General features: G+C 44.1%; 1 protein-coding gene and 1 non-coding gene across 6 annotated transcripts; one reads left to right on the forward strand and one right to left on the reverse strand.

Annotated features, from left to right (window-relative positions):
* Nucleotides 1-1,864: 1,864 nt before the first annotated feature.
* On the reverse strand, nt 1,865-109,447 carry UIMC1 (ubiquitin interaction motif containing 1). 5 transcript variants are annotated; one of them, XM_051844464.2, is made up of 15 exons: nt 109,308-109,447; nt 98,244-98,394; nt 82,632-82,716; nt 68,137-68,261; nt 67,322-67,421; nt 66,280-67,016; nt 57,496-57,560; nt 54,780-54,856; nt 48,354-48,457; nt 41,498-41,651; nt 8,289-8,367; nt 6,069-6,240; nt 4,243-4,306; nt 3,151-3,193; nt 1,865-2,314 (listed from the first exon to the last, which is right to left on the reverse strand). In XM_051844464.2, the coding sequence occupies exons 2-15, from the start codon at nt 98,388-98,390 to the stop codon at nt 2,104-2,106; spliced, it is 2,163 nt and encodes a 720-aa protein (XP_051700424.2). In that variant the 5' UTR covers nt 98,391-98,394; nt 109,308-109,447; the 3' UTR covers nt 1,865-2,103. The 5 variants fall into 5 exon arrangements, with proteins under 5 accessions (XP_051700424.2, XP_069932536.1, XP_051700423.2 ...); XM_070076435.1 differs by having other exon boundaries at nt 66,280-67,010; nt 67,316-67,421; XM_051844463.2 differs by having other exon boundaries at nt 109,159-109,417.
* A 20,985-nt stretch (nt 109,448-130,432) lies between these two features.
* Nucleotides 130,433-130,576, forward strand: LOC127490858 (small nucleolar RNA SNORA67). The gene has a single exon (XR_007919249.1). It is a non-coding gene; the product is annotated as a small nucleolar RNA SNORA67 (small nucleolar RNA).
* The last annotated feature ends 13,603 nt before the right edge of the window (nt 130,577-144,179 follow it).

The raw sequence follows: 144,179 nt of genomic DNA on the forward strand, positions 1-144,179 counted from the left end.
ACTGCTTTCCCAGGCCATAGCAGAGAGCTGGATTGGAAGTGGAGCAGCCAGGACTTGAACTGGCGCCCATATGGGATGCCAGCACTGTAGGCCAGGGCATTAACCTGCTGCGCCACAGTGCCTGCCCCAGAGCTTTACTTCTAATACTGACATTTAATGAGAGAAGACAAGGAAGAGTTAAGCTGATAGGACATAACTGATAAATTCGTCATTAGAAGGAGAACAGGAAAACGAAATACTACTGTCAAAATACAGCACTTTCTCTAGGACTGAAGGGTAGGAGCACTGCTCTCCCACTGACATGAAAAATCAGCGTCTTTGTTACGCTGAGCCTTTGTCTCTTCATCTGGAAGTGAGAGGTAATACTTACCTTATGAGGTTGCTATAAGGATTACAATAAGGCATACACACAGGGCCTGGACCACAGTATTTGCTCACAAAGAATAGCTATTACTTACGTGGGTCATAATGTTAGTACCATGCAATAGCAAGACATTAGCTGTTTTTTAAAAAAAGATTTATTTATTTAGTTAGTTTAAAGCCAGAATTACAGAGAGGGAGAAGATGGAGAGGGAGAGAGGAAGGGGAAGAGGGACAGGGGAGGAGAAGAGAGATCTTCCATCTGCTGGTTCACTCCCCAAATGGCTGCAACAGCCAAGGGCTGGGCCAGGCTGAAGCTTGGAGCTTCTTCCAGGTCTCCCATGTAGGTGCAGGGACTCTAGGACTTGGGCCATCTTCTACTGCTTTCCCTGGCACATTAGCAGGGAGCAGGATTGGAAGAAGAACAACCGGGACCAATCGGCACCACATGGGATGCTGGCATCGCAGGCAGTGACTTTACCCGCTGCACCACAACACTGGCTCCAAGACATTACCTACTGAAGGAATAGACAGCAAGCCTGCTATCTTGCCTTCTTTTAACTCAGAGAGCTTGTGTGCAAAGGGTACACAATACTTCATGTACCGTGTCTTACATCCTAGCTCTCTATGAACTCTCCCATCACATGCCTCATTTTTGTTTCAAAATGAAGGAAAATGTCACATTGGACATAATGTATCAGTTAGGAGAGTCTGAGTGGTGAGCTCACTTGACCTGACCCAAACTCCTTTCTTGGTCAACAGTCACCTCCTACCATCTCTCAATATATCTTCAAATCAGTGTGAGCCACAGTTTTCTTAATATCCTTGTTGGATCTTCTCCCTCGGGTAGTTGTTTCTGCCATTTAATATCCTCTCACCTCTCAAGTATGTCTATGCACTGAAACAGAGCACAGCTCAGCTCTGCACCGAAGCTCCCAGGCAGTGTGGTGAGGAACATGTATTATTCTAGTAATGTTACTGAAATAGAACCTATTTCTTGTTACTGCTTATGACCTCTGCAACAAAACTATCAATCTTGGTTTGAACAGATGAATATTCCTGGAATCCCCATTGGCTAATCTATTTAGGAAAAATAATTGCACAGGAAATAATAACAGTATTCACTTACAAATTCCTGAGAATAGTAGGACCTCAAAAGGTCTATGTTCTGGCTTGGATCCTTAATTGGATGAGGACAGCAAAATAAAGTAAAAGGTCAAAGAGTAGGGATAGAGTAAGTAGCAGGATCCAGTGCCCCTGGCAACTTTCAGAATGATGTCAGAAACAGTCAAGGGAGTATCCCTGCGATATTCAGAATTGTGCACTACACATTAACTGAATATAGGTGGTATGTAAAAAAATCAGTAATGGAATTCATTCAGAACAGGTAATTCATGAGTCTGAGAACTACTCCTACAATTAAAATATCTGTACCCCAAAACTGCAATAAGGCGGAAAAAGGAAAATCTCCATCTATAGAAATAAGATTTCATACAAACATAAATATATTTAAATTTTCTTTTAACTGTAGATAAATTCAAAAGATTGTTATAAAACAGAACACTACACACAGTTGTCTGTATAGATCATAGAAAACATAAAAACCAGGATGCTGAGTAGGTGCTGGTGATGAAAACTGCAGGGCTGAAACTTGGTCAACAATAAACTGGAGGCCACAATGGCTTCATGAACATGGCCCACCCCTATTGCTAATGGTTTCGTCAACCTTGGAACTCTAGAAATTCAGGATTTTCTCTTTCTTCCTCTGCCTGCTTTGGTCCTTGTCCGGCTACCTGAGCGGACAGAAAGTTGCTTTTTAAAGTCCACTAAGCAATCCGTGGCTTCTGAAATGGAAACAAAAGACTTGATGGGAGATTCATTTAAGTCAAAATTGGTGAGGGAACTCTGCATTGCTCTGCTGCAGCCTGCCTCTTCCACCTCTGGAGAGGGCACCCTGTAGAGAAGGGAAAGTTCAGATTCAATATATGCCTAATATACACCAAGGGTATGCTACCCACTCTGCCAGAGCTTTTTATACATATTATTAGTACACTTAGTACACATAATCTTTTTTTTTTTTAATTTGACAGATAGAGTTAGACAGTGAGAGAGAGAGACAGAAAGAAAGGTCTTCCTTCCGTTGGTTCACCCCCCAAATGGCTGCTACAGCCAGAGCTATGCTGATCCGAAGCCAGGAGTCAGGTGCTTCCTCCTGGTCTCCCACGCGGATGCAAGCACCTGGGCCATCATCCACTGCCCTCCCGGGCCACAGCAGAGAGCTGGACTGGAAGAGGAGCACCCGGGACAGAATCCGGCGTCCATATGGGATGCTGGTGTCGCAGGCAGAGGATTAGCCAAGTGAGCCACGGCGCCGGCCCCAGTACACATGATCTTTGTAATAATCCAACCAGATAAGTACTTCATTTCACTTTCATAGATAAGGACATTTGTAAATTATATACCTAAAACTACACAGTTAGGTATTCAGAGAATGAGGATTCAGACCCCAATCCTAAGCCAACTAAAATCTAGGTCAGAGGACTAGATTGGCTAAAAATAAAGAGGTACGGAGTAAGACATGGCATTCGCTCTGCTGTTTTAACACCATAAGTCCACTGAGCTGGCCATTTAATATATAGCCCAGGTATGTGGGGGACCCGAGAGTTACACAGAGAAGGAGAGGTCACAATAGTTCTACAGTGTGAATATCGCACTCCACACAGAACACAGGACAGGGCTGTGCTTTTTAGAACTGCTGACAGCTACACTTCAGAGTATATCCCAATTCACCTGAAGGCTCCTGTTTTTGAAGACTCGGTCTTTATCTCTGCATCTGTAATAGAGAGAGAAAGTCACAATGCTGGCTAAGTGCTGTAGTCACACCACCTGTCACCACTCTAGTGCTTCCTGTGTTCTAGGTACTTCTTTCAACAGCCCATTGCCAATGGAATGTGAGCATTAGCACCCAACAGGCTAACTAACAGAGGTATGACCACTTTGAAATGAAAAACCTCTGAATAAATCTACTTCAAATCTGGACCTGAGGAGCAAGACGCTGCCAGATCTGCCACCTGCAGAGATTTACAACCTATTGATCTACAGGCAGCAGGATACAAGGTTTGGAGAGTTTGCTTTTTTTTTTTTTTTTTTTTTTTAGTCATCAGAAGGCACCACAGATTTAGATTGCTTGGTAGGAATGAACTGTTAGAACTAGATAATCAAATCTCACTAGGCTTGAGCAAGAGCTCCTCTTCTCTCTGCATCTAGTGAATTTTAACAAAAGTAATTAATAATAACAATAATAATAGCAGCTATTATCTAGAACTTACTTATGCCACAGAATACACATGGAGCTTTACTAGGTCTAATTCTTACAGACTATAAAATTGGTGTTCCCATGTAGGCAATGCTCTTGATCAATACTCTCTACTGCTGCCCCATAACTACTGCGCACAAAGAAATGTAGTTATTTCCTACAATCCCTCAGGAACATAGGCTGGGATACTAAGCTGAAAGTAATATATGAAAGACACAAAACATCAGGAGCAGTCTGTAATGCCTACACGCCTGGTTTTTCATGCTTGATCCTTCAAAAGATATACTTAGAGGGTCTCTGTCATTCCCATGGGATTTGGGAATGTTTTTTTCCCAGTTCAACAGGTAGTCTCACCCCAGGCTTTATAAAGCCTGAAATGAAACACACAACAAGTACAAAAGGGTATCTTCCTTAAGGAGAGATCATCTAGGTTGAATCTCAAAAGCTGGAAGACTGAGTCAAATGGGCACTCACATAACCCAACAAATAGTCAAAGTGTTGGCAGTGGCTATTTCTACTGGAAGACCTTACGCAGAAGCCCAAAAACCTGGTCCTGGAGTCCTCACCTGCAGTCTTATGCTCTGACTGTTCCAAGAGACTGAGGAGTCGGCCCTCACTGTGGCCTTTTTCCTGTGACAGAGAAATCAGTGAAAGAATTACTTTTTTGGTAGGGAGTCCACAATACAACAGACCATACCTGGTTCCATAGGATGTGGGAGCATAGCTCTAGGAAAGTCTTGTTTTCTAATAAATGAGGGTATACAAATGAAAAACCAAACTGCAATGAAGAAATCATATGTCTATGACAAGAATATTATTCAACAATAGGTAACAGAATCAAGCCAAAACCGTCCACCAATCACACTATAGAATAGCAGTCTCTGACCAATGAGAGATTTATAATAGCAACAAGTTTCAAGATAGCTTCTTTAGGCAACAATACCAGAAGCACAAACTGGCTCTACAGCATTGGTCACACTTAAAAACCCCAATTCCAAATCACCAGCTCAGAGTTCCCCCCACTCCTAAGGACAGTCCTGTTCTCTGGCATGACAATGGCTTCTCATCTTCGTGTGTAAAGTGACGGACTGCTATGTTAGAACCCTAGAGAAAATGGAGCTGCTGCTTTATCTTTGATCTCTAAGCCAAGACTTGCTCTTCCTTATCTCTAATCATAAGGCCTACTAGGGCCTAGGTTTTGTATTGTCCCAGGCTATGCTTACAAGGAGTTCAACAGAGCCGATTTCATGTTATGTTTCCAGCAGAGTGAAAAGTAATTTGGCAGAATGTTTCAAGAAACTTTATAGATTCCACTTTAAGAGATCTAAGGATATAATCAATGTTACAAAGACTGATTAATGTCTTTTTTTTTTTTTTTTAATTTTTGACAGGCAGAGTGGACAGTGAGAGAGAGAGACAGAGAGAAAAAGGTCTTCCTTTGCCGTTGGTTCACCCTCCAATGGCCGCCGCGGCCGGCGCGCTGTGGCCGGCGCACCGCGCTGATCCGATGGCAGGAGCCAGGAGCCAGGTGCTTTTCCTGGTCTCCCATGGGGTGCAGGGCCCAAGCACCTGGGCCATCCTCCACTGCACTCCCTGGCCATAGCAGAGAGCTGGCCTGGAAGAGGGGCAACCGGGACAGAATCCGGCGCCCCAACCGGGACTAGAACCCGGTGTGCCGGCGCCGCAAGGTGGAGGATTAGCCTATTGAGCCACGGCGCCGGCTTGATTAATGTCTTAAACATAGTCTTACAATACTGAAGAAATGTAAAGAATCTAAATGTCCAATAAAGTGAGAATGGTTTAAGCAATCATCTATGTGATAAAAACTCAACAATAATTTTAAAAATAAACTCAGAAAGATATTTATGCTATACCTTCAGTTTTTATAAATCCAAGATAGAAACTATAAACACACAGAGAAACTATATATAACAAAGCTATACATAGCGTGTGTGTATATACACATACACACACATGTATATATTTATATACACAACTATACAAATATTTATGTATTTATAGTACATACTGTATATACATGGAGAGAAGGTGAGAAAAAGAGGAAATGAGAACAGTGTCAATTATATTAAAAGTGCACAAAGATTATTAAAAAAAAGGGCCAAGATATTAAAAGCTGCTATTGCTGAGTAGCTAAATTGAGGGTGATAATTTCTCTTTATTCTTTATATTTTTTAACTTTGTGTATTTATTTTCTACAATGAACATGTACTACTTTTGGAATTAAAAGAAAAAAATCTTTAAAAGGCATAAATTTTGCTTCAAAATAAACAGAAGGTAGATGAGGAGGGAAAGAGGGGAAAAAGCCCACAGCAGAACTGTGGTCTCTTAAAAACTGAGAATCAAGAAGATTAGGTAATTTTTCCACACATACCTTTGGGTTCCTCAGCCGCTGCTGCCGCTTCCCCTCCACAGGGGAATACAGTCTACCACTCCCTTCAGGCCCATCTCCTTGGTCTCCCTTTGCAAGCTGGAGACAGGAGTCCACGTGGCACTGATACTCTCTGAATGGGACCAGGGATTTACAGAGGTAACACTTCTCATTTCTAGCAAATCAGAAAGAGAGGGAGAAAAAGCAGCTTTAAGATTTGCTTTTGCCTCTTGGCTCCTGGATATGTCTCAATTTGTGTTTCCATGTCTCAAAGTTATTCTGCAACAAGACATGTCAACCAATGTAGATTTGCTCAGCAGGACCACCAATAAAACTAACCTGATGCCAATCAAAAGGACTGAGTGATTAGCAGTTTTCTGGCTGTATCTCTGTACCCTGCTGTTGGAGCAGTGGGATGGTAATGAAATAGCTCTTCTAACTATCTCGAACAATGCTGATTGCTCTTCAGACATAAAATATTCTGTCAAACTCTTATGAAATTAAGTGTAACAGTTTTTTCAAGAAGAAGTTAAAATTTCATCAGAAAAAGGAGTACCAAGAGCATTAAATCAAGATGACATTTTTACCAGGCTGGATGAACTTGTCTGATTAGTAAATCAAGTCTGTCTATATGCTGACTTCCTTAATTCTACAACCTGCAACATCAACTAGGAAGTTACTAAAACATGTGGTTCTGCCAGAGGCTTTTGCTTAATTTCACACACAGATATTTTTTTATCTTTTTATAACAGCAGAGTTTGGAGAAAGAGAGGAATGTGTGACTTTGAAATAAGGATTGCTGAGTATTAGTGAAAATGAAACTACTAGGGGAAAAGAAAGGAAATGAACTTGTATTAAGTATTTTCTCTGTGGTGAGACTCTCTGGTAGGCCCTTAAACACAATTTCTCAATTAACTCTAATAAGCTCTATTAGGAAGGAACTTTTCTCCCCAAAATCCTATAGCTAGTTAAGTGTCAGAACCCAAATCTGCCTGACTCTTAACAGCATCTTATTTTTAAGAAGCTAAAGAAAACTTTCTAATGCATGCTTCTTAGACTTCTCTTTCCAGCCATTACTGTTCAGTAACTACAGCAAGAGAGACTTGGATTAGCTCTAAGTAAAAATTTTTCTGGAGGTCTTTAAAATAGGCAAAATACATGTCTCCCAAGGACTTAATTATATGGAAGAATGCAAGCAAAACTCTTGCCTTATGAGAAAACCCAGACCAGTATACCTTCCAATGTTCGTCAATACAGAAAATATTTATTAATTCTGTACTGCATAAGAGACAGCACTGCAACAGGAGCAGGAATTTTAGAGTCAAATAGATACTGTTTCTACTGGACATCTGGCCTTAACCAGTCGTCACCTATAATTTTTCTACAGTTTATTTTTAAAAGAAAGAAATAATAATCAATTTACCCACTAATGTGAGAGTCATAAGGTAAATAACACACGGCATAATGACTGGCACGTAGTATTAAGAAACAAACAGCTACTATTGTTACTGCTGTCTCAGATGCATTTTATTAGATGCTAGAGATAAAAACATGAATGACAGGAAGTATCTGCCTTCAAATAACTCACAGTCTAGCCAGGGACATAGAAATGCTTAAAAAAAATTACTGCACTATAACATGAGGAATACAACCTTAAAGGAATGTCTACATTGCAGGAGGAGGAGTAGGGAAGGCAGCCCTGAAATTTAGGATTGAGAATACAAGTTTCAAAGATAGAAGTTTCTGCCTAGCAACCAACTGTTCTAACTTACTGTTGATCATGGCTCTAGTCTCAGGAGGCAGTACCTACACCTGACCCCTGCCTCTGAAATGAGGCTTTTTGGGTTCCGCCTGCAGCCCACAGCAAATGGAAGTCTTCGATAAAAGTACTGTCCAACCTTTCACAACTCAATTTCTCTATGATTACACAGCAAAACGCTCACTGCTTCCCCAAAGCACCAAATACCAATATGTAAATTTAAAGAAAACAGAAACCTAATGTGGAAGTGGAAGTGAATGGGTGACAGAATTAGTTATAAGAGACACAGAGCACCAACACTGAACATAAAATGGGAATAAGAAAAATAAAAAGAAATTTGACTATCCAAGCAATAAAGTGATTGTCAAAGCCAAAGAAACAGAGCATAAGATAGGAACTTATGTCTTTATTTGGTCCAAGCAATGGTATATTAAACAAGAGCTCCGTGAACACACCACACTTACTTGTCAACGCCTAGGGAAGTCTGAGTAGTTGTCCCACTGTCAGTTTTGCTCTTGGCCTCTTTTTGTCTCCGAGTCAACACTTCCAATTAGGGGAAGGAAGGGGAGGGGAGGGAAGAGAAGGGGATGGGAAAGGAGGGAAGGGGAAGAAAAAAATGTGTATTGTTAGCTGGGGTAGATTCTGAACACAAAAGACAAAATGTACAGGAAGAAACAAAGTTTAAACCCCTACTCCATTGGGAGAAGTGCACTCAGAAGCCTCAACTTAAGACTAACGCCTATAGGCTGGCGCTGCAGCTCACTGGGCTAATCCTCCGCCTGCGCGCCGGATTCTGTCCCGGTTGCTCCTCTTCCAGTCCAGCTCTCTGCTGTGGCCCGGAGGGCAGTGGAGGATGGCCCAAGTCCTTGGGCCCTGCACCCACACGGGAGACCAAGAGGAAGCACCTGGCTCCTGGCTTTGGATCGGCACAGCACGCCAGCTGTAGCGGCCATTTGGTGGGTGAACCAACTGAAGGAAGACCTTTCTTTCTCTAACTGTATCAAAAAAAAAAAAAAAAAAAAAAGACTAATGCCTATAATATATGTACCAAAACTGCCTGCCTCAAGGTATTTCCCTAATTGGTAAGCCATGAGATCTAAAGATCTAGTTCACAACCAAGAAAGGCTTTTTTTTGGTACTACCAACTTGCAGCACTCAAGGGAGGGATTTATACTTTCCTAGTCAAAATTCTATCATCTGGGGGCCAGCGCCATGGTTCACTTGGCTAATCCTCTGCCTGCGACGCTGGCATCCCATATGGGCACCGGGTTCTAGTCCTGGCTACTCCTCTTCCAGTTCAGCGCTCTGCTTTGGGCCGGGAAGGCAGTGAAGGATGGCCCAGGTGCTTGGGCACCTGCACCCGCATGGGATACCAGGAGGAAGCACCTGGCTCCTGATCAGCATAGTTCTGGCCGAAGTGGCCATTTTGGGGGTGAATCAACAGAAGGAAGACCTTTCTCTTTGTGTCTCTATCTGTAACTCTACCTCTCAAATAAATAAATAAAATCTTTAAAAAAAATTCTATCATCTGGTATGACACACATTCCAAAGAAGAACTCTACAAAATATAGTAATGATAGCTACATCTGAATATCTACATAAGCTCCAATCTATGAAAGGCTGAAAAGCATTGAGGGGCCGGTGTTGTAGCACAGCAGTCTAAGCAGCCACCTGCCTACCGGCATTCCATATGGATGGCAGTTCAAGTCCCAGCTGCTGCACTTCCAATCCAGTTCCTTGCAAATGCACCTGAGAAGCCAAAGATGGCCAAAGTGCTTGGGCCTCTGCCACCCTGTGGGAGACCCAGAGTTCAGGCTCCAGGCTGAAGCCTGGCTCAGCCCTGGTCTTGGGACATTTGGGGAGTGAACCTGTAGATGGAAGATTTCTCTGTCTCTCCAACTCTGCCTTTCAAATAAACAAATCGTTAAAAAAATAAAAAGGAAAGTATTCCAGTTACAAGTGAACAGTTATAACAGTTCAGAATAGTTAACACAAGCAGTCTTCTCCACTACACTATGACCACCTCCCAATTCTAGGGGGTAGAGATGGCTTTAGCCCAGAGGATAAACAAAACACATCATCTCATATCGAAACGTGTCTGTTAAATGTTATAAAATCATAGTCTCTTAAGGGATTTTGGAAGTTATTAATCAAGTGTTTTTCAGTCTTCATTTCTTATAACTGCAAAACAAACAAAAAACCTGAAAGTATGACCATTTCACATCAAACCCTTGTAGCCTTCTCCTCGAAACCCCTACAACAGAGAGCGTAGAAATGTTACCAGTTCATGAAATAGGCTGTCGAGCATCCATCTTGTTCAGGGGTACGCAAACCATATAGTTTGCTGGTATTTTGGGCTCAGTAGACTACATGGTCTATCATAATTATTCAACTCTGTATTGTAATAGGAAAGCAGCTATAGGCTATATGTAAACAAATGGGTGTGGCTGTGTGCCAGCAAAACTAAAAACAGGTATCTGGTAGGATTTGGTCCACAGCTGGCCCTAGGTTTGCCTAGCCTGGCTCAACCTGCATGTACTGGAGGTCTTATGAATGTATTTACCACCCTTTCCATAAGTTAGCTCTTAGATATTTAACAAGCTACATTATAATCCTGGATTTACTCAGTTATCTGCCCCACTAAAATGTAACCCCCTTCAAAGGACAGTCCATAACTATTCATTAAGCCCATCTATATAAACACTTGGATTGCAGAGCCTTTTGAAGACTTTGATTAGCTCCAATCTTTATGATCATCCTTCCACTTGGTATTATTACTTTCCCCTCTTTTAAATGTATGGGAATAAAATGCACGAGATTGATTTCATTAGGCACAACTGGTAAGTAGTAAAGTCAGGACATATAATCTTTGTCATCAATGTTTTACCTTCCTTGTTAACCTCTTCTAAGCATATTCTAGTCTGTCAGTTTTTCTTTACATATGTGGCACCCCAAACTGAACCCAATATTTAACAAGCAGTCTGACCAGTAAAGAGAATAGAAGAATCATGAACTATTCCATTTGGAATCACATTCCACTAATTCAGTCAAGGCTGTATTTAATTTATTAATAATCAGGGCATACTGTTGCTTAGACTGAGCTTAAAAACAATTAAGCTCCACCCCTTACTCTCCCAAATCATCTTCAAATTAAATGTTATCAAGACAAGTCTCTCAATTCTATACACTGGTGAACAGATTGCTGGGTATTTTTCTTCCTCAAAACACTGGACTTTATACTCGGTCCTGTTCTTTTCAACTGAACATTCCAGTCTGGTTGAGATTATCTACAGTCTTGACTGTTAGCTGATGTTATAGGTTCTCTTTTCCAACTCTGTGCTATCTTCATATATGATAAGAAAATGTTTTCTATATCTTCATCCAAGTCACTGGTGAAAAATGATTGTAAAGGATGCAGCCAAGGACAGAAAACTGTGACTTGTTACTACAGAAGCTTATCTTCTCCTGGTCCATCTTTTCCTTAAATAACTGATTTAGCAAATATTTATTGAGAATTTTCAATGTGCAAATAATCTGGAGAAGAGGCAGGGTTCTTGCTCTTAAGGAAGTTACAGTTTCCTAAGGCAGACATAATACCCACTCAAATAACTATAGCACAGGGACCAGTGCAGTGGCGTAATGGGTGAGGCCGCCGCCTGTGGTGCTGGCATCCCATATGGGCACCAGTTCGAGTCCCAGCTGCTCTACCTCTGACCCAGCTCTCTGCTGTGGCCTGGGAAATCAGTAGAAGATGGCTCAAGTCCTTGGGCCCCTGTAACTGCATGGGAGACCTGGAAGAAGTTCATGGCTCCTGCATTCAGATCAGCACAGTTCCAGCTGTCACAGCCAATTGGGAAGTGAACCAGCAGATGGAAGACTTCTCTCTTTCTCACTCTCTGCCTCTCCTTCTCTCCCTGTGTAACTCTTTCAAATAAATAAATACATCTTTAAAAAATAATTATAGTATAAAGTGTACTGAGATGTGCACTGAAAAACAAGCTCCTGGGCACAAGCAACTAATGACTGTGTTTGCCTCTGGGGAAGATGACAAGGATGTGTGTCCCTTTCCAGGGACTGGAAGAGGAGAGAGACATATTTTTCACTGTATACTGTTTGGTACTGTTGAATTAAAAATTAAAAGGTGGGGATGTAGTGGAGGGCAGATTATAGGTACTCATTTTTTTTTAAAGATTTATTTATTTATTTGAAGGGCAATTATAGAGGCAGAGGGAGAGCCAGAGATCTTCCCTTCTCTGGTTCATTCTCCAAATGGCTGCAATGGCTGGGGCCTGGCTAGGCTGAAGTCAGGAATCTAGAGCTTCATCTGGGTCTCCCACATGGGTGGCAAGGCCCAAGTACTCAGACCATGTTCTACTGCTATCTCAAGTGCATTAGAGGGCACTGGATTGAAAGTGGAGCAGCTGGGACTCAGACTGGCACCCATAAAGGATGCTGATATGCAGGTAGCAGCTTAATCCATTGTTCTACAATGCCAGGAGAAAAACATTCAGAACACAGTTGTAGAATCAGCTTTAAATCGATCTCTTATTCTATCAGCCAGCCTACACTTCTCCAATTTATGTACAAGGACTTCAAGAGAGATTTTATCAAGTACCTTGCTGAAATCAATCTTAAAAGACTGGTACCTTAAAGATCACTTTAAGTTTTTTTTCCCTTCCTTTATCTTTGGCCCCCATCTTAGCTACCAAGTATTTTTTCAAAGAAAATATTTAGGAATCACTCCGCAGACAGGACTACAAAAAATTAATTGCTTCTAGCACTTTATATTTATCTCTACTGTCCTGAGCATTGGTTATGATTCATTTATATGTCAAGACTGCCTTCTATAACATTCAACTTCCTGAATTGAGAGATTCTGGGTTTTGTTTTGTCGATCCCTTCAGCATCCACAGTAATGTAGCACAGATTAGATGCTAATAAGTATTTGCCAAATTAAATATATCAATGGATTCTGGGAGAAAAAGATCTTTTATGGGGACTTACTCTGTGTTAGAAGTTTTATAAACATAATCTCTCTAATCTTTACAATAATCCTGCAAGCACATACCAGTATCTCTATATTTTATGAATGATAAAATATTAAATAGCCTGATCAAGGTCATAAAGCTGAAAAAAAAAAAAGCACAAGGAATGCAATACAAATCTGCTTTTAGAAAAGCATAGGGCCGGCGCCGCGGCTCAATAGGCTAATCCTCCACCTATGGCGCTGGCACAGCGGGTTCTAGTCCCGGTCGGGGCACTGGATTCTGTCCCGGTTGCCCCTCTTCCAGTCCAGCTCTCTGCTGTGGTCCGGGAGTGCAGTGGAGGATGGCCCAAATCCTTGGGCCCTGCACCCGCATGGGAGACCAGGAGAAGCACCTGGCTTCTGGCTTCGGATCAGCATGGTGCGCCGGCTGCAGCATGCCAGTCACAGCAGCCATTGGAGGGTGAACCAACGGTAAAGGAAGACCTTTCTCTCTGTCTCTCTCTCTCTCTCTCTCTCTCACTGTCCACTCTGCCTGTCAAAAAATAAATAAATAAAGGTGCTTCTCCTGGTCTCCCATGCGGGTGCAGGGCCCAAGGACTTGGGCCATCTTCCACTGCACTCCCAGACCACAGCATAGAGCTGGGCTGGAAGAGGAGCAACTGGGACAGATTCCGGCCCCCCAATCCGGACTAGAACCGGGAGTATCGGCGCCGCAGGCGGAGGATTAGCCAAGTGAGCCGTGGCGCAGGCCAAAAGTAAGATCTTTCATCTGCTGGTTCAGTCCCCTAATGCTCACAATGGGCAGCTCTGGGCCAGGCCAAAGCCAGAAGCCAGGAATTCTATTCCATCCTGGCCTCCCACAAGGGTTGTAGGGGCCCCAGAACTTGAGCCATCATCCACTGCTTTTTCAGGTGGAGCTGGATCAGAAGTGAAACAGCCAGGACTTGAACCAGCACTTCAATATGGGATGTTAGCATCAGAAGTGGTGGTTTAACTCATTGTGCCACAATGCCCACCCGCTTATTGGACATCTGAACATCTTCTTTGGAGAAAAATCTACTCAAGTTCACTTCCCATTTTTCTATAGGGCTGTTTTGCTTTTTTACTGTTGAGTAGTAAGAGTTCTTTATATATCTAGGTACCAAATTCTTATCAATATATGATTTGCAAATATTTCTTCCCATTCTGTAAGTTGTCTTCATTTCCTTGATAACACCCTTCAACAAACAAGCTTTAAATTTTGATGAAGTACAATTTACCTGTTTTTCCCCCCCCTTTGGTTGCTTTTGCTTTTGGTGTTAGATAAGAATCCATTGCCATATATAAGGTCCTTGTATTATATGCCTTTTAGAAGTTTATAAAACTTTAAGAACTTATACTGAGGACTTTGATCCATTTTTTTGTATACAGTGAATGGTAGATTTGGATCTTCAGTTATCATGACGCTATTTATTGAAAAAGACTATTTCCCCCATTAATGGTCATGAGATCCTTGTCAAAAATCAATGGTTAACAAGCATATTTCTAGGTCCTCAATTGTGTTTGATCTATGTATCTGTAGTTATGCCAACACTTCACTGTCTTGATTTAGTAAGTCATAACATTTCAAAGTATGAACTCTGAACTTTATTCTTTTTCAAGACTATTCTATCATGGTTCCCTTGTATGTGCAGTCTTAAAAAAGTTCATAGAAAATGTATGTTGAAAAAAAAATCATAGGGCTGGCACTGTGACGCAGCGGATTAAAGCCCTGGCCTGAAGAGCCGGCATCCCATATGCACACCAGTTCTAGTCCTGGCTACTCTTCCAATCCAGCTCTCTTATAGCCTGGGAAAGCAGCAGAAGATGGCCCAAGTCCTGGGACCCCCGCACCCACATAGAAGACCTGGAAGAAGCTCCTGGCTTCAGATTGGCGCAGCTCTGGCCATTGCAGCTATCTGGGGAGTGAACCAGCAGATGGAAGATCACTCTCTCTGTCTCTACCTCTCTCTCTAACTCTTTCAAATAAATAAAATAAATCTTAAAAACAAAAAAATCATGGTCGAAAAATTTTCTGAACCAAAATAATCTAATCTTTATAATCCCACTTTTCATAGACTTTTTGAAATCCTCAAATAGTTCAATTTGAATTTTAAGATCAATTTAACAGTTTCTGCAAAGAAGTTGGTTGGGACTTTGACAGCAAATTTGAATCTGTGAATTAATTTGGTGAATACTATAAAATATTCTAAACCTTGAACATGATGAGATATCTATTTGTAATGGACCATTTTTTTTTTTGTTAGTATAATGAAATACTTGAGGCAGGCTACTTCATTAAAAAAAGAGGTTTATTTCAAATCTCTACAAATTCAAAGCAAACTTCTTTGTATAAACTGATAAGATGATCCCAAAACTCATATTCCAACAAGACAATTCTGGAGATGCAAGGGACCTCATCAGGTAATGGTCTTCTTGCTGCCAGAGTCCTAGAGGTCATAGGGCATCAGATAACACGAGAGACAAGTAACATGCATGTGTGTGTTGCCTATCTCATCTTTCTCCTACTTGTTATAAAGTCATCAGGATTCAGTCCATAGGGCTCCACTCTAATGATTTATTCAATTCTATGGTCTCTCAAAGGCTCCTCCTCTAAATAACATAGCTGGATTAAATTTTTTCCCTTTAACTACCAACCTCAAAATGGAGATTAAATTTCCACATTAAGGGAACAAACAGAATTTAAATCATAGCATCATTTATTTAGGCTTTTTAATTTTTTTTCAACAATGCTTTGTAGTTTCAGAGTATAAGTTTTACATTTCTTTTCTCAAATATGCATTTTATTCCTTCTGATACTATTTAAATGGGAACTGTTAAATTCATTTGCAGATTGCTCATTGCTAGTGCATAAAATATAGTTAATTTTGTATAATGACTTTGTACCCCACAAACTTGCTCAACTCATGTTATTAGTTCTCTGGATTCTCTAGAATTTTCGATTTATAAAATGTCATCTGTTGGAGTATTTTACTTATTCCTTTACAATATGGATACTTTTTATTTCTTTCCTAATTGTCTTGGCTAGAACCTTCAGTACCATTTTGAACAGAAGTGGCAAGAGTGGACACTCGTCTCTTGATTCTGACCTTAGGGAAAGCTTTTGGTCTTCCATCACTAAGTACAATGTTAGTTGTGGGTTTTTTATAGAAGATCTCTATCAAATTTAGGAAGTTCCTATCTACTAGTTTGTCAGTATTTTATCATTAAGCTGTGCTGCTCTGACATCACGATCAGCCCTTAAGGCTTTCTGGTCTGGATGAAAAGCCCATGAGAGCATTTCAGGCATGGAAAGCCAAGATACCATGGCAAAAAAAAAAAAAAATCCTACATGAAGGATCTCTGTGAGAACCCAGTGGAAAGAAGGGGCCATCAAAGAAGGATGTACTTTTCTCAGAAGGGAAGAAAGAACTTCCACTTTGCTTATGGCCTTGTCTAAATAATGACGAATACTATGGACTCAAAAGGCTTCCATAACCTTGGCAGCTCATGCAAGAGTCTCAGGTGATCACCGATGTCATACATAAGAGTGTTAATTGTTAAATTAACAAGAGAGAGTCACCATGCACTTACTCCCCATGTAGGATCTCTGTCCTCAATGAGTTGTACTATGAGAACTGACTGTAAAACTTGTTCTCAAACAGGTTTTTATATTTTTTTGTGTGTGTACAAATTGTTGAAATCTTTACTAGTATAAAGTTGGTCTTCTGTGTATAAAGTTAATTAAAAATGTATCTTAATGCAGAATGAGACTGGGAATGGTAGAGGGAAAAGGAGGTGGGGTGGGAGTGGGGGTGGGAAGGCGGGTATGGTGGGCAAAATCACTATATTCCTAAAGTTGTACTTATGAAATTTGTACTCATTAAATAAAAGGTTTCTTGGGGGGAGTGGGGGGAGATGTGCTGGGGCCGGCGCTGCGGCATAACAGGTGAATGTGCGGTGCCGGCATCCCATATGGGTTCAAGTCCTGGCTGCTCCACTTTCGAACTGGCTCTCTGCTATGGCCTGGGAAAGCAGTAGTAGATGGCCCAAGTCCTTGGGCCCCTGTACCCACATGGGGGGCCAGGAGGACGCTCCTGACTCCTGGCTCCGTATTGGCTGCTGGTTGGGGAGTGAACCAGCGGATGGAAGACCTCTCTCTCTCTCTCTCTGCCTCTCCTTCTCTCTGTGTGTAACTCTGACTTTCAAATAAATAAATACATCTTTTTAAAAAAGAAGAAAAAAAAAAGATGTGCTGAATTTTGTCAAATGTTTTTTCTGTGTCCTTTTAGATTATGTGGGCTTTGTCCTTTATTCTGTGGTGTACTCTATTATTTTAATTTTCCAGTGTTAAACCACCAAGCTTTCAAACTTATTTTCTGATGAGAAAAGGAGTACTTGGGGAAATTTCCATGTTGTTTGACCACCAAAACTACTAATCTACCTGCATCTGCACCCACCTTCCCTCACAAGATGAACTGCCCACAGAGCTATCTAAGGCTAATTTTTCCATTTGATCCTTAATACGAATGTCTCATGCCTATTTAAGTATTCCCTTCCTGCTATCATCTCTCCTGAATCATCAATTTCCCTTGTTTTTAGATCACTGTCAGCAGCATACAAATACGCTGGAATATTTCTCGGTTACTTCTAGACTTGTATGTACTACTCTATTCAACATATTTCTATTTGGTTACTCACTAAGCATCCTAAAATTACAAGCACAATCATATTCATAATTTCGTTCTGCAAAACTGCTCCTGACCCAGTGTTCCCACTCTCAAAAAACGAAGTCCTCATTAACCCAACTGTTTGGGGTAATATTTGGTATCTCCTGAGTCGTCTCTATCTTGCATTCCAACAAATTCTTTAGGTTCCACTTTCAAAATGTTCCCAAATCTAACAACTTCTTCACCTCATGCTACCACCACAATCCACACACACACCAGATCTTGCCTGGAATAATACAAACAGCCCCCTGCTCAGACTCCTTGATTCTATTTTTGCTCCTGTCCCTACACAGGCCATTTTCCACATAGTAACCACAATTAGATTACATCATCCACCCTTATTCTCAATCTCTCTAAGGCTTTTCATTACATTTAGAATAAAGTACAAAAAGCCTGGGTCACTTCCCCTTTTTCCGCTGTTGCTCATTCTCTTCCATCACTGTGGCAGCAATCAGAAACACCCCTAACACACTCTGGCTTTAGGTTCTTTATTCCCTTTACATGGAAATACTCCATTCAAATACCACCTCAAGAAGTATTCTTGGATCTTTCAATTAAAAAGACCTCCCACCTTTTCTCTGCTCCAACCATTATCCATACTCTCTTTTTGCCTTATTTTTCTTAAATTTTATCTATTTTCCTCACAGATAAAATAAGTTTCAAGAGCTGTAAGCTTCATGAGAGCACAAGACTTCTCTTTTGGTCAGTACTGTATCCTTAGCCAGTACCATAGTATCTGGGTTATGGTGGGGTTAAATAAATATCAATTAGATTGGGGCCAGTGCTGCGGCACAGTGGGTTAACACCCTGGCCTGAAACGCTGGCATCCCAAATGGGCGCCGGTTCTAGTCCCGGCTGCTCCTCTTCCAATCCAGCTCTCTGCTATGGCCTGGGATGTGGGATAGCAGTAGAAGATGGCCCCAAGTCCTTGGGCCCCCGCACCCACGTGGGAGACCCGGAAGAAGCTCCTGGCTCCAGATTGGCACAGCTCCAGCCATTGCAGTTATCTGGGGAGTGAACTAGCGGATGGAAGACCTCTCTCTCTGTAACTCTAACTTTCAAATAAATAAATAAATAAATCTTTTAAAAAAAAGTATCAATTGGACTGTCAGTAAAGAAGCACAAATTATACAGTAAAATCAATACAGCTGAATTACTCAGATATTGTCTAAACTGAGTATTCTGCAATAAGCACAGCCAGAAACCCAAGTACAAGTTGCCTTCTCTCATCCTGACCTTCCTCAGTCATGAAGTTTTATCCCATATGGGATGTCGGCACTGTGGGCAGCGGCTTTACTTGCCAAGCCAAAGCGCCGGACCCTGATTGATCTTAAAATCACAGACAGGGGCTGGCACTATGGTGTAGCGGGTAAAGCAGCTGTCCACAGTGCCAACATCCCATATGGGTGCCGGTTCGAGTCCCGGCTGCTCCACTTGCGATCCAGCTCTCTACTGTGGCCTGGGAAAGCAATAGAAGATGGCCCAAGTCCTTGGGTCCCTGCACCCACATTGGAGATCTGGAAGAAACTCCTGGCTCCTGGCTTTGAATCAGTGCGGCTCTGGCCATTGCAGCCCTGTGGGGAGTGAACCAGAGAATGGAAGATCTCTTTCTTTCTGCCTCTCTGTAACTCTGCCTTTAAAGTAAATAAATACATCTTTAAAAAAAAAAATCACAAATGATAACCAGATAATATGTGCCTTCCAACCTGATACAATATGAAAGACAATACTACTTGTATAGACTCTAGGAAAAATTAAAAACCCTATGTATACTATAATCTGTATTTCAATGTTTATCCCACCCCCCCCCCATAAACATCACTGCCTAATTAGTATTCAGTTCTCAATAAAAATGCCCTTCACAAATGAAGGTGAGACAAATGTTTTCAAACAAAGAAATCTCTGTTAAGTAATTCATCTGTGGTTGGCCTGAATTTGGAAATAAAATATACTAAAATGAGCTCCTCAGACTAAAGAAAAATGATCCCAAATAGATGGAATTGGGTTATAAGAAGAATGGAAACTGTAAATTAGTGCAGCCACTTTGGAAAACAGTATGATTTCTTTAAAAACTAGAAATAGACTTGCATATGATCCAAAGATTCCATTATATATAACCACTTACCCAAAGGACATGAACACATTGTATCAGAGATAGCTGGTCAGCCACGTTTATAGCAGCTTTGTTCACAACAGCCAAAACGTGGAATCAACCAAGATATCCATCATCAGATGAATGGATGTGCGCGTGCACACACACACACGACACACATGCAGGAATACTATTCAGCTACAAAAAAACTGAAATCCTATCATTTGAATCAAAGTGGCTGCAACTGGGGGACGTCATGTGAAGAGAATAAGCTGGAAAAGGCAAGACAAATACTGCATGTACTCTCTTATCTGTGGGAGCTAAAATTAAAAAAAAAACAGTAAAAGAAATGTGTATCATGATTTAAACACATTTTAAAGGTTTATTTTATTTGGATGGCAGATTTATAGAGAGAAAGAGGGATAGACAGAGACAGAGACAGAGACAGACAGAGAGAGAGAGATCTTTCATCCACTGGTTCACTCCCCAGATGGCCACAATGGTCAGGGTAGGACCAAGATGAAGTCAAGAGCTAAGAGCCCCATCTGAGTCTCCCACATGGGTGCAGGGGCCCAAGCACTTGGGTCATTCTCTGCTGCTTTTCCAGGCACATTAGCAGAGAGCTGGATCAGAAGTGGATTAATAGGGACACAAACCAGCACCCATATGGGAGGTAGTATCACAGGCAGCACCTTTAACCACTATGTCACGATACCAGCCTCAACAAATCATTTTTTACAATTATGAGTTGATTAGTGAAAGGGGCATGCTGATAGGCATTATAATGGTACTGGTATTATAATGGTAAAATATAACTGTAGGTGTACATAAAACAATAGGCCTTATCTTTCAAAGATACATATTGAAATATTTTTAGATGAAATGATATAATGAAAATTATATCAAAATAATTTATTGGGGGTGGTTAGAGTAAGGGGTAGGATGGCATACACAGAAAAGGTGGGTCATATGTTCATAATTGTTGAAGCTGGATGACAAGCTCACAGGGATTCTCTAAACTATTAAAAAGACAAGACAAAAAGTGGTTTAAAATAAAACCTACTGGGGCCAGTGCTGTAGCATAGTGGGTTAAGATGCTGTGTGCAGCATCTGCATCCCACACAGGTTCCAGTTTGAGTCTGGGCTGCTTCACTTTTGATCCAGCTCCCTGCTAATGTGCCTGGGAAAGCAGCAGGGGATGGACCAAAGTGCTTGGGCCTCAGCACCTACATGTGAGACCCCAAAAAAGCTCCTGGCTCATGGTTTTGGCCTGGCCCAGCCTCAGCTGTTGCAGCTATTTGGGGATTGAATCAGCAGACAGAAATTTCTTTCTTTCTTTTTTTTTTTTTTTAGTTTTTGACAGGCAGAGTGGACAGTGAGAGAGAGAGACAGAAAGAAAGGTCTTCCTTTTGCCATTGGTTCACCCTCCAATGGCCGCCGCGGCTGGTGCACCGTGCCGATCCGATGGCAGGAGCCAGGTGCTTCTCCTGGTCTCCCATGGGGTGCAGGGCCCAAGCACTTGGGCCATCCTCCACTGCACTCCCTGGCCACAGCAGAGAGCTGGCCTGGAAGAGGGGCAACCGGGACAGAATCTGGCGCCCCGACTGGGACTAGAACCCGGTGTGCTGGCGCCGCAAGGCAGAGGATTAGCCTAATGAGCCACGGCGCCAGCCAAAATTTCTGTCTTCTTGCTCATTTGAACGTCAGAATTACAGAGAAAGAGGGAGAGAATTTCTCTGTCTTCTCTTTAAAAAAAATAAGTAAAACCTACTGTTAAAAGCTAATACCAAAAAAGGAAAGTTACATATATATATTATAATATATATAACTATATATAGTATATATATGTATGCTATATTTATATATAACTGTTAACAGTAGCTTGAGCTGGGCTAGATCATGGCTGTACTTTTTCCTCAGTAGATTTCTTTTTTAAACATTTTATTTATTTATTTAAGATGTAGAGTTAAAGACAGTGAGACGGAGAGACAGAGAGGTCTTCCATCTGCTGGTTCACTCCCCAAATAGCCACAAAAGCCTTAGCTGTGCCAATCCAAAGCCAGGAGCCAGGAGATTCTTGTGGGCCTCCCATGCGGTTGCTGAGGCCCAAGCACTTTGGGGCCAAGCGCCTGGGCCATCTTCTACTGCTTTTACAGGTCATAGCAGAGAGCTGGAAGAGGAGCAGTCGACTACAACTGGCGCCCATGTGGGATGCTGGCACCACAGGCAGAGGATTAACCTACTGCATCACAGCACTGGCCTCCCTCAGTAAATTTTACCTAACTACGTCTATAATAGAAGCAGCTGTTTGTTCTAGTAGTTAAGACAGGTTAGGATGCCTGCATCCCATCTTGTTGTGCCTGGGTTCAATACCCAAATCTAGTTCCTGACTCCAGCTCCCTGCCAATGCAGACCCTGAGAGATTAGTGATGGCTTGAGTAACTGAATTTCTGCCGCTCATGTGGGAGGCCTAGATTGAGTTTCCAGTTCCTATCTTCAGCCCTGCCCAGTACTGGCCATCTGAGTACTCAACCAGTGCTTGAGAGCTCTCTCCCTCTATCTCTTTCCGTCTCTCAAATAGATTAATTTTTCTACAATAGGCCAGCACTCTGGTATAGCACTGCTTGCAATGCTGGCATTCTACTTTAGAGTGCCATTTTGAGTCTCAGCTGCTCTGCTTCTGATCCAGCTCCCAGCCAATGTGTCTAGGAGAGTAGTGGAAGATGGCCCAAATGCTTATGTCCCCACCACCCATGTAAGGTGATCCAGATAAACTTCCAGATTTCCAGCTTCAGCGGCCCAGTTCCAGTCATTGTGACCATTTAGGGAATGAACCAGTAGATGGAAGATTTCTCGGACTCTCCTCTCTCACTCTGCCTTTCTAACAAATAAATAAAATCTTTTTACAAAATGAATTCATAAGTCCACAATGTACTGAAAAGAAACATTACAGGGAAGAAGTTCCTCTTTACAAAACAATGGCGGCTAACCAATGCAGAAGAAATTATGGGATTATGAAAATCACCATTAACTACCATAGTAGTAATTTAAGCAAGAGTCACCAATGGCTACGAAATGCAGGTGTATGCCTGTTTGGGAATAGGATACCATGCATCCTCAAAGCAGAAGCCCAAAGACAACACACTGATCACACACACACACACACACACACACAGCCTTCACAGAAGGAAACCTAGTAGACACCATCTTAATAAGAGAAATCAAATTTAATAACCTCAATAAAAAAGCTATTATCTGATCCCTCATACATTTACAAGCACAATACTTGGGTCTGGCATTGTGGTGTAGTGGGTTAAGCCACTGCCTGCAATGCCAGCATTCCACATGGGTGCCTGCTGAGTCCCAGCTGCTCCACAATACAGCTCCCTGCTAATGTGCCTGGGAACGCAGCAGATGGCGACACAAGTCCTTGGGTCCCTGCACCAATGTGGAAGACCTGGAGGAAGTTCCTGGTTCTTGGCTTCGGCCTGGCCCTGTCCTGCTGTTTTGGCCATTTGGGGAGTGAACCAGTGAATGAAAGACCTCTCTGCCTTTCAAATAAGTAAATTGTAAAAAAAGACAACACGTTTTTTGCTATAATATGCCAAAAATGTTTAACTTGAACCTAATCATAAAAAACAGAGGGCTGGCAGTGTGGTATTGTTATTGTTACTATAAAGACCAGGAGTATATCATAAACTCCTATTTTTTTAAATATGAAAATTCTCTGCAAATAAATCTTATATGAAACCCAATACATAAAATGCACAGGGTAGAGCTCCAGATGAGGTGGGGTAGTAAAGGTTAAGTGTTACCAATACTCATGCTGTTGGCCCTGAGCTTCTGACACCCTCACAAAAACCTAGCAATGCACAGAACACATTCTGAAAAAAACAAATATAGTAGAACAGAGACGGGCAAACTAGAGCTAGCCACCTGTTTTTAATATACAGTCACCTTGGAGGCTGGCACCATGGTGTAGTAGGTTAATCCTCCACCTGTGGCGCCAGCATCCTATGTTGGCAATGGTTCTAGTCCTGGCTGCCCCCTGGCTGCTGATAGCTCTCTGCTATGGCCTGGGAAAGCAGTAGAAGATGGCCCAAGTCCTTGGGCCTCTGCACCCATGTGGGAGACCAGGAAAAACTCCTGGCTCCTGGCTCTGGATTGGCACAGCTCCGACTGTTGTGGCCATCTGGGGAGTGAACCAGTGGAGGGAGGACCTTTCTGTCTCTCTGTCTCACTGTCTCACTGTCTGTAACTCTACCTCTCAAATAAATAAATAAATAAAATCTTAAAAATATATATTACAATCATCTTATTCATTTACAAATTGCCTATATCTGCTTATGTGCTATAACGGCAAAGCTGAGCATCTGTAACAGGCCTGAAAAATTGTACCAGAGACCATATACTCTGCAAAGCCTAAAATATTTACTATCTGTCCTTTTAAGAAAAAGTTGGTGGGGTGGGCATTGTGGTGCAGCAGGTTAAAAAGCTGCTTGGTTGGGGCTGGCGATGTGGCAAAGTGGGTTAACGCCCTGGCCTGAAGTGCCAGCATCCCATATGGGCGCCAGTTCGAGACCCGGCTGCTCCACTTCCGATCCAGTTCTCTGCTATGGCCTGGGAAAGCAGTAGAAGATGGCTCAAGTGCTTGAGCCCCTGCACCTGTTTGGGAGACCCAGAAGAAGCTCCTGGCTCCTGGCTTCGGCATAGCTCTGGCCATTGCGGCCAACTGGGGAGTGAACCATCAGATGGAAGACCTCTCTCTCTCTCTCGGTGTACTCTTTCAAATAAATAAATAAATCTTAAAAAAAAAAAAAAAAAAAGAGGCAGTGTGGCTTTGAGTGGATTCTGAAAGCCAGTGGCAACTGTCTTTATTAAAAAAAAAAAAAAAGCAGCAGCAGCTGCTTGGGACACCTGCCCCATGTTGGGACCTGGGTTTGAGTACAACCTCCATTTCCAATCCAGCTTCCTAATGTGCACTCTTGAAGGCAGAAGATGGCTCAAGTACTCAAGTCCCTGCCACCCATGTAGGAGGTCAGGTAGAATTCCTGGCTACTGGTTTTGGCTTGGCCTGGCTCTGTTTGCACACATTTGAGGAATGAACCAGGGTATGGAAGAGTTCTGTCTTAAAATACACACATACATTTAAAAAAAAAAGTTTGATCGGGCCAGCATTGTGATGTTAGCAGGTAAGGCCATCCACCTGCAATACCAGCATACAATATGGATGCTGGTTTATGTCCCGGCTGCTCTACTTCTGATCCAGTTCCCTGCTGATAGCTTGGGAAAAAAAGCAGAAGACGGCCCAAATACCTGGGTCCCTACCATTGAGATCCAGATAAGCTCCTGGCTCTGGCCTGGCCCAGAGTGAACCAGTGGATGGAAGATTTCTTTCTCTTTGCCTCCCTCTCTCTTTGTAACCCTGCCTTTAAAGTAAATAAATGAACCTTAAAAGAAAAAGTTTCCTAAGTAACCTTTGCTTTTAAGAGTATATTTTCTTGGCCAGCGCCGCGGCTCAATGGGCTAATCCTCCCCCTGCAGCGCCAGCACACCGGGTTCTAGTCCCAGTCGGGGCGCCGGATTCTGTCCCGGTTGCCCCTCTTCCAGGCCAGCTCTCTGCTATAGCCCGGGAGTGCAGTGGAGGATGGCCCAAGTGCTTGGGCCCTGCACCCCATGGGAGACCAGGAAAAGCACCTGGTTCCTGCCTTCGGATCAGTGCGGTGCGCTGGCCGCGGCAGCCAACATTGGAGGGTGAACCAACGGCAAAGGAAGACCTTTCTCTGTCTCTCTCTCTCACTGTCCACTCTGCCTGTCAAAAAAAAAAATAAGAGTATATATCCTTAGGGCCAACCTCCATACTACTGTGTTAGATGATATGGAAGGAATAAAAATGACTATGACACAGTTACTATTAATAACATTATTAAGTTTATATATAAAAATCATGAATAATAACTTTTTGCAGTATGACTCTTCTGTAAATTAAAAGAGACTGAGATATTAGCATCAAAAAATTTTTGCAGTGAATCTTGTATGGATCCCGATTTCAACAAACCTTACTTGTAAAAAATAATTATGATACTGAGATTGAACAGACCAGATATTTGATGTTAAGGAATTGTTATTTTTTTATAGGTGGTAGAACATTATGATTAGGTGTTTTCTAAAATATTTTATCTCTTAGGGATACATAGTAACATAATAAAACTATATCTGGGATGTGATCTGAAATAATCTGGGGAAGGAGGTTTATGGATGGAATATACTGTAGATCAAAAACAATGGCCATAAATTGATGTGTGTAAAACACACAGCTTCAAGGTTCTACTATTCTCTCAATTTCTATGTTTGAAATTTTCTGTAAGTAAAACACACACACAAAGTCTTTTTGCAGAATAATAATTAAACTGACCACTGTCTTTTGTGAAAACTAGTACGAAAGTTAGGTGGCAAAGATAAGACCCAGAAAAAAAAAAAACACTAAGAGTTCTGTTTCTAAAGAATCATTAATGGCAATCAAAGTCAAGTATATGTATATTGTCATCAGAGTCTAAATTAATACTAGATAGTTCCATATGGAGAAAAGACTGAAACTCTCTGCACCTTACTAGTAAATGCTTTACCAAGATTCCTCTGAAAATGTAATAGATGACAGCAGTCCATAATAGAAACATACCAGCTCTTCAAAATGTTTTGTAATGTGATATGTACACAACAATCTATGTGAACTCATCACTTAACAACTAGAATATTAACAAAACGTATTAGCTAACAGAGTGCATGTTCCTTAGTCCATCCTTCTACCTTGATCCCCAATCAAGAGGGTAGCATTTATTCTCACAATTATCCTTACCTTGTCCTTCTACACACACAGTTTTACTCTAAATTCTTTTTTTTTAAAGATGTATTTATTTACTTGAAAGTCAGAGTTACACAGAGAGAGTAGGAGAGGCAGAGAGAGAGAGAGAGAGAGAGAGGTCTTCAATCCGCGGGTTCACTCCCCAGTTGGCCACAGGGCTGGAGCTGTGTCAATCCAAAGCCAGGAGCCTCCTCTGGGTCTCCCATGTGGATGCAGGGGCCGTCTTCCACTACTTTCCCAGACCATAGAGAGATGGATTGGAAGTGGAGCAGCTGGGACTCGAACCAGTGCCCATATAGGATGCAGGAAGCAGCGTTACTTGCTATGCCACAGTGTTGGCCCCTACTCTAAATTCTTAAACAATATGTTGGATGAAGTATTTTGAACCTTGCTGTTTCTTTTTTAGTCTGAATATTTATGAGTAATTACTTAGAGTACAGAGCACTAGCTTTTGAGTTAAACCTAGCTGAGTATCTTGGCTCTTGCAACTTTCTAGGGATGTGATTTGGGAAAGTAATTTCTTTAAGGCTGCAGTTTCTTCTATATAAGTGGAGTATCTGCTTCAACAGATTTAAACAGAATACACATATACAAAAAGTGCTCCTATGTGGTAGCTCTATTGGTTAATGTTAGGTATGGTTTAGAAAGACTTGGCAAATCAAATACTTTTACTTAATGGAAAAACAGTTATCTTATTCTCAAGCTTTCCTCCACATCAGATCTTTAGAAAATTCCTTAGTAACAAACTCAAGGCTGTGCACGGTCACACCAAAAATAAGTGTTTACCTATTTATCTTTTAACTTTGCACTCAAGCTTTTACAGAGGTCTAAGTCACTGGGACTCTGTTCATGAGGGAAGAGCCTGAATCTAACCGTTTCTCTCAGGTAACTGAAAAGCTGACAAGGTCAATTCTGGCGAGATTAGACTTCATGTTTATTCCCAGAGGTGAAAAATTGTAGTATTTGGAAACTGAGGGGGTTTCCTATGGTACCCTCACACTTTCTCTCCTATTGTTTCCCTTTTCTACACACAAAAAGCAGAGAACATAGTAACCAAGAATACTAGCTCAAGAGTCAGGCAGATCAGGGCTTGGGACCTGATTCTGCCTCTTATTGTCTTATGCTGGATAAGTAGGTAAACCATTCTGATAGCAGTTTCATGATCCATAAAAGGGAGATAACAATACTTACCACCTTAGGTAATAGTTCTGACTGTGGCTTTAAGGTAGTTCTAATGGTGATCACCAATCTAATATTAATTAATTCCTTAAACTTTTCTCTTTCTTAAAATGTTCTAGATGCCTGAATTAAGAAGTGTGACTAGATCATGAAGTGAGAGAACTTCTCTAAAATGGTATTTAACTGTTAATATTCCTTCAACACATAATGCTCTTGGTTTTAACTCAGGTATTAAAAACAGCTATTTTATTTTTCAAGGAAGGAATAAGCACATCTGGCAGAACTAAAAGAAATCCTGAGGCCTGGCTCTTTAGTATCAAGGCACAAGAAGTACAGTAACTGAGCAAAGTCAATGTAAAGAGGAACAAGATGTTGAGTTCCCAGTTTCTGGCTTTGGCATGGAATAGTCTCCACTGTTGCAGGTATTGAAGAAGGGAACCATTGGATGGGAGATATGGCTACCTGTCTTTCAAGTAAGGTAATAAATATTCAAAAAAAAAAATCTCCAAAAGAAATATGTTGGGCAGGGGCCGGCTCTGTGGTGCCACGGGTTAATGCCCTGGCCTGAAGCGCCGGCATCCCATATGGGTGCCGGTTCTAGTCCTGGCTGCTCCTCTTCCAGTACAGCTCTCTGCTATGGCCTGGGAAAGCGGTAGAAGATGGCCCAAGTCCTTGGGCCCTTGCACGCACGTGGGAGACCCGGAAGAAGCTCCTGGCTCCTGGCTTTGGATCGGCACAGCTCTGGCCGTTGCAGCCATCTGGGGAGTGAACCAGCAGATGGAAGACCTCTCTCTCTGTTTCTACCTCTGTAACTCTGTCTTTCAAATAAATAAACCTAAAAAAAAAAAAAAAAAAAAAAAAAAGGATGGGCAGAACAAAGGCACCAAGAGCTCAAGCAAACATGGAGTTGTAGTCAGACTGCCATTTCACATGTCACATCATACAGTAACTTTATTAATGCATCATGGGGTGGCTGACATGAGATGTCCAACAGACAGGCTGATTAGAAGTTGTCAAAAGACAAATGAGATGAGGTGGTGCATGGGGGTGGTGGTGGAAGTAACTGGAGCAAAGTACTCACTGTGATGCAGTAGGTTAATAACATCACTGCCTATATATGGTGCCAGCTCAAGTCCTGGCTAGTCCACTTCTGATGCAGCTCCCTGCTCCTGAGAAACAGCCCAAGAATAAATAAGTGCTTGGGTGCCTGCCACCCACATGAGAGCCCCAGATGGAGTTCCAGGCTCCTTGTCTCGGCCTGCCTAACTCTGGCCATTGCAGCCATTTTTGGAGTGAACCAGCAGATGGAAGATCTCTGTCTCTTCCCTTCTCTAACTGTTTCAAATAACTAAACAACTAAACAAATAAATACATCTTCAAAAAAAATTCTAGAAGAGTTACACACAGTGTAACATAAGTCTGGGGTAGAGGTACTAACCTGAGTTCATCCAGCAGCTAAGTATTATGAAATATTTCTATATCAGTAATACTGGCATTCGAATAAGATAATGGCCTTCCCAAAAAACACCAAACAATTCTGGGTAAGTTCTTCTAAAGAGGAATCTACTTTGTAACTCACAGACCCAGTGCTCAGGTTTTGTTTTTTTTGTTTGTTTGTTTTTTGTTTTTTTGATAGGCAGAGTTAGACAGTGAGAGAGACAGAGAGAAAGGTCTTCCTTCCGTTGGTTCACTCCCCTTAAGGCCACTACAGCGGCACTGCACCAATCAGAAATCTGGAGCCGGGTACCTCCTCCCGGTCTCCCATGGGGGTGCAGGCCCAAGCACTTGGGCCATCCTCCACTGCACTTCCGGGGCCACAGCAGAGAGCTGGAGTGGAAGAGGAACAACCGGGACTAGTACCCGGCGCCCCAACCGGGACTAGAACCCGGGGTGCCAGCACCACAGGCGGAGGATTACCCAAGTAAGCCACAGCGCCGGCCACTCAGGTTCTTTTTAAAAACATCCTTTTCTTAAATGCCTGTGCATTTCATTTTATAAGCTGCCCTTGTCACTTTGGTTTCCTCTTTCAAAATATATTTACCCAACTTTGTATAATTGTTAAAATAAAAAATTATAAACAGGCTCATAAATATAATTAACTTCTAATAGCATAAGATATTAGGTAAATGCTTATGGTACAGTATAAAAGAAGATAAGCCAAATATAAAAACAGGATGGAGATATAATGAGGGTATATCCAGAAGTTCATGGGAAAATGGAATTGAGAGATAAGTTTAGGGGGTAAACATTTAGCCTAAGAGTTAAGACTCCAGTGTGTATGTCCCATATTGGAGCACCTGGGGCTTGATTCTCATCTCTGGTTCCTGACTCCAGCTTCCTGCTAATATATATATATATAGATTCTAGGAAGCAGGGATGATGGCTCAAGTAATGGAATAATAAACATTTTAAAAATGTTTATTTTGATATGAAGTTTTTGAAGTCCATGCATAGCTTTTCCATTTCTATAAATTTTGTGATGACTTCTAGTATGTATGTATGTATGCACTAGAATCCCAATATGAGTCAATGGGAGGAGGGGAAGTACTTGTTCCCTCAACCTCCAGAAAACAACAAAGACACATACCAAATATATATGGTGGTTTCATTAGCTGATTTTTATTTCTATTACTTTATTATATTCAGGGAGAAAAGAGTATGTTTTTAAGTTCCTAGGTACTCTGGAGTTATGTCTCAATTTCTTTAAATGTACCACATTAGGCAGTTCCTGCTGACTGCTGAACCAGTTTGCATCTTCCTCCTGAAATCAATGGCAATGCATTCTTTATTCCACTTGCTATCCATCTTTCCCTACAGCCTTAATCTTGCATGGATTCTCATACTCTTTTCCCTGTATCAGTGCCACTTCTGTTCACAAGGATTAGATCCTTCTGCAAGATTAACATTTCTCCTGTTTCAAGAAATGAAAGCTCTGACAGTGTGCTGCTGTCCTAGACTACATAATCTGGAAACTTTGTGAGAACTGACAGGTGAGTAGAAAAAATCTGGAAAGTACCTTTGAAGCAAAAAGGAAATCACTTGTATTTTATAAGTAAAAATCTTATATAAACTGATAGGGGCTGGCATTGTGGTATAGCAGGTATGCTATATATGGGCACTAGTTTGTGTCCCGGCTGCTCCACTTCCGATCCAGCTCCCTGGTAATGTGCCTGGGGAAGCAGTAGAAGACGGCCAAACTGAGACTGGGATCCACATGGGAGACCCGGATGAAGCTCCTGCCTTTGGCCTGGCCCATCCCTGGCCACTGTAGCCATTTCAGAAATGAAATCAGTGGATGGAAGATCTCTCTCTCTCTCCTCCTAATTCTGACTTTAAAATAAATAAATCAAATAAATCTTTAAAAAAACCAAACTGATAAAAAGAGTACTAAGATCCCAACAGATGTTAGGGCAAACTTCAGAGAACAAATACCTCAAAGAAGAAATACAAACTAGCTTTTTAAAAAAGAAAAAAATTTCAACTTTATGAATCAAAGAAATACAAAGTATAATAAAATGTCATTGGCCGGTGCCGTGGCTCACTTGGGTAATCCTCTGCCTGCAGCGCTGGCACCCTGGGTTCTAGTCCTGGTTGGGGCACCAGATTCTGTCCTGGTTGCTCCTCTTCCAGTACAGCTCTCTGCTGTGGCCCCGGAAGTGCAGTGGAGGATGGCCCAAGTGCTTGGGCCCTGCACCCGCATGGGAGACCAGGAGGAAGCACCTGGCTCCTGATTTCAGATCGGGGGTGAACCAATGGAAAAGGAAGACCTTACTCCTTTCTGTCTCTCTCTAACTATGCCTGTCCAAAAAAAAAAAAAAAAAAATTTAATAAATGACTTTAGCGATACTATAACTTTCTACACAAAAAAACATATAATATGGGGGCTGGCACTGTGGCGCAGCAAGTTAACGCCCTGGCCTGAGGCGCCAGCATCCCATATGAGCACCGGTTGGAGACCCGGCTGCTCCACTTCAGATCCAGCTCTCTGCTATGGCCTGGGAAAGCAGTGGAAGATGGCTCAGGTCCTTGGGCCCCTGCACCTGTGTGGGAGACCCGGAAGAGGCTCCTGGCTCCTGGCTTTGGATCAGCGCAGCTCTGGCCATTGAGGCCATTTGGGGAATGAACCAGCGGATGGAAGACCTCTCTCTGTGTCTCGACCTCTCTCTGTAACTCTTTCAAATAAATAAAATAAATCTTTAAAAAAAACATATAATATGTAAAACTACTGTCAATAAACATGTTTTAATAAAATTAAGGAAGCAAGAAAGACAAATCAACACACAAAAGATACAAACTAACACTTATTTAGAACTGACTTACTTCAACCATAATTTAGAATAAGCTTAATTCCAAGAGATTGCAGAAATGAGTATTAAAGTTCAAAATCACTCCCCTTCACTCCTGTCTGCAGCACAGTTGCAACTGCCAAGTCAAAACCATGAATCAAGAAAACACAAGCTAACAATTATGGAGCTGAATGGCAAAAGCCTAAATTCTTTTTTAAATTTTTTTAAAGATTTATTTATTTACTTGAAAGGCAGAGTTAAGAGTTAGAGAGACAGAGGCGGGGGCGGGGGCGGGAGCGGGAGCGGGGGCAGAGAGAGAGAGAGAGAGGGAGAGAGAGAGAGAATCTTCCATCCTCTGGTTCACTCGCCATAAAAGATAGGCCGAAGCCAGGAGTCAGGAGCTTCTTCTGGATCTCCCATATGGGTGCAGAGGCCCACATACTTGGGCCATTTTCTGTTGCTTTCTTAGGCACATTAGCAGGGAGTTGGATCGGAAGTGGGGCAGCTGGGACCTGAACTAGTGCTCATACAGGATGTAGTGCTGGCTTTACCCTTTACCTGCTATACCACAGCGCTGGCCCCATATTTTTGTTTTTGTTTTTCTTTTAAGATTTATTTATTTATTTGAAAGGTGGCGGGGGGACAGAGGCAGAGACAGAGACGGAGATAGATATTCCACCTGCTAGTTCATTTCCCAAATGGCCACACTGGTCAGGACTGGGCCAGGCCAAAACCAGGAGTTTCATCTGGGACCCAACAACTTGCCCATCTTCTGTGCTCTCTCAGGCACATTAGCAGGGAGCCAGATGGGAAGAGGAGCAACTAGAACTCAAACTGGCACCCATATGGGATGCCAGCATTACAGGCAGCAGTTTAACCCACTGTACCAAGTACCAGCCTAAGCCTATATTCTTGATTATATATGAAGTATTTCAAAAAGTTCATAAAAAAAAAAAACAAAAACAGAATTAAAGATTAGCTTGGGAACAAGCATTTAGTCAGGCAGTCAGGATGCCCATCTCCCACATAGGAGTGCCTGGGTTCAACTCTTAGCTCTGGCTCCAGCATCCAACACAAACCCTGGGAGGCAGTAATGATGGCTCAAGTGATTTCAGTTTCTGCCACTCACATGGGAGTCTTGAATTGTATTACTAGCTCCCATCTTCAAACCCGGCACAGCCTCAGCTGTTGTGGGTATCTTTGAAGCAGACCAGCACACAGGAACTTGCTTTATATCTCTGTGTCTCAAATAAATTAATTTTTTTAAAAAAGAGATGCTTATTTTGGTGCGAAAAATTTTGAAAATCCATTAATATGCATCTTCCATGAATTTTTTGAGGACCCCTCTGTTATTGTGACTGATAAAATTTTCTAACAGATACTAATAGAATTTTTTTTTTTTTTTTTTGACAGGCAGAGTTAGACAGTAAGAGAGAGAGAGACAGAGAGAAAGGTCTTCCTTTTTCCTTGGTTCACCCCCCAAATGGCTGCTATGGCCGGCACACTATGCCGATCCGAAGCCAGGAGACAGGTGCTTCCTCCTGGTCTCCTATGCCGATGCAGGGCCCAAGTACCTGGGCCATCCTCCACTGCACTCCCGGGCCACAGCAGAGAGCTGGACTGGAAGAGGAGCAACCGGGACAGAATCCGGCGCCCCAACCGGGACTAGAACCCGGGGTGCCGGAGCCACAGATGGAGGATTAGCCTAGTGAGCCACAGCACCGGCCACTAATAGAATTTTTAAAAAAGATTTATTATATTTATTTGAAAGATGAGAGAGAGAGAGAGAGAGAGTGTGTGTGTGTGTCTGTCTGTCTGTCTGTCTTCCATCCACTGGTTCACTCCCCAAATGGCTGGAGCTGAGCCAATCTGAAGCCAGGAGCCAGGAGCTCCTTTCGGGTCTCCCATATGGGTGCAGGGGCCCAAGGTCTTGGACCCGGCCTCCACTGCTTTCCCGGATGCATTAGCAGGGAGCTGGATCAGAAGTGGAGCAGCCAGGACTCAAACTGGTGCCCATACGGGATGCTGGTACTGCAGGCTGGGACTTTAACCCCTGTGCCACAGCGCTGACCCCCAAGAATTCTCAATAATACTAAAGAGACAAAGCAGAGTTACAGTTGGAAAGGGATATCATCTGAGCTCTACCTTAACCCCAGACTTCCAAATAATATATTTCTAACATCTGTATCCAAAAAAATCTCTATATAATATGGTAAACACACAAATCATTCTTACAGAAGTTAAGAAAAAACTTGTCCCCATATTAACCCATAAAACTCAAGTAACATTTGTCATTTTCCAAGGGCCCACTATTTTCCTGCATAATACCTACACCACAACCACAATGAATTTCTTGCTCTATCCTGTATAGCCTTTACATCCTCCCACTTATACGTTTTCTGCCTACTGTTCTCTTACATTAATACCCTCCTCTCTGATTCTGATCACATTTCCTCTGAAACACCACAAGGTGTTTTTGTTTTTGTATATCCCTTAGTAGTTCTGACCTTTTATTAGTTATTCATGTACATATTTTATCTATCCAACTGAACTATAATCTCAGTGAGATCAAGGTCCGTGTTTGATTTGTATCACCCTACAGCTCAGTCTGCCTCCAAAATCCATGTTATTTCTATTAAACCCATGCTATTTCACTATTGTTAACACCTCAGTAGTTGGGTGCCAATAGCAAGACACTAATTCTAATCATCCTGGTAACACAAAAACCACATTAATGCAAATGAGAAGATAGAATGGGGTACAAATTACATTCAAGTAGGCAACTGCAAGTATATAAAAAACAAACAATTTTGTCTAATTTAAGAATAAGTCTTACTTACAGATGTTCAAATCTTACCTATTATAGGTCTCATCTTTGTCTGTTAGCTCTCAGGCAGTATCTACAAGAAGGATCCCTACTTCTCCCAACTTGCCCACTCATACACCATTATTTTTCTAGGATATAACCCCTGAAGAGAAAATCCACCCTAATTCTAAGCCATAACCCTCTATTCTAGGTCCAAAGTGTATACAATTAAGGCCTTTATCTTCCCTAATTCTCCTATGATCTATTTCTCAATAACTTATTCTTACCATTTGCCTATTATCTGTTGACTTTTATCTTCCCCTTAGTTCTAGCAGCTGATGGCTTATACTTTACATGTTAGTACACAGAAACAGACTCAGAAAGACTATATAGATAATGGGGCTGGTGTTATAGTGCAATACTGGCATCCTATATCCTATATTGTCTCCACTGCTCTGCTTCCAACCCAGCTCCCTGTTAATGCACTTGGGAAAGCATCAGAAGATGGCCCAAATAGCTGGGTTCCTGTCACCCATGTGGGAGACCTGGATGGAGTTCCTGGCTCCTGGCTTCTGCCCATACCTAGCCAGTATGCCCATCTAGGGAATGAATGGAAGATATCTCTCTCTGTCACTCTTTCAAATAAATAAAATATTTTAAACAAAGAAACTAAAAAAATTAGCCAAGAATAACATGAGTATGCCAGGCACAGTGCTAGGTAGTTTATAAAGTATCTCTGACACTCATGACAATCCTGATGCTGTCAATTTAATTTTGTAAATAAAAAACCTGATCCTGAAAAACTTGTCAAATATTACCAAACTGGCAAATACCACACCCTAAATTTAAGTGCAGATCTGCCTAGTTAAAAAGCTCATGTTTCTGCCACCCTTTCATACTGCCTCTCCACCCCCAAATTCACCTTCTACCCTTGTCCCCTACTCCAATAATCTAGCATCCACACAGCTACCAGCATGATCCTTTGCTTAAATATTAATTCTTCACTCAAATCCTCCCATGGTTCCTCCTTTGCTCAAGGAAAAGCCTAACAGCCCTGTGATTTGTCCACCTATCCCCTCTGCAATTATCTCTATGGTCTCTCTCCCTTACTTTCTTACTACAGCCACATTCAAGCCTATTCATATCCTAGAGTCTTTAAATGAACTGTTTCCTGTCTGTAACACATTTTTCTTCTCACTTCAAAATCCTCTTACTTTATTTGATACCTGCTCAAATATAACCTTCTCAATGAAACTTTCTCTGACCACCTATTCTAAATTGCTACTGCCTAACCTAAGTACTTACTATCCCCTCTTTTTCTGCTTTACTTTTTCTCCAAAATATTTATCATCACTTGACATACTGTATGTATATTTTTTTATTGTGTGCTTCCCACTACTAGGATATAAGCTCCATGATATCAGGGCTTTTGTTCATTATATCTGGTATACAGTAGGTATTTAATAAATACATACTGCATTGGGAGCTTTATTTTCATAGATGGATAAAACAAGTGAATTAACTAAAAGTTGTCTCAAATACTTTTTCTAGAAAACAAATGCCAAGGGAACCTACATTGTTCTAGTTTAGATGAATTTAACGAATCTTATCCTCTCAAACAATACCTTTAAGAACAATCCCCCCTTCAATTTTTTCAGTTCTGAACAGATAGCCATGTCAGTAAGCAACAAACTGAGCAGACTGAGACAACTTAACCAGAGTGTAGTATTATAATCAAATAAAACTTACAGCAAAGTTAATCAGACATGTATTTAATGATATGCATAATTGTTATTGTACTGCACGGTAACTAGGCATAAATGGTAGACACTTCATGTAAATGACTCTAATTACTATTTCTTTTATACAGCCAAACCAAGCATGTCTGGGATGAGCTTCAGGGGAAAACAGGAAGGAGGAGAAAGCTGCATACCTAATTCTGGGAGGCATTCCTCCCCTGTTCCACTCTACCCCCCCACCCCCAACAAGGCATTAGGCTAATAGTTTCCCAGCCTGGGTTATGTATCTTCTAGCAGAGTAACTCTTTCCCTTCCACAGTAGGGGAGGCTTCTTTTTACCAAAGATTAAAACATTAGGCTGGGGTCTCAACCAGTCACAAAGCTGCATAACACAACAATGACTACCTTCTGTCTCTAGCAAGGACAGAAGCAGGCAAGCTGGTGGGGAAACAAAGTTAACAGACCAAGCTTACTAAAGGTCCATTATATTCCAGGTACACTAGTAAATGGTTTGCATAATTCCTCTAACTACTTCCCCAACCTATTCACACTTCAGTTTTGTTCCCAGGAAAGTAAAGGCATAAGTGAAGAGTGGGAAAACTCCAAAGAGAACTAGAAATCCCTGCTCCAAACACTCACAGGGCCTGAAATGTTATCAGACAGGATGATTTAGACTAGCAAGCTAACACTACTAGGAAAATTAATAGGAAGCTATTCTTTAGTTGCCCTTTCCTTTGTTTTCTATCTTATTTATTATCTTTCAATAGGTTTATCCAAACCTATCCAGCCTTCACAGCCCAGGCTAAGCCTTTGCTCTCTGGAACATCATCCCTATTCACTGCAGTTCTCTCTCCCATTGTACTCACTGTCAGAACATTCACTTGGGTATACCATCATTCATTTTGTGTCCTCTTGTAACTAATTTCTTAAGTAAATATTAATTTCTCCCAATAAAAATATAAGTTCCTTGATGGCAGAAATCTTGTTTTAAACTTCTTTAGTAATCCACATAAAGTCTAGCATCACCCACATAACAAAAAGTGGGCCGGCGCTGCGGCTCACTAGGCTAATCCTCCGCATTGCCGCGCCGGCACACCGGGTTCTAGTCCCGGTTGGGGCGCCGGATTCTGTCCCGGTTGCCCCTCTTCCAGGCCAGCTCTCTGCTGTGGCCTGGGAGTGCAGTGGAGGATGGCCCAAGTACATGGGAGACCAGGAGAAGCACCTGGCTCCTGCCATCAGATCAGCGCAGTGTGCCGGCCACAGCGCACTGGCCACGGCGGCCATTGGAAGATGAACCAATGGCAAAAGGAAGACCTTTCTCTCTGTCTCTCTCTCTCACTGTCCACTCTGCCTGTCAAAAAACAAAAATTAAAAAAAAAAAGTGTTCAATAAATATTTGGATGAATTACAGGTAAATAGGCAGTAGAAAGGAATCAAATTTCTGGTTCTTGGTAGACAAGCTGGTAAGCTGGCACTGAAGAAGAATGCAATACTTTGCATTTGTCTTTATCATACTTCAGAATATTTTTATAATAAATAACCCTATGAAAAAGAAAATGTAACCATCATTCATAACACAGCAGACATCCTCAGTTGGAGGTTTGAGGCATTTGGATTAGAGCCACAGACAAATGGTGCCAAGAATATAAGGACTAGATCCTATTATATCAGAAAACACATTTATATCCATATAATGTCTGAAAGCTACAAGACCGAAGTGTATACCTAACTGAGTAGCATCAGGCAGAGTCACCGACCCTAGATCCAGCAGAATAAAGATAATCTGAAAGGTGATGATGGATAAGTCTCAGTCTACTTTGCCACCTGATGGTGTCAGCTTCTCAACAAGTTCGATGAGTAAAACACAACAATGTGTTAAAGAGTCACTTGAGCTGCTCATATCCCATATTAGACTGCCAGTTTCAGTCCTGGAACCTCTGCTTCCAATCCAGCTTCTTGCTAGCACGCCTACAAGGTAGCTGAGGATGGTTCAAGTACTTGGGTTCTTGTTACCCACATGGGAGACCTGGATGGTGTTCATTGCTCCTGGCTTCAGTCTGGTCCAATTTCAGCTTTTTCAGGCATTTGGGGAGCAAACCAGCAAATGGAAGATACCCTCTACCTAATCCCCATAATTTGGTATTTGAAAGGCAGGGTGACAGAGACAGAGATCTTCCACCTGCTGATTTACTCCCCAGATGGCTACAATGGCCGGGGCTGGGTCAGGCAGAAGCCAGGAGCCTGAAACACCATCCAGGTCTCCCACGTGAGTGGCAGGGACCCAAGCAGCTGGGCCATCTTCTACTGCCTTCCCAAGAGCATTAACAGAGAGCTGTGTCACAAGCAGAGCAGTCAGAACTCGAACTGGCAACCACATGAGATGCCAGAGTTGAAAGTGTAGGTTTAACTCACTGCATCACAACACCAGCCACCCCCCCACCTCAATTTTTTTTTAAGGAATAAATTGTGGATTTAGTAGTACAAATTTGCATTTGGCTTGAGAAAATTCAGAAACAAGTCTGAATCAATTTCAACAGAAAGGACTTGGGGTGGTGGGCTCCCTTACCACACTCTAGTACAGAAGAACACACTTAACAGCAATTATCATGCAGCTGAAAGGTACACAGTGAATGCTAAAGCTTCCTGTCTGAGCATAAACTAGCAGAGTTTAGTATGAGACCTAAGTGGGAACTACCTTGTACTACTTCTTCACTAATAATTCTGACCTGAAATCATCTATTTCTAGAGTTCAAATGGACATTCAGCTTACTCTCAAGCTCATTTAACTCTGGACCTCAATGTTGAGTTAATTCACTGACTCAGATGACTTATACCAGCTGTGTAAGTCTGCTTGGTGAGATAGATAAGAAGCCTCTTCTCTCTCTGTTCACCAAATGTTTAGTCCCAGAATTTTTCCAGTCACTAGAACTCTCAGCTATAAAATCAGACTAAAAAGCTATGTCAAATTAAAACTGCCTCTAAATTTCAGTTCTTCAGTGCTACTCAACATCCCACACTAGAGTATTTAGGTTCAATTCCTGGCTCCAGCTCTGATTCCAGGTTCCTGCAAATGCAGACCCTGGGGAGCAGCAGTGGTGTTCTCAACTGATTGGGCTCCTGCCACCTATATGAGAGACCTGGAATGGGATTCAATATACCAGATTCAGCCAAGACCCAGTCCTGGCTGTTGCAGGCATTTGGAGAATCAATCAGAAGACAACAGACCATGCCCTCCCATTTTCCCCACCTCCTTCCCAAATAAATACATAAACACTTTGTCTTTTTTTTTTTTAATTTTTTTTAAATTTTTTGACAGGCAGAGTGGACAGTGAGAGAGAGAGAGACAGAGAGAAAGGTCTTCCTTTGCCGTTGGTTCACCCTCCAATGGCCGCCGCGGCTGGCGCGCTGCGGCCGGCGCACCGCGCTGATCCGGTGGCAGGAGCCAGGAGCCAGGTGCTTTTCCTGGTCTCCCATGGGGTGCAGGGCCCAAGCACCTGGGCCATCCTCCACTGCACTCCCTGGCCACAGCAGAGAGCTGGCCTGGAAGAGGGGCAACCGGGACAGAATCCGGCGCCCCAACCGGGACTAGAACCCGGTGTGCCGGCGCTGCTAGGTGGAGGATTAGCCTAGTGAGCCACGGCGCCGGCCTCTTTTTTTTTTTTTAAGATTTATTTATTTATTTGAAAGTCAGAGTTACACAGAGAGGTAGAGAGAAAGAGAGAGAGGTCTTCCATCCAATGATGGTTCACTCCTCAATTGGCTACAACGGCCAGAGCTGTGCCAATCCGAAGCCAGGAGCTCCTTCTGGGTCTCCCACATGGGTACAGGGGTCCAAGGACTTGGGCCATCCTCCACTGCTTTCCCAGGCCATAGCAGAGAGCTGGATCTGAAGTGGCACAGCCGGGTCTCGAACCGGCATCCATATGAGATGCCGATGCTTCAGGCCAGGGCGTTAACCTGCTGTGCCACAGCGCCAGCCCCCATAAACAAATTTTTTTAAAAGGAGCTGATGACCAAATTCAGATCCTCAACTTCTGCTGTATATAGAAGAGTACAATGGGGGCTGGTGCCATGGCTCACTTGGTTAATCCTCCGCCTGCGGCGCTGGCATCCCATGTGGGCACCGGGTTCTGGTCCCGGCTGTTCCTCTTCCAGCCCAGCTCTCTGCTGTGGCCCGGGAGGGCAGAGGAGGATGGCTCAGGTGCTTGGGCCCCTGCACCCGCATCAAACATCGGGGGGGGGGGGGGGCCCTGGCTCCTTGTTTCGGGTTGGCGCAGTGTGCCGGCCTTAGCGGCCATTTGGGGAGTGAACCGAGGGAAGGAGGACCTTTCTCTCTGTCTCTCTCTCTCTCTCACTGTCTAACTGCCTGTCAAAAAAATAAAATAAAATAAAAAAAGAAAAGAAATAAATTAAAAAAATTAAAAGATTAGATTTTTCCCTTCCTCTTCTACTGAAATATGTGTAATAAGACAGTGTATCTTGGCCGGCGCCGTGGCTCACTAGGCTAATTCTCCGCTTGCAGTGCTGGCACTCCAGGTTCTAGTCCTGGTTGGGGCACCGGATTCTGTCCCGGCTGCTGCTCTTCCAGTCCAGCTTTCTGCTGTGGTCCAGGAAGGCAGTGGAGGATGGCCCAGGTCCTTGGGCCCTGCACCCGCGTGGGAGACCAGGAGGAAGCACCTGGCTCCTGGCTTCGGATCGGCGCAATGCGCCAGCCATGGCAGCCATTTGGGGGGTGAACCAATGGAAAAAGGAAGACTTTTCTCTCTGTCTCTCTCTGTCTAACTTTGCCTGTCAAAAAAAAAAAAAAAAAAAAAAAAAGACAGTGTATCTGCCAAAAGCTATAATGAACATGAAATACTAGAAAATTAACTAGAGAGTAACAATTTTAAAGAAGAGCTGTATGTTTCCCCTGCATAATATTGTACAAAACCACCACACAAATGAAAGAGTTTGGCTGTTCTGATGAGTCTTTACCTGTATCTTGCCTCACCAGACCATTGCAGTACATGGCATGGAGCTCAATCTTTGTTGGTGGGAAGCCTTGGTCACACAGTGGACATAATACCTGGCTACTGGATGAGGTGGTAGAAGCAGGTATTTCCTTCTCAGTATCTTCCCTGTTACCAACCTAAAGAACAGGACAGATGGCTATTTAACAGTCTTAATTTGTAAAATATATTTCCTCCTAAAGAACTGCAAGAGATTCCACCCTATACTTCATTTAAGTTGCCTCTCAGTACTTGAAGGTTATTAGTTCCAGGACCCCCTATGACAGATAACAACATCTATAAATGGTCAAGTCTCTTGCATAAAACAGAGTCATATTTGCATATAACCTAGATACATCCTCTTAAATACTCTTAAATCATCTCTAGATTACTTATTACACCTACTATTATATATACATTATATAAATAGTAATTGTATTGTTCAGAGAATAGCAAGAAAAATGGTCTGTACATGTTTAGTACAAATACAACCACAGGCCTAACCCTTTCCTCAATCCATAGTTAGTCAAATTCACAGATGAAGATCTGTGCCCTTTTTACATATAAGTGTTACCAAACAGTAAAGTAACATGCACAAATCAGAACAAATAAGTGACAGAGCTAAAATTCAAACTCAGGACTACTTGGAAACTTGAGGGCACTGATCTCTACACTACAAGGCACAGTCCTCACTGCATCATTGTCTGTTGTGTTTCATATTTTGATTTTAAAGATAGTTTTTTAATCTCACAAAAGAACTGTGATCATTGCAACTTTAAGACAAAGGAAGTTAAAAGCCAAAACAGCTCTAAGCCAAAAGCAGCACAAAAGGATTTAAGAACACGAGTCTAGGAACCGGTGCTGTGGATAGCAGGTAAAGCCACCACCCGCAGCACCGGCATCCCATATGGGTGCCAGTTCGAGTCCTGGCTGCTCCACTTCTAATCCAGCTCTCTGCTATGGCCTGGGAAAGCAGTAGAAGATGGCCCAAGTCCTTGGGCCCCTGCACCCACATGGGAGACCCAGAAGAAGCTCCTGAATCCTGGCTTCGGATCAGCGCAGCTCCGGCCATTGCGGCCAATTGGGGAGTGAACCAGCAGATGGAAGACCTCTCTCCCTCTCTCTCTCTCTGCCTCTCTGTAACTCTTTCAAATAAATAAATAAATCTTAAAAAAAAAAAAAAAATAGGTCTGGAGTAGGCACTGGGCAAAATGGTCAAGCCACCACTTGAGATGCCAGAATCCCTTTTCAGAATTTCTGGGTTCAAGTCCTGGCTCTGCTGCCAATTCCAGCTTCTTGTTAATGCATTCCCTGGAAGACAGCAGATGATGGCCCAAGTAGTTGGGTCCCTGCCACCCCCACAGAAACTGGGACTGAATTCCCAGCTCCCAGCTTTGCCTTGGACCAGTCCCAGTTGTTGCATGCACCAGCGAGTGAACCAGACACACCAGTGGAGATCCCTCTCCCTCTCTGTGCCTTTCAAAATCTAATCTTTAAAAACATAAAAAAGAGCTGAAAAACTAACTGAAACTTAGTAAGTCTGTACTTAGATTAGCAACATATAACACCTCCTATATTTTGTGATTTTTTTTTTTGATTGAAGGAGGAAAATAAAACCTAAACACTGGAGAAGTCATTAGTTAAGATAATGAATTCTGCTGAAACCACTCTCAAAACTCTCTTACTCCTCTCAGTGCTTTATAGTCACCATTTCTCCTGTAGTTACCAGTCTCTCAGAGGCAGTTTATTTTATCTGCACAGGTTAGTCAGAGCCAAGAACTCTGCAGTGATTAATTCAACAGTACGTGTGAGCACTGCAGCACTACCACCTAACACGTGCTTTAAAGGACAGCATGTCCTGCACAGCTAGAGCTTCCATTTAAGAGCAAAGAGCATCCGAGGTTGTCACTACATCTTACTACTAGGGGGAAAAAATAAACCCTCTTCTGGGTCAAGAATTAAACAGGACCAAAACTGCAATAAATAAAAATAATTTTGTTTCTGATCCACTGGCATTTTTTGTTTTGTCGTAACTTGATCTCTAAGTTTAAGCCATTCCTAACATCTACTGCTCAAGTATGACCTAGAAGAATTGGAAAACAGGCCATCTAAACATCCAGTGAAATAATTTCTATACCTGCCAAAAATGTCCTGTTTTTGCAACACATCTATCTGCCTTTTACTAAAAAGACATATTCTAAAAGGGAAAAATAGAAAGAGGAGAAAAGAACTAATAGTGGTTGAGTTCTCATACTATGCTAGGCTGTGGCAAGCATTTCCATATGCATCTCTCAAAACACCCTGACTGGATAGCTGCATAACTCACTCCAGCATTACAGAAGGGGAAATTGAGGCCTGGAAAGGCAAAGTACCCTGCTGATTGCAAAGTTGGTAAGTGGATAACGCAGACCTGTCTGGCATCAAAACCTTCAGTAATTCTACCCTACTGTGTTGTGGCTAAAGCAAGAATCTTCCCTTCTACTTTATTTCTAGAAGCTGATGGTGCCATACATCAGGAGATTATCTGGTTCTATCATTCTGCTCTAGGAGGTAAGGACAGTTAAATGGGCCTGGAAATTCTAGGTGCTCGTTATTCCAAACTTAGCCACTGAGCTTCTTACAAAGGATTCTATGTTCAAAATCTTAAGCATTTTTGAGACAAAGCTATTTGAGTGCGGTGGGGGACATATGGCAGAATGGAGGGCACACCGTAAAATTTGCAAGGAACCTTGAATTACTGAAAGTTAGTGGTGACTGAGTAGTTATTTAGCATTCTTTTTTTTTTTTTTTTTTTTTTTTTTTTGACAGGCGGAGTGGACAGTGAGAGAGAGAGAGAGAGACAGAAAGCAAGGTCTTCCTTTGCCGTTGATTCACCCTCCAATGGCCGCCAAGGCTGCCTCGCCGCGGCCGGCGCACTGCGCTGATCTGAAGGCAGGAGCCAGGTGCTTCTCCTGGTTTCCCATGGGGTGCAGAGCCCAAGCACTTGGGCCATCCTCCACTGCATTCCCGGGTCATAGCAGAGAGCTGACCTGGAAGAGGGGCAACAAGGGACAGAATCCGGTGCCTGGACCAGACCGGGACTAGAGCCCGGTGTGCTGGCGCCCCGCAAGGCGGAGGATTAGCCTATTGAGCTGAGGTGTCCGCCTATTTAGCATTCTAAAACTCACTCAGCACTGGGTGTTCACACCCAGCACTATACTATTCCTTTGTATTCATCACAGGCTCTAAGAAATGCAAAGAATGTACCTTCAACTATTAGCCTTCAACCATTAAAGGGAGTAGTCTCTTACTGTCTTAGTTTGGATATGAGACCATTTCCAACCATATTTTGAGGTAACTCAGGTTTCACAACATTTTTGTATTAAAATATTTTTCTTAGCACCATTTAAAAGGTCTCTTTAAGATTAACTACCTATGGAGAAACCTCAAGAGTGAAAAATATAAGTGAGACAGCACTCGGGACTTTGGTCTTTGCAGAGTTGCTTCTACTTCTTTTAAAATGTTACACAGCTATTTCGCAAAAGAGATACTTGGACACGGAATCTTGGTCTCTTTAGATATTTTCTCCTTTACTATAGAATATTTTTTTTTAAACAATATTTATTTATTGATTTGAAAGGTGAAGTTCCAGAGAGAGAGGCAGAACAAGAGAGAGAAATCTTCTGTCTGCTAGTTCACTCCCCAAATTGCCACAATGGCCATGGCTGGGCCAGGCTGAAGCCAGGAGCCAAGAACGTCATCTGGGTCTCCAACATAGGGCTCCAAGTGCTTGTGCCACCTTCTATGCATTCCAAGGCATATTAGCAGGGAGCTGGATCAAAAGTGGAGCAGCCAGGACTCAAACCGACACCCATATGGCATCTGGCGCTGCAGTCTTTTTTTTTTTTTTTTACTGGCAGAGTGGACAGTGAGAGAGAGAGAGAGAGAGAGCAAGGTCTTCCTTTGCCGTTGGTTCACCCTCCAATGGCCACCGCGGCCAGCGCGCTGCAGCCGGTGCACCGCGCTAATCCGAAGCAAGGAGCCAGGTGCTTATCCTGGTCTCCCATGGAGAGACCAAGCATTTTGGCCATCCTCCACTGCACACCCGGGCCACAGCAGAGAGCTGGCCTGGAAGAGGGGCAACCGGGACAGAATCCGGTGCCCGGACTGGGACTAGAACCCGGTGTGCCAGCGCCGCAAGGCGGAGGATTAGCCTATTGAGCCGCAGCGCCGGCCTGGTGCTGCAATCTTAACCAGCCATGCCATAGCACTGGCCCACCACAGAATCATAATAAGACAGCTGACTTAAAAACTTACTAATTAGAGGTCAGTGTTGTAGCACAGCAAATTAAGCTGCTGCCTGGGATACTGGCATCGCATACTGAAGTGCTGGTTCAAGTTGTGGCTGCTCTACTTCTGATTCAGCACCCTGTTAATGTGCCTGGAAAAGCCGCAGAAGATGGCCCAAGTATTTGAGGGGCCCTGTACCTACATGGGAGACTCAAATAGAGTTGTTACAGGCTCCGCCTTGGCCCAGTCCTAGCAGTTATGGTCACTTGAGGAGTAAGCCAACAGATTGAAGATCTCTATCACTTTGCCTTTCAAATAAATCATTTTTTAAAATGCTCTAATTGGCTACTCCACTTTCGATCCAGTTCTCTGTTAAGGCCTGGGAAAACAGTAGAAGATGGCCCAAGTATTTGTGGGGCCCTGCATCCATGTGGGAGACCTGGAGGAAGCTCCAGGCTCCAGGCTTCAGATTGGCCCATGTCTGGTTCTAGCAGCCATTTGGGGTTTAAACTAATGAATAGAATCTCTCTCTCTCTCTCTCTCCCTCTTTCTCTCTCTCCCTCCCTCCCTCCCTCTGCCTCTCTGTAACTCTGTCTTTCAAATAAATTAAAAAAAAGTTTCTAAACATGCACTAATTGAACTAGTATTTCACTCTGAATACCTTTAGTAAACTCCTCTGAAAGCTGAATATTTGAGACTCCAACCATGGGTAATTCTCAAGCAAGATATTCAGAAAACATTATTTCCAAGGAAACCTCACTGCTGAGGGAAATCAGATCAAGAGAAACTACAGGAGATGGCACTGTGGCATTTGAACCGGCCATATGGGTGCCTGTTTGAGTCCCGACTGCTCCACTTCCTATCCAGCTCTCTGCTATGGTCTGAGAAAGCAGTAGAAGATGGCCCAAGTCCTGGGGCTCCTGCACCCAAGTGGGAGACCCAGAAGAAGCTCCTGGCTCCTGGCTTCAGCTCAGCTCAGCTCAGCTCAGGCCATTGCAGTCATTTGGAGAGTAAACCAGCAGATGGAAGACCTCTGTCTCTCTCTGGCTCTACCTCTCTCTGCAACTCCGTCTTTCAAATAAATAAAACAAATCTTAAAAAAAAAAAAAAAAAAAAAAAACAAACAGAGAGAGAGAGACTACAGTTCTGCAGTTCTGACTTGGGTATTCTAAATATCTCAATACTGTCAAGTAATTCTGTTATTAGCAAGCTGTAATGTAACAGTAATATCATTTAACAGCCACAATACATCACAAAGCAGTAAAACAATAACTTGTTTCCACACACACACACTACTACTACTTTCTCTGCTACATGTTCAATTAATTCAATCTTAATAACAACAATTATTTCTATCTCTATTTTACATATGAAGAACTGAAATTCAGAAAAGCATTTCTCTTCTGTGTTCCCCTAAATATTAGGGCTAAAACTTATGTTTCTGTCATGATATAAAATATTTTTCCCCTAAGATTGCTCATCTATTACATATCATTACAAAATGAAAGATGCCCTAGAACTTCGGAAACAAATCTGTGTTCAAATTCTAGTTCTACCATTACTAACAAATAGAGCAAATTTAAATATCTGGTGACCAGTATTGTGGTGCAGTGGGTTAAGGTGCTACCTACAATGCCAGCATTTTATATCAGAGTACCAGTTCAAGTCCCAGATGCTCTACTTCCAATCTAGCTTCCTACTAATGTGCCTGGGAAGACATCTGAGGAGGGTTCAAGTACTTGGGCTTAAGTACTTGCCACCTATGTGGGAGATTAGAATGAAGTTCCTGGGCCGGCGCCGCGGCTCACTAGGCTAATCCTCCGCCTAGCGGCGCCGGCACACCGGGTTCTAGTCCCGGTCGGGGTGCCGGATTCTGTCCCGGTTGCCCCTCTTCCAGGCCAGCCCTCTGCTGTGGCCAGGGAGTGCAGTGGAGGATGGCCCAGGTGCTTGGGCCCTGCACCCCATGGGAGACCAGGAAAAGCACCTGGCTCCTGGCTCCTGCCATCGGATCAGCGCGGTGCGCCGGCCACAGCACGCCGGCCGCGGCGGCCATTGGAGGGTGAACCAACGGCAAAGGAAGACCTTTCTCTCTGTCTCTCTCTCTCACTGTCCACTCTGCCTGTCAAAAAAATAAAAAAAATAAAAATAAAAAAAAAAAAAAAAAAAAAGAATGAAGTTCCTGGTTCCTGGCTTCAGCCTGGCCCAGACCTGGCTGTTGTGGTCATTTGGGGAGGGAACCAGTAGATGGAAGGTCTCCCTCTCTTTCTCTTTCTCTCTGTCATCCTACCTTTCAAAAATATAAATCTTTTAAAAAATTATTCAAATATCCTAAGCCTCCATTTCCTCATTTATAATAGAAATACTAATTTATAGAAAAGCACTTAAGAAATAGTAACTGCTATTATTAGGAATAGTGCTGACCCAATCTTAACTAATAGATTCTCAACTTGAGATAGATATCCCAAAAACTAAAACCTTGTACATTAAATCTTCTCAACCAAAATCAACATTGTTTCAGAAGGTCTACTAGCAGAAAGAAACAACTGAGGAAAATTATAGAGGAGAATATTCACCTTCTTATCCGCCATTATTATTCTTATTTCATCTGGAATGTCTCTGCTACTTGGAGAGACTTCTTTTTCAAGGTCAAAAATTTCAGGGGAACTCAGTTGTGTCTCTGTAATTTAAGAAATTCTTAATCAAAATTTCATTAATTCTCATTTTGTGTTTTCATAGTTAAAAAAACAAGCATCCACTTTTTTTCCTCAAAATTAGAGTATGATAATGCTACAGTGGCAATAGAGATTTAGTTTGTTTCTTCTTAAAGCTTCACTCAAGAATAATGTACACACAACAGAATTCACCAATTTTCAAAATACAGTGTGGTAAGTTTTGACAAATGTATACCATTTTATACATGGTACCATTTATACCATGTAATCACCACCCAATCAAGATACAAAACATTTCCAGCACCCTAAAAGTTCTCTTGTACCCCTTTGCATTCAATAATCAATCTACTCTACCTATAGTTGTGCCTTTTCTAGAATGTCATATAAATAGAATCACACAGTATGCAGTCTTTTGTGTCCAGCTTCCCTTACTTAGTGTAAGTCTGAAGCTCACCCACATTGCTACATATATCAGTAGTTCGATCCTTTTTATTGCTGAGCAGTATTCCATTGTTAAGATATATCATGATTTGTTTACCCACTCACCAGTTGACCCATTTGGCTTATTTCCACTATAGTTCTAAAGTATATTAATTTTGACAGAAAACAAAAATATGCCAATGTTAGTGCTAAGATGAAAGGGATAACTACAGAAAACAGGGGAAAAAAAACAGAAATTGGGACCAAAATAAAATATATATTCTAGACAAAGATATGATTTCTTTAACGTATTCTTTCCAAAATTTTAATTATTTATTTTCATCTTATTTGAAAGAGAGGCAGAGAGAGAGACTCCCCAAAAAACAAACAAAACTACAGAGACTGTGATCATCCATCTGCTGGTTCACTCCCCAAATGCCCAACAGCCATGGCTGGGCGAGGCCAATGCCAGGACACTGGTGTTTAATCAAGGTCTCCTGTATGTGTGGTAGGGACCCAAGCACTTGAGCCATCACCTGCTGCTTCCCAGGGTATACATTAGCATGAAGCTGTATCGGAAGAACAGAAGTTGGGACTAGAATCAGGCATTCCAATATGAGATGTGGACATCTCAGGCAGCAACTTAACCACTATGCCAAACACCTACCTCTAATTTAGTCATTGCTGTTGTTGTTATTTTTTTAATAAAACACAGAGAGGGGAGCCAGCACTTGGTATAAAAGGTTAAGCTGCCACCTGCAGTGCTGACATCCTATATGGGTGCCAGTTCAGGTCCTGGCTGCTCCACTTCTGATCCAGATCCCTGTTAATGCGCTTGGGAAGGCAATGGAAGACGGCCCAAGTGCTTGGGCCCCTGAACTTGAGTTGGGGACACAGAGGAAGCTCCTAGCTTCAGATCGGCCCAGCCCTAGTTGTTGTGGCCATTTGGGGAGTAAACTAGTGGATGGATGATCCCCCTCTCTCTGTTTCTCCCTCTGTCTATAACTCTGTCTCTCAAGTAAATAAAGAAATCTTGAAAACAAAAACAAAACACAAGGATCCCAAAGAACTCTCTTGCCCTCTTTTTAAGATTTATTTTGGCCGGCGCCGTGGCTCACTAGGCTAATCCTCCACCTAGCAGCGCCGGCACACCGGGTTCTAGTCCCGGTTGGGGCGCCGGATTCTGTCCCGGTTGCCCCTCTTCCAGGCCAGCTCTCTGCTGTGGCCAGGGAGTGCAGTGGAGGATGGCCCAGGTGCTTGGGCCCTGCACCCCATGGGAGACCAGGAAAAGCACCTGGCTCCTGGCTCCTGCCACCGGATCAGCGTGGTGCGCTGGCCGCAGCGCGCCGGCCACGGTGGCCATTGGAGGGTAAACCAACGGCAAAGGAAGACCTTTCTCTCTGTCTCTCTCTCACTTTCCACTCTGCCTGTCAAAAAAAAAAAAAAAAAAAAAAAGATTTATTTTATAGGGGCCAACACCATGGCTTACTTGGTTAATCCTCCGCCTGCGGTGCCGGCATCCCATATGGGCGCCAGGTTCTAGTCCCAGCCGCTCCTCTTCCAGTCCAGCTCTCTGCTGTGGCCCAGGAAGGCAGTGGAGGATGGCCCAAGTGCTTGGGCCCCTGCACCCGCATGGGAGACCAGGAGGAAGCACCTGGCTCCTGGCTTTGGATCGGCGCAGCGCCCCAGCCGTAGCAGCCATTTTGGGGGTGAACCAACGGAAAGAAGACTTTTCTCTCTGTCTCTCTCTCACTGTCTAACTCTGCCTGCAAAATTTAAAAAAAAAAAATTTTATTTTATAGGGGCTGGCGTAGTAGGCTAAGTCTCCACCTGTGGCGCCGGCATCCCATATGGGCGCTGATTCAAGTACTGGCTGCTCTACTTCTAATCCAACTCTCTGCTTATGGCCTGGAAAAACAGTAGAAGATGACCCAAGTGTTTGGGCCTGTTCACCTATATGGGAGACCTGGAAGAAGCTCCTGGCTCCTGGCTTCAGATCAGCGCAGCTCCAGCCAAGGCAGCCAATTGGGGAGTGAACCAGTGGATGGAAGATCTCTCTATATATATCTTTCTGCCTCTCCTCTCTCTGTGTAACTCTGACTTTCAAATAAAAAAAAAAAATCTTCAGTTAAACTTTCTGTAAATAGCTCAGTGTCCAACTATAAAGGCAAATTAAAAAGATATTAGCTCCTCAGAAATAAGCAATTCTAGTAGCATGCATAGTGTGGGCAAAGTCTGTAAAATCCTGCTTCTTCAACAAAATGAGTAACACTAAAAAGTGTAATTTTTAATCTCAGATCACTGAAAATATAAGAAATATTAAACAAAAGGAAAAGGTAACACACACTACTAGACTCAATCTGTGCTTTACTCATTCAGAACAAATTTACTCCAACAATTTAGATACATAGCTCTTAATTATATATTAAAAAGAAATTCCAGGAGTTTGGCTTCATGGAGAAGTAGCTATAGTTTCTCAGGAAAAGAAACATTAAAGTTATGGAAATCTCTTGCAATCTCATTTAGAAGTGGTTTATGTCAGGAAACAGTTGGACTTAATCAGCAGGCAAATGACAGCAAGTCATGACCATAAAAGCTATCTAACTAGTTATGAAGGGCTTGCTTTTCCCTTATTAATGAGGGCTTTCAAAATCACTGTATTTGCAGGTTTCTCTTGGGAGAACCCATGATGACGTCACATGCCATCATCCTAAACAGAAGACTGACAGAGTGACTTCCCAGAAAGATAGAGTTAAGTCAGCAGTCCCATAGAGAGAGCAAGAAAGCTTTCCTTTCACAAGATAGCAGAGCATTCTTGAGTGCTCCTGTTAAAACAGAGCACTTGGTAGTGGGTATCATTAGGCAGTAATTCAATTGTAAAACATTTCCAATGAATTAAGGAACCACTTAAATTAAAAACCAAAGTAAACTTCTAAAGTAAATAAATATCAGGGCTGGCAATGTGGCACAGCGGGTTAAGCCACTGCATGCAATGTCAGCATTGCATATGGGTGCTGGTTTGAGTCCTGGCTGCTGCACTTCTGATCCATCTCCCAGCTAATGTGCTTGGGACAGCAGCGAATGATAGTCCAAGTGCTCAGACCCTATAACCATGGGGGAGATCTGGATGGAGTGTCAGGCTCCTGGCTTTGGCCTGGTTCAGTCCTGGCTGTTGTGTCATTTGGGGAGTGATCTCCCTTCCTCTCTCTATAACTCTTTCAAATAAATAAAAATTTTTAAATGTAAATAAATATATTTATGATAGACTTCAAATGTTAAAAATATATGTAAGGCTTTCTTAGAACATATGTAAAGTAAGTTTGAGTTCCTATGGAAAACAAACTGAAAGGAACCAAATTTTAAAACATCTAGGGGCTGGCGCTGTGGCGCAGTGGGTTTAAAGCCCTGGCCTGAAGCACTGACATCCCATATGGGTGCTGGTTCTAGTCCCGGCTGCTCCTCTTCCGATCCAGCTCTCTGATGTGGCCTGGGAAAGCAGTAGAAGATGGCCCAAGTCCTTGGGCCCCTACACCCACATGGGAGACCCAGAAGAAGCTCCTGGCTTTAGATCGGCGCAGCTCTGGCCATTGTAGCCATCTGGGGAGTGAACCAGTGGTTGGAAGACCTCTCTCTCTGTCTCCACCTCTCTCTGTGTAACTCTTTCAAATAAATAAAATAAATCTTAAAAAAAAAAATCCAAGTGGGGCTGGCATTGTGGTTACCTGTGATGCCGGCATCCCATATGGGCGCCAGTTCGAGTCCTGGCTGCTCCACTTCTGATCCAGCTACCAGCTAATGTGCCTACGAAAGCAGCGGAGGATGATCCAAGTGCTTGGGCCCCTGCACCCACGTGGGAGACCCAGAATAAGCTCTGGGTTTGGCCCGGCTCAGCCCTGGTCCTTGCAGCCATTTAGGGAGTGAACCAGCAGACTGAAAGATCTTTCTCTCTGTATCTACCTCTCTCTAATTCTTTCAAATGAATAAATAAATTTCTAGTAAAAAAAAAAAAGCTATAAATATCTCTTTCCCTGGCAAGCTATAGGAGACCCAAGGGTAAAACCAAGTAAGACTTACAGTAACACTTGTTCAACATTTACTATCCACAGAGTTTGAACACTAGTCTGAACTCCCTCATATGGATAATGCTACTGACAAATAAAATGGACTCAATTTTTTAAAGAAGCCCAAAAAAGGAAATACAAGCTAAAAACAAAATCTTTAAAAAGTAGTGGTTCCTGTCACAAATCCTTTGTATTATACAATCATTCAACGTAAAAGTTCCCTTGGATAATCTAAGTGGTTATCTTAGTTCCTTCAAAATTATTTTGGGGCCGGTGCTGTGGCATATAGGGTAAGGCTGCTGCCTGCAGTGCTGACATCCCTTATGTGCACTGGTTCTAGCCCCGGCTGCTCCACTTCCGATCCAGCTCTCTGCTATAGCCTGGGAAAGCAGTGGAGGATGGCCCCAGTCCTTGGGCCCCTGCACCTGCGTGGGAGACCCAGAAGAGGCTCCTGGCTTCAGATCAGCACAGCTCTGGCCGTTGTGGCCCATGGGGAGTGAACCAGCAGATGGAAGACCTCTTTCTCTCTCTGCCTCTCCTTCTGTGTGTAACTCTGACTCAAGTAAATAAATCTTCAAACCAAAAATTATCTTTTAAATCTAAATCCATCCATGTGCAACTTTGAATGAGCATCTCTTATGCTTAAAGCAAAGTACAACTAACAAAACACAAACTAAAGCACTTAAAGTATCTTGTCTAAAATTAAAAATAAGTCTTGGGTCAGGCATTTGGCATAGTAGTTATTATGCCACCCATTTGAGACACCTGCATCCCACCATGTTCAATTCTCAGCTCTATTCCAGACACTAGTTTCCTGCTAATGCAGACCCTGGGAGACAGCAGGGTCTGCATTAGCAGGACTCAAGAGGCTAGGTTGCAGCAACCCACATGGAAGTATCTAGACTGCATTCCCAGCTTCCAGCTTCAGTGTGACACAGCCCCAGCTATTGCAGCATTTGAAGAATGAACCAGCAGATGGTTGTTTCTCCCCTACCCAAAACAAAATAAAATTTTTTAATTAAAAATAAGTCAATGACAGAACTGTCCCCAAAATTCTAGACACCATATGCAGTAAGAACTCAATGAATGGTAATATTAAAACTAACTGGAGGAGCTGGCGCTGTGGTATAGCAGGTAAAGCTGCTGCCTGCAGTGCTGGCATCCCATGTGGGTGCTGGTCTGAGGCCCGGCTGTTCCACTTCCAATCTGGCTCTCTGCTGTGGCATGGGAAAGCAGTGGAAGATGGCCCAAGTACTTGGGCCCCTGCACCCACATGGGACGCCTGGAGGAAGCTCCTGGCTCCTGATCGGCCCAGCTCAGGCTGTTACAGCCAATTGGGGAGTGAACCAGCGGATAGAGGACCTCACTCTCTCTCTGCCTCTCCTTCTCTCTCTGTGTAACTCTTTTGGATAAATAAATAAATCTTTAAAAAAAAAATAATTGGAGGAAAAAAGTTCTCAGAAAAATCTTCTTAATGACAAGACAACCTGAGGACACATAAATCAGAACAAAGCCCTTCTGGGTCTGAATATATATTACAATAAGTGTTGTTCTTGATGCTTTGCTGATATCTGATGAGGTCAGTAAACAAACAAGCAGATAGAGGAGTCACATTAATTTCAGAACCAAATTACTACTAAGAAAAGGTTGAGAATTTGAGCCAATGTCCAATAAAAACAAATCTCTGTGTATATTTATGTATATATATGTGTGTGGAGATATATACATGTGTCAATTACACACAAGCCTCCCAAGAGTGAGTTTGAATAATCAGCAAAATTAGTAAGAATGAAAAAGTAGAGGGGCTAAGTATCAGAAATTCAATAAAATAACCAGCGGTGCTTACCAGGACAAACAGTGATTTCTTCTGCAGAATTCTCAGGCATAAGAACTGAGCTTCTCTTACTGGTCAAAGCAGCAATGCTGAAAAAGAACCAAACCCCCAGTGAATTCCCAGAAAAATAAATCAGAACATGGGGCCGAAAGCAATGGTGACTCATTCAGAAAGCCACAGGTAACCTGATTCCTGCTGTCCAATACCACAAAAGCACAAAAAGGAAGCAAGGAATTGATAGTGAAAACTCCAGGCCAAAAATACAACTTCAGTTCCAATGAAATTACTTAATGAAAAGAAGCCCCCTTTGGCACCTTCACAAAGGAAGGGTGAAGGGTAAGAACACTCTGAGGATATCACAGAACATAAAATTCCACTCCAATACAATGATGTCAGAGATGTTTTATATTCTTCATCTCAGCCTTCTGAAGGCTGAAGTTTCTGTAAACAGAGAAGTCATGGAGATTTTCCTGATAACACACTAGCTTTTCCCTTACCTTGCGGTTAAATTTCCTCTTTATCTCAAGTCGTGGCTCTCTAAGCAACAAAAATAAAATACAATCCCAAACTGCCCTATAGCAAAAAATCTGCCAACCTAAGTTGAATATTTCTTCTGAGAAAAACTTAATTATGAATGGCTTCCCTCATCTAACCGCTTGGTTTTCCCTGCCTGCTTATGGAATGCAATCTCTTCCTGACATGTGAACACACTGCTGAGAGATCCAAGCCAACTGGGCTAGGCCCCTCATACTTCAACAGAGCTTTATGATTAGTTTGATCAAGTATGCAAGACACCTAAAAACACGAATCCTAACATCAACCAAAAACCACAGAGAACAGTCACTACTGCCTCATGATAAATAACTAAATCCTGCAGAAAACCACAAGTGATTTCTCTCTCTAAATAAAACATCTCATAGCATTTGTTATAAACCCAAATCAGACAGAGTTTACTCTGCATGGAACACCAAGGCTCTATTCAAAGGGTCCATCACAAAACAATTTGTTGACATTTATAAAATAGGCTAATCAATTTGAAATCAAACCACATTGCCTGCGATTCCAACTCTCTCCTGGTGACAAAGCGTATAATCATTTATTAAAACCTACATCTGTTCTGCACAAGGCTCACCACAATAAAGCAGAAAGGACTACAGGGAGTAGAAGGCCTACTCCAGTTAAAACCACTTCCAAAACTGTCTTAACAGCAGGATAATTAAATCAAAGCCATTCTATATTCAGCCCATGAAGAAATACCTAGTTTTATCAACCAAAAATCTGAGAACATCACCTAAATTATAGCAGAATACAACTGGGCTTCAACTTCCGTAAGAGATGACAGACACTCAATACAAAATCAAGCACTTACGAAATCCCCCAAATTCATCTTTTAGACAAAGGAGAAAAGTGATTGGAAGCCTGATCCAGTTAATAGTATAGTTTATAACCAAACCACTACCTATTATTAGTGCAAGAAGACTTAGAAGGTGATCCCACCAATCAATAATAATAATGGAGGAATTAATGCAAACAATCATTTATTGGAAAGATGATATACAAAGTGGCACAGGACAGAACTAGAATGACACAGGTTTTATATGATCTGAATAATATGAATTCTTCCAAGAAGATGTAAGTATTAAGGGTAGACTTAAAAGATGTAAAAGGTTTGAAATTGCAAATAAAATAAGCATAAGCAGAGGGAATAAAGAGAGAAAGGAAATAGGAAGAAGCAACATAAAGAAATCAATCTAGAGCCTTCTAACTGATACAGTATAGTTAACAGAAGTGCGGGTGGCTGGCAAGTGTATCCTAACAGGTTAAGCTGCCACTTGTAATTCTGGCATCCCATAATCAGAGTGCCCATTATAGTCCTGGCTACTCTGCTTCCAATCGTTTCCTGCTAATGCGCCTAGGAAGGCAATGGATGAGGGTCTAAGAACTTGGGCCCCTGCCACCCATGTAGGAAACTATGGTGAGTTCCTGGCTCCTGGCTTCAATCTGCTCAGACCTGACTGTTATGGCCATTTGGAGAGTAAGCCAGCAAAAGAAAGATTTCTGTCTCTCCTTCTCTCTCTGTTGCTCTGCCTTTCAAATAGACAAACAAATCCTAAAAAGAGTAGCAGGGGGCCAGCGCTGTGCCCTAGTGGGTAAAGCTGCCACCTGAAGTGCCGGCATCCCATATGGGTGACAGTACGAGTCCTGGCTGCTTCAGCTCTCTGCTATGGCCTGGGAAAGCAGAAGATGGCCCAAGTCCTTGGGCCCCTGCATCCATATCAGAGACCCGGAGGAAGCTCCTGGCTCTGGATCATTACAGCTCTGGCTATTGCAGCCCTCTGGGGAGTGAACCAGTGGATGGAAGAACTCTCTCTCTCTCTCTCTGCCTCTGTCTCTCTGTAACTCTGCTTTTTAAATAAATAAATCTTTAAAAAAAAAAAAAAGGATAGCAAGATATGATCACTTTTCGGAAACAATATAAATGGAATTTATGCCAAGATGGTTGAACTAGACAATAAAACCTCTAAGATCGGGCCCTAACAGTCTAGGCTTCTGTGAAATGCATATTTCAGACACTGGAGCTAATAATGGTTTCTCCTAGCTCGTGCATATAAAAGAGCTAAAAGCTCCTGGGCAAGCTGTCCAAGCACAGTTTCACTTATGTGATTCATGTTCTTTATGCTGGCACAATCAGCAGAGAATTCAGACTCACGATAATATATAATCTCACCTCTGTGAAGCAGGTACAGAGTTTCCTTCTTCAGAAGTTTCTTCAACAAACAGCCCTTGAGAAGACTGCAAAGAAATACATAACATTCTAAATATATAGTCATAGACTTGCTGGTTTCTTTTTAAAAAAATATTAACTATTCAATATCATTCAAAAATTACAAACAAGAATAAAACATTTTATGTAAGTCAGTAAGCTTTAGCTAAAAAAAGAGGGGAGGGGGAGCATACCTTGTTAAGCCAGAGAGCTGGTATTTAAATCAGAACTAAATTACCTACTTTGTAATCTTGGTTAAATCACATCTCTCTCCTCATCTTAAAATTAACAACTTGCCTCACAGATTATGTGAGAATTAAACAAATAATGTGTACAATGTACTTTGTATATATAAGTTTTAATTGGTAAGTCAAAATAATTTCAAAAAAGCAATTATTAAGCTTTTATTTTAGAAGGGGAAAATATAGAGAACAGTTTTCAATGAAAACACTGAGCAAAAACACTGTAATCCATGAAAGAAGTCTCTCTGAGCACAAGAAAGCTATAACATAGATATTCCAAAGGGAAGATAACAAAGATCCTTTTTACTACAAATTCTATCACAATGGTTTTGACATCTGGCTTCAGGATACCTTTTAAGAAATGTAAGCATAGGGATTACATATGGGAAAGATTATTTTCATTCATTAATGGCAAAGTTTGTGCAAATGTCAATTCATTAAACAAATACATATACAGAAGAGAACGCAGAAAAAGCAGATACTACTGCCTTTGGCAGACTTCTGAGAAAGTGCCTTGACTGAGAGGCTTCTTTCATAGATATAAAGCTATTGGCTGAACTTTTCAGTTCCCTAACTGCAGGACAGGTGTTTGGCCTAACAATTAGGAGCACACTTGAGATACTCATATCCCAAACTGAATCCTGGCTCCACTTCAGATTCCACCTTCTGCTAATGTACCCCTGGGAGACACCAATCATGGCTCAAGTAGTTGGGTTCTTGCCCTCTTCATGGGAGACCCAGACTCAGTTCCAGGCTCCTGGCTTCAGCCAGCTCCACCTACTGTGGGCATTTAGGGAGTGAATCGCTGATGGACAATCTCTCTGTCTCTATCTCTTTGTATTCATATTAATATTTTTTAAATAGTAGCCTTAAAAGGTAATTTCCTATCACTCAGGTAAGTAGTCTGTGAAAAACACAGGAATAGTTGAATTAAATCCTCAGGTAAAAAGAAGATAAAATTGTACAACGATCAGGAATGCATCACTAGAAAAAAATGAGAGTTGGCCGGCGCCGCGGCTCACTAGGCTAATCCTCCGCCTAGCGGCGCCAGCACACCAGGTTCTAGTCCCGGTTGCCCCTCTTCCAGGCCAGCTCTCTGCTGTGGCCAGGGAGTGCAGTGGAGGATGGCCCAGGTGCTTGGGCCCTGCACCCCATGGGAGACCAGGAAAAGCACCTGGCTCCTGGCTCCTGCCATTGGATCAGCGCGGTGCGCTGGCCGCAGCAGCCATTGGAGAGTGAACCAACGGCAAAGGAAGACCTTTCTCTCTGTCTCTCTCTCTCACTGTCCACTCTGCCTGTCAAAAAATAAAAAATAAAAATAAATAAAAAATTAAAAAAATAAAAAATAAATAAAAAAATGAGAGTTGGACAAAACTATCAAAAGGACCAAAATACAAGTGCAATAAGTACTTCACCTGACTCCACTCAGTAGTGAATTTCTCATTAAAAAAAAAAAACAAAAACAAAAAAAAACACTGCTGCCACCTAGTGCCTAATGAGTGGAATTTTGCTTTCTTAGCATACTAGTTAACTAATAAGCTCTGGGCTTCAGAAGGTATCAAGACATTAATCATCTCTACTTAGGCTAACGCATATCTCAAACCTTTCCAGATTGTTTAAAAATTATTGTGAACCTATTAAGTGCCAGGCCTATGCTAATCACATTATATCCTTTACTATTCCTAAGAACTTTTTGAGATAAAAACTATAAAATTACTTTAGAAATGAGGATAGGGGTAGGTGTTGTGGCCCAGGAGATTAAGCCAACACTTGGAATGCCCACATCCCAAGTCAGAGTGCCAGTTCTAGTCTTGGCTATGCCATTTCTAATCCAGTTTTCTGTTAATGCACCTGAAAGGTAGCAGATGCTGGTTCAAATGCTTTGATCCCTGCTACCACATTGAACATCCAGACAGGGTTCCAAGCTCCTGGCTTCAATCTGGCCCTGTTCAGGCTGTTGTGGGCATTTGGGGAGTCAACCAACATATAGAAGATCTCTCTCTTTCTCTCTGTTATGCTACCTTCCAAATAGATGAAAATAATTAATATTTTAAAAATTAGTATTTTGATGGCCTGTATCATGGCATAATGGATAAGCCACTGTCTGCAACGCCAACATCGCAGAGGGGCACTGGTTCATGCCCTGGCTGCTTCACTTCTGATCCATACAGCTAGTCAAAAATGGGACTGGGACCTGTCCAACTCCAAAATCCATACACTAACCACTATCATTCCCAACCATTTCAGCACAGAATATCTTCATTTCAATACCACTCTAATCTCTAAATCAACATCTGAATGGCAGTAATCTGAATATAGGGGTAGTTTCTTCCAGAATATGAAGATAAGATGGTAAAACAAGTAAATAAAATCTGATTAGATTGTCCCAAGGTAAACAGGGAAGCATGACAGGAATAAGTAACTAAGGAAGCTGTGGCCTAATCAAGACATTTACATTCTCTGAAGAAATAGTATGTTGATGAAAAAAGAGAATTTGCATTGAATCTACAAAGGAAAAATCCAAAGATGCTGAATCAAGGACTGTCTTCAACATTAGGAACAGTCATATCATCTGGTCAACACAGTAATGTCCTCCGTTGTGGTGCAGTGATAGCTTATCAGGCCTACCTATAGACCAGTTGAATTATTCTTTAAAAATTCCATTTTCTAATTACTGCATTGATCTTACAGATACCTTCAACCTAATAAGGCAAATAGTGGATCTGAGTATTCTGGTCATCTCAAATGCCTCTAATCCACAACAATTTAGTAGCTATTTGGTGTATATATACCAATTTCAAGTTTGATTAGCCACAGTCAGTCCTTACAAACCCACAAAATCTGGTCGTTCCAGCATCTGAACTGCAAAATTAAGGATCTGACTCTGAAAAGTACTCACATCAACAAACAACCCTCACCACCTCCCTGCCATAATGGTAATGTGCTCTCTTGGTCTTAATTAACACCTTCTCTATTTTGTCTCAATGATGCCAGAAACCTCTGATCCTAAAGTTTTAATAATCTTCATATAGACTAAGCCATTTGCTCCAGTGTAAATGTTTTTCTGAGTTCCCATTTCTAGAATTCTCTTGATACCTCTATTAACTAAGGAGTTCCAAATAAGGACAGTTCCAGCAAAGCTACATTCACAGAAAATGTTTGATGAACATAACATTCTATCCATTGTTCCTAAAAGCAAAATATCAACATGAGAGGTAAAATTATAATCATAAGCCTTTCATTAATCTATAAAATTGGTTAAGTTTGTTTTTTAAACATACTATTCTATGTTGGCAAGGCTGCACTGAACCAGTCATTCTCTCATAAACTGCTAGAGGGAGGAACTATGATCTTGAATAAAGTTTCATGTACGGGGTCAGCACTGTGGTGTAGTGGGTAAAGCCACCACCTGCTGTGCCAGGATCCCATATGGGTGCTGATTCGACTCCCAGCTGCTCCACTTCCCATCCAACTCTCTGCTATGGCCTGAGAAAGCAGTGGAAGATGGCCAAGTCCTTGGGCCCCTGAACGCGTGTGGGAAGACCTGGAGGAAGCTCCTAGCTCCTGCTTCGGATTGGTGCTGCTCCAGTAGTTGCGGTCAACTGGAGAGTGAACTAGCAGATGGAAGACCTCTCTCTCTCTTTGCCTCTCCTCTCTCTGTGTAACTCTTGATTCTCAAATAAATAAATAAATCTTAAAAAAAAGTTTCATGTACAGGATGTTTATTATAACCAAAATATCCAGCAAAAGAAAAATGCTTAAAATTTCCTGGTAAATGTGAGTGAAATCTATAGATAATTTTACTACCATGAGAAAATGCTTACATAAATTCAATTAAAAATATAATAATACAATCTAAGCCATATAAAAATAGGTAAAGGGAAAAAGAGGGATACATTGGATGACAGGATTGTGGTGGCTATTAACTTTATTCTTTAAACTTTTTAGCGTTTGTCAACATTTCTAAATGATTTCTAAAATTAGTGTTAATGACTATGACTTGGCTGTCTGCCTGGTTTCTTTTTACCAAGGACTGTCCCTCATTCCTCCCATTCCCATTAGCAGTGGGCTCACAGACATTTGTACAATTTGACATATATCCTCTTCAAGGCCAGAGTCAACTAGGATGGTAAGGACTACTAACACCAAATGGGCCATACATCAATTTCCTTAAAATCTAAAATTGGAATTGGGAGAGTAAATCTGTAACATAATGTTTAGTTCGAGACCTACAGTATTCTGCCTAACCTGAGAAACAGAGCAAAGGAAGTCAGTCTATAAGGAGAATGAAGTAAAATGCAGTAAAGTGATGATACAGAAAAATTAGAGATGAGTTTCTAGGTCTAGTACCATCTTCAGATCTGTTTTAGAATTTGAGATGTATGGTTTTCTTATGGCATGGTTTCTTGTTTGTTGTGGCAAATAAGGCAAATTAATAAAACTACTTCTAGTAACTGGTATATTGTTTATGAAGTTAAAAGTCAGAGAACATCTAATAAGACCAGATACTAGATTTTGATCACTTTCAGGTTATTTCAAAAATACTGCTTTCACATTTAATACAATACAGAATTTGAGTAAGTCTATGCTCTAGAAGTCTAGTCCCTTGAATCCTTCTTTAGGCTAATAACCTGAATTATAATAACTCACCACGTACAACTCTTTGAAGTTAGTTTATTAGTTTAAGAAGGAGCATCTCTGAATTAGATATAACACACAAACAAGTTATCAGGGCCAGCGCTGTGGCATAGTGGGTTAAAGCCCTGGCCTGCAGTGCCAGCATCCCATATGGGCGCTGGTTCTAGTCCCGGCTGCTCTTCTTCCGATCCAGCTCTCTGCTGTAGCCTGGGAAAGAAGTAGAAGATGGCCCAAGTCCTTGGGCCCCTGCACCCATGGCAGAGATCCAGAAGAAGCTCCTGGCTTCGGATCGGCACAGCTACAGCCATTGCGGCCATCTGAGGAGTGAACCATCGGATGGAAGACCTCTCTCTCTCTGTCTCTACCTCTCTCTCTGTAACTCTGTCTTTAAAATAAATAAAATAAATCTTTAAAAAAATTATAAAAAAATTTTTTAAAAAAGTTATCGTAACAACACCTAACTCCCCTTTGGAAAAGAGTCCAGCACTTAGAACTACAAAGGAAAACGCCTTCTCTTCGCATATAACAATCTTTGCAGAATGTGGATGAACAGGATTGCTAAGGAAGAATGATCTTTACAGGGATCTGCAATGAATGACTATCTGGTCCATTAGCTGAGTGTCAATAATTTCCTAAGCATAAGACATTTTACACAAATTCATTTCAATCATTAAAACTGTTGAAAGGAATAGCTATTCTCACTTTACAGATGTAAAACTTGAGATTGCAAATACAAATGTTCTTCTCAAAGACACACAATTATTAATATACAAAAATCAAACTTCAAACACCAAATCCATGCTCTCTCTACATTATGCTATGAAGCTTCTCAGAGCTACCATTTCTTGAACGTTTACCAAAATACAAGAAACAAATAGGATAACTGAAACAAATTAAAAACTCCAAACAGCAAGAAAGAATAAAACAGTATAATCATAAAACAATACTTTACAATGATAAATGTATAATTATGTGATTAATTTTGTAATATTCAGAGAAAAATATAAGCTTTCCTGTAAAATACAATCGAGCTATGTCAGATAAATATTTAAGGGACAGTATTGTGGTGCAGAAGGCTAAGCCACCACCTGCAATGCCAACATCTCATCTCAGAATAGCAGTTCAAGTCCTAGATGCTTCCTTCTAATCCTGCTCCCTGCTAATATGTGTGAGAAAGCAGGAGCAGATGGTTCAAGCACTTAGGCTTCTGCCATCCCCAAGGAAGGCCTGGATGGAGTTCTAGGCTCCTGGGTCCAGGCTGGCCAAGCCCTGGCCATGGAGGCCATTTGAGGAGTAAACCAGTGGTTGGAAGACCTCTTCTCTTCCTCTCAAACAAATTTTTAAAAAGTTTTTAGGGCCAGCATTATGGCGCAACAGGTTAAGCTACTGCTTGTGATGCTGGAATCCCATATAAGTGCCAGTTCAAGCCCCGACTGCTCCACTTCCAATCCAGCTCCCTGCTAAGGAACCTGGAAAAGCAGCAGATAGCCCAAGCACTTGGGCCCCTACACCCTCATGGGAGTTCCAAGGTTCTTAGCTTCAGCCTGGCCCAAACCCAGCTGTCACAGTCATTTGGGGAGTCAACCAGCAGATAGAAGATCTTCCCCTCCCTCTCCTCCCTCTTTTTCTGTAACTCTGCCTTTCAAATAAATAAAATAAACCTTATTTTAAAAATTTTAAAATAAAAAGATTTAAAAAGCAACCTAGGGACAGGTGTTTGTCCTAGTGGTTAAGCTACTGGTTGGGACACCTACATTCCATAAACAGCATGCCTGGTTTCAAGTAATACCTCTGGTCCAAATTCCAGCTTCCTGTTAATGCACACTCTGGAAGGTAGCAAGTGTTGGGGCCCTGCTACCCAAGAGAGACCTATATTGAGTTCCTGGCTCCTGGCTTCTGGCTTCTGATCCAAGTCCACTACAAGCATTTGGGGAGTGAACCAGTAAAAGCAACCTAAATGTCCCCAGATGGAGAATGGTTTCAGTAAATTATAGAAAACAACAAGCATAATCAGAAATACACCACTGGGGGAGGGGTTAGTATACTGATAAACTATCTGTTCTTCATTTCATAGGCAAAGGACTATTTTCTCCCAATGTATAAAGGGCGCCTACAAATTGTGGAAAAAAAAAAAAAGAGAGAGAGAATTTGAAGAAGGAAAATGAACAAAAGCCCTCAACAGACAGAAAAGAAATAAAAATGGGTCTCATGTGTAGAGAAAGGTTTAACCTCACAAATAATAAGATAAATAAAAATTCAGACTACAATGAAATACCATTATTCAAATCAAGACTGGTAAAGGTCAAGATGTCTATTACTGTATTGGTGTGGATATGAAAAAACTACTATTCATACATTGCTTGGTAGGAGTTTAACATACAACCTCTCTGGAGGGCAATTTGGCGATAGCTAACAAAACTGTAAATGCACGTATCCCTTGATCCACCAATCATATCTAAAGGAAACTATCCTACGATATCTCCCATGTGGATGAGATATCCTCAGTAAAAGAGTAGTCAAAGTACTATTTTTAATAGTAGAATATCATAAACAACCTGAAGTCTAACAATAGAGCACTGGATAAAATAAACTATGACCCATCCATGCATGATACAGTCATGTTCAAAAAAATTCTTTATGTACTGTTATGGAATGGTCTCATAGAACATTAAATGAAAAAAGCAAGGTGCAAAATGATGACAGTATGTTATCATAAGTACAAGCATTGCTTGCACTACATAAAATATCTTTAATGGATACACTAGAAACCAGCAACACAGACTGAAACCAAAGAGCAGAACTGGTTAGCTGGGGGAACTTCCTAAAAAAATTTATTTACTTATTTGAAAGGCAGAGTTACAGAAAGAGGGGAAAGGAAGGACAGATCTTCCATCAGCTAGTTCACTCCCCAAATGGCTGCAAACGCCAGCGCTGGGCCAGGCTGAAGCCAGAAGCAAGGTACTTTCCATATCTCTCATGTGGGTGGTAGGGCCCCAAGTACTTAGATTATCCTCTGCTGCTTTCCCAGGCACAGAAAACTGAATCAGAAGTAAACCAGCCAGCCACACAAACTGGTGCTCATATGGGATGCTGTGGCTTAAACTGCTTAACCTGCTGAGCAACAATGCTGGCCCTGCTGCTACAGGAATTTTGAGCCATGTGAATTTATTATCTACTCAATTTTATTTATTTGAAAGACAGAGTTAGAGAGAGAGAAAGGTGGTTCTATCTGCTGGTTCACTCCCCAAATGGGCAGAAAGGTCAAGGCTTGGCCAGGTGGAAGACAGAGTCCTAGAGTTTCAACTCCATCTGGGTCTCCCACATGGCGGGCAGGGGTCCAAGTACTTAAACCATCATTTATTGCTTTCCCAGGCACATCAGCAGGGAGCTGAACTGGCAGTGGAGCAGCCAGGACTCAAATCAGTACTCATATGGGATGCTGGCATTGCAGGACGTCTGCTTAATCTGCTGTGCTATAATATGAGCCCCAAAATAAAAATTTTTAAAAATAAAATATAAATTGTGGTATTTGATGTTTCAAGTATATTTAATAAACAGAAAATGATCTAGGATAAACTATAAAGTGCAGAAAAGGATCAAAGTTTACACAGTAGAGTCTTCATTTTATACAAAAATTGAAAACAAAAAATATATATGCATAGAAATAATGATGATTGTTTCCTAGTGCTGGAATTACAGGTAATTTTTTCTTCCTTGTATTCTTCTGTACTCTCCTGATTTTCTACAGTGAGCACATATTACTTTAGTAATCAATGGTGGGGAGACCACAAAAATAACAAATAGCTAAAATAATCCTTGTTTAACCTGTGAATAAATCATCCTTAATTACAGTATCACTGACCCTTACCTGACCATGACTGGTTGTTGGTTCTTCCTCCAACAAAAGTTTCTCTTTCAAGCTTTTAATTGGACATTCTTGTAAATCCTTGGTTTTTGAGTGCCAGACAGATGCCCTAGATTCCTGCCTTTCCTCTTTGTCTTCTCCCGTATCTTCTGAGATGCCTTCATTTTTTTCACTAGTCTGATCTCCTTGGCCACATTCATTCTGGATCAGAGAAGGAGGTCTAGGTAACACTGGTTCCCCAAACTCTTTCTTTTTTAAGAGCTGCCTCTGAGCCATTTTCAGGCTTTTTTGATAAACTTCCAACTGGCAGAGAATGACCTTGGTGTATTGGTTTGGGTCTACTCCAGCAGGGCAGAATGGAATACCCCAGAAGTAGTTCACACTGCCCCCAATGTCCTGAAGACCTTTGGCATCTGGGGTAGGCAGACAGTGCCTAGATTTGTCCCCCCTGCCCTGGGAAGCTTTGAGAAAAGCACGACCCCTCCCAGTACTTTCCTGTGGCTTCCCACACTGCGTGTGGGAAGCCAAGTGGCCAGTACATCTGTCAAAACATTTAACGTTCTCATTCTCAAACACTGGCTGGCTTGACTGGTCCCAACTTCCTGAGTTGCCAGAGACCGGCTCCTCTTCAGTGTTTTCAGTGTGGTCCCAAGGCTCCTCTCTTTCCTCAGACTCGTTTCCCTGACTTTTATGGGAGCCTTTAAACAGTGATGGAGGTACCAGCTGCCATATGCCTGTAGGTATTTGAGAAAAAGTAGGGCTAAGGACAAACTTTTTTATTAAGAGGGCTTGGTAAGCTATCACTTACCAAGAATTACATAATGTGAATAAGGGTTCTTCTTTGGGTTTAATAAAATGTTGGTTTTTCTTTGGAGATAAGGTAAACTGGATATTAGTGAGATGTCAACTACTTTCTAATTGAACCTCTTTAACATCACCAAAGGGACTTTGGGCATTTCTATGTATCTACTTTCAGCATGACATTCCTGTGGTAAGCTTATACTTCACGAGTGGAAGGAGTCAGAACAGGGAGACATGCCTTCAGTGGTCCCAGAGTCTGTGGTTTTCTCTTGGTGGGACTGTGAAGACGGTCCAGTGGCCAGAGGTCGAGATCTGGTAGCAGAAGCATCAGAAGGTCGGCAGCTCTGAAACAAGTCATTCCACACCAGACCAGGTTTATTATTAAAACAGCTATACATGAAGAGTCACAGGAAGGACAAAAAGGGAAGGCCACTGTCCCTAGGAATTTCTCCTCTCCGAAAGTAGATGGCTCAGTTTAAATGAATTCTACAACAGGTATCGAACGCCTACATGCGAAGAGATGTACTATATCACTATACTAAATCAATGTTAAACAAAGAGATGCAAATAGCATGAGGGATAGCTCAAGACCTGCCATTATCAAGTATTTCAAATCATTTCAAGTGCATATTTAAGTCACACTTTAACATTATTTGATTATTCTTAAAACTACCAATTCTTTCTCTCCATTACCCACCACTTTCATACCCCTTGCTCTTCCCACAAATCAGGGGAGATAAATGCCTTATCTTGCTCCCTTTTTGGGTTCTTGGTATTCTGTAACCTTTTCAGAAGCTGCAAACTTACTACGGTTCTTTTAAGCCACGGACTGAAAATCTGTGGGATAGAAGAAAACTCTTTCACATAGGATTAGCAAAACACGTCAAACCGAGCTAACCAACAATTCAACACAGACTTTAAAAATTATTGGAGGAAATATCTGTTAGTTAAAACCATATAAGCTACTATAGGTAGTTCCTAGTGTAACTAAAACACTATGGAAGTCAAAGAACATTGCTGATCAATCCCCAACAAACTTTTTCAACATAGCATATTTACATTCAGGCTTTCAGCAATGGCTTTCCTCAAAAGCTCCTCTTCTTCCTCCTCCTGGTTGTTCACCTCCCTAGCTTCCTGTTCACTCATTTTGAGAGCCAGAGCGAACTGTTCTTCTTCTGTCATCTCTGCAAGAATTTAGGGAAAGGGGAGGAAGGAATACCACAAATATTGAATAAGCATGGAGGCAAAAAACAGAATTATTAAACTTTTCAATACTACATATAGATCATTCAGTACAATTTTATAAATTTACATGTGAGCTAAGTCCCAAAAAGTAAAATATTGGCCAAGATCATTAGCAGTAGTTACAACAAGAATTCTGGATCAACTAGATTTCAAGTTCCCACAAAAGCAGAGTTTTTGTCTGTATTGTATCTCTAGCACATAAAAGAGTATCTGCCCAAGATAGATATTCAATAAATACTTGATGAATAAATAAATTTGATTCCTACTCTGAAGCTTTCTGCTAATGTTTACACTTGACATTTAACCAGAATGATTTTATTCTTCAGAATTCTGATTTACCTAGTGAAAAAGAATATCCTTACTGACCAGGATGTGCCCTCCAAACACCATTTTCCATTAAAAGCACCGGAATACACTGAAAAAAATGGCTGATTCCAAGTCTGGAGTATGAAATATACAAGATGAACTAGAATACTTATCATATCCGTGAGCAAGTAACTTATCAAACACTATAAGAATTGTATCAGAAGAACTTAGGAGTCAACTAAAAAAAGATTTTCCCTGGTCAAAATGGAGCTGTAGGGCCAGCATCCCATATAGGTACCAGTTTAAGTCCCAGTTGCTCCTCTCCTGATCCAGTTCTCTGCTATAGCTGAGGAAAGCAGTAGAAGATGGCTCAAGGCCTTGGGCTCCTGTACCTATGAGGGAGACCCAGAAGAAGCTCCTGGCTCCTGGCTTCAGATTGGCCCAGGTCTGGCCATTGTGGCCGTTTGGGGAGTGAATCAGCAGATGGAATATTTCTCTCTCTCTCTCTCTCTCTCTCTCTCTGCCTTTCAAATAAATAAATAAATCTTTTATAAAAAAAAAAATGGAACTGTAGCATCAACAAACATAATGACTATAACGAATTACCACACAACAAATACGTCCCCAGTGCCCCATTCAACGCCTTGCACATAAATGGGAACACAACAGACACATGTTGAATGAATTTTAAAATTGAGCTGTTTGCCTTTGGGGTAGGAAATCATTTCAGATAATTCCCTGAGTCTATACAATCTAATTAAGAGTTGAGTTCCACTCAAGGAGTCTTTGATTTCACTCTTTCTATCAGAGGTCTGCACTGTAGGATGCTCAATGGATCCTGCCTTCCAAAAACTAATTTTTTTTTTTTTTTTTGACAGGCAGAGTGGAGAGTGAGAGAGAGACAGAGAGAAAGGTCTTCCTTTGCCGTTGGTTCACTCTCCAATGGCCGCCGCGGCTGGCGCGCTGCGGCCGGCGCACCGCGCTGATCCGGTGGCAGGAGCCAGGTACTTCTCCTGGTCTCCCATGGGGTGCAGGGCCCAAGCACTTGGGCCATCTTCCACTGCACTCCCAGGCCACAGCAGAGAGCTGGCCTGGAAGAGGGGCAACCGGGACAGAATCCGGCGCCCCGACCAGGACTAGAACCCAGTGTGCCGGCACCGCAAGGCGGAGGATTAGCCTAGTGAGCCACGGCACTGGCCCGTGACTGTAATATCTTTAATGCTGTCCCCTCGTTTATTCTTTATTTTTTTCTTATCCTTCTACTGAGAGGTTTATGGCACTTTATCTTTTCATAGAACCAGTTTTGAAATTTGTTTCTATTGTATGCTTACCTTTCATTGATTTCTGTTCCTCATACTTCCTCCTACATAGGTTGGGTTAATTTTACTTTTCATAGTCTAGCTTCTTAAGGTGGGAAGCTTGAATCATTGATTTTAAATGTTTTTTTTTTCTTTTCTCATGTGATTATATAAAGCTGTACATTTCCCTATAAATGCTTCTTTAGTTGTATCCCACAAAGTTTAATAGATTATATTTTTATTTCTTTTAAAGATTTATGTATTTATTTGAGAGGTAGAATTACAGACATAGGGAGGGAGAGATAGACAGGTCTTCCATCTGCTGGTTCACTCCCCAAATGGCAGCAACGGTCAGAGCTGGGCAGAGCCAAAGACAGGAGCGGGGTGCTGGGACCCAAGCAATTGGGTCATCTTCCACTGCTTTCCCAGGCCATTAGCTGGGAGCTAGATTGGAAGTGGAGCATCCAGGACTCAAACTGATGCCCATACGGGATTCTGGCACTGCAGGAACAGGCTTAACCTACTATGCCACTGCACCAGCCCCTATATTTTTGTTTCCATTAAGGTCATTTCAAATTCAGCTGGATACAAAAGTCTTTAAATTTTTTATTTATTTGAGAGGCTGAGACAGAGTGACAGAGCTCCCATCCACTGATTCACTACTCAAACGCTGGCAACAGCTGAGGCTAGTGCAGGCCAAGGGCAGGACCCTTGGCCCTAGGAACTCAATCTAGGTGTCCTCTCTAGGTGGCAGACATCCAACTACTTGAGCTATCATCTGCTGTGGCTCAGATAGCTGGAATCAGAAGGAAACTAGCAGATAGCTGGAATCAGAAGGAAAACCAGGACTTGAACTCATAAACTCAAATATGGGATGTGGACATTCAACTGGCATCTTAACTGCTACACCAAACTCTCCCCAAGGACGCATGTTTAATGCTTGGGTTTAATTGTAGGGATTGCTTACCCTAATTTATTTTGTGCTACTTTGATTCAGTCTTTTTCAATATATTCAGCATTTACATTTACATTTACATTTAGTCTAGCTTTCTTTTAGCACCTACTGAGCCAATGACCCCCTAGCTTCAGGGTGTTCAAATGCTTTAGCCCTTGGATCCCTCCTCCCCATCCTCTTTGCGTAGTTCATTTCTCTTCATCCTGTAGAACTCAGCTGGAATGTTATTTCCAAACTACAGCCTTCCTTAACCCTCCAGATAGCCACCGCCTGCAATGCCTGGATACTGGTTCAAGTCCCAGCTGTTCCACTTCTGATCCAGCTCTCTGCTATGGCATGGGAAAGCAGTAGAAGATGGCCCAAGTGCTTGGGCTCCTGCACTGACATAGAAGACGTGGAGGAAGCTCCTGGCTCCTGGCTTCGGATGGGCCTAGCTAGGCTTTGTGGTCATTTGGGGAGTGAACCAGTGGATGGAAGACATCTCTCTCTCTCTCTCTCTCTCCCCTGCTCTTCTGTGTAATCTTTCAAATAAATAATAAATAAATCTTTAAAAAAATTAAGTGATCACTCAATACCACTCAATACCAATGTGCTGGTATAATATAGTTCCATTAACTGTAACATCTGTCTACTCTTATGCCAAATGTTGACAGTGGGGGAGGTTAAGTATGTGTGGAGGCAATGATGTAAGCAGGCATATAGGACAAAACGGATTAATTTGTGAGCTGGAAGACCACGCCTTCACCACGTCCCCTGTGTGACCTCAACCCCCCAATCTGACCACACTTGTATGCCCACTTACCAAGCAGGCTACATGACTACTCCCCTTTGGAAGTGGATAAAAAACCTGGAAGATGTGGGCCTGGCCATTATTCTCCCTCCCTGCCCTGATGCCCTTGCTGCCCCGAGCCTTCAGGGCCGCCCACATTCTCTTCGCCTTCGCTTCACAGCTAGTGCTAAGCTGTCTGTGGCTGCTCATAACCACTCACTGCACACAGCTCTTGGCCTGCTCTCTGCTCAGTATTAACCCCAACTTAATTTCCAGACTTTTCCTTCTCCCTTAAAGCCCTCACTCTCCTATGCATTTCTCTTACTGAATAAAAAGCTTAAAAACTTACCATGCTGGCTGGTTTGTTTGAGCCAGTATTCAGGATTCTTCTCTGAACATGTGGCAAGAACCCACACAGCTTACTCATATGGAAATATTAATAGGCAAATTGGTATCAGCAAGTGGTATGTGGGAATACTATAGTACTTATAAAATTTTGCTGTGAACCTAAAACTTCTCTTAAAAAGTCTCTCTTCTCTTAGATTTTAAGTTAGCAGGGTAGTTGCTCAATAAATGCTACTTGTGTGTGTCATAAAAAGACTGTTACAGATTCAACTCAACCTCATTCAAAATCCCAGCATGCTTTCTTATAAAATTAAAAACTGGTTTTAAAATTCTCATGGAAAATTCTGAAACATGAATGAAATACAAAGGATCTACAGCAACCAATCAACATAATCAAAAACAAAGGTAGAGGGACCCACATTGTGGTGTAGTAAGCTAAGACACAACATATGCATTCCATACATCTACTTCCAATCCCCGCTCTCTGCTAATGCACATGGGAAAGCAGTCGGAGGTGGCTCAAGTACTTGGGCCCCTGCCCACCTGTGCAGGAGACCCAGATGGAGCTCCAGCCTCCTAGCTTCAGCCTGGACCAGTGTCAGCTGTTATAGCCACTTGGGGAGTAAACTAGCAGATGGAAAACCTCTCTCTCTCTATCACTCTGCTTTTCAATAAATAAATCTTTAAATAGACAAACAAAAAAAGGTAGATAAATTATTTGCCTGACATCAAAACTTGCTTGATTACTACAGTAATCAAGACTATACAGTAGTGACCTAAGTATCAACAAACAGATCACTGAAACAGAACAGAGTCAGGAACATTCATACAAATAATTTTCTACAAAGGTTTCAGGGAAATATCAAAACAGAGAGAAAAGTCTTTTTAATAAACATTCTAGAACAACTGGATTCCTGTATGGAAAAATAAACCTTGACCACTATCTCAAACCACACTTAAAAATTAATTTGGGTATACACCTAAACATAAGAAATGAAGCAAAGTACCTTCCAAAAAAAGAATATCTACCTAGGGATAGGCAAAAAGATTTCTTAGACAAAAATTAAAAAAACAGAATTTTAAAACTTCCATTGTCAACAAAGGACATTACTAAGAAAACAAATAAGTAAACTACAGACTGGGAGACTGGGAGAAAATATTTGCAAAACTACCATAAACAACTCATAATTTAATAATAATCACATCTTTAAAAAAAAAAAAAAAGTTGGCTAAAGATCTGAATAGCTGCCTAACGAAGCAAAGTATGCAAATAGCCAATAAGAACATGAAAAGAGTGCTCATTAGCCATCAAAGAAATACAAATTAAAACCAGAATGAGGGATGAGTTTTTAGCCATTGGTTAAGATGCTTGCATCATTGGGGCCAGCACTGTGGCATAGCTGCATAGAGAACTGCATTCTCAACAATGAACTTCTGCTACACACAACAAGGACAATTTCACAATCATTATGCTAGGCAGCTTGGCATGCCATGCTAGAGATAAGGAAGGAATCTATGAGTGGGAGTACCTCAGAACACAAATCAATAGTCCAGAGAGCCCACAGTAGGAAATGGCCTAGCATGGTGTATTGGAATCCAAGTGAGATAAGGAGGGTATCCAAACAGGTAAAGAGGCCAGCGCTGTAGCACAGAGGGTTAATGCCTTGGCCTGAAGCACTGGCACCCCATGTGGGTGCCCGTTCGAGACCCGGCTGCTCCACTTCAGATCCAGCTCTCCACTATGGCCTAGGAAAGCAGAAGATAGCCCAGGTCCTTGGGCCCCAGCACCCATGTGGGAGACCCAGAAGAAGCTCCTGGCTTCAGATAAGCCTAGCTCCGGCTGTTACAGCCATTTGGGGGAGTGAACCAGTGGATTGAAGAACTCTCTGTCTCTCCCTCTCTTGTAACTCTGCCTCTCAAATGAAAAAATAAATCTTTAAAAAAAATTTTTTTAAAGGGTGATTATAACCAATTATAACCCACTGACTAAAACAAAGAAAACTATGAGTCTACACAGGTATAAACAAGTTAATTAAAGTGGGTAAAGCTGCCAGTATTACATATGGACACAGGTTCGAGTCCCAGCTGCTCCACTTCCAATCCAACTCCCTGCTAATGGCCTTGGAAAGCAACAGACAATGGCCCAAGTGTTTCAGTCCCTGCACCCACGTGGGAGACCCGGAAGAAGCTCCTGGCTCCTGGCTTTGGATTGGCCCAGCTCTGGGCATTGCAGCCATCTGGGGAGTGAACCAGCGGATGGGAAATCTTGCTAGCTCGCTCTTGCGCGCGCTCTCTCTCTCTCTCTCTGTAACTCTTTCAAATAAATAAATAAATCTTTGTTAAAAAAACTAATGACAAATGGTTTACACAGTTTCAGAGTATCTTCTTACAAAGCACTAATTACAAAAAAAAAAGGAGCTTTGCAGTAAAAAAGGCCTACAGAAAGCACCTTTATGATGTTAATCACAGTGAACACCACCTAAGACAACTGAAATCATGCACCATGATAGAAAATAATAAAAAAGACACCAGCATCAGTTTTTGAAATTCCTGCCAAAGATCATGTTCCAAATTAGATAATAAAACAGCAAAACAATTAAGGATCATCTTATAAGATAACCAGCTTGGGGCCGGTGCCTGTGGCACTGGCATTGCATATGGGCGCTGGTTCAATTCCCTGATGCTCCTTTTCCAATCCAGCTCCCTGCTTTTGGCCTGGAAGCAGTGGAAGATGGCTCAAGTGCTTAGGCCACTGCACCTGGCTCCTGGCTCCGGATCAGCTCAGCTCTGGCTGTTGCTGTCATTTGGGAAGTGAACCAATGGATGGAAGAACTATCTCTCTATATATATAACTCTACCTTTCAAATAAATAATTAAAAAAAAAAAAAGATAACCAGCCTATAATCTTCAAAAGTCAAGGTCATAAAGGTCCAGGAATGACTAAGGAAGTGTTCAAAATGAAGGAGACTAAAGAGAAATAAAACATGATTTATTTTTTAAGCTTAACTTATTTATTTGAAAGGTAGTTATACAGAGAGAAGGAGAGACAGAGAGATATCTTCTATCCACTGATTCACTCCACCAAATTGCCAAAATGACCAAGGCTGGGCCAGGCCAAAACTATGAGGCAGGAGCTTCATTAGGGTCTCCATGGGAGTGCAGGGGCCCAAGTACTTGGGCCATTTTCCGCTACTTTCCCAGGCACATTAGCAGAGAGCTGGATCAGAGTGGAGCAGCAGGGACTTCAACACATATCCATAGGGGATGAAAGCATCACTGGTGGAGGCTTAAATCGCTACACCATGATACCAGCCCCAACATGACTGCTATAAAAGACAACTGGTTTAAAAAAAAAAAAAAAAAAAAAAAAAAGACGGGGCCAGCACTGTGGCGCAGCGGGTCAAAGCCCTGGCCTGAAGCACTGGCATCCCATATGGGCACAGGTTCTAGTCCCAGCTGCTCTTCTTCCAGTCCAGCTCTCTGCTGTGGCCTGGGAAAGCGGTAGATGGCCGAGGTCCTTGGGCCCTGCATCCACATGGGAGACCTGGAGGAAGCTCCTAGCTCCAGATCAGCGCAGCTCCGGCCATTGTAGTCATCTGGAGAGTGAATCAGTGCATGGAGGACCTCTCTCTCTGTCTCTACCTCTCTCTGTAACTCTTTCAAATAAATAAAATAAATCTTAAAAAAAAAAAAAAGACAACTGGTAAAAGTTAAACTGAGTAAGCCTTTATTATAATTAAGTAGGAAAACATCCTCCTTTACAGACATACACATTGATCTTACATAGAGGGGGAAGAAAGACACTTATATGCAAAGAAATCAAACACAAAAAATTATTATATATGAAGCCTCACAACAGGTCATCAAATTAGTGATGGAAGGGTTGCTCTATGGGATGACCTGCTGTGAGGGCCAGTCCCAGCAGGTCCAACAAAGAGATCATCAGAAATCCAGAAAAAGAAAATGGAAAAATGACAGAAAATGAAAAGGAAGAAATTACAATGAAATAGTACCACAAAGTCCAAGAACTGAAGAGGGACAAACATTTGACCTAGCAGTAACACACCCACATCAAACATAAGAGTGTTTCTGTTCTTTTTTTCTTTTTTCTTCATACTATTCAGTGAACCCACTACTTAGTATAGGGTTAATCTTATAAAATTAACTGAAAACTGACCTTTGCAAAAAGTAAGAATGGGAAAGGGAGAGGGAGAGGGAAGAGGTAGATGAGTGGGAGCATGGGTGGGAGGGAGGTAGGAGGGGAAGAATCACCATGCTCCCAAATTTGTATACATTAAATGCATGAAATTTGTATTCCTTAAATAAAAATTTCAAAAAACTTAAAAAAAAAAAAAAAAAAGGAGTGTCTGGGTTTAATACTTGGCTCCTTTCCTGACTCCAGCTTCCTGCTAATGTAGACCCTGGGAGGCAGCAGTAATGGCTCAAGTGACTGCACTTCTGCCACCATGAGAGACCTGGATTGAGCTCTCAGATCCAGCCTTCAGTCCCAGCTGAGGGGCCACTACAAATGTGTGGAGTTAACCAGCAGATAGGAATATCTTGCTTGTATGTACTCTATCTCTCTCTCCTGTGTGTGTGTGTGTGTGTGTGTGTGTGTGACTCTTGAATAAATAGAATTTATTCATTAAAATAAGAATTCAAAGAAGTAAGTATCTAGGTTAAGAGATTCACTAAATGCCCAATGGAATAAATGACAAAAGGTACATATCATAGAATATCATTATGAACATTCAAAACTCTGAAACTCTCAGAATAAACAAACTATTAACCTCCAGCTAACAAAAGATAATTTTTTAAAAAATTTCTCAACAGCAACATTGGAAACAAGGAAACAACAGAGCATTACTTTCAGACTCTGAAGAAAATCCTGGAGATTCAAAACATAATTTTTATTCAAGTAAATGACTTATCAAATGTAAAGATAAAAGACACTTTCATTCATGTAAGGACTCAAAAATTACCTCCCCATTATCCTTACTCAGGATGCAACTAAAGGATGCAGTCCACTAAAATAAAATCATAAACCTGGAACGTATGATACGGATAAGGGAAACAAAATGTTCAGGAAGACAGGTTAAGGTAAAGTCCAGGATTCAATTAGTAGAACCAATGGTGCATTAATAGGCCGGCGCCGCGGCTCACTAGGCTAATCCTCCGCCTAGCGGCGCCGGCACACCGGGTTCTAGTCCCGGTCGGGGCGCCGGATTCTGTCCCGGTTGCCCCTCTTCCAGGCCAGCCCTCTGCTGTGGCCAGGGAGTGCAGTGGAGGATGGCCCAGGTGCTTGGGCCCTGCACCCCATGGGAGACCAGGAAAAGCACCTGGCTCCTGGCTCCTGCCATCGGATCAGCGCGGTGCGCCGGCCGCAGCGCGCCGGCCGCGGCGGCCATTGGAGGGTGAACCAACGGCAAAGGAAGACCTTTCTCTCTGTCTCTCTCTCTCGCTGTCCACTCTGCCTGTCAAAAAAAAAAAAAAAAAAAAAGAACCAATGGTGCATTAATAAACAACATTCTCAATGCTCTAAGTTGAGAATCATGAAACAAGTTTACTGCTGCTTTAGACTCAAACAATAAACAATCACTTTCAGTTTCCAAGCATAAGAGATTAAGCAGTTCCAACTGGAACAGAAAGACTCAAGAGTCCACAGTGGGAACTTGAATTGTGGCATATCATATAAAGCTGCCATCTGTTTGAAGGGCGCACAAGAGAAATCAATTTTAATTTATCTATTTTATTTGAAAGGCAGAATTTCAGAGAGGCAGAAGCAGAGATATAGAGGTCTTCCATCCACTGGTTCACTCCCCAAATGGCCTCAACGGCCATAGCAGGACCAATCCAAAATCAGGAGACAGGAGCTTCTTCTGGGTCTCCTACGCAAGTGCAGGGGCCCAAGCACCTGGGATGTCTTCTGCTGCTTTCCTAGGCTCGTTAACAGGGAACTGGACAGAAAGAGGAGCAGCCGAGACTTGAACCAGTGCCCATATTGGATGCCAGCACTGCAGGTGGCACTGCAGGCCAGGGGTTTCTGCTATATCACAGCTACAGCCCTGATACCATCTTTTAAGAAAAAATCCCATAGGATAAGGTCAGCCCAGATTTTTATTTGTTCTTATCTTGACCATATGCAAATCCTTCTAAACCTTCTGCTTATATAAGTTAAAAATACAATTACGCCAGCCGGCGCTGTGGCTCACTAGGCTAACCCTCCGCCTGCGGCGCCGGCACACTGGGTTCTAGTCCCAGTCGGGGCGCCAGATTCTGTCCTGGTTGCTCCTCTTCCAGGCCAGCTCTCTGCTGTGGCCAGGGAGTGCAGTGGAGGATGGCCCAAGTGCTTGGGTCCTGCACCCACATGGGAGACCAGGAGAAGCACCTGGCTCCTGGCTTCGGATTAGCGTGGTGTGCCGGCTGCAGCATGTAGGCCGTGGCCACTTGGGGAGTGAACCAATGGAAAAAGGAAGACCTTTCTCTCTGTCTCTCTCTCTTGCTGAGCACTCTGCCTGTCAAAAAAAAAAAAAAAGGAACAAAACAAAAAAAACTATACTGAATGAACAAATAACCACTTCCCCTAAGGCAATAGAGGATTAAATTCTTGGAGCTTCTAGTTACATTTTAATCAGACTTGTTTCTGTTTAAATACAACTTTCGGGGCAGGCGATTGGCTGGCTAGGGTATCAGCATCCTATATCAGAGTGCCTGGGTCCAAGTCTCAGCTCCATTCTGACTCTAGCTTCCTGCTAATGTGCATCATGAGAAGCAGCAGGTGCTGTCACCTGGGCTGGTGTCACCCACATGACAGATTAAGTTTCTGGCTCCCAACTTCAGCCTGGCCCAACCCCAGCCATTACAGGCATTTGGGGAGTGAACCAGCAGATGGAAGATCTCTCTCTGTCTGTCCCTTTCTCTCAGTAACTCTGCCTTTCAAATAAATAAATCTTGAAAAATAAATAAATAAATAAATTTTTTTTGACAGGCAGAGTTAGACAGTGAGAGAGACAGACAGAGAGAAAGGTCTTCCTTTTGCCGTTGGTTCACCCTCCAATGGCCGCCACAGCTGGCAAGCTGCGGCCGGCGCACCACGCTGATCCGAAGCCAGGAGCCAGGTGCTTCTCCTGGTCTCCCATGGGGTGCAGGGCCCAAGCACCCGGACCATCCTCCACTGCACTCCCAGGCCACAGCTGAGAGCTGGCCTGGAAGAGGAGCGGCCGGGACTAGAACCTGTTGTCCCAGCGCCACAGGCGGAGGATTAGCCAAGTGAGCCGCAGCGCCGGCCAAGAAAGCCTCTCTTTTACAGACCCTCAGGAGGAAAAGATCAACTACTGACAGGAAAGCAAGGAAGCCCACAATAATCTTTATCTCCCATACTGAACAAAAGCCTTAAAATGTTGGAAGAAGGGCAATAAAATCTAATGTTCCTAGGCCACGGGTGAAGTCACACTGCAGCTGGGGAATGAAAATATAAAAATAATTCTTTAACTCTGGGGAACAGAACAGGAAACTGTCCAAGCCCAAATCATCAGAGAACCTACACCAACAAGGAATAGGAAAAATCAATGTGAAGTCTCAAACTCCTAGACTCAAGGATACAGTGAATATTTCAGATGGAACAGCAAAGAAGTCCTATCCTGCACCCACTCATAAAATCAGACTATCAAGTATCAAGAGAGAAATACACCAGTCTACTGTATAAAAGCTGTCCTGTGGCAGAGTGGATTAAGCTGCAGCCTGCAGTGCCCGCATCCCATATAGGAGCTGGTTTGAGTCCTAGCTGCTCCACTTCCGATCTAGCTCCCTGCTAATGTGCCTGGGAAAGCAGATGAAGATGGCCCAAGTGCTTGGGTTCCTCCCACCCATATGGGAGAAGTAGATGAAGCTCCTGTCTCCTGGTTTTAGCCTGGACCAACTCTGGTCACTGCTATTTGGAGAGTAAAGCATCAGATGGAAGATCTCTTTCACTCTGCCTCTCAACTCTGCTTTCAAATACATAAATCTTTAAAAAAAAAGAAAAGAAAAGAAAGAAAGGGAAAAAAGGGAAGCACTAACTTCTGAGAGACAGAGAGATCTTCCATTCACTAGTTCATTCCCCAAGATGGTCACATTGGACAAAGAGGCCAAGGTACAAAGGCCCAAGTACTTGGACTACCTTCTGGGTTTTCCCAGGTGGATTAGCAGCGAGCTAGATCAGAAGAGCAACCAGGACTCAAACCAGCATCCATAAGGGATGTCTGCATCTCAGGCATTTAGCTTAACCTGCTACGCCACAATTCCAGTTGCTCAAATAAATTTTTTTAAATTTTTAGTACTGTTGAAAAAAAATCTTGAAATCCACATTTCAAAATGGTCATCAAAATGTCCACAGAAAATGAGGAGCATGAAAAAACTATGCATAGATTTCAAACATTATTTCACACACACAAAAAAACCCATTCTAGTTTCCACAAACTTTTTAAAGTACCCAAGAGAAATGAAAATGTATCCCTGCACAAAAACTTACACACAAATTTTCATAGCTACACTAATCCTAACAGCCAAAAAAACAGAAGCAATACAAATATCCATCAAATGATAAATGAATAAACAAAACGAGGTACAGCAATATTTACTTGATAATAAAGAACAAATGCTGATGCATACTAAACCATGATGAACCTGAAAAAATGCTACATAAAAAAAACCCAGCCATAAAAGACCATAAATTATGATTCCACTTATGTGGAATGTCTAAATAGATAAATCTAGAAAGAAAAAAATTCTATAGAAAATATAATAGTATGGGGCTAGCATTGTAGCATAGCAGGTAAGGTGGTGCCGGCATCCCATGTGAGTGCTGGTTTTGAGTTCCAGCTGCTCTACTTCCAATCCAGCTCTCTGCCTTGGCCTGGGAAAGTAGCGGAAGACAACCCCAAGTCCTTGGGCCCTGCACCCACATGGGACACCCAGAAGAAGCTCCTGGCTCCTGATCAGTGCAGTTCCAGCTGTTGCATCCATTTGGGGAGTAAATCAGCAGATGGAAGACCTCTCTTTCTCTTTCTCTGACTCTGCCTCTCTGTAACTCTGCCTTTCAAATAAATAAATAAATCTTAAAAACTAAGAAAAACCATAAAACCCACAAAAAACTCTCTTTAAAAAAAAAAAAAGGTAGGGGCTAGCACTATGGCGCAGCAGGTTAATCCTCCACCTGCGGCACCGGCATCCCTTATAGCGCCGGTTCTAAGTCCCGGCTGTTCCTCTTCCAATCCAGCTCTCTGCTATGGCCTAGCAGAGCAGTGGAAAATGGCCCAAGTCCTTGGGCCCCTGCACCCCCGTGGGAGACCGGGAAGAAGCTCCTGGCTTCGGATTGGTGCAGCTCCAGCCATTGCAGCCAATTGCGTAGTGAACCAGGGGATGGAAACCTCTCTTTCTTTCTCTCTCTCTCTCTGACTCTCCTTCTCTCTCTGTGTTAACTCTGATGTTCAAGTAAATAAGTAAATCTTAAAAAAAAAAAAAGACTCCTGCAAAAATATAATGAATAACATCATAATTGAAAAACACAGACAGAAGTGAATGAAAAACTTCCAACAAAGAATTCTTTCTTTCTTTCTTTTAAGGATTTATTTATTTATTTGAGAGGTAGAGTTATAGACAGTGAGAGGGAGAGACAGAGAGAAAGGTCTTCGTTCCATTGCTTCACTCCCCAAATGGTCACAGCACTTCAGGCAGAGGATTAACTTAGTGCGCCACAGAGCCAGCCCTTCTTTCTTTCTTACTTTCCTTCTCTTTTTCTTTCTTTCTCTCTCTCTCTTTTTTTTTTTTTTTTTTTTTTTTTTTTTTTTGACAGGCAGAGTGCTCAGCAAGAGAGAGAGACAGAGAGAAAGGTCTTCCTTTGCCGTTGGTTCACTCTCCAATGGCCGCCGCGGCCGGCGTGCTGCGGCCGGCGCACCGCGTCGATCCGATGGCAGGAACCAGGTGCTTCTCCTGGTCTCCCATGGGGTGCAGGGCCCAAGCACTTGGGCCATCCTCCACTGCACTCCCTGGCCACAGCAGAGAGCTGGCCTGGAAGAGAGGCAACCGGGACCGAATCCGGCGCCCCGACCGGGACTAGAACCCGGTGTGCCGGCGCCACAAGGCGGAGGATTAGCCTAGTGAGCTGCAGCGCCGGCCTCTCTTTCTCTTTCTTTCTTTCCTTCCCCCTCCCCATTAAGGATGCCTGTGTTCCAGGTGGCAACTTAACCTACTAGCAACAATGGAAGCCCCAAGCAAAGGATTCTAATCACAAAAATAGTCATAGGTACCATTATTTGAGCCTCTTCTAAGTGAGTTTCTAGTGAATGTTTATCTGCATTTTGTTGATGAGGAAAGAGAGAAAAGCTAAAAACAGTAACTTGCCTAAAATTCATACAACAAGCGATAAAGTGAACATCCAAGCCCAATGTGTCTATGAAAGTCGCACTTTGAATTTCAACACTCTGTCTCTAACAAGTCAATTGTATAAACTGTGGGTAATTCTATAAGCAACTCCTAAAATTTTAAGACTCCAGGATAAACAGGAAGCACACATCTCCTTATTTGAAGAACTCATAATAAAAAAGTGTCAATCCTATGAAAATTCCAAACCATTTTCAACATAAATATGAAAACTTACGTGTAATTTTTCTTTTAGCCAGACGCTTTGCTCTGTTCGACTGTTTTGTCTTTGTTTTCTGTAATCCATTCTCCTCCTTTGGCTCCTAATACAAAACAAGAAATATGATCAGAGTGGTTGACATTAAAAGTAGAAGGCCAGCGCCGTGGCTCAATAGGCCTTGCGGCGCCGGCACACCGGGCTCTAGTCCCGGTCAGGGTGCCGGATTCTGTCCCGGTTGCCCCTCTTCCAGGCCAGCTCTCTGCTGTGGCCCGGGAGTGCAGTGGAGGATGGCCCAAGTGCTTGGGCCCTGCACCCCATGGGAGACCAGGATAAATACCTGGCTCCTGCCTTCGGATCAGCGCGGTGCGCCGGCTGCGGCGGCCATTGGAGGGTGAACCAACGGCAAAGGAAGACCTCTCTCTCTCTCTCTCTCATTGTCTACTCTGCCTGTCAAAAAAAAAAAAAAAAAAAGTAGTAGTTTTCTGTATCTCTTACCTACATCATGGCTAATAGAGCCCTCTGAAGAATGAATGATTGTGGTAAACCTGCACATAAACCATCAGAAGATCCTTTGCAGTATAAAAATGAAACTATGTAAGATCAAGAATGAAGAAAAACCATAAAAATTAAGATTTGTAATATACTGGAACAGTAATTGCCATATGAACAGTTATGTAAAAACCAGCCTAATTCCAAAGCATCCACACACGATCACAAATATTTGCTTCAAGATTTAAAATCCAAAAATAATGTTTAAATTTAGTGTATAGTAATTTATTTTAAATCACCCTATGTCCTACTAGGTAGTGAATAGAAAGAAAAAGGATAAATGAAAAACTCTATGAAAACAAAAAGAGGCTGGTGCCGCGGTTTTTTAGGCTAATCCTCCACCTGCTGCGCCAGCACCCCAGGTTCTAGTCCCAGTTGGGGCTCCAGATTCTGTCCCGGTTGCTCCTCCTCCAGTCTAGCTCTCTGCTGTGGCCCGGGAAGGCAGAGGATGGCCCAAGTGCTTGGGACCTGCACCCATATGGGAGACCAGGAGGAAGCACCTGTCTCCTGGCTTCGGATCGGCGCAGCATGCCGGCTGCAACACACCAGCCGTAGAGGCCACTTGGAGGGTGAACCAACAGAAAAAGGAAGACCTTTCTCTCTGTCTCTCACTGTCTAACTCTGCCTGTCAGAAAAAAAAAAAGAATCAAACACACCACTCCCACCTCACTTCAAAATGTAATCAGGAGCACTGAAGAAAAGACATCCCCAAAAAAATCAGGAAAGAAAAAAAAAATGGCTGAAATAGATAACAGGCAAAGATGATCCAATCTGCCTAACTGGAGTCTCTGGAAATAAAAATGTAACAATGAAAAAACTATAATTCAGGAAAATTGTGGCACCGGCATCCCATTTGGGTGCCGGTTCGAGTCTCGGCTGCTCCACATCCAACTCAGCTCTCTGCTATGGTCTGGGAAAGCAGTAGATGGCCCAAGTGCTTGGCCCCCTACAGCCACACAAGTAACCCAAAAGAAGTTCCTGGCTTCCAATTAGCCCAGCTCCAAGCTGTTGCAGACATCTGGGGAGTGAACCAGTATAAGGAAGACCTTTCTCTGTGTTTCTCCATCTCTCTGTCTGTAATTCCGCCTCTCAAATAAATAAATAAAAAAATCTTAAAAAAAAAAAAGACAAGTGAAAAATGGATATATTAAAAAAGTATCATATAAACAATGGAATATTATTCAACTTTAAAAAGGAAGGAAATTCTGACATATAACAAAGATGAACCTTAGACATTATTCTAAGTAAAATAAGCAAGTCGCCAAAAGACAAATCCTGTGTGACTCCACTTACATAAGGAACCTAGAATCATCAAACTCAGAGACAGAAAGTTCAATAGTGGTTGCCAGGGACTGGGAAAGCGGGAAAAGGGAAGTTATAGCTTAATGTATAGAGAGCATCAATTTGGGAAAACAAAAAAGTTCTAGAGATGGATGGTGGTAATGGCTGTACAGCAGTAAAAATGTACTAATGCCAATGAAGTGTAAGCTTAAAATGGTTAACATGGCAATTCTATGTTACATATACTTTGCAACAACAAAAATAAAAGGGAACTGAAGTTTTACAAAGCAGTTAAGATTCTACCTGCTTGGGATGCCACATTTCATATCAGAGTGCTTGAACTGGAGTCCCTACTCTGCTCCTGACTCCAGCTTCCAGCTAATGTACACCCTGGGAGGCAGCAGGTGATAGCTCAAACACTTGGTCTACTACCACCCACATGGAAGATCTGGATTGAGTTCCAGGCTGGAACCCTCAATTTTTTTGGACAGGCAGAGTGGACAGTGAGAGAGAGAGAGAGACAGAGAGAAAGATCTTCCGTTGCTGTTGGTTCACTCTCCAATGGCCGCCGCGGCCGGCGCGCTGCCAATGGCAGGAGCCAGGAGCCAGGTGCTTTTCCTGGTCTCCCATGGGGTGCAGGGCCCAAGCACCTGGGCCATCCTCCACTGCACTCCCGGGCCACAGCAGAGAGCTGGCCTGGAAGAGAGGCAACTGGGACAGAATCCGGCACCCTGACCGGGACTAGAACCCGGTGTGCCGGCGCCGCTAGGCGGAGGATTAGCCTAGTGAGCCGCGGCGCCGGCCGAACCCTCAATTTTTAACTACTCAGTGAATATAGAAGGACTTGCAGTTAGTTTCTGAAGCAGGGGGCAGTCTCACAGGAGTCAGCTTAATTTGTGGAATATGTTAGGAACTCCAGGTAGATAGTCCTAGAATTCAACTGAATTGTAGGACACTTATCTGGTATTCACAAAATTGGAGAACCGCTTAGTATTGGGGGGGGGGGGGGCCACACATGGGGTCAGAAGTGTTGTAAACAATAGCAAATGGGATCAATTTCCAAGACCTCATATTCAGCAATGAATTCTCACTATGGCACTAAAAGCACAAACCACAAAAAAGACAAAGAGAAGGATAAACTGGACATTATCAAAAGTTAAAACTGTATATCAAAAGACACTAACAAGAAAGTAAAAAGAAGACATTTAGTATAGCAGGTAAAACTCCAGTTAAGACATCCCAACTATATAGGAGTAGCTTGGTTCATACCCACCTCAGGCTTCTGTCTCAAAAGTCCTGCTGGCCGGCGCCACAGCTCACTAGGCTAAACCTCCGCCTGTGGCGCCGGCACCCCAGGTTCTAGTCCCACTTGGGGCACCAGATTCTGTCCCGGTTGCTCCTCTTCCAGTCCAGCTCTCTGCTGTGGCCTGGGAAGGCAGTGGAGGATGGCCCAGGTCCTTGGGTCCTGCACCCGCATGGGAGACTGGGAGGAAGCACCTGGTGCCGGCCATAGAGGCCACTTGGGGGGTAAACCAATAGAAAAAGGAAGACCTTTCTCTTTGTCTCTCTCTCTCTCTCTCTCTCACTGTCTAACTCTGCCTGTCAAAAAAAAAAAAAAAAAAAAAAAAGAGTCCTGCTAATGCAGATGTTGGGAGGCCAACAGAAGCCACCCATGTGAGAGGCCTGGACTGAATTCCCAGCTCCCAACTTTGGACAGATCCAATCACAGCCACTGCAGGCAACTGCAGAGTATAACACTGGATAGGAGCTCTCTGGATCTCTCTCTCTCTCTCTCTCTCTGCCTCTGCCTCTGCCTCTCTGTGGCTCTGCCTTTCAAATAAATTAGTAAATTTTTTAAAAAAATAAAAGAAAGAGGCTAAGACATTCTTGGGACAAAGAATGTCTTAGTGGGGACAAGAATGGGACAAAACATTTGCAAATCATATAACTGATAAGGATTTAATATCCAGAATATACAAAAAACTCATCACACAACAATAAAAGGACAAACAACCCAATTAAAATATTGAAAGTGGACCTGAATAGACATTTCTCCAAAGAAGGTATTCAAATTAGGAACAAATAAATGAAAAGATGTCCAACATCATTAGCCATCAGGAAAATACAAGTCAAAATCACAATGAGATATCATTTTACATCCACTAGACAACTATTTTAAAAAAGAAAATAACAAGCATTGATGAGAATATGGAAAACTGGAACTGTAACACATTGTTGGGAGGTATGTAAAATGAAACAGCCACTGTGGGGAAAAAAAAGAAAGAAGTACTGATATGTGCTACAACATGGATTCAAATTGAAATGTCTGTTAAGTAAAAGAAGCCTGCTACTTACATATACTGATTGTATGAGTCTATTGAGACATGCTCAGAATAGACAAATTCATACTGAGTAGCTTAGTGGTTGCCTAAACCTGGGGACTTGATGGAAACTAGAGAATTATGAGTAAGAACAGGTTTCTCTTAGGGGTAACGAAAATATTCTAAAACTTATTGCAGTGATGGTCACCAAATTCTGTGAATACACTAAAAACCACTTCAAGTGGGTGAATTACATATCATCTAAATTATCTCTAATAAAGCTAGCACACTGGAACAAAGATATAACAGTAAAGAGAATTCAGCATGATGTTGGAAGACTGAGGAAAGCAGAGATCTGAAAAAGCCTACACAAGAGAAGAATAAACTGACTCAGGAAACATAGTAGGATTGCTAAGCAGTACTGAGGAACCACTTGAAATTTGTGATCTTAAATAAAAAGTGAGCCCAGTCATCACTGGCATGTGTATTTTTTTCCTGTCACATTCAGTAGACATAGGCATAAAAGGTAGAGTTGGATTTAATCAAGATTGGGCATTGACATGGAATATAACAGAAGGAAGCTAAATTTTATTATTAAGAAGGAATTGTTAACAAGGGGCTTCTTAATATAATTGTATGATCTAAATTAGGTAAGAAGGAAAGCAAGGACACAAGGTATAAGACAGTAGGGGCTGGCGCTGTAGCACAGTGAGTAAAGCCGCTGCCTACAGTGCCAGCATCCCATATGGGCACCAGTTCAAGTGCAGGTGCTCCACTTCTGATACATCTCCCTGCTATCTGGGAAAGCAGTACAAAATGGCCCAAGACCTTGGAACCCTGCATCCGCATGGGAGACCTAGAAGAAGCTCCTGGCTTTGGATAGGCCCAGCTCCAGCAATTGCAAGTTGCAGCCATTTGGGGAGAACCAGTGCAGTGGATGGAAGACTTCTGTCTCTCTCTCTCTGCCTCTGCCTTTCAAATAAATACATAAAAAAAAAAAATCTTAAAAAAAAAAAAAAAAAGACAGTGTAAAGGAGATGAGGTCAATGATTCAGATGTCCTAGTGGGACCAGGGTGTTACAGGGAATAAGGTTGAAAAGATAGGTGATGGGGGCTGGGTTGACACTGTGGCACAGAGATGGAGAGAGAGAGGGGTCTTCCATCTGTTGGTTCACTCCCTAAATGGCCACAACAGTTAGGGCTGGGCCAGGCTGAAGCCAGGAGCCAGGAGCTTCTTCCAGGTCTCCCACCTGGGTGCAGAGGCCCAAGCTCTTAGGTTGCCCTCTGCTGCTTACCCAGGCATTAGCAGGGAGCTAGACTGGAAGTGGAGCAGCCCATATGGGATGCTGGCACTGCAAGCAGTAGCATATCCTATTACACCACAATGATGGCCTCTGAAAAAGTTTTATAAATCTGTATCCTAAATTAAAAATTTTAGTTTTAAAAACAAGAAATAAAGACCTTTCAGGCATACTGCAGTTTAAAAGGATTCACTACCAGCAAATTCATTCTCAAGAAATGTTAAAGTCTTTCAGTAAGCAGGAATATTCCTGTGAAGTAAATTGTAATCCCCCAGTCCCCAAATTCCTATGTTGAAGTCCCAACTCCCAGTTTCACTGTATGTGGAGACAGGCCTTTGGTAGGTAATGAGGATTAGATGAGGTCATGAATGTGGGGTTCCCATGATGAGCTTGGTGCCCTTAGAAAAGATATTGAAGGAGTCGGCACTGTGCAGCGGGTAAAGCCACCGCCTGCAGTGCTGGCATCCCACATGGGTGCCGGCTGGTGTCCTGGCTGCTCCACTTCATAACCAGCTCTCTGCTATTGCCTGGGAAAGCAGTAGAAGATGGCTGAAGTTCTTGGTCCCTTTGTACCCACATGGGAGACCTGGAAGAAACTCCTGGCTCCTGGCTTCGGATTAGCTCAGCTCCAGCCATTGCGGCCAACTGGGGAGTTAAATAGCAGATGGAAGACCTCTCTCTCTCTGCCTCTCCTCTCTCTGTGTAACTCTTTCAAATAAATAATAAATATATCTTTAAAAAAAAAAAGATATCAGAGACCTTGCATGCACTCTCCTTACCCAGTTGCCTAACAAAACAAAGAGAATCCACACAAAAAACCATCATCACACACCAAACCTGTCAGCACTTCGATCTAGGACTTCCAATCTTCAGAACTGTGAAGATGGTTATCTGCTGTTTAAGGCACAGCACTAGCAAAATAAGACAAACATGACACTAGACAGAAATCTGGAGTTATACAGAATACCAAAGTTGGTAACTACATAGATAAATATGTAAAATTGTTTCTTTTTAAGAGACAACTGATTGTTTAAACAAAATAATAGCTTATTATGAGGTTTATAATTCATGTACAAATAAAATATTTACAATACATATACAAGCATAAAGATAAGGTACTTTTATTATGTAAGTGTTCTGATATCACTTAAAGGTACACTTTGTTGGGCTAAATATGCATGATAAAAACTCAATCTATCACTAAAATAACAAAGCATTATAACTAGCAAGTCAAAAAAGGTCATAGAACAAATATACTGACCCAAGGTCAAAATAGTAGCAAAAGAAAAGAACAAATAGAAAACAAAGAGCAAGACGACAGACTCAATCCTAAATCTTTCCAATAATCACAAAAAAAATAATAAATTATATAAGCACCTAAATTAGAAGGTAAAGCTTTCATACTGGATAGTTCAACTATACATGCTGCTTGTGAAAAATGTACCTTAAATGTAAAGACTCAAGTAGGTTAAAAGTAATAGAATGTGCTGGCACCATGGCTCAATAGGCTAATCCTCCACCTGCGGCACCGGCACACCGGGTTCTAGTCCTGGTTGGGGCACCGGATTCTGTCCCGATTGCTCTCCCAGTGCACTGGCCACAGCGGCCATTGGAGGGTGAACCAACGGAAAAGGAAGACCTTTCTCTCTCTGTCTCTCTCTCTCACTGTCCACTCTACTTGTCAAAAAAAAAAAAAAAAAGTAATAGAATGTAAAATGAAATGCTATTTTAATTTTTTTTTTTTTTGACAGGCAGTTAGTTAGCGAGACAGACAGAGAGAAAGATCTTCCTTTCTGTTGGTTTACCCCCAAATGGCCGCTAAGGCTGGCACGTTGCAGCCAGTGCACTGCGCCGATCCAAAGCCAGGAGCCAGGTGCTTCCTCCTGGTCTCCCATGCAGGTGCAGGGCCCAAGGACCTGGGCCACCCTCCACTGCCTTCCCAGGCCACAGCAGAGAGCTGGACTGGAAGAGGAGCAACCGGGACAGAATCCGGTGCCCCAACCGGGACTAGAACCTGGGGTGCCGGCGCCGCAGGCAGAGTATTAGCCAAGTGAGCCGCAGCGCCAGCCAAAATGTTATAAGACTAGTCAAAAGAAATCTAGATAAGCACAATGTAATGGAAATAGCAACAGAGAAAGCAATCATGAACACAAGGCCAGTACTCCATTCACTGAAGAAAGGAAAATTTCTGAAGGATTCTACAGTAGATAACTAGGTACCTGTAATATGAAGAAAAATTTTATAAGTTTGTAATGGTTTGCATATGAAATACTTAATTTATTCAAAGTTTTAAAAGTTTACAGGCATAAATTTTGATCTTTAAGACTTGTTTTACAGGGCCCAGCATTATGGCATAGCAGGCAGAGCTCTCAATCTGAAACGCTGACAGGAAGCTCCTGGCTTTGGATCGGTGCAGCTCCAGCCATTGTGGCCATCTGGGGAGTGAACCAGCGGATGGAAGACCTCTCTCTGTCTCTACCTCTCTCTCTGCCTCTCTGTAACTCTGTTTTTCAAATAAGTAAAATAAATCTTAAAAAAAAAAAAGAATAAAAAAAGAATGGAAGAACATTCTTTATCTTCTTTTTTTTTTAAAACCAGAATATGAGAGAGAAATGTTCTATTCGCTTGTTTACTCCCAAATACCTGCAAGGGCCGGGTCTGAGCCCAGTTAAAGCAGTAAGTCAGGAACTCCATCCAGGTCTCCCACATTGCTGGAAAGAACCCACATACCTGAACCATAATCTGCTGTCTCCCATGGTGCGAATTAGCAGGAAGCTGAATCAGAGACTCTAACCCAGGCACACCAATATGGGATGCTTACCCTGCACCACAATGCTTACTCTGAAACAATATTCTTCAAGTACTGAATGAGCTACCAGTGTTGTGGCACAGTAGGTAAAGCCACTGGTTGGAACCCCAGCATCCCATATCAAAACACAGGTTCAAATCCAAGCTCCTTCACTTCCAATGCAGCTTCTTTCTAACGTACCTGGGAAGACAGCAGAGAATGGGCCCTGCTTGGGCCTCTGCTAACCACATGGGAGATCAGGAATCCCTAGCTCCTGGCTTCAATCTGCCCCAGATCTGCCAGAATAGTACCAGTATCTGTTAAAGAAATGGAGTTGGTTTAAAACTTCCAAAACTATTCATTGCACACTCCACCATTTAACTGTGACGTTATCTCTAAAATATTAACAAAGACTTTGTAGGAAAAGTCATTATAAACACACCTGAATTGTCTACAGTCTCAATGGATATCAAATATACAAATACTCTTTTGTTATATATTTCTTGACAGTAGCTTCTTTTCATATTCTTATTTTTAGAATAAGGTAAAGCCGCCACCTGCAGCGCTGACATCCTATATGGGCACCTGTTCGAGACCCAGCTGTTTCACTTCTGATCCAGCTCTCTGCTATGGCCTGAGAAAGCAATAGAAGATGGTCCAAAAGAACAGGTCTTCAAAGAAGGAGATACCTTTCTCTGAAGGGAGGAGAGAATTTCCACTTTGACTATGACCTTGTCTAAACAAGATAAGAGTTGGCGAACTCAAAAGGCTTTCATAGCCTTGGAAACTCATGACTGGAGCATAGGGAGATTACTGATGCCATAAACAGGAGTGTCAATTTGTAAAGTCAACAACAGGAGTCACTGTGCACTTACTCCTCATGTAGGATCTCTGTCCTTAATGTGCTGTACATTGAGATTTAATGCTATAACGAGTACTCAAACAGTATTTTTCACTTTGTGTTTCTATGTGGGTGCAAACTCTTGAAATCTTTACTTAATGTATACTAAACTGATCTTCTGTATATATAGAAAATTGAAAATGAATCTTGATATGAATGGAAGGGGAGAGAGAGCAGGAAAGGGGAGCTTTGCAGGTGGGAGGGAAGTCATCGGGGGTAGGGGGAAGCCAATGTAGTCTATAAGCTGTACTTCGGAAATCTATATTCATTAAATAAAAGTTAAAAAAAAAAAAAAAGAAGATGGTCCAAGTCCTTGGGCCCCTGTACCTGTGTAGGAGACCCGGAAGAAGCTCCTGGCTCCTGGCTTCAGATCGGAGCAGGACCTAGAACATTGAGGCCATTTGGAAAATGAACTAGCTGATGGAAGATTCTCTCTCTCTCTGCCTCTCTGTAACTGTACCTTTCATATAAATAAATAAATCTTTAAAAAAAAAAAAAAGAAAAGAAAAAGAGTTACAGAGAGGGGGAAAAGAGAGAGAGAAAGAGAAATATGAATCAATTGATCTTCCATCTGCTGCTTTACTCCCCAAATGGTCCTAACGGACAGGGCTGGGCCAGGCCAAAACCAGGAGCTTCATCCATGTCTCCCACGTGGGTGCAGGGACCTAAGTTGTTGGGCCATCTTCTACTTTTCCAGGCACATTACCAGGGAGCTGGATTAGAAGTTGAAGAGCAGGGATCCAAACCAATGCCCATGTGGGATGCTGGTGCTGCAGCTTAACCCAGTGTGTCACAGTGCCAGCCACAACAATAGCTTCTAAAACAGGTCAAAACACCACATAAGACAAAAGACTTTTGTACTCATTAGGGTATAAGAAAGTTTTGGAAGTCTGGATGATGGATAAACAAAACTTCTCCATTATTTCTATGATTAAAGAGACCAAAAGATGAACCACTGATATTGGGGCTGCTTATAAAATTCCAGAAAAATCTGCCTGAATGAAATTTTTAAAAATATTATGAAAATCAATGATTTAAATAAATAGCCTTAAAAAAAAAAACAACCTAGTTTAAGGTTTCTTGAACCTTAAGAAACATGCCTGATGCTCTTAATCAAGAAAAGATTCACTAGAATTTATGCTTCACAAGAACAGAAAGTTTCTGAGGCCAGCATCGTGGCTTAGCAGGTGAAGCCACCACCTGCAATGTCAGCATCCCATATGAACACTAGTTCCAATTCTGGCTGCTCCACTTTCAATCCAGCTCCTCGTTAGTGTGGCTGGGAAAGCAGTGGAAGAGGACCCGAGTATTTAGGCCCATCCGTTCATGTGGGAGACACAGAAGAAGCTCCTGCTCCTGACTTTAGACTGGCTCAGCTCCAGTCATTGTGGCTGTTTGGGAAGTGAATCAATGGATGGAAGACCTCTCTCTCTCTCTCTCTCTGTCTCTCCCTCTCTCTCTGTAACTCTGCCTTTCAAATAAATAAATAAAAAGTTATTTTTAAAAAAAGTGTCTGTGCTGTTCATTCATCACTGCATTCCCAGTCCCTAAAACTGTACACAGTAGGTGCTCACTGATGTTCAATGTTGAATGAATGTTGAATTAATGAGCCTATAATAAATGAAAAATTGGAGCAACAGTGTTGTGGCATAGGTTAATCACCACTTGCAAAGCCAGCATCCAATGTGAATGCCAGTTCAAGTCCCAGCTGCTCCACTTCCAATCCCTGCTAATGGGCTTGGGAAAACAGAAGAAGATGGCCCAAATACTTAGGCCTCTGATACCCACATGAGAAACCCAGAAGGAGTTCCAGATTCCTAGCTTCTGTCTGGCCCAGGCCTGGCTGTTGCAGCCTTTTGGGGACTGAACCAGCATATGGAAGCTCTCTCTCTCTCCCCCTTTCTCTCTCCCCGTCTGCCACCCTACCTTTCAAATAAATCTTAAAAAGAAAAGAAAAATTCGGGTAGGTGTTTGGCACAAAAGTTAGAATGCTGGTTGGGAGTCAGTGCTGTGGCATAGTGGGCTAAGCCTCCACCTGCAGTGCCAGCATCCTATATGTCACTAGTTCTAGTCCTGGATGCTCCTCTTCCAACAGCTCTCTGTTATGGCCTGGGAAAGCAATAGAATATGGCCCAACCGGCACTGTGGCTCAGTAGGTTAATCCTCTGCCTGTGGTCCAGCATCCCATATGGGCACCGGTTCATGTCCTGGCTGCTCTTCTTCCCATCCAGTTCTCTTCTATGGCCTGGGAAAGCAGTAGAAGATAGCCCAAGTCCTTGGGCCCCTGTACCCAAGTGGGAGACCCAGAAGAAGGTCCTGGTTCCTGGCTTTGGATCAGCACAGCTCCGGCCATTGTGGCCATTGGGGAGTGAACCAGTGGGTGGGAGACACCTCTCTCTCTCTCTTGCTCGCTCGCTCTCTCTCTCTCTGCCTCTCCTCACTCTGTATAACTCTGACTTTCAAATAAATAAATAAATAAATCTTTAAAAAAAAAAGAAGAAGAAGATGGCCCAAGTTCTTGGGCCCCTGCACCCACATGGGAGACGGCTGAGCTCCAGCCACTGCAGCCATTTGGAGAGTGACCCAGTGGATGGAAGACCTTTCTCTCTTTCTCTCTGTCTCTCCTTCTCTCTGTCTGTAACTCTACCATTCAAAAAAAAAAAAAAGAATCTCTGACTTGGAGTCACAACTTCAATCTCAACTGCAGGTCCTGCTAATGTACACCTTGGGAGATAACTCAAGTGTCTGGGTCCCTGAAACCCACATAAAAGACCTAGAATAAGTTCCAGGCTCCTGGCTTCAGCCTGGCTCAGCCCTGGCCATTGTAGTCATCTGGGGAGTAAACCAGTGGATGGAAGACCTCGCCCTACCCTCCTACCCTTGTAACTTTATCTTTCAAATAAATACATAAATAAATATTTAAAAAATATGTATCAGTGTGTATGTGTATATGTATATAACATTTTTGTAACTATTAAGATGGATTTTCCAAGTAGTAAAATTGATGAGTTGTTTTGTTCTTTATATTTTCACATCTTCAAAAAAAGTTTAAACAAAAAATTTTAATTAAAAACAGGATTATGGGAAAATATTGTAAAAATAAAGATGTAAGAAAAGTTTAAGGCCAGCACCATGGCTCAATGGGCTAATCCTCCACCTGCGGCACCGGCACACCGGGTTCTAGCTCCGGTTGGAGTGCCGGATTCTGTCCCGGTTGCTCCTCTTCCAGTCCAGCTCTCTGCTGTGGCCCAGGAGTGCAGTGGAGGATGGCCCAAGTCCTTGGGCCCTGCACCCACACGGGAGACCAGGAGGAAGCACCTGGCTCCTGGCTTCGGATCAGCGCAGCGCAAAGGCCGTAGCGGCTATTTGGGGAGTGAACCAGAGGAAGGAAGACCTTTCTCTCTGTCTCTCTCTCTCTCACTGTCTAACTCTGCCTGTCAAAAAAAAAAAAAAAAAAAGAAAGGAAAGAAAAGAAAAGTTTAATGTTGCTGATTAAAATATATATAACTTTCACAATACCAAGATGGCAGAATAGGTAGGGATAAGGTGGACTGCTCTAGGCCTGGGGAAAATAGTACCAAAAATAAAATTTTTTTTAAAAAGTAGAGAAAGTGCATTCTCAGGGAGGAGATGGAGGGAAACCCACAGTGGAGATTCTGTGGAAGAAGAGATGCCGTGGATCTGTGTGGAAGGTGCAGACATGCAGCAATGCTCAAAAACACACAAGACCCAGTAGCCCAGAACCAGAAAAAGCGCCAGCATCGGCGCTGTGGCTCAATAGGCTAATCCTCCACCTGCGGTGCCGGTACACCGGGTTCTAGTCCCGGTCAGGGCACCAGATTCTGTTCCGGTCGCTCCTCTTCCTGTCCAGCTCTCTGCTGTGGCCCAGTAGTGCAGTGGAGAATGGCCCAAGTGCTTGGGTCCTGCACCCGCATGGGAGACCAGGAGAAGCACCTGGCTCCTGGCTTCGGATCAGCGCAGTGAGCAGGCCGCAATGTGCAGGCCGCAGCGTGCCAGCCGCAGCGGCCATTGGGTGGTGAACCAACAGAAAAAAGGAAGACCTTTCTCTCTGTCTCTGTCTCACTGTCCACTCTGCCTGTCAAAAAAAAAAAAAAAAAAAAAGAAAAGAAAAGAAAAAGCGCCAGCTTTAGGCCAGCTTTAGAAAGCAAGGTGAGATCAGCCTGCATTGGCCTGTGCCACTGGTGCTACAGATAGAGGGAGAGCCACGTGGATTTCACTGTCTTTGAGACCGGCCTGGAGCCCTGAGGGGAACAGGGTGCCCACTAACCACAGCAGAAAAAAAGGGGCATGTTTTGCTCTCCCTATCCTACTACAACAGTGGCTGGCAACTGGCTGAGAAAGGGTAGGTGCCATTTGTTGGTCATAAGTTGGTCAGCAGCTCCTGTACATGCACCCAGCAACTGGCAGGGCTAAGAGGCCATCTTCTCAGAGGCACCAGCAGCAGCGTGGGTACAGGCATCCAACAACAGGCAAGGAGAAGGAGCACAACATCAGTACCGGCTGCAGAGACTCTCATACGTGCCCGCCCAGCAACTGGTGGGGAGAAGGCGTGAGTGTGAGTGTGAAAATGAGTAGGGTTGTAGCCAGAAGCTGTTGTGCATGGGTGTGATCCAGGGATTTTACCAGAGGGAAAATTCCACGTTCCCCACTGACTTTGAGTCTTGCTGGGGGGATTGACAGGGGGCTGGGTACCCACGTAGGACTGTGAGGTACTCCCCAGCCTCTCAACATATCAAAAACGGGCTCCAAGGCTCATATCACCTAGGCAAAGTATGCACATATAGCTGACTCTGGGAACATCTCAGCCTCTCTATGACAGGTTAGCGGGGCCAAATGGAACCTCTACACCCCGTGACTACAGGAGCCCTGTGTGCTAAACTATGGGAACTCTGCATGAGAGGGTGCAGGGTGTAGCTGGGTCTCTAGTAATCACTATGTACAAATTCACAAGCTTAGAGCTCCCTGATTGCCTGGGGTGAGTTATTGCAGTGGGATCCCTGCTCACACTGAGGACTGCACATATCCTTTGTTCAGTTCATACAGAAGTGTGGATGAGTATTGCACCCATTGAGGACTAACACCCAGGCATGGATCACCTTGGAAGAGAGGAGGTGAGAGTGTGATTATGCCAACAAAAGTAACAATACCTCCCCTTTCTGTTAACAAGAGCAGACCTATCACATCCAATTTGGGTGTCTGTCACCCTGGATACTAGCCCTACCCTGGAGCACTGACCAGAGCTCCCTGGCCACACCCAGCACACACATCTGGAAATTCTCTGAAAGAACAAACACTCCAATAAGCTACAGCAGCATAGTTCAAATATAAAAGCCATCAGAGGAAAAAACCAACGAAGAAAAAAACAACAAATATCTCCACAAATTCCTAAAAATAAACGCAGAAATTCAATAAGCAAGAATAAGGAAGATAACATGACCCACCCTTAAAGGAACGCAACAACACTTCAATATTAGAATGTGAAGATGAAGAGATTGATGAAATGCCTGAAATGGAATTCAAAAGATTAATCATAGGATTACTCAGAAGCAGTGAGAAGCAAATTTACAAATTAAAGAAATCCATACATGACATGAACGAAAAATTCTCCCATGAAATTGACATTTTGAATAGAAATCAAAATGAAATACTAGAAATGAAGAATTCAATATGTCAAATAAAAAATACAGTGGAAAGCCTTAACAACAGACTTGGTGAGGCAAAAAAAAAGAATATAACAAGCTAGAAGATAAATCTGAAAATTTTTCAGTCAGACCAAAAAAAAAAGAAAGAAATTAAAAAACAGTGTTGGAGATTTACAGGATACTATCAAACAACCCAACATGTCTTAGGAGTTCCTGAAGGTGTGGAAAGAGAGAATGGATTAGAAGGCTTATTTAGTGAAATAATCCGGACAACTTTCCCCAGTTTGGAGAAAGAAAGGGTCTTCTAAGTACAGGAAGCACATATAACTCCTAATAGACATGACCAGAAAAGATAATCAGCAAGACACATTACAAACTTTCAACAGTAAAATATAAAGAAAAGATTCTAAAATGTGTACAAGAGAAACTCCAGATTACTTTCAGAAAATCTCCAATTAGAGTCACAGCTGACTTCTTATCAGAAACTCTACAGACCAGGAGAGAATGGAAAGACATAGTCAAAATGGATGATTACTTTCCTTTAAGTCATTCTTAATTCCATTTATAAATCAAAATGAAACTGAGTAAAAATTTCATGGTCTTAGCAAGCTAGCATTAATGTACAGTTGCAAAATCAACCATCCATTGGTAGTTCTAATTTGAGACCTAAGGCTCCACTTTTTAGAATACCGGCCGCGGCGGCCATTGGAGGGTGAACCAACGGCAAAAGGAAGACCTTTCTCCCTGTCTCTCTCTCTCACTGTCCACTCTGCCTGTTAAAATAAATAAATAAATAAAAATAAAATAAAAAAAAAAGAATACTGACCTCTCCATCACTATCAGATATCACAATGAGTGCATCCTCAAGTCTTCGCTTCCTCTTGACATTGACAGGACTTGCAGTTTTGTCATCCTTCTTCTCCAGGTTCTGTGATTCCAGGGCTTCTTTAACTTTTTTCTTTCTCCGTGCCATCCTTCTGTTTGAAATATAAGGATAAATAATTACTCAAACTTTTCCAGAAGCTATTCAATTTTGTCAAGTAAAATTAAAAAATACTCATCTAACAGAAGTAAAAGTGAATTCCTGAACTGTTCCAGCATTCACTAAAAATTGTATTTGAGGAAGTGGGCATTTAGCCTAATGATTAAGATACCTGCATCCCATATCAGAATATCTGGGTTCAACTTCCAGCTCCAGCTCCTGACTCCAGCTTCTCGCCAATGCAGACCACAGGAAGCAGTAGTTATGGCTCAAGTAATTGGGTTCCTGCCGCTTACATGGGAAACTTAGGTTGCATTTCAGGCTCTTGGCTTCAGCCCTGGGAAAGCCCCAGCCACTGCAGACATTTAGGATATAATCTAGAAGATGGAAGCTCTCTGTCTACCTGTCTCCCCACTTCTGTCTTTCTCTATGCCTCAAATAAATTTAAAAAATTTTTAAGTTTATTTTTTCTACAGAAGAAAATATATCTATAAATATCATAACAGTGAAATTTCAAGCAGTAATATAATAATTTATCCTAGCTCCTTATATATTAATTTAGGCAACTGCTTTTCTTGATACACATTAATAATTTACAAGGTTTTTTTTTTTTTCAAGATTTATTTATTTGAAAGGCAGAGCTACAGAGAGAGAGAGAGGAGGCATAAATATATAAAAAGAGACAAATCTTCCATTCACTGGTTCACTCCTCAAATGACCACAGTAAGCCAGGGCTGGACCAGGTTGAACCAGGAGCCAGGAACTTCATCCTGGTCTCACATGGGTAACAGCAGCCTAAGTACTTGGGCCATGTTTTACTGCCTTCCCAGGTGCATTAGCAGGGAGCTAAATCAGAAGCCAAGCAACCAGGACTCAAACCACTACTCCAATATGGGATGCCAGCATCACAGGCAGTGGCTTAACCCACTGCACCACAACATCAGTTCCTACATTTTTTTTTTAAATATCAATGCCCCAGAGCCAGCGCCGTGGCTCAACAGGCTAATCCTCCGCATTGCGGCGCCAGCACACCGGGTTCTAGTCCCGGTTGGGGCGCCGGATTCTGTCCCGGTTGCCCCTCTTCCAGGCCAGCTCTCTGCTGTGGCCAGGGAGTGCAGTGGAGGATGGCCCAAGTGCTTGGGCCCTGCACCCCATGGGAGACCAGGAAAAGCACCTGGCTCCTGGCTCCTGCCATCGGATCAGCGTGGTGCGCCGGCCGCAGCGCGCTGGCCGCGGTGGCCATTGGAGGGTGAACCAACGGCAAAGGAAGACCTTTCTCTCTGTCTCTCTCTCTTGCTGAGCACTCTGCCTGTAAAAAAAAAAAAAAAAAAAAAAAAAAAAAAAAAAAAAATCAATGCCCCAGTCTAATAAAGGGAACTTACAAGAAGTCCACAGCTAATAAGCTAATATCATATTTAAAGATAAAAGATTGAAAGCTTTCTCTTTAAGACAAGGAGCAAGATAAGACATTGACATTCTATACAGTGGTTTACTCCCTAAATGGCCACAATGGCCGGAGCTGTGCTGATCCGAAGCCAAGAGCCAGGTCTCCCATGCAGGTGCAGGGGCCAGAAGACTTGGGCCCAAGACCTGTACTTTTAAAAAAATTAAAAAATTCTTGGGGTTAGCTCTGTAGTATAGCAGGTAAAGCCGCCGCCTGCAGTACAGGCATACCATATGGGCGCCAGTTCAAGTCCTGGCTGCTCCACTTCCAATCCAGCTCTCTGCTATGGCCTGGGAAAGCAGTAGAAGATGGCCCAAGTCCTTGGGCCCCTGCACCCGCATGGGACACCCGGAAGAAGCACCTGGCTCCTGGCTTCAGATCGGCGTAGCTCCGGCCACTGCGGCCGATTGCGGAGTGAACCAGCGGATGGAAGACCTCCCTCTCTTTCTCTCTGCCTCTCCTTTCTCTGTGTAATTTTGACTTTCAAATAAATAAATAAATCTTTAAAAAAAAAAGTACATAAAATTTTTAAATAACTATGTTTGACTCTCTCAATTTTAACATCCGCTTCATTCTTATGCCCTAATAATTTAATGCTTTCATCTTCTATCTCTTTAACCTTTCCATTCTGCTTATCTCTCATCACCACCATAGTCCAAGCTATCGGTAACTCTCGAGTGGACAAGAGTTTCTGAATCGGGTTCATTACTTTTATGATTTACCCTCTCCAAGCTGCCCTACACACTAAAGCTGTTATCTTTTCAAACTGCAAATCTTAATTTGACTACTTATAAAACTTCAATGACTTCCCATCGCTTTTATAGTTGACATGTTTACTGTTAACATGGTCTACCACATTTGTCCTATATGTATTATTTGACCTCCTGCCATTTTTTTTAAAGATTTTATTTATTTATTTGAGAGGTAGAGTTACAGACAGTGAGAGGTAGAGACAGAGAGAGAGAGGTCTTCCATCTGCTGGTTCACTCCCCAGATGGCTACAATGGCCACAGCCACACTGATCCGAAGCCAGGAGTCAGGTGCTTCCTCCAGGTCCCCCACACAGGTACAGGGGCCCAAGGACCTGGGTCACCTTCCACTGCTTTCCCAGGCCACAGCAGAGAGCTGGATCGGAAGAGGAGCAGCCAGGACCAGAACCAGTGTCCACATGGGATGCCTGTGCCTCAGGCGGAGGATTAACCTACTGCGCCACAGCACCGGCCCCATTAAGTCCTAAGTTCTTAAAATCTAGCTATATTCCTTTCCTTACACAGGTTTTTTTTTTTTTTTTTTTTTTTTAAAGATTTTATTTAGGCCAGCGCCGCGGCTCACTAGGCTAATCCTCCGCCTGTGGCGCCAGCACCCCGGGTTCAAGTCCTGGTCGGAGCGGCGGATTCTGTCCCGATTGCTCCTTTTCCAGTCCAGCTCTCTGCTGTGGCCCAGGAGTGCAGTGCAGGATGGCCCAAGTCCTTGGGCCCTGCACCCACATGGGAGACCAGGAGAAGCACCTGGCTCCTGGCTTTGGATCATCATGGTGCACCAGCGCACCAGACGCAGCAACCATTGTGGGGTGAACCAACGGAAAAAGGAAGACCTTTCTCTCTGTCTCTCTCTCACTGTCCACTCTGCCTGTCAAAAAAAAAAAAAAAAAAAAAAAAAGATTTAATTTGGCCTAGTGGTTAAGATGTCTGTATTTCATGTCTGTGTAGCTAGGACTCCAGCTCTACCTGCTGACCCTGGTTTCCCTGCTAATGCAGACCCTAGAGGCAGCAGTAACAGTTCAAGTAATTGAGTTTCTACAACCCATAAGGAGACCTGGATTGAGTTCCCAGTTTCCAGCTTAGTTCTAGACAAGGCCCAACCATTGTGGACATTTGGGGAGCGAACCAATGGATAGGAAACGTCAGTCTCTCTTTCTCACAAATAAATAAAAATTTCGTAAAATAAGTTTTAACAGTTGTAATTATACATTCATGTGATTTTTAAGGAAATGTATGTCTTTCCCAACAGACTATAGGTTTCAGGAAGAAAAGAATATCAGTACAGTCCTGGCATCTGGCATATTCCCTGGCAAATGACAGGTTATTGATAAATACTTACTAAATAAATGAATTACACAAGTTTTAGAACAATAAAATTAGAAAGGTGTAACTTTAGGTGTTTTCTCCTTGATTCACATGTTCAATAAATTCTGTGATAGTTTCACAACTTAAAAATAATATTCAGGGTAACAGATATTGTAGTGCAGCCAGTTAGGCTACCATATGGAATGCTTGCATCTCATACCACAGTGCCTGGGTTTGAGTCCCAGCTCTACTTCTGATCCATATCCCTGTGACTATGCACCCTGGGAGGCAGCAAATGATGGTTTAAGTGTCAGCTGGAGTCCCTGGCTCCTTGTTTCAGCCTGGCTTAGCACTAGCTGTTGTAGGCATCTGGGGAGTAAACTAGCAGGTGGCAGAGCTTTCAGTGCCTTTCAAGTAAATAAGTATTTTTTAAAAATAAATAATTCGAAAATATGGCTATCCTTTTATAAAATAAGAATATCCAGATATATGTGTTCAACCTAGAGGTTAAGATGCTCACAACCCACACTGAGTACCTGGGTTCAATTGGCAGGTCTGGCTCCTGACTCCAGCTTTCTGACCAGTGCAGACCCCAGGAGACAATGGTGATGATAACAAGTAATCAGGTTCCTGCCACCCATATGGGAGATCTGGATTGTCATTCCGGTTCCTGGCTTGGCCCAGAGCCAGCACTGCAGGCATTTGGTGAGTAAAGCAGAGGATGAGAGCTCCCATTCTGTCTCGGCCTCTCTCTCAAATAATTTCCTTTTACCATTAGTTGTCAGGTTGATACCAAAGGAAAGGTTTTTACAAAAAAATAAATAAATAAATGAAGGATGCAGGACACATACTCTGATTTCACAACCTACTACAAAGCTAGCAGAGAACTAGCTTAAGAATAGACATATGGGCCTGTGCCGTGGCTCACTTGGCTAGTCCTCCACCTGCAACACCGGCACCCCAGGTTCTAGTCCTGGTTGGGGCGCCGGATTCTGTCCCGGTTGCCCCTCTTCCAGTCCAGCTCTCTGCTGTGGCCCGGGAGTGCAGTGGAGGATGGCCCAAGTCCTTGGGCCCTGCACCCGCATGGGCAGACCAGGAGGAAGCACCTGGCTCCTGGCTTTGGATTGGTGCAGCACGCCGGCCGTAGCAGCCATTTGGGGGTGAACCAACGGAAGGAAGACCTTTCTCTCTGTCTCTCTAAATCTGCCTGTCAAAAAAAAGAAGAGACATAAGGGGGACCAGCTTGTGGCATAGTGGATAAAGTCACTTCCTCAGCAGCATCCCATATGAGCGCTGGTTCATGCCCAGGCCACTCCACTTCTGACGCAGCTCGCTGTTAATAGCCTGGGAAATGCAGTGGAAGATGGCCCTAGTGTTTGGGCCCCTACCATGAGTGGGAAACCTGGATGAAGCTCCTGGTAGTAATCTGGGGAGTGAGCCACAGGATGGAAGATCTCTTTCTGTCTCTCCCTCTTCTAAAATAAATAAATAAATCTTAAAAAACAAAACAAAACAAAAAAACATGGATCAAGAAAGTAGACTTAACAATCCAGAAAAATGTTCACATTTATAGACCCCTGATTTTCTTTTTTTTTTTTTTTAAGATTTATTTATTTATTCAAAAGGCAGAATTACAGAGAGAGAGAGATAACTTCCATCTACTGGTTTACTACCAAAATGGCTGCAATAGCCAAAACTAGGCTGATCCGAAGCCAGGAGTCAAGAGCTTCATCTGGATCTCCAACATGGGTGCAGAGGCCAAAGCACTTGGGCTATCCTCTGCTGCTTTCCCAGGTACATTAGCAGGGAACTGGAACAGAAGTGAGAAAGCTAGGCTCAGATAGGCGCTCATATGGAATGCCGGCAACACAGGGGGCAGCTTAATCTGTTACACCACAGTGCCAACCCCAACACCTGATTTTCAACAAGGGCACCAAGATCATTCAATGGAGAAAGAATATTTAATCAATAGAGCTGGGACAATTATAGGGCCACAAATAAAAATAATGGAATTGTATACCTACCTCACACCAAACAAGAGTTCAAAATGGATCAAAGACTCAAATTTAAAAGCTACAACTATAGAACTCTTAAAACAAAACATTAGGTACAAATTTTCATGAGCTTAAATTAGGTAATGATTTCTTATGTGATATTAACAGCTGAAACAACAAAAGAAAAAAGATAAATAACATCAAAAATTTAGAAGTGGAAAAATAAATAAGTAAATAAAATTTAGGAGTGGGTATTGTGGGGAACAGCAGGTTTTAACTGCTTGAAATGCCCACATACAATATGAAAGGGCCTGGTTCAAGTCCCAGCTATTCCACTTTGGATGCAGTCTTCCTGTGAATACACATCCTGGGAGGAACAGATGATGGCTTAACCACTATGGGAGGACAGGATGGAGCTCCAGGCTCCTAGCTTTGGCCTGGCCCAGCCCTGGTTGTTGTGGGCATTTGGGGAATGAATCAGTAAGTGGAAGGTTGTTATCCTTCTCTCTCTCTCTCTTTCTCTCCTCTTGTCGCTCTGCCTTTTAAATAAATAAAGATTTTTAAAATAATTTAAAAGTTTTGGCCGGCGCCATGGCTCACTAGGCTAGTCCTCCACCTTGCGGCGCTGGCACACCGGGTTCTAGTCCCAGTTGGGGCGCCGGATTCTGTCCCGGTTGCTCCTCTTCCAGGCCAGCTCTCTGCTGTGGCCAGGGAGTGCAGTGGAGGATAGCCCAAGTGCTTGGGCCCTGCACCCCATGGGAGACCAGGATAAGTACCTGGCTCCTGCCATTGGATCAGCGCGGGACGGCGGCCATTGGAGGGTGAACCAACGGCAAAGGAAGACCTTTCTCTCTGTCTCTCTCTCTTTCACTGTCCACTCTGCCTGTCAAAAAAAAAAAGTTTTGAAGGCAGGAGTTGTGGCATAGTGGTTAAGCCATGGCTTGGGATGCCCATATTCTGTATCAAAGTCCCTAAATTCAAGTCCCATCTCCACTTCCAATCTAGTTTCCTTTTTAATGAGCACCATGGGAGTAGCAGGTCCTTGTCACTCACATTGAAGATCTGGATAGAGTTCCAGGACCCTAGTTTTGGCCTGGCTCAGCTTCAAATGTAAGACTTTTGAGGAGTGAACCAGTTGAAGGACAGTCTGTCACTCTGCCTTTCAAATAAATAAAACTTTCAAAAAATTTAAAAAATTTTGTCTTTCCTAGTACACTATCAAGAATGTAGAAGGGGGCAGGGGCTGGCGCCATGGCGCAGTGGGTTAATCCCCCACCTGTGGTACCGGCATCCCATATGGGTGCCAGTTCTAGTCCTGGCTGCTACTCTTCCAATCCAGCTCTCTGCTGCGGCCTGGGAGGGCAGTGGAAGGCGGCCCAAGTCCTTGGGCCCCTGCACCCATGTGGGAGACCTAGAGGAGGCTCTTGGCTCCTGGCTTCGGATCGGCACAGCTCCGGCCGTTGCGGCCACTGGGGAGTGAACCAATGGAAGGAAGACCTTTCTCTCTGTCTCTCTAGCTCTCAAATAAATAAATAAAATCTTAAAAAAAAAAAAAAAAAAAAAAAAAAAGAATGTAAAAGGGGGATGCAGGCTTTGTCGCGGAGCAGGTTAAGCTACCGCCTGTGACCCTGGATTCCATGAGGGTGCAGGCTTGAGACTTGGCTGCTCCACTTCCAATTCAGCTCCCTGCTAATGATGCACCTGCGAAGGCAGCAGAAGATGGTGTAAGTGCTTAGGCCCTTGCACCCATGTGGGAGATCTGGAGGGAGCTCTAGACTCCTGGCTTCAGCCTGGTAAGTCTTGGCCATTACAGCCATTTGGGGAGTGAATCAGCAGATGGAGGAGATCTGTCTCTTCCTCTCTTGTGGTAACTCTGCCTTTCAAATAAATTTTTTAAAAATAAATCTTAAAAAAAAAATAATGTAGAAGGGAGCTCAGCATTGTGGTATATCGGTATAGCTGCCACATGTGACACCAGCATCCCATATGGGTGCTGGTTCGAGACCTGGCTGCTCCACTTCCAATCCAGCTCTCTGCTGATGTGCCTGGGAAAGCAATGGAAGATGGCCCAAGTCCCTGGACCCCTGCACCCACATGGGAGACATGAATGAAGCTCCCAACTCCTGGCTTCGGCCTGGCCCAGCCCTGGCCATTGAAGCCATTTAGGGAGTGAACCAGTGGATGGACGATCTCTCTATGTTCCTTCTGTGTAACTCTTTCAAATAAATAAATCATTAAAAAAATTAGAATATATAAGAGAGAGTAAACTAAGGCACAGAGAGGTTAAGTCATTTGCTTATTGTCACATAGCCACCAACAGGCAGCAGCATGATTTAGAACTAGAAAGTCTATCTGTGGATCCTACTCTGAACCACATCTGAAACCTCAGGGCTCAGGGTAGGGTGTTCCAAAGACAGGGCCAGCCCAAGACACTAAGCAGATACCACCTAGTTTGAGAGGTGGCAAGAATCCTGCAGGGCCAGTAGTGGCATATTGGATTCAACCTTAGAACTGGGACTGGGCTGAGGGATGACAACAGAGAAGAAGCCTCTGTGTGTGTATCTCTGTTTAGCAGTTGGGCAAGGACCAGGACGGTGGTAGGGTATCATTAGGAGAAAGGGTAAGGACAGGAGAGCCAAAAGGCACAAGCCAAAAGAAGGGCCATGAGATGGGATCTAAAGTGGCTTGAATCACAGAAAGGGAAGGAAAAATGGCGTTCAAGCCAGCAGGGTAGAAGATGATGGCCCTACGACAGAGGGGAGAATCTGAAAGAACATGGGGTGGAAACAGGGATTAGCATAAGGAAAGACGGAGAAATCATGTCCTAGGAATATATGGTAGAGTCTCCATCTTATTAAATGCTGTCTGTATAATTATTTAAATCAGTATGCTCAAATCTGACAGTAAGGGTAGTTATACCACCAAGTACATGTAATTTCTTAATGGCATGTAAATAAACAAAAACCCTTCTTCCTAGCATAGTGCTATGGGCTCAATGTGGGTTTCTAAGGAATCACACCAGAGACAGAATCAAACAGAAGCATTCAGTGTCAGGGCTGGCACTGTGGCACAGTTGGGTGAGCCTCCACCTGCGGCACCAGCATCCCATATGGGCACCACTTAAGAGTCCTGGCTACTCCACTTCCAATCCTGCTCCTAGATGATGGCTTGGGAAGGCAGTGCACGATGGCACTTGAGCCCCTGCACCCACATGGGAGTTTCTGGCTCCTGGCTTCAGATCAGTCCAGCTCCAGCAGTTGTGGCCATCTTGGGGGTGGACCAGCAGACGGACATCCTCTCTGTCTCTGCCTCTCTAATAAAAATCTTAAAAAAAAATGCATTAAGTGGAGGACCCCACAGATCTAAGTACCAAAATTCCAGTGCCTCATGAGATTTAGCCACACTAAATTACTCTCTGTACAGTAATTCTGAAATTAAAAAGGTTATTGATCAGCCAATTTAAACAAGGTCAATGTATAGCTCAACAACTTTTTTTTTGTTGTTAAAGTTGCTGCTCTTCAAAATGAAGACCTCATTAAAACAGCTTACCTTCACTTTAAACTTGGCTATAGAATGAAGTACCACTAACTGCCTATGAAAAAGGAATTGAGTCTGGATGCCAACAGCAACTTCTTAACCACGACAGGAACAAGTGTCTTTACAGGAACACACACATACAAAAGGTGATCCAATAATGAGACCTGTTATTTATTTAAGGCAGCATTTTTGGTGGTGACCTTGAAAATCCCCAATTTTCAGGGGGTATTATTTGTCATTTTCTTTCAGCACATCCATCATTTTGGTCTATCTGAAGAACATTCACAGACAAGGTAATTTAAAATCTTGACAGTCTAGGTACCAAACCTGTCAAAATAGCTTTGGAAGCTTTGTGGTATAGGAACCTTAAGATCAATCCTTTATGAATGACTGACACCTGCACAAGTCACTATTCCAGAAATTTGGTACCGGGGCTGGCGCTGTGGAGCAGCGGGTTGAGGCCCTAGCCTATAGCACCAGCATCCCATACGGGCACAGTTCAGGTCCCGGCTGCTCCACTTCCAATCCAGCTCTCTGCTATGGCCTGGGAAAGCAGCAGAAGATGGCCCAGGTCCTTGGGCCTGTGCACCCACGTGGGAGACCCAGAAGAAGCTTCTGGCTCAGATCAGCTCAGGGCATTGCAGTCCTTTAGGGAGTGAACCATCGGATGGAAAACCGCCGCTAGGCGGAGGATTAGCCTAGTGAGCCGCGGCGCCGGCCTGAAAGTTTATTTTAAAAAAAAATGGTATCAAGCTCTTGATTTAAAACAAGTAACAATGAGCTTGGTTGTTTCTGTAATTGGGGAAAAAAAATGTACACACACACTTCTATTCCCAGTTTTTAATACTCAGCCTCAATCTAGACACACCTTGAATATAATTTTTTCTTGAATCCTGGCCTCTATTCTGGATATATCCACAGTGCATCACAGCTGTGGATATCCACATTGCCAACTTACACATGTAAGGTAACTTGCTCAAACAGCCAGTAAGCTGGTCCATGGTTTTGCTAGCAACTCGAGCTCAAGGCATCCGATTCCAAAAGCACACTTTCTTTGGTTCAACTGCAAGGCACTGCCTTTCCCTTAGCAGGCCAAAATTTAAAAAGCAGCATAAAACCCGCGCTACTCCTAACGAAGTACGATTTGATGTCTAGATGCGGGAACCTCTGAGTCTGGCGCCTTGGGTTCCACTCCACCCCCGCCACGACGGCGATCAGCACCCTGGCCCCTCCGCGGGGCTTCGTCTGTCAACTGAGGCCAGCGGTGCGGGGTTGCTCAGCGAGCGCGCAGGCGGGAAAGACGCCAAACGCTGCCCGGCGCCGTGCACAGGCGCTGGTGGGTATATATGGTGGTGAGGATTTCTAAGGAGCATCTCCTTTTCTGGGCCAAAAAAAAATTTTCAGTCAAAGCAGTGCTCCCGATCAACTGGTAACCGTCCGGAAAGGGGGGAGGGGCGGGGGCGTGAGGAGCCCGCGGCGAACGGCGCGGCCGCTCCTGCCTCGGGGACCTCCCGCGCGGGTGGCGGCCGGGACGGAGCCTCCGCCCGGGGAGTCCCGAGTGAGGAGACAGGGACCACCGCCCTCGGCGACGAGGCCGCCCGGGCCCACCCTGCAGGTGTGAGGCGAGGCCAGGCCCCCCGGCAGCCGCCCACCCCAGCGCCCCGAGGGGCCCACGGCAGAATCGCCAACTTCCCACCCGACGTCTCCGAGGCGCCCACCTCAGAGTCGGCCGGCGCCCCGAGCGGCCTACCTAGACGAAGGGAGGCGCCCCTCCGGCGGAGGAGCCGGCCGCCGCCCCGCCGAGGGCGCGGAGGAGGCGGGGAGAGGGCGGGCCGGAGGTGTGCCGAGGCGGCAGGTACTCACTCACCCGCCAGCACGCGCCGCTCCGCCGAGCCCCTCCTCCCGGCGCCGGGGGTCGCGAGCCGCCGCAGCGCGTCAGGAGCCGGCGGCCGGACGGAGAGCGCCAAGCCGAGGCGCGACAGCCGGGCGACGAGCTCAGCGCACGGGCGCAGGCGCGGGCGTTGGGAGACGGAACCAATACGCAGCGCGGGGGAAGCCGCCGCCTGGACGTACCAACTGCGCGATGCGGGGGGGGCGCAGACCCCGAGGCGGGCCAGTCTTTCCCCCTCTCCGTTGCGCGCTGGCGGCATCGCTTGCTGGCTAACCAAGAGCTAGGACCCGCGATCTCTACAGGGAACGTTTCAAGGTCTGCTCTACTAGCCCTTTCTTTGCGTGTTAACTAGACAACACGGAAACAATCTGTTCACATGACCACGTGAAACCTATCTCCTTCGATGGTAAAATATTAGTGTTTGATCATTTCGGGGGAGAGAGAGAATCTTGAAACTAGAAATTCGGAAATGGCAGGTAGAAGTGTAAAATTAAAACCACCACTTTTGAGGACAATTCCACTTCTTTGTGGTGAAATTGTAAATGCCCATGTTAACTACTCAGCAATTTCAAGTGTCAAAAAATACAGGAAGTCCTACAGGTGTGCATCAAGACATATTCTAGAAAGCCCAATTTTGAAAAATGTAAACAGCTGAATGTCCAATAAGACATGGATGAATAAAATGTGAAACGTCCCTACAATAAAATACTACAACAAATAAAACTAGTCTTATATGTATAAACATTTGATAGCTCATTACATGAATTATTGAAGTAGCTATATGCCCTCAGACGCGTACACTGTGAAATGATTTACATAAATTTAAAAATGCACAGGCCAGTATGTACTGTTTATGGAAAACGTGTGTAAAACTAGAAAATGGATTAGATGGATAGATGGATACACGCGGTAATGATGCAGGAGTGGAGGAGGGCATGGGGAGAAGGAAGGGCTGGGCAGCAAACGGCTTCGATAGATCTGTGTGGTGGAATGAGAAGGCCATGTCAAGATGGCCACTGGTAACAGAAACCGCCTGGCAACAGGCTGTGATTGGATGGCTTCGGAAACCACATGACAACAGAGCCTGCCTGGCAACAGGCTGTGATTGGTTAGGGCATAGACTGACCCTTGACCAGATTGGCTATTTAAGCTGTTGTACCAACTGAAATAAACGAGTCTGCAGGTTGCTCCCCTCTGGCCTGCTTTCACCGGACTCCCGGGGTCTGTGTGGTGTCTGCCTGCCTCTTGCCCCCACCACGCTCCTCCTCGATCCACCTCAACAGATCTGCCATGATTTCTTTTAAAAAAGAAAAACTTGGGGCCTGCATTGCAACGCAGTGGGTTAAGCTGACACATTAATACCAGGCAGGCATCCCATACAGGCACCAGTTAGAGTCCTGCCTGCTCCACTTTTGATCCAGCTCCCTGCTAATGGCCTAGGAAAGCAGTGGAAGATAGCCCAAGTTTTTGAGCCCCTGAACCCAGGTGGGAGACCCTGATGAAGCTCCTGGATCTTGGCTTCAGCTTGGCCCAGCCCTGGCCATTGCAGCCATCTGGGAAGCAAACCAGCGGATAGAAGATTGATCAATCACAACCCACCCCCTTTGGAAACTCTGCCTATCAAATAAATAAAATAAATCATTTAAAAAAAACTAAATATTAGGGGTTGGCGCTGTGGCATAGTGGGTAAAACCGCCACCTGCCAGCATCCCATATGGGCACCAGTTCCAATCCAGCTCTCTGCTGTGGCCTGGGAAAGCAGAAGATGGCCCAAGTCCTTGGGCCCCTGTACCCATGTGGGAGACCCAGAGGAAGCTCCTGGTCCTGGCTTCAGATCGCAGCAGGACCTAGAACATTGCAGCCAGTTAGGGAGTGAACCAGTGGATGGAAGACTCCCCCCTCTCTCTCTCTCCTCCCTCTTTCTCTCTCTGTAACTCTCTCAAATAAATAAATAAATAAATCTTAAAAAAAAAACTAAAAATTAACAATAATACTGTGACCAGCTAGGTTAAGCCACCACTTGCAATGCCAGCATACCATATCAGAGTGCCTGTTGGAGCCCCAGCTGCCCTCGTTCTGATCCAGCTTTGCACTAATGTGCCTGGGAAGGGAGCAGCTGATGGCCCCTGCCACTCACAAGGGAGACCTGGATGGAGTCCCTGACCATTTGGAGAAGGAACCAGTGGATGAAAGATCTCTCTCTCTCTCTCTCTCTCTCTCTCTCTCTCTACCTCTTAGTAGTTCTGCCTTTCAAATAAATAAATAAATTTTTTTAAAATAACAATGTTAACAGTTGGGTATTGGAACTAGGGGTACATTGTTCTCAGTACTTTTCTGTAACATTTAAATCCCAGGATTCCATTACCTGGAATTCTCTTACCCTATCCGCCAAATCACCTACCTCCAACTGACCCTCCAAAATGCAGCTCACCCATGTCTTCCTCTACATCCTCTAACCTCAGTGCATTGCTCCTGCTTGCTTCCTCAGCCACTGGGACTCCCATCTCCCATAGTATACTACAATTATTTGCTGTATGAATATGTGTCTATGTCTCTTCTTTAAGACTTGTGAGCTCTCTGAAGTAGCCAAGATCCTGGCCAACAGCAAAAACTCAATGTATGATATGCGATTGAATTGGGGGAAGGGGAGATTAGAAGGCCAGAGAGGTCTTCTGAGAGCATCTGCCTTTAAGGAAAAATGTGGATGCATCGTCTTTGGCAGCTATTCTGCGACCCTGAAAAGAGCCAGCCTTGTATGGGCAGCATCTACAGTGTCCCAGTCCCCCAGTTCTCTGCCTGCTGGCAGTTAGACTGTATGCAGCCTCCCCTGAGTGTTGGCTACACTTAACGACTTTTTTTTTTTATAAAGATTTATTGATTTTACTTGAAAGAGTTACAGAGAAGCAGAGAGAGAGAGAGAGAGAGAGAGAGAACGAGAGAGAGAGTCTTCCATCCACTGGTTCACTCCCCAATTGGTTGCAACAGCCAGAACTGAGCCAATCTGAAGCCAGGAGCCAGAAGCTTCTTCTGTGTCTCCCATGTGGGTGCAGGGGCCCAAGTACCTGGGCTATCTTCCACTGCTTTCCTAGGCCACAGCAGAGAGCTGGATCAGAAATGGAGCAGCCAGGACTCGAACCAGCGCCCATATAGGGTGCCAGCACTTGCAGGTGGTAGCTTTACCTGCTACGCCAAAACACTGGCCCCCTCACTTCTAAACAATATAATAAGGCAGAAGCGATGGCTTGTCTTTCCAAGATTAGGTTATAATGGCTTCCTTCCCGGACACTCAGTGTCCATTCACAGGAAAGTGGAACATCCAATTACTGGAGTTTTATGCAGAAGTAACATAGAGCACCAGCAAAACAAACACACACACACACACACACACGTGCCCACACATACAAAGGACAAGTTAGAAACAATGACTTCGTTACCTACTGAAAGTAGGCAGACCTACAGAGAAGTTGGGATGAGTAATAACTACAATGAGGTAAAAATGTGGGGAGGAGTGAGAATTCAGATTAGCACTTTTCTGAGTAGTTCCAGGTTTGGAACCATGCTAATGTTTCACATACTAAAAGATAATATCAATAAAAATAGACATGGTATAGTTGGGAGGACAGGCATGGTGGGAAGAATCACCATGTCCCTAAAGTTGTAATTATGAAGCATATGAATTTTGTAACTGTAAAGCTGGATAGTTGCCGGCACTGTGGCTCAATAGGCTAATCCTTCACCTGCGGCACCAGCACTCCAGGTTCTAGTAACGGTCGGGGTGCCAAATTCTGTCCCGGTTGCTTCTCTTCCAGTCCAGCTCTCTGCTGTGGCCCGGTAGTGCAGTGGAGAATGGCCCAAGTCCTTGGGCCCTGCACCCACATGGGAGACCAAGAGAAGCACATGGCTCCTGGCTTCAGATCAGTGCAGTGTGTTGGCCGCAGCATGCCGGTCACAGCGGCCATTGGGGGGTGAACCAACGGAACAAAGGAAGACCTTTCTCTTTGTCTCTCTCTCACTGTCCACTCTGTCTATCAAAAAAAAAAAAAAAACACAAAAACAAAAACAAAAAAAGCTGTATAGTTCTGCATACATTCCTATGGGCTAACTTCTAAGGGTACAGCATAAAAACCTGCATGGGACCCAAATCCCCTTAAGCTGGTTGGTAATAGTACCATCTTAGGTGTTAAAGTGATCATATGGAATTAAGTGTTAAAGTGATCATATAGATGGGATTAGGTGTTGGGGTGATCGTGTACATAGGATTGAGTGTCTGGTGAGATGATAGAATTGAAGTGAATGCTCCAACATGGGAAGCAGTCCACACAGCAAACTCATACAATGACAATCACTTTAAGTAGCACTCTGACCTCAGAATCAGCCCTTAAGGTATTCTGGTCTGGCCTAAAAGACCACGAGAGCATTTCAGACATGGAAAGCCAAGACACTGAGGCAAAAAAAATATCTTACATGAAGGACTTCAGTGCATGAGACCCCAGTCAAAAGAAGTGGTCATCAAAGATGGAGGTACTTTTCTGTGAAGGGAGAACTCCCACTTTGCTTATGTGTTGCTGTGGATTCATTCTGAGAGGAGGAGCATGGTGGGGGCAACAGGCACAGAGTTATGACACAGACCCTGGGAGTTGGGTGAAAGTGGGCTAGAGGCGAGCAGCCCACAGACTTGTTTATTTCAGTTGGTACAACAGCTTATATAGCCGAGGCAGCCAATCCAGTCAAGGGGTGGTTTATGCTGTAACCAATCACTGCCTGTTTACAAACAGGCTCCTTTGCCAGGTGGGTTCTGAAGCCATTCCTGAGTAACTGATGCTCACTTCCAGTGGCCATCTTGGCATAGCCTTCTAAATCCACCACATTTATGGCCTTGTCTAAATATTGATGGAGTTTATGGATTCAAAAGTTTTCCATAGCCTAGGCAGCTCATGTCAAGAACCTTGGGTATTCACTGACGTCATACATAAGAGTTTTAATTGTTAAATCAACTAGAGGAGTCACTGTGCACTAACTTCCCATGCAGGACCTCTGTCCTCAGAGTTGTATTATGAGAGTTAACTGTAAAACTTGTTCTCAAATATTTATTTCATATAAGTGTATTAAGTGGAGGAAATTCCTAAGTCTCATAAGTTTTAGTTATGCCCAAGTCCAACTCCATTGCTTGTTTTCCTAGGTGCTTCCTTAATTAATGATAAAAATTGTTCTTGGGGCCGGAGCCATGGCTCACTTGGTTAATCCTCCACCTGCAGCGCCGGCATCTCATATGGGTGCTGGGTTCTAGTCCAGGTTGCTCCTCTTCCAGTCCAGCTCTCTGCTGTGGCCTGGGAGGGCAGTGGAGGATGGCCCAAGTGCTTGGGCCCTGCACCCACATGGGAGACCAGGAGGAAGCACCTGGCTCCTGGCTTCGGATTGGCGCACATCAGCTGTGGTGGCCATTTGAGGAGTGAACCAACAGAAGGAAGACCTTTCTCACTCTCTCTCTCTCTCACTGTCTACCTGTCAAATAAATAAAATTTTAAAAAGTTTTTAAAAAAATTGTTCTCAAGGACTTACTTTCTTTTAATGTATTAAGTGTAGGATGCTCTTATGTCTCATAAGTTATAGTTATGTCTAAGTGCTCACAAAAGATGTACCATATTTGGGTGCTCCTTTAAAGTTAATTAAGCTTCAAAGAAAAGTGAAATTAACTTTGAGATGCAATGACTTTGAACAACCCTTGCCTCAATTGTTGAGGAACAGGTTTTTTTTTGTTTGTTTGTTTGTTTGTGAAAATTGTTGAACTCTATGGGGCCGATGCCGTGGCTCACTTGGTTAATCCTCCACCTGCAGTGCCAGCATCCCATATGGGCGCTAGGTTCTAGTCCCAGTTGCTCCTCTTCCAGTCCAGCTCTCTGCTGTGGCCTGGGAGGGCAATGGAGGATGGCCCAAGTGCTTGAGCCCCTGTACCCACATGGGAGACCAGGAGGAAGCACCTGGCTCCTGGCTTCAGATCAGCTTAGTTCTGGCCATAGCAGCCATTTAGGGGGTGAACCAACGGAAGGAAGATCTTTCTCTCTGTCTCTTTCTCTCTCTCTCACTGTCTAACTCTATCTGTCAAATAAAAAAGAAAAAGAAAATTGTTGAACTCTTTACTTAGTATAAAGTTGGTCTTCTGTGTATAAAGTTAATTGAAAATGATTTTAGTGGAGAATGGGACTGGGAATGGGAGAGGGAGGAGGAGGGATGGGAATTTGGGTGGGAGGGCAGGTATGGTGGGAAGAATCACTATATTCCTGAAGTTGTACTTATGAAATGCATGAAGTTTGTATTCATTAAATAAAAGGTTTCTTTGGGGCCAGCGCCACAGCTCACTAGGCTAATCCTCCGCCTAGCGGCGCTGGCACCCAGGGTTCTAGTCCCGGTCAGGGTGCTGGATTCTGTCCCGGTTGCTCCTCTTCCAGTCCAGCTCTCTGCTGTGGCCTGGGAGGGCAGTAGAGAATGGTCCAAGTCCTTGGGCCCTGCACCCTCATGGGAGACCAGGAAGAAGCACCTGATTCCTGGCTTTGGATCGGTGTAGCGGCCACTTGGAGGGTAAACCAATGAAAAAAGGAAGACCTCTCTCTCTCTCTCTCTCTCTCTCTCACTGTCTAACTCTGCCTGTCCAAAAAAAATTTTTTTTAAATAAATAAAAGGTTTCTTTGGAAAAAAAATAACAAAAACCCAACAGTTGTTATCACTTCTTAAACAAGAAATGAAAAGGCCATTGGAGCATCCTACATGTCTCAAAAATAAACATCAAACTCTATCACCAACCAAAAACAAAAACTCTTGGGGTCCTTGGTTTGGTTTATGTGGAAGGTTCTTGAGAGAACCCCCGAGGATTGCTGCAGCTGTTATTGGTCCCTGCCCTGCTTTGACTTCATAAGGACCAACTGTCATGAATGCAAATTCATGCAAGTCGCTGCTGGACTGCCATTGATCCATTTCTTGTTCTGACTTCATAAGGAGCCCTACAGTTACAGAATCTCACATGCCTATATAAGCAGCTGCCTGGCCCAGGTTTCTGTCCGCTTTACCAGGGAGCTATTGTGGTGACGTGTGTGACTTGGACCTATCTATCCTAGCGTTTGTGCTTGTTGGTGTTGGTGTGCTTCTTGTTTGTTTCTTGTTCTAGTTTGTTTATTCTTTTTCCATTTTGTTTTAGCTTGCTTTATTTTTTTTTTATTTTATTTTTTTGACAGGCAGAGTGGACAGTGAGAGAGAGAGAGAGAGAGAAAGGTCTTCCTTTGCCGTTGGTTCACCCTCCAATGGCCGCTGCGGCCGGCGCACCGCGCTGATCCAAAGGCAGGAGCCAGGTACTTCTCCTGGTCTCCCATGGGGTGCAGGGCCCAAGGACTTGGGCCATCCTCCACTGCATTCCCTGGCCACAGCAGAGAGCTGGCCTGGAAGAGGGGCAAGCAGGACAGAATCCGGCGCCCCGACCGGGACTAGAACCCGGTGTGCCGGCGCCGCAAGGTGGAGGATTAGCCTAGTGAGCCGCGGCGCCGGCCTGTTTTAGCTTGCTTTTTTCCACATTTTTTTTGCGCATTTTGTCTTTTTTTGCAGTTTTTTTTTTTTTTTCATTTTTGGCTTCCCCCACCTTTAGTTAGGCAGTGCTGCTAGACTTCATTGTGTTAGTGTAGTTATTCAGTGTGTGTTTGTTGTTGTCGCTCCCCGTCTTCATGGAGGAACAACACAGGACCCTGCATTGTTCTTTCATCTGCTCAGCCCTCCCCGGGTTTGCTGCTGGTTCTTCCCGGGTTGGCTGCTGGTCCTTCCCAGGTTGGCTATCGTCCCTTCCACCTCCGTGGAAGGGCGGTTCCCCCTGCCACATTCCCCACTTCCGCGGGGGAGCGGCACACCGCCGGCCGGCTCTCTCGGGGGCTGCACAGGTGTTCCCCTTAGATGTTCCCCTTAGATGTTCCTGGTGCATGCCGTCTCTCTCCTCCTTTATAGTCCTTCCACCAATCCCAACTCTGCTACCCACACGCCGAGTACGCTGCTCTCCTCCAATCAGGAGCAGGTCCCACAGTTTATTGGTTGAACTGGAGGCAGCTGTGTAGAAGCTGTTTCTCCCTTCTCAGCGCCATATTGTGGGAGAGCAGATGCATAGAATAAGTCCTAATTCCAGTAACTTAGTCTAGTCCAGGTTGCTCCCCACAGATCCCCCTTTCTATTTTTGGCGTTGATACGCGCCTGTCTTCGGTGCCCCGCGGCACACACTCTGCTCTGCTTGCTAGAGTTGCCCACAGGTTCTTACAAGTCCTATCAATCAGGCAAACCAAATCCGGGTCCTTTCTTCGCCATGTTGTGAGGAGGTTTTTAGGTGCTGATGCGTGCCTGTGTTCGGTGCCCTGCAGCGCATGCTCTGCTCTGCCTGCAGGTGCTTACAAGCCCTAGCAATCAGGCAAACCGAATCCAAGCCTTCTCATTGCCGTATTGTGGGGAGACTTATTGGTGTTGATAACGTGCCTGTCTTCGGTGACCTGCGGCGCATAAGCTGCTAGCCGCCCGCAGGTGCTCATCGCCTCACTAATCAGGCAGACCGAATCCAAGCTCTCTCATTGCCATGTTGTGGGGTGGCCTTTCTATTTCTCTATTTCTCTATGTCCGGGCATTCCTATTTCTCCCATTTTACTTCTATCTTCCAGCATTCCTATTTCTCTCATTTTACTTCTAAACTTCTGTTTCTCTTATCCCTGCGGCTTCCCGGCGCCCGCCCCGAGGCTGCTTCTCAGCACTTCCCGGCTCTGAGCCGCTTCAGCCCGCGCCTCTCTCATCTGCGCGGCTTCCCGGCTTTGCGCGGCTTGGCTTCGCGCGCTCCGCGGTCTCCACGCCCTTCGCGTCCGCACCACGGCCTCTCGCCAGCCCCGCGTTCCCTATCTATTCATGCCCCGTGCTCTCTCTGCACGCGGCGGCTTCCGCGAGTCACACAGCGTAGCTTACGTCTCTGCCACTAGCATTCAATCCAAGTTCCCCGGACTAACCTGGCGAATTCCAACCTGGCGGCCCACGTCTCTGCCTCTGGTTCCAGATCTTCGCCTCTTCCTCCCCGGGGTGACTTGAAGAATTCCAAGCTGGCTTACGTTTCCGCCTCGGCCTGCACTCACAGCTTCATCCTCCCTAACATTTTTCTCTACCCGGTATATTTCCCTAAGTTTTCTTCCAACAATATTCCTCTCATTTCTCCTGGCTTCTCCCCACAGTCCGTATCCGAGTCCAAGCCTCCTCCAGGTTTCACTTTCGCTTTCAATCTCCTAGCTTCCCCGCCATAGTCCGCATCCGAGTCTATGAAAGCTTTCACTTTCGCTTTCAATCCTAACTTCTTTCCCACAGTCCGTATCCGAGTCTATGCCTAGGCTTTCAATAGCTTCTTCCGGCACCTTTTCCATCCAGCTTTCCCCTAGGCTCTTTGCTAGTCTCTCTCTCCGGTATTTTCCACTTCTTCCCTTTTCTTCCCTCCTAAGTTTCCTATCTGAGTCACGGCACCATTATGTCGCCCCCTGTCGTCGTGGAGGAATGACACAGGACCCTGCACTGTTCTTCTGTCTGCTCGGCCCTCCCCGGGTTTGCTGCTGGTTCTTCCCGGGTTGGCTGCTGGTCCTTCCCAGGTTGGCTACCGTCCCTTCCACCTCCGTGGAAGGGCGGTTCCCCCTGCCACATTCCCCACTTCCGCGGGGGAGCGGCACACCGCCGGCCGGCTCTCTCGGGGGCTGCACAGGTGTTCCCCTTAGATGTTCCCCTTAGATGTTCCTGGTGCATGCCGTCTCTCTCCTCCTTTATAGTCCTTCCACCAATCCCAACTCTGCTACCCACACGCCGAGTACGCTGCTCTCCTCCAATCAGGAGCAGGTCCCACAGTTTATTGGTTGAACTGGAGGCAGCTGTGTAGAAGCTGTTTCTCCCTTCTCAGCGCCATATTGTGGGAGAGCAGATGCATAGAATAAGTCCTAATTCCAGTAACTTAGTCTAGTCCAGGTTGCTCCCCACAGATCCCCCTTTCTATTTTTGGCGTTGATACGCGCCTGTCTTCGGTGCCCCGCGGCACACACTCTGCTCTGCTTGCTAGAGTTGCCCACAGGTTCTTACAAGTCCTATCAATCAGGCAAACCAAATCCGGGTCCTTTCTTCGCCATGTTGTGAGGAGGTTTTTAGGTGCTGATGCGTGCCTGTGTTCGGTGCCCTGCAGCGCATGCTCTGCTCTGCCTGCAGGTGCTTACAAGCCCTAGCAATCAGGCAAACCGAATCCAAGCCTTCTCATTGCCGTATTGTGGGGAGACTTATTGGTGTTGATAACGTGCCTGTCTTCGGTGACCTGCGGCGCATAAGCTGCTAGCCGCCCGCAGGTGCTCATCGCCTCACTAATCAGGCAGACCGAATCCAAGCTCTCTCATTGCCATGTTGTGGGGAGGCCTTTCTATTTCTCTATTTCTCTATGTCCGGGCATTCCTATTTCTCCCATTTTACTTCTATCTTCCAGCATTCCTATTTCTCTCATTTTACTTCTAAACTTCTGTTTCTCTTATCCCTGCGGCTTCCCGGCGCCCGCCCCGAGGCTGCTTCTCAGCACTTCCCGGCTCTGAGCCGCTTCAGCCCGCGCCTCTCTCATCTGCGCGGCTTCCCGGCTTTGCGCGGCTTGGCTTCGTGCGCTCCGCGGTCTCCACGCCCTTCGCGTCCGCACCACGGCCTCTCACCAGCCCCGCGTTCCCTATCTATTCATGCCCCGTGCTCTCTCTGCACGCGGCGGCTTCCGCGAGTCACACAGCGTAGCTTACGTCTCTGCCACTAGCATTCAATCCAAGTTCCCCGGACTAACCTGGCGAATTCCAACCTGGCGGCCCACGTCTCTGCCTCTGGTTCCAGATCTTCTCCTCTTGCTCCATGGGGTGACTTGAAGAATTCCAAGCTGGCTTACGTTTCCGCCTCGGCCTGCACTCACGGCTTCATCCTCCCTAACATTTTTCTCTACCCGGTATATTTCCCTAAGTTTTCTTCCAACAATATTCCTCTCATTTCTCCTGGCTTCTCCCCACAGTCTGTATCCGAGTCCAAGCCTCCTCCAGGTTTCACTTTCGCTTTCAATCTCCTAGCTTCCCCGCCATAGTCCGCATCCGAGTCTATGAAAGCTTTCACTTTCGCTTTCAATCCTAACTTCTTTCCCACAGTCCGTATCCGAGTCTATGCCTAGGCTTTCAATAGCTTCTTCCGGCACCTTTTCCATCCAGCTTTCCCCTAGGCTCTTTGCTAGTCTCTCTCTCCGGTATTTTCCACTTCTTCCCTTTTCTTCCCTCCTAAGTTTCCTATCTGAGTCACGGCACCATTATGTCGCCCCCTGTCGTCGTGGAGGAATGACACAGGACCCTGCACTGTTCTTCTGTCTGCTCGGCCCTCCCCGGGTTTGCTGCTGGTTCTTCCCGGGTTGGCTGCTGGTCCTTCCCAGGTTGGCTACCGTCCCTTCCACCTCCGTGGAAGGGCGGTTCCCCCTGCCACATTCCCCACTTCCGCGGGGGAGCGGCACACCGCCGGCCGGCTCTCTCGGGGGCTGCACAGGTGTTCCCCTTAGATGTTCCCCTTAGATGTTCCTGGTGCATGCCGTCTCTCTCCTCCTTTATAGTCCTCTTCCACCAATCCCAACTCTGCTACCCACACGCCGAGTACGCTGCTCTCCTCCAATCAGGAACAGGTCCCACAGTTTATTGGTTGAACTGGAGGCAGCTGTGTAGAAGCTGTTTCCCTTCTCAGCGCCATATTTTGGGAGAGCAGATGCATAGAATAAGTCTTAATTCCACTAACTTAGTCTAGTCTGAGTTGCTCCCAGTTGCTCCCCACAGATCCCCCTTTCTTTTTATTTTTGGCGTTGATACGCGCCTGTCTTCGGTGCCCCGCGGCACACACTCTGCTCTGCTTGCTAGAGTTGCTCACAGGTTCTTACAAGTCCTATCAATCAGGCAAACCGAATCCGGGTCCTCTCTTCGCCATGTTGTGAGGAGGTTTTTAGGCGCTGATGCGTGCCTGTGTTCGGTGCCCTGCAGTGCATGCTCTGCTCTGCCTGCAGGTGCTTACAAGCCCTAGCAATCAGACAAACCGAATCCAAGCCTTCTCATTGCCGTATTGTGGGGAGGCTTATTGGTGTTGATAATGTGCCTGTCTTCGGTGACCTGCGGCGCATAAGCTGCTAGCCGCCCGCAGGTGCTCATCGCCTCACTAATCAGGCAGACCGCATCCAAGCTCTCTCATTGCCAAGTTGTGGGGTGGCCTTTCTATTTCTCTATTTCTCTATGTCCGGGCATTCCTATTTCTCCCATTTTACTTCTATCTTCCAGCATTCCTATTTCTCTCATTTTACTTCTAAACTTCTGTTTCTCTTATCCCTGCGGCTTCCCGGCGCCCGCCCCGAGGCTGCTTCTCAGCACTTCCCGGCTCTGAGCCGCTTCAGCCCGCGCCTCTCTCATCTGCGCGGCTTCCCGGCTCTGCGTGGCTCGGCTTTGCGCACACACTCCGCGGTCTCGCACTAGCCCAGCATTCCCTATCTACTTGTGCCCCGCACGCTCTCTCTGCGCACGGCAGCCTCCGCGAGTCACACAGCCCCAGCTCACGTTTCCGCCACTAGCATTCAATCCAAGTTCCCCGGACTAACCTGGCGAATTCCAACCTGGCGGCCCACGTCTCCTCCTCTGGTTCCAGATCTTCGCCTCTTGCTCCCCGGGCTGATTTGACGAATTCCAAGATGGCTTCCGTCTCCGCCTCGGCCTGCACTCACGGCTTCATCCTCCCTAACATTTTTCTCTACCCGGTATGTTTCCCTAAGTTTTCTTCCAACAATATTCCTCCCTCATTTCTCCTGGCCTCTCCCCACAGTCCATATCCAAGTCTAAGTTTCTTATAGGTTTCACTTTCACTTTCAACCTGCAGTCCGTATCTGAGTCTAAGTTTCTTCTTGCTTTCACTTTAAATCCTAACTTCTTTCCCACAGTCCAAATCTGAGTCTATGCCTAGGCTTTCGATAGCTTCTTCCGGCACCTTTTCTGTCCGGCTTTTCCCTAGGCTCTTTGCTAGTCTCTCTCTCCGGTATTTTCCACTTCTTCCCATTTCTTCCCTCCTAGGTTTCCTATCCGAGTCACGGCACCATTATGTCGCTCCCCCTCTTTGTGGAGGAGCGACACTAAACCCTGCCTAGGCTTCATATCCGAGTCACGGCACCATTATGTCGCTCCCCGTCTTCGTGGAGGAACGACACAGGACCCTGTGTTGTTCTTTCATCTGCTCGGCCCTCCCCGGGTTTGCTGCTGGTTCTTCCCGGGTTGGCTGCTGGTCCTTCCCGGGTTGGCTACCGTCCCTTCCACCTCCGTGGAAGGGCGGTTCCCCCTGCCACATTCCCCACTTCCGCGGGGGAGCGGCACACCGCCGGCCGGCTCTCTCGGGGGCTGCACAGGTGTTCCCCTTAGATGTTCCCCTTAGATGTTCCTGGTGCATGCCGTCTCTCTCCTCCTTTATAGTCCTTCCACCAATCCCAACTCTGCTACCCACACGCCGAGTACGCTGCTCTCCTCCAATCAGGAGCAGGTCCCACAGTTTATTGGTTGAACTGGAGGCAGCTGTGTAGAAGCTGTTTCTCCCTTCTCAGCGCCATATTGTGGGAGAGCAGATGCATAGAATAAGTCCTAATTCCAGTAACTTAGTCTAGTCCAGGTTGCTCCCCACAGTTGTGGGTTTTTTGGAGTTTTTCTGGTTTTTGTTTTTTGTTTAGATAGTACTTAGCCTTGCCCTTATGTGTCATTAGTGTAGTTGGCATAGCTAGTGTGGTACCATAGTGAGATCAGCAGGTAGTCCCCTTGTCGTCCCTTTACTTTCTTAAGTATTGCCATGAGGATAGCTCTTTAGTTAGTGTTTGTGGACAGAAATCTTAGCGCAGATCAGAGAGAATAGTTAGGGACACCAGCATGGAAGGCCTTGAGGACTTTGAGGCCAAAACCAGCCCTCAGCCTGAGCTCCAGTTGTTGTCCCTCCTGGGCTGGGGCAGCTTTGGCATTGTGTTTCTGGCCTGCCAAGTGTCCAGCGAGTGGCAGGTGGCAGTGAAGCTGTTCCAGGAAGATCAGAGCAACCCCTTTGACACCAGACTCACTGCTCAGCCTGGACCTGTACGAGAGGCCTATGGCGGAACTGGTTCGTCACCACTGGTGGTTCATCCCCTTACAGGAAGAAGCCAAGGGTGACGAGGTGACCCTAATGCATTCCCTGAGGGTTCCTGAAGACCCAGAGGGCCAGGAGTACCTGGCAGGCCGGGGTCTGCTGCCGGGTGCTGGAGCTATGCTGCTCTGGTGGTCCCAGTCCTGTGTGTCCCTGCAATGGGACTCATGGAGCCTGGAGCTGGTGCAGTCCTGTGGGGAGGGCGCCCATTGGCCTGTGGCCTTGCCGCACAACCTCCCAGTTGTATGGGGGCGCACCTGCATGTGTGGCCTTGAGGGAAATCCAGAGTGTGCCTGCCCTTCTCACTTAAGAGCCCCTGTCACCTCAGGGCTACAGGGCCTAATCCTAACCCTGCCGCCACTTCCCTGCTACCTGCCTCTCCTCTCCATGGTAAACTGCAAGAAGAAAGGAGCCCCGGTGCCAACCCAGCTCCCGAGCCTTGTCCCTGTGGCCGCCCCCTCCAGCCCCAAGAACAGTGGGGACCCAATGGTGCCAGAGGTCTCAGCAGCTGAGCCTGAGGAGGCTGGGACCTCAGCAGTTGCCTCTGTCCTGAGCAAGGGCCAGCAGGGGCTCGGCAAGAGGATTGACAGGAGGATCGTCAGGTTCCTCCTTCGGGCCTGCTGCATCTTGCTGGTCCCAGCCAGCGCCTGGGGTCCCCGCAGCCAAAAAGCGCCACCCCACCCAACCTCCCCCCTCCCAGCCCACCTCGGGGCATGTCAAGTACGGGGTCCGCCCACTAAGCTGCCTGAGAGTGTTCATTTGCTTGGCATTTTTGTGTGTTTCTCATGAATAAAAATCGTAACTATATAAAAAGTAAATTTAAAAAAGAAAACAAAAGAAAAAAACCTTGAAAGAAAAATAAACAATAAACAAGGATGGTGTAAGAGGGCTGTATATGGAGTAGAAACATAAGTAAATAAATTATTTGTATTTCAAATGAATAATGACCACACTGAATATGGGAAATGGGGCAGGGGGAATAACCGAACTGCATATTGAAGGGGGAAAAATGCGTTCACCCAAATGTGCGTTTATCTCTATGGAGAAAACTTAGAAACAATGATACTGTGATGGGAAGAGAGGGTACAGCACTGTGGCTAGTGGGTAATGCTGCCACCTGCAGTGCCAGCATCCCATATGGGCACCGGTTCAAGTCCCAGCTGCTCCACTTCCGAGCCACCTCTCTGGTATGGCCTGGGAAAGCAGTAGAAGATGGCCCAAGTCCTCGGGCTCCTTCACCTGCGTGGGAGACCTGGAAGAATCTCCTAGATTTGGATTGTCACAGCTCTGGCCATTGCGGTCATACCAGCGGATGGAAGACCTCTCTCTCTCTCTGTCTCTGCCTCTCTGTAGCTCTTCCTTTCAAACAAGCATCTTTAAAAAAAAAAATAACAATGAGAGCACATCCACTACCAGATCTTGGTATTTAAATGATATTCTCTGCTGTAAGAAAATAGAGCTTCTCGGTTGGCACCGCAGCTCACTAGGCTAATCCTCCGCCTTGCAGCGCCGGCACACCGGGTTCTAGTCCCGGTCAGGGCGCCGGATTCTGTCCCGGTTGCCCCTCTTCCAGGCCAGCTCTCTGCTGTGGCCAGGGAGTGCAGTGGACAATGGCCCAAGTGCTTGGGCCCTGCACCCCATGGGAGACCAGGAAAAGCACCTGGCTCCTGCCTTCGGATCAGCACGGTGCGCCGGCCGCAGCGCGCCGGCCGCAGCGGCCATTAGAGGGTGAACCAACGGCAAAGGAAGACCTTTCTCTCTGTCTCTCTCTCTCACTATCCACTCTGCCTGTCAAAAAAATAAAATTAAAAAAATTTTAAAAAAAAAGAAAATAGAGCTTCTCAGAAAAACAGCTGATTGCAGAGGGGCATGGAATGCCTGATTTTATAAGAAAGTAAAGAATCGCTCCAAGAAGAATGAGGACATACACAGGAGCCATCATAAAGGGGTTCCTAGTGTCAAATACGGGAATCAGGGGCAGGTGTTGTGGCACAGGGGTTTATGATAGCTAAGGATTATAATTCATTAAACAAATCACAATTCGTAAGTCCATATTGATGTAAATAAATAAGGGACAGCTCTTCCATTAACTAATAAATGTACAAAGCATGATGAAATAAGAAAACCACCATTCTGCAGCCATCAGAGTAATAATTAAGGAAAATGTCATTAATGAATGTTAAAACTAGTGGATAGTATGATGATTTACAGGATAATCTCTAATAATTTCCTTACAAAATACGTGTTAATTAAAAAGGAAAAATAATACCTTAACCAAGTGATGAGAGGGACACATCAACATTATATGGGTTCTAATATGATGGCTGTGGTACTGATGCCAAAGTTGCATTAACTGGGGGCCAGCATTGTGCTGTAGCAGGTTAAACCTCTGCCTGCAGCACCAGCATCCCATGTGAGCTCTGTTTTGTGTCCTAGCTGCTCCACTTCCACTTCAGATCCCTGCTGATGTATCTGGGAAAGCAGCAAAAGATAGCCCAAGTGCTTGGGACCCTACCACCCACGTGGGAGACCCAGATAGAGTTCCAGGCTCCTGGCTTCAGCGTGGCCCAGCCATGCCCATTTGGGAAATGAACCAGCAGATGGAAGATAACTTTCTCTCTCTCTGCACCTCTGCCTTTCAAATGAATAAAATCTTTAAAAATAAATGCATAAACTTGAATCTAATCATGGAGAAAGACAACCCCAACTGAGAGACATTCTAAAAAAAATAACTGCTCTATACTCTAAATATAACAGCGTTGTAAAAGACAAAAAATGAAGAATTTTTCCAAACTAAAGAGACATGACAACTAAATGGAAGACATGGTCTAGAATTTTCTTTTGCTAAAAAGGAATTTGGGGGAAATAGGCAATATTTGAATAAAGTCTAGATTCATAGATTAGGTAATACTACTTTGTCAATGCTAAATTTTTACTTTGGTAACTATACTATGGTATTATGAAAATGTCCTTGTTTTTAAGAAATATATACTGATGGGGCCAGCATTGTGGCATAGCAGGTAAAGCCACTGCCTGCAGAGCCAGTGTCCTATATGGGCAGGGGTTCGTGTCCCAGCTGCTCCACTTCCAATCCAACTCCCTGCTAATGTACCTGGGAAAGCAGCAAAGGATGGCCCAAGCGCCTGCGCCCCTGTACCCACATAGGAGACCCAGAAGAAGCTCCTGGCTCCCAGCATCAGATAGGCCCAGCTCCGACTGTGAAAGGCCATCTGGGAAGTGAACCAGCAGATGGAAGACTTTCTCTCTCTCTCTCTCTCTCTCTCTCTGCCTCTGTCTCTCTTTAACTCTGCCTTTCAAATAATAAATAAATAAATATTTGTTAAAAAAGCATACAGTCAAAACTTTACATATATACATATATATATATACTGACATATTTAGAATAAAGTGCCCAAGTGGCATCATATCTGCAAACTGATCTTAAATGGTTCAAAAAATAATATGTGAAAAAGCAAAAGGAGTTTGATAAAACCAGCATATTAAGCTGCTGACATTCGGGAAATCTGGATGAAAGTATTGGGGGGGGGGGTAGCACTTGCTAGGCTTGGTCCAGGTTCTTTTCTCCATGTGAGAAAGGATTCAGAGAAGAAACATTGGTAAAGATAAGCAAGAAACTAAGATTTATTGAAAGTGAAAGTACACATTCAAGGGATAAGAGCAGACAAGCTCTAGAGAGAATGACCTGCAGTCAACAAGGGTCAGAGTTGCCCATACAATATGAGGTATAGGGGTAGTGGATGGGACAGGGCTTAACTGAATATTCAAAGGAGGCAGGGTGGGGCATAAGTGCTGCCCACCTCTGCGCCTTTTTTGGGAATCTTGAAAGTGCCATGGTGTCAGGTACATGATGGGAGTGAATGTGCCAACCATGGTAATTTTATTATAATGACATAAAGATCATCACAGGAACACAGCCTGTTGCCATACTGGATATTTTTAGTAGGCTTCTAAAGCAGTGAAACCCTGGCAGCAAATTCCCCTCGCTGCTGCCTTGGCAGCTATGATCTGCATGGTAGGAATAGGGTTGGGGCAGTGTACATGCAGCTGGGGCAAACATGGAGCTACAGTTCAGCTCCTCTTTGGTAGCTACCTCCCTGCCCATATCAAAGACTATATGAGGATTTTTTATACTATTCTGTCAACTGTGGGGAGCAACTCGGATTAGACTGTTACTCGAATTAAGACTTATTCTATGCATCTGCTCTCCCACAATATGGCGCTGGGAGATGAGGAAACAGCTTCTACACAGCTGCCTCCAGTTCAACCAATAAACAGCAGGACCTGCTCCTGATTGGAGGAGAGCAGCGTACTCGGCGTGTGGGTAGCAGAGTTGGGATTGGTGGAAGAGGACTATAAAGGAGGAGAGAGACAACATGCACCAGGAACATCTGAGGAACACCTGAGCAGCCCCCGAGAGAGCCGGCCGGCCGTCTGCCGCTCCCCTGCGGAAGTGGGGAAGGTGGCAGGGGGAACCGCCCTTCCACAGAGGTGGAAGGGTCGGTAGCCAACCCGGGAAGAACCAGCAGCAAACCCGGGGAGGGCCGAGCAGACAAAAGAACAGCGCAGGGTCCTGTGTCATTCCTCCATGAAGACGGGGAGCGACAGTCAACTTTTGTGAAAGTCTGAAATTATGTCAAGATAAATAACAGGAGTTAACTACATGATGAATCTGATACAAGACTTCAATTGGCATCTGTAGTACCCAACTTTGACCTAGTGGTTAAGATAACAATTAGAAAGCCTGTGCCTCATATCTGAATACTGGGTTTGATCTCTGACTCCTGCTCCTAATTCCAGATTCCTGCTAATGCAGACCCTGGGAGGCAGAAATGATGACTCAAGTAGTCGGGTCCTTGCCACTGTCTGTCTATCACACACACTCTCTCTTTCTTTGCTTCTCAAATTCATAAATAAAATTTTAAAAATAGGGGCAAGTGCTGTGGCATGGCGGGCAAATCCACCACCTGCAGTGCCAGCATCCCATATGTGTGCCAGTTAGAGTCCCAGCTGCTCCAGCTCTCTGCTTTGGCCTGGAAAAGCAGTAAAAGATGGCCCAAGTTCTTGGGCCCCTGCACTGGTGTGGGAGACCCAGAAAAAGCTCCTGGTTCTGGCTTTGGATCAACCCAGCTCCAGACATTATGGCCATCTGGGGAGTAAACCAGTGAATGGAAAACCTCTCTCTCTCTCTCTCTCTGCCTCTGCCTCTTTATAAATCTTCCTTTCAAATAAATAAATAAATCTTTTTTAAAGTTTTTAAATAAAATTTTGTCTTTAGGATGTTCATTATTCTAATTAATTGATCTCTCACATGGGAGACCCAGAAGAAGCTCCTGGCTCCTAGCTTCAGATCAACCTAGCTCCAGCCATTGTGGCCATTTGGAGAGTGAACCAGCAAACTGGTTCTCTCTCTGCCTCTACCTCTCCCTCTCTTTAACTCTGCCTTTCAAACACACACAATTTTTTTAAAGATTTATTTATGGGCCAGCGCCATGGCTCACTTGGTTAATCCTCCGCCTGCAGTGCCAGCATCCCAAATGGGCGCCGGTTCTAGTCCCGGTTGCTCCTCTTCCAGTCCAGCTCTCTGCTGTGGCCCAGGAGGGCAGTGGAGGATGGTTCAAGTGCTTGGGCCCCTGCACCCGCATGGGAGACCAGGAAGAAGCACCTGGCTCCTGGCTTCGGATCGGCGCAGCATCAGCTGTGGCGGCTATATGGGGAGTGAACCAATGGAAGGAAGACCTTTCTCTCTGTCTCTCTCTTTCACTGTCTATAACTCTACCTGTAAAACAAAAAAAAAATTTATTTATTTGAAAGACAGTGTTACAAAGATGCAGAGGCAGAGAGAGAGAGGTCTTCCATCCTCTGGTTCACTCCCCAGATGGCCACAATGGCCGGAGCTGTGCTGATCCAAAGCCAGGAACCAGAAGCTTCTTCCCAGTCTTCTATGCAGGTGCAGGGGCCCAAGGACTCGGGCCATCTTCTACTGATTTCCCAGGCCTTAGCAGAGAGCTGAATCAGAAGTGGAGCAGCCAGGACTCAAACCAACGCCCATGTGTGATGGGCACTGCAGGCAGCGGCTTTACCCACTATGCCACAGCACCGGCCTCCAACACATAAATCTTTGAAAAGAAAAACAAAGTTCTACTATGTTTCTGTGGATTCCTTCCTGAGAAGAAGAGTGTGGTGGGGCAAGAGGCGCAGAGTCACCATATAGACCCCAGGAGTCTGGTGAAAGCAGGCCTGAGGCAAGCAGCCTACAGACTCGTTTATTTCAGTTGCTACAGCAGCTTATATAGCCAAGGAAGCCAATCTGGTCAAGGGGTGGTCTATGCCCTAACAAATCACAGCTGGTTGCCAGGCGGTTTCCAAAGCCATCCAATCACAGCCTGTTGCCAGGCAGTTTCCATTACCAGTGGCCATCTTGGCACTGCCTTCTCATTCCACCATATTTCCCTCTTTTCGTTATATAGTCCAACTTTTCCGATATAAAGCTTGAGAAATTGCATCCCAGCAAGGAAAAGTGACATGCAGCATGCCCAAAATTGAGACTATCAAACACAGAGTTAACCTGCAAGAAAATGTTAATAAACAAGTACTAGGAAACATGTGCAGCATCATTAATAATGAAAGAAATACAAAATAAAAGTCCCACGGCACTTCTATTAAATTACCAAAAATGAATAAAACAGACAGAACTCAATGTTAATAGGATTGTGAGAAAAATAAGTGTATTTGTGCATTGGGAGTGCACTACAAACAAGCAAAATCTTTCTAGAGAGAAATTTGGCAATAGCTGTCAAGAATCATAAAAGTGATCAGACTCTCAACCTGAGTAAAGCTACATTGGGGAACACATCTTAAGGAGATCATTCATCCAAGTTGATTCCCTTTCCCAGGGGCCTGACTAGTGCCTCTCTCAGGAAAGTAGCAACTTGGAAGAAAATCCGGCATGCCCAAATGCTCTAGGAGACAAGGGGATGCTTGCTTCTTTTGCCTGCTTTGGACTGCCTACATGTACTCACTAAGCTCCTTCTGGATGGATTATATGCACTGAATTCCTCTCTGTCTCCACATAGGCCAGATGCATTGATGTACAACAAGTTTCTTTAGTCATCAACTATGACCTTCCCACCAACAGGGAAAACCATATTCACAGAATTGGCTGTGGTGGACGCTTTGGTTGTAAGGGTGTGCCTATTAACCTGGTGACAGAAGAAGATAAGCAGACTCTTCGCGACATTGCGACCTTCTACAACACTTCCATTGAGGAGATGCTGCTCAGTGTTGCTGACCTCATCTGAGATGGGCTGTCCTGCCACCTAGCCCCAGCTGGGGTTCAGTCCTGGGGGGCTGAGGAGCAGCAGGAGCAGGGAGGGGAGGGAGCCAAGGGATGGACATCTTGTCATTTTTTTTCTTTGAATAAATATCACTTTTTGAGGCAAAAGGAAAAAAAGGAGATCATTTAAAGGAAACAAAACTAGATTTGAACACCAACGATTACAGCAAAATAATAAGGTATAGCAACAAACTAGAAACAATCTAAATGCTCATATAAGGAAGCATGGTTGACTTGAAACAGGCCATAGTGAAACATAGCCCCATCCCTGATACTTCTGATATAGAATCTATCAGGCCCTAGAATCTCCTTCTTGGCTTTCAGTTCCTCTGACTCCAACTTGATGATTACAAGTCAACTTCTGATTAAAGATCAACTTAAATTAGGGAGTGGTGCATAGGTCAGGCCAACCCCCTGAAGACCCCAAGTAACAAGACTCAGAATCTGATGATGACCCCTATAGTTAACATCCAAATGCAAAGTGAGATGCTTCTTAGAAACCCCGGGCCTTGATAAAGTAAAAATCAATCTACCTACAGACCCCAGACAGACTGGCACCCACCTTACCATCACATCATTCTCAGAAAAAAACACCAAATGTCCTGTTTCTGACCAAAGTAGGCCATGAGCACTGTGAACCAAACAGAGACCTGCCACAAGTTGACCATGCACTGCTCAACCTCTATTTTAAGCTATAAGAGTCATTACTCAGGATTAACACTGTGGAATAGTGGGTAAAACTGCTGTCTACGGTGCCAATATCCCATATGGGCACCAGTTTGAGTCCCAGCTGCCCCACTTCTGATTCAGCTCCCTGCTCATGGCCTGAGAAAGAAGCAGAAGACAGCCCAAGTGCTTGGACCCCTGAACCTGTGTGGAAGACTGGGAAGAAGCTCCTGGCTCATAGCTTCAGATTGGCCCAATTCTGACCACTGAGGCCATTTGGGGGAGTGAACCAACAGATGGAAGACCTCTCTCTCTCTCTCTCTCTCTCTCTCTCTCTGCCTCTCTGGAACTCTACCTTTCAAATAAATAAATAAATAAAAAGATTCATTACTCTTAATCTCTTTCACTTGATCTTAGCCAAAAGGCCGAGAAGCGATGGTCTCAATCTCTTTCAGAGTCTAAGAATTGAACAATAGGTACACAACCCCTTGCTCTGTGCTTTGTTAAATAAATGCCCATTTTCTTTCATCACCCAGTGTCAGTGACTGGCTTACTGCATATCAGGTGAGATTCTATTACAATAGTAGAGTAATTAACATGTATTTGAGATTTTATAATAATAGTAGAGTAATTCATTAACTTATTATTACATTATCACAGGGAATGTCAATAAGAGGACCACATATGGCACGAACCCTACCAAGGATATATGTAGGAGCCAAAGAAACGCTTGGATTTGTAATTAGTTGATGATTTAAAAAATATGACTTGCTCTTTAATGAGATCCATGTGCAGGAGGAAAATGAGGGTGATGGTTCTATCTTTTATTGAATAGCGCCCCTGAGATGTCCGACCAGTAAATTCACCTGCTTAGAGGATCAGCTGTCAGCACAACCTGCACTTCCAGCAGAACTGATAAAAGATTACCTTTAGAAACAACCCTTTGGAGGCTCTAGAAATAGTCCTGTGCATAAATACTAAGTGAAAAAAGATCTACTCAAGAAAACCTACAAAATTTTCATAAAATAAGTGAGTAACTGTTTGTCTGAACCAAGACCACTCTCCCCAGCTCCATGAAGAGGCCTCCACTTCAGATTGTGGCAGCCAAGAACAAGGGCTCCTCATGCCCAGTTCCCAGGTGAAGGGCTTTTTTCCAGGTGATACAGGGGAAATAGCCAGGAAGATGAGGCAGGATTAAGTGAGCTGGAAGATTTTTCCTCAATTTCTGCCTCTAACCCTGCATGGTAATTCCACCCATTTACCTGTCAATCCAGTACACCCACTTTCCCATGATACACCTGTGTCTCATCTCAGACAAGGAAGAAGACACCAACTTGCAGAAAGCCTCACACACATTAAACCCCGCCCAAACTCCACCGAGTTTGTATATTTAATTAGAGGACTACCTCCTAACTCATAAAGGGGACTGTTACATGTGGGAACAGCCCTTTTGCCTTTCGGCTTCTGACCCTCATTGGTCCTTCTCTGGCCTCCTCCCATGCTTTCTTTTCATAGGCAATTCTCTGGCCCACTCAAGATGGGTAATCTCTCTACATGGGTTGCCCACACTCACTCACAAATGTATACTCACCCTCTCATTTTAAATAATTCATGCTCTCATTGTGTATCTTACCAGTGTCTCTGCTTTCAATTCTTATTTCTGAGGGGCAAGAACTTAGAATAAATATTAAGATACATAATTCCAGGGCCAGTGCTGTGGCATAGTGGGTAAAGCCGCTGCTTGTAGTGCTGGCATCCCACATAGGTGCCAGTTTGAGTCCTGGCTGCTCCACTTCCAATCTAGCTCTCCACTAATGCATCAGAAGATGGCCCTCATGACCCACACGGGAGACCCAGATGAAGCTCCTGACTCCTGGCTTCAGCCTGGCCCAGCCCTGGCTGTTACAACCATTTGGGGAGTGAACCAGCAGGTGGAAGATCTCACTCTGTCTCTCTGTAGCTCTGCCTTTCGAATAAGTAAATAAATCTATTTTTTTTTTTAAAAAGATACATAGTCACATAACACAGGAGAGGCGGGACATCAGTGTTTCTCATTTTGCACCCAGCTACCTATGGCTAAAGCTAATTCCCAAGCAAATGCAGTGGAGAAGTGGGTGATCCCTCTCCTACCTAGCTCCCACTCATGAAACAGGGGACTTACTTGGGGCACGGCATGCTGAAGACACCAAGGCCCTGACCACCTTCGCCCCAGCTTGAGAAGTGGAAGTTCCACAGGAGAATGAGTAGAGGAGACCTCACAGTTGCTGGTCTCCCCCACCGCCCCGCCGTGCCCCACATACACAAAGCCCTTAGACCTTAGAGTCAGGGTGTCATGCAGAGAGAAACTTGCTATTACCTCCATTCCTAGCTCCACAGCCCAGGTTAGATTTAGCTGTGGAGCAAAAGCAGTCCATAAAACAGGTAATTGCCTCCCAAAGTAACTGACTTCATTTACAACAGTCTGGAGAAGTTCAAGCATTAGGTGCTCACAAGAACAATGGAGCTTGTTGTGAAAGACACTTGGGAGAACAATCTGGATAAAGACTAAATTATAGACCGGCTGCTCTACAGGAAAGGAAAAAAACAGAGTAAGGCAGCTAGGGGGAGTCTTCCTGGAGTCAGGACAAACCTCAGAATTCAGAAATTGGTTGCATTTGTACAGCAGTTTATCCCCAGGTCATTACTGAGAACAACAGAGCTGTCAGCCCACAGTCAGTGGAGCTGAACAGAAAGAAAATCCAACCAAACCATTGTCACCCCAGGGTGATTAGTGACACCACCCAAGCTCTGCTCCTTGGAGCGACAACAGACAAAGCTGAAGCAGGGGTTGAGAGGGGTGAAGCTGATGGAGATGGCAGTGGGAAGTAGACTTTATTAAACTAATCGAACTAGTCATTACACAAACAAATAACAATTCCTACAGAGTTGGGGTTCACAGTACCCAGAAAGTGCTGGGTTCTCCAGAGAAACAGAACAACAGGATGTGTGTGTGTGTGAAGAGAGAGAAAGAGAGAGAGAATAAGGAATTGGCTTCCACAACAATGGAGATGTCCCCAGATGTACATGGTGTGTTGCCAAGCTGGAGACCCTGGAGATCCATTGGTTTAGGTTGAATTCAGGTATTAAGGCCTGAGAATAAGGACAGCAGATGGGTATTAGAAGGCCTACAGGTTTGGAATCTAGAAGGAATTGACATTTAGGGGTACTCCATATGGGAGTGCCAGTTTGAATCCTGACTGCTCCACTTCCAATCCAGCTCCCTACTAATGCACCTGGGAAAGCAACAGAAGATGGCCCCCAAGTGCCTTGGGCCCCTCCATCCATGTGGGAGACCCAAAACAAGTCCAGGCTCCCAGCTTCAGCCTGGCCCAGCCCTGGGTGTTGAGGCTATTTGGGAAGTGAACCAGTGGATGGAAGAGCTCTCTCTCTCTCTTTCTCTGTAATTCTATCTTTCAAATAAATACATCTTTAAAAAAAAAAAAAAGTAAACAGCTGACATTTCAGCTCAATTCCAAAGTCTAGGGGGAAAAAAAACAAAAACAAAAACAAAAACAAGATCCCATTTCCAAGGCAGTCAAATAAGAATTTTCTCCTATTCAGAGGAGAGCTGCCTTTATTATTCCATGCAGGTCTTCAACTGATTAGGGAGAGCCAGCTGTTTTATTCAGTCTACTGATTTAAATGCTAACCTCCCCCCACTTCTGGGAATATATCTGTTATGGGTATAAGTACCTCAATCTTTATTCCAAGTTCTTGCCCACACAGAGGTAAGAATTCAAAGCAGAGGCATAAATACCGCACACAAGTGAGAGCAGGATTTATTTAAAAGAGGAGAAACTATGCATTCACACCTGACTGTGGGCCACCTCAAAGGGAGAGATACGCATCATGAGTGGGCTACTGAGTTACCTAAAGGGGAGTGAGAGGAGGCCACAGAAGGACCCAGAAGCATGATCCAGAAGCCAAGAGCAAAAGAAAACAGCTCCCTTGTTATCAGTTACTTTTTTGAGATGGGGGATGGTGTCCTAATTGAACATATAAACAGGGTGGAGCTTAGTATGCATGGGGCTTTCTGGCAGTTTCATGGCGTCTCTACATGGAGCTTCCACAAGGCCATCATGGAGTCTCCTCCTTCCCGATCCCAGCTAAGACACAGGTGCACCATGGGAAAGTGGGCATACTGGATTGACAGGTAAGGGATGAAATTACAATGCAGAGCTACACAGAAATTAAGAAAAAAATCAGCTTTATTTATTCCTATTCAACTCCCTTCCTAATTCCCCTATATCATATCCAAAGGAAGTAAATCAGCCTATGAAAGAGTTACCTACACTTTCATGTTTATAACAGCCCAATTCATAATAGCAAAGATATGAAATCAACCTAGTCTGTCCACCAACTGATGACAGATACAGAAAATGTGGTATGCAAACATGATTAAATATTAATGAGCTATTAAAAAATGAAATTCTGACATTTGCGATAAAGTGGATAGAACTAGAGATCATTATGCTTAGTGAAATGAGCCAGATCTAGAAAGACAAATGTCACATGTTTTCTCTTATAAGCAGAAGTTAATGCATATAGAGTATAAAAATTATGTAGATGTCACATTATTTGGTGTGTAGTTTAAATATTGCTTCACTGAATTATACCATATACAAGACAACATATCCTAATGTTCCCTCTTATGATCATTGTCATGCATCCCACATCTTGTGATCTTAATATCCATGTTTTCAAAAATGCTAGTATATATGTATATGTATATAATATCTATATATAAAATGAATATAGCAAAATGTTCAGAACTATCAAATCTTAAATTTAAAAAATAAATTTAAAATGTTAATTGCATGCAAAAGAACCCTCAGAGAAAACCTTAGAATAATTTTTAAAAATTTTTTTGTTTGGGGTGGCACTTTGACTAGCAGTTAAGATGCCAGCTGGGGGGCCAGCACTGTGGTATAGTGGGTAAAGCCACCACCTGCAGTGCCGGCATCCCATATGGGCACCGATTTGAGTCCCAGCTGCTCTGCTTCTGATCCAGCTCTCTGCTATGGCCTGGGAAAGCAGTGGAGGATGGCCCAAGTCCTTGGGTCCCTGCACCCATGTGGGAGACCTGGAAGAAGCTCCTGGCTCCTGGCTTCGGATCAGCAAAGCTCTGGCCCTTGTGGCCATCTGCAGAGTGAACAAGCAGATGGAGGACCTCTCTCTCTCTCTCTCTCTTTCTCTCTCTCTCTGCCTCTCTGTAACTATGCCTTTCAAATAAATAAATAAATCTTTTTTTAAAAGATGGCGGCTGGGATGCCCACATCCTCCATCAAGTACACGGGTTCAAGTCCTAGCTCCATCTCCTGCCTCCAGCTTCATGCTGATGTGGCTCAAGTACTTGGGTTCCTGCCACCCACATGGGAGACCTGAATGGGGTTCTCAGCATCTGGCTTCAGCCTGGCCAACAATGAACCACACAACGGGAGCTCTCTTTCTGTCTCTCCTCTGTCTGCTTCTAAAATAAAATAATTTATCTCTCTGCCTCTCAAATAATAAGAAGAATTTATTTCAGAGGCTGAGAAACTGAGACAGACACAGAGAGCTTCCACCATATGGTTCATTTCACAAATGTCAGCAATGGCTGAAGCTGAGACAGGCTGAAGCCAGGAACTGGGAACCCAATCCAGGTCTCTCGTGTGGATGGCAGGAACCCAACTACTTTGATGTGGAAAGGCAGAGAGAGCTGAGGTTCGACAGCACCTCCTTGCTGTAGCCCAGGGCAGCCTGCTGCAGAACAGCCACAGCTGACCCACAGCAGGACAGCTCAGGCCAACCCGCCACAGATCAGCCTCAGCTGACCTGCAAGCAGCAGCACAGTCCACAGTGTGACAGCCCTGGCTGACCCGCCATGGGAAAGAAGGCCTTCCTGCTGCATCGAAAGGAAGCTATACTACATATGGCGCTACCACAGACGAAGAACAGCTGCGGACATTCCCGGCATGAAAGGCTTCTGCAGGATCGGGATTCCCGGATTTGGGGTTGAAAACCAACCCCTTGTATGAGGCCTTAAAGGATCCTGACATTGACTCACTTGAATGGACAGGAGAACAACAACAAACCAAGCATCTATTTCAGGGGTCCCTGCACAAAGAATCCCTGATCTAGAAAAGCCCTTCCCCCTTGTGTAACAGAAAAGCAAGGAATAGCCCGGGGGGCTCTAACCCTAAAACTGGACCCACCTTCACAACCAGTGACTTACTTTCCTAAACAACTGGATTTAGTGGCCACAGGAGAGCCTGGATGCGGAGGTGGGGGGAGGGAGGATTACTGTTACTGCACTTTTGGTAGAAGGAACGACCAAAGTGACTTTGAGTGGGGCAGCTTCCTGAAGTTCAAACTCAATACTGTGGGGAGCAACTGGGAGCAACTCGGACTAGACTAAGTTACTGGAATTAAGACTTATTCTATGCATCTGCTCTCCCACAATATGGAGCTGGGAGAGAAGAAAACAGCTTCTACACAGCTGCCTCCAGTTCAACCAATAAACTGTAGGACCTGCTCCTGATTGGAGGAGAGCAGCGTACTCGGCGTGTGGGTAGCAGAGTTGGGATTGGTGGAAGAGGACTATAAAGGAGGAGAGAGACGGCATGCACCAGGAACATCTAAGGGGAACACCTGTGCAGCCCCCGAGAGAGACGGCGGGCGGTGTGCCGCTCCCCTGCGGAAGTGGGGAATGTGGCAGGGGGAACCGCCCTTCCATGGAGGTGGAAGGGACGGTAGCCAACCCGGGAAGGACCAGCAGCCAACCCGGGAAGGACCAGCAGCCAACCCGGGAAGAACCAGCAGCAAACCCGGGAAGGGCCGAGCAGACGAAAGAACAGCGCAGGGTCCTGTATCGTTCCTCCACGAAGACGGGGAGCGACAAATACAATGTACAGGGGTTCTAGAGATTAACAGTGGCTAACAGGAGGATGCTTTACAAAATACCAGGCTCAGGGCCAGCGCTGTAGCACTGGGGTTAAAGCCCCATCCTGCAGTGCCAATTTCCCATATGGGTGCTGGTAAAAGTCCCAGCTGCTCCACTTCTGATCCAGTGCTCTGCTATGGCCTGGGAAAGCAGCAGAAAATGGCCCAAGTCCTTGGGCCCCTGCACCCACATGGGAGACCCGGAAGAAGCCCTTGACTACTGGCTTCAGATCAGCTCAGCTCTGGCCATTGTGGTCATTTGGAGAGTGAACCAGTGGATGAAGACCTCTCTATCTCTCTAGTTCTACCTCTCTCTGTAACTCTGTCTTTCAAATAAAAAAATCTTTGAAAGAAAATATCAGACTCTTCTTTTGGATACACCAGAGGTAACCCTCAAAGTATGCCAAGTCCACAAGGCAGCAAGATACGCCACAGTGGATCTTACTCCAGTTGTAGAAGTCCAGTATCTCTCTGTCTCTCCCTCTATAACTCTGCCTCTCAAATAAATAATCTTTAAAAAAAAAAAAGAAGAAGAAGAAGAAGAAGAAGAAGAAGTGGAGCAGCTAGGACTTGAACCAGTTCCCATGTGGGAGGCCAGCACTGCAGATGTCAGCTTACCTTGTTGCACCATTCTGCCACAGGGATGGCATCTTTTCCCAGTATTAAGGCTCTAGTTGAAGCAGTAAGCTTGACCTTTCAGGCCAAAACATTGGGTGGACTTCCACATCCCCACATGGGTGCCAGTTCACCTCCTAGCTGCTCTATTTCTGATCCAGCTCCCTGCTGATGCCCTGGGAAAGCAGTAGAAGATGACCCAAGTGCTTGGGATCCTGCACCCACCTTGGAGACCTGGAAGAAGCTCCTGGCTCCTGGTTTCAGTTTGGTCTAGCCCTGGTCATTGCAGCCATTTGGGGACTGAACCAGCAGATAGAAGATTCTCTCTCTCTCTCTCTCTCTCTCTCTCTCTCTCTCCCCCTCACTCCCTCCCCTCTCTGAAATTCTTTTTTTTTAAGATGTATTTATTAGCCGGTGCCACGGCTCACTAGGCTAATCCTCTGCCTTGCGGCGCTGGCACACCGGGTTCTAGTCCCAGTTGGGGTGCCGGATTCTGTCCTGGTTGCCTCTCTTCCAGGTCAGCTCTCTGCTGTGGCCAGGGAGTGCAGTGGAGGATGGCCCAAGTGCTTGGCCCCTGCACCCCATGGGAGACCAGGATAAGCACCTGGCTCCTGCCATTGGATCAGCGAGGTGCGCTAGCCGCAGCGCGGGCCGCGGCGGCCATTAGAGGGTGAACCAACGGCAAAGGAAGACCTTTCTCTCTGTCTCTCTCACTGTCCACTCTGCCTGTCAAAAAATAAATAAAAATAAAATAAATAAATAAATAAATAAAAAGATGTATTTATTTATTTGAAAGGCAGAGCTACAGAGAGGCAGAGGCAAAGAGAGCGAAAGAGAGACAGATAGACAGACAGAAAAAGCCTTCCATCCGCTGACTCACTCCTCAAATGGCCGCAATGGCCAGAACTGAGACAATCCAAAGCAAGAAGCCAGGAGCTTCTTCTGGGTCTGCCACACAAGTGCAGGAGCCCAAGGACTTGGGACATCTTCTACTGCTTTCCCAGGCCACAGCAAAGAGCTGTATTGGAAGTAGAGCAGCTGGGTTTCAAACTGGCTCCCATATGGGATGCCGGCATGGCAGGCAGTGGCTTTATCTGCTACACCACAGTGCCAGTCCCAGTCTCTCTCTGTAATTCTGAATTTCAAATAAATAATTTTTTAAAAGATTTTTTATTTGGGCGTGTGGAAGATGATGGAAGAGGGAGGGAGCTTGCTGCTCTAGTCTAGGAGAAGATAGTTTTAAAAAGTGGAAAGTGTGCAGTCTCAGGGAAGAATTAGGGAGAAAATGGCAGAGGAAACTATGCAAATTAGAGGGACACAGTGGACCTATGTGGAGGGTGAAGACATGCACAACTCAGGACTGCAGTAGTCGAGAGCCTCTGCACCAGCATTGGAGAATCAGATGAGACCAGACTGCAGCAGCCCAAGACACTGATGAAAAAACTGCAGGAAGAGCCTAGAGGGAATCTGGCTTGGAGCCCCATGGGGGAGAGTGTACCTGCCAAACTAGAGGAGAAAAAAACTAAGGGGAGGGGGCATCCTTTCTCTCTCCCCAATCACCATTCAATGCATCCTGTAACAAGCTGACAGAGAGCAGGCACCATTTTGGACATACATAACAGCTGGGCCAGCTCATGTCTGTGCCTAACAACTAGCCAGGTGGAGACTGGAGTCTGGTGGGGAGAACAGACAGCTGGATGCTCATGACTGTGGGAGGCTTGTGTACCAGGACTGTGAAAACACAGAGGCTGTGTGGGAGGACTCACAGTGTGGCTGGGACTTTGGGCAGTAACTGTGGAAGGCTCCACACCATCAGGGCTCCCTGGTTACCTGGTGGATGGACATTGCTGAAGAATCTGAGCTTATATGGAGGACACCACAGATCCTTTGTGTGGTCCTTGTGGCAGAGCAAACAAACAATATACACAGTGGGGCTAGCGCCCAGGCACTGGTCTCCTTTGAGGAGAGGAGCTCAACTGAGTCTATGCAAATAAACAAAAGCAAACCTCCCCTCTGATTTAAAAAAAAAAAAAAAGAGAGAGAGAGAGAGAGATTTACCATGCCAAACCTGGGTGTGTCACTTCAGACATGCCTTTCACCCTGGAGCACTGAACAGAGCTCCTTGGCCACACCCACCACACCCCTCTAGGTATTCCCTAAAAGCAGACACTCCACTAATCCACTCAGACATAGTCCAAAGATAAAAGCTGCCACAGACAAACACACACACACACACACACACACACACACAATGAATATCTCATATCTCCACAAATGCACCAATTCAAGAAACAAGAATAAGGAAGACAACATGACGCCTTCAAAAGAACACAACACTTCAATACTAGATTGTGAAGATGATAAGATTTGAATAGAATAGATGCCAGAAATGGAATTTTTAAAAAAATGATCATAGGATTACTTAGAAGTAATCAGAAGCAGATGCATGAACTAATGAAATCCACACATGACATGAAAGAGAATTTCTCCCACAAAATTGAGATCTTAAAGAGAAATCAAAATGAAATTTGGAAATGAAGAATTCAGTGGAACAAACAAAAAATACAGCAGAAAGACTTAACAACAGAATTGGCAAAGCAAAAGAAAGAATGCCTGACTTAGAAGACAGAGCACAGGAAGTCATATAGTCAGACCAAACACAAGAAGAAGAAATTAGAAAAATAAAAAACAATGTTGGGAATCTACAGGATACTATCAAATGACCCAACATATGGGTTCTAGGAGTTGAAGGCATGGAAAGAGAGAAACAATTAGAAGGCCTTTTTAGTGTAATAATAACAGAACATTTCCCTGATTTGAAGAAAGAAAGGTATATCCAAATACAGGAAGCACATAGAACTCATAATAAACATGACCAGAAAGATTTTTACCATGACACACTGTACTCAAACTCTCCACAGTAAAACATAAAGAAAAGATTCTAAAATGTGCGTGAGAGAAATGCCAGATTACTTTCAGAGGATTTCCAATTAGACTCACAGTAGACTTCTCATCAGACACCCTACAAGCTAGGAGAGAATGGTGAGATATAGTCCAAGTCTTAAGATAAAAGAACTGTGAACCCAGAACACTATAATCTGCAAAGCTCTCATTTATGAATGAAGGTGAAATCAAGACCTTCCACAACAAACAGAAATTGAAAGAATTTGTCACCACTCATCCAGCCCTGCAGAAGATGCTTAAGCGTGTGCTACACACAGAAACATGCTCCCTGCTATGAAAAAAGGTAAAGGAAGGAAATCTCTCAATAAAAGTACAAAGGAAATCCAAAGTAAAAAAAATAGGAATATTTGGCCAGCATTGTGGCTCACTAGGCTAATCCTCTACCTGCGGTGCCAGCACACTGGGTTATAGTCCCAGTCGGAGTGCCAGATTCTGTCCCAGTTGCCCCTCTTCCAGGCCAGCTCTCTGCTATGGCCCAGGAGTGCAGTGGAGGATGGCCCAAGTCCTTGGGCCCTGCACCCACATGGGAGACCAGGAGAAATACCTGGCTCCTGTCTTCGGATCAGCACAGTGCGCAGGCTGCAGCACGCCAGCCGCAGCAGCCATTGGAAGGTGAACCAATGGTAAAGGAAGACCTTTCTCTCTGTCTCTCTCTCTCACTGTCCACTCTGCCTGTCAAAAAAATAAATAAATAAATAAATAAATAGGAATATTTATGAAAAAATGGCAAGGTAAAGTCATTAATTATCAATAGTAACCTTGAATGTAAATGGCCTCAGCTCTCCATTTAAAAGATGCAGACTGGCTGAAGGGATAAAAAATAAAACCCATCTATTTGCTGCCTACAAGGAACACATCTCACTAACAAAGATGCACACAGACTGAAAGTGAAAGGATGGAAAAAGATATTCCATGCTAACAGAAACCAAAACACCTCTGGTGTAGCCATCCTAATATCAGACAAAATAGACTTTAACACAAAAACTGTAAAAGAGACAAAGAATGGCACTATGTAATGATTAAAGGATCAAGTCAACAAGAAGATGTAACTATTATAAATGTATATGCACATAATTACAGGGCACCTGGCTATTTAAAAGAAATGTTAAGGGATCTAAAGGGAGACATAGACTCAAATACAACAGTAACAGGGGATTTCAATACCCCACTTTCAGCAATGGACAGATCAACCAGGCAGAAAATTAGCAAGGTAAACAGCAGAGTTAATCAACACTATAGACCAAATGGACCTAACAGATATCTACAGAACTTTTCATCCTACAGTTGCAGAATACACGTTCTTCTCACCAGTGCATGGAACTTTCTCTAGGATTGACCACATGCTGTGTCATAAAGCAAATCTCAGCAAATTCAGAAAAATTGAAATCATACCATGCATCTTCTTGGACCACAGTGAAATGAAGCGAGAAATTGGCAACTCAAGAATCTCTGGAATACATACAAACACATGGAAACTAAATAACATGCTCCTGAATGAACAATGGGTTATTGAAGAAATCAAAAGAGAAATTAAAAAATTTCTGGAAACAAATGAAGACAACAATACAACATATCAAAACTTATGGGATAGAGCAAAAACAATGTTAAGAGGAAAGTTTATGGCCGGCGCCACGGCTCACTTGGCTAATCCTCCGCCTCTGGCACCGGCACCTAGGTTCTAGTGCAGGTTGGGGTGCCAGATTCTGTCCCAGTTGCTCCTCTTCCAGTCCAGCTCTTTGCTGTGTCCCAGGAAGGCAGTGGAGGATGGCTCAAGTGCTTGGGCCCCTGCACCCACTTGGGAGACTGGGAAGAAGCACCTGGCTCCTGGCTTCGGATTGGCGCAGCTCTAGCCGTTGCAGCCATTTGGGGAGTGAACCAACGGATGGAAGACCTTTCTCTCTGTCTCTCCCTCTCACTCTCTGTAATTCTACCTGTCAAATAAATAAACATTTTTAAAATTTTTTTAAAAAATAAAATTAGAGAAGAAATAAATTTGAAACAAAAAATTACAAAAAGATCAGCAAAATGAAGAGCTGGCTTTTTGAAAAAATAAATTGACACAACATTGTTCCAACTAA

Source organism: Oryctolagus cuniculus, chromosome 6, assembly GCF_964237555.1.
Source record: "Oryctolagus cuniculus chromosome 6, mOryCun1.1, whole genome shotgun sequence".
In the NCBI taxonomy this organism is placed as follows: Eukaryota; Metazoa; Chordata; class Mammalia; order Lagomorpha; family Leporidae; genus Oryctolagus; species Oryctolagus cuniculus.

Bases quoted from the DNA above. Each gene is read 5' to 3' on its own strand.
- UIMC1 (XM_051844464.2), bottom strand. From the start codon at position 98,390: ATGGCACGGAGAAAGAAAAAAGTTAAAGAAGCCCTGGAATCACAGAAC. The intron at 57,561-66,279 runs GTAAGGGTCAGT...ATTTCTTTGCAG, and splicing joins CAACAACCAGTCATGGTCAG to TCTTCTCAAGGGCTGTTTGT. The intron at 8,368-41,497 runs GTAAAGACTCAT...CCTAATTGGAAG, and splicing joins TCTGGTGAGGCAAGATACAG to TGTTGACTCGGAGACAAAAA.